Here is a 144,179-nt window from a genome sequence, read left to right as displayed (position 1 = left end):
TGAGAAGAGGGAGCAGAGTGTGAGGAAGGTAATAAGTAGATTGAGGAGAGGAGAGGGAGCAGACTGTGAGGAAGGTAAGGATTAGATGGAGGAGAGGAGAGGGAGCAGAGTGTGAGGAATGTAATGAAGAGATGGAGGAGGAGAGGGAGCAGAATGTGGGAAATGTAATGAGGAGATGAAGGAGAGGAGCAGAGTGTGAGAAAGGTAATGAGGAGATGGAGGAGAGGAGAGGGATCAGAGGGTGAGGAAGGTAATGAGGAGATGGAGGAGATGAGAGGGAGCAGAGAGTAAGGAAGGTAATGAGGAGAGGGAGGAGGAGAGGGAGCAGAGTGTGAGGAATGTAATGAGGAGATGGAGGAGGAGAGGGAGCAGTGTGTGAGGAATGTAACAAGGAGATTGAGGAGAAGAGACTGGGAGCAGACTGTGAGAAAGGTAATGAGGAGATGGAGGAGAGGAGAGGGAGCAGAGAGTAAGGAAGGTAATGAGGAGAGGGAGGAGGAGAGGGAGCAGAGTGTGAGGAAGGTAATAAGTAGATTGAGGAGAGGAGAGGGAGCAGACTGTGAGGAAGGTAAGGATTAGATTGAGGAGAGGAGAGGGAGCAGAGTGTGAGGAATGTAATGAAGAGATGGAGGAGGAGAGGGAGCAGAATGTGGGAAATGTAATGAGAAGATGAAGGAGAGGAGCAGAATGTGAGAAAGGTAATGAGGAGATGGAGGAGAGGAGAGGGAGCAGAGTGAGAGAAATGTAACGAGGAGATGGAGCAGAGTGTGAGGAATGTAATGAGGAGATGGAGGAGAGGAGAGGGAGAAGAGTGTGAGGAATGTAATGAGAAGATGGAGGAGAGGGAGAAAAGTGTGAGGAATGTAATGAGGAGATGGAGGAGAGGGAGCAGAGTGTGAGGAATGTAATGAGAAGATGGAGGAGAGGGAGCAGAGTGTGAGGAATGTAATGAGAAGATGGAGGAAGAGAGGGAGCAGACTGTGAGGAATGTAATGAGGAGATGGAGGAAGAGAGGGAGCAGAGTGTGAGGAATGTAATGAGGAGATGGAGGAAGAGAAGGAGCAGAGTATGAGAAAGGTAATGAGGAGATGGAGAAGAGGAGAGGGAGCAGAGTGTGAGGAAGGTAATGAGGAGATGGAGGAAAGGAGAGTGAGCAGAGTGTGAGGAAGCTAATGAGGAGATGGAGGAGGAGGGAGAGCAGAGTGTGAGGAAGGTAATGAGGAGATGGAGGAGAGGAGAGGGAGCAGAGTGCGAGGAAGGTAATGAGGAGATGGAGGAGAGGAGAGGGAGCAGAGTTTGAGGAATGTAACAAGGAGATGGAGGAGAGGAGAGGGAGCAGAGTGTGAGGAATGTAACGAGGAGATGGAGGAGGAGAGGGAGCAGAGTGTGAGGAAGGTAATGAGGAGAGGGAGCAGAGTGTGAGGAAGGTAATGAGGAGAGGGAGGAGGAGAAGAGGGAGCACAGTGTGAGGAAGGTAATGAGGAGATGGAGGAGGAGAGGGAGCAGAGAGTGTGGAATAATAAAGTAGAAAAAAAATGCCACAATAAGCCACGCTCCCCAAGTAACACCCCCTTTTTTTTTTAACTATGGCTGTTATTTTTTCGTGACAAAGATGGCAAACCTAATCACACAACTACACAACAGCACTGACTGAAAGGCCCAGGGCAGCTATATAGGGCGCTGATTAGAAAAGATGCATCAGCTGATCAGGAGGCCCAGAAGCAATTAACCCTAGGTGTGCTGATGCAGCTCTATGAAAGGAAAAGGAATCTGCTGCTCTGGTGAAAGGTAATGAGCAGACTGAGGAGGAGAGGGATAAGAGTGTGAGGAAGGTAATGAGGAGAAGAGAGGGAGCAGAGTGTGAGGAAGGTAATGAAGAGACGGAGGAGAGGAGATGGAGCAGAGTGTAAGGAAGGTAATGAGGAGAGGGAACAGAGTGTGAGGAAGATAATGAGGAGATGGAGGAAGAGAGGGAGCAGAGTGTGAGGAATGTAATGAGGAGATGGAGGAAGAGAGGGAGCAGAGTATGAGAAAGGTAATGAGGAGATGGAGAAGAGGAGAGGGAGCAGAGTGTGAGGAAGGTAATGAGGAGATGGAGGAAGAGAGGGAGCAGAGTGTGAGGAAGCTAATGAGGAGATGGAGGAAAGGAGAGTGAGCAGAGTGTGAGGAAGCTAATGAGGAGATGGAGGAGGAGGAGAGAGAGCAGAGTGTGAGGAAGGTAATGAGGAGATGGAGGAGAGGGAGCAGAGTGCGAGGAAGGTAATGAGGAGATGGAGGAGATGAGAGGGAGCAGAGTTTGAGGAATGTAACAAGGAGATGGAGGAGAGGAGAGGGAGCAGAGTGTGAGGAATGTAACGAGGAGATGGAGGAGGAGAGGGAGCAGAGTGTGAGGAAGGTAATGAGGAGAGGGAGCAGAGTGTGAGGAAGGTAATGAGGAGAGGGAGGAGAAGAAGAAGGAGCACAGTGTGAGGAAGGTAATGAGGAGATGGAGGAGGAGAGGGAGCAGAGAGTGTGGAATAATAAAGTAGAAAAAAAATGCCACAATAAGCCATGCTCCCCAAGTAACGCCCCCTTTTTTTTTAACTATGGCTGTTATTTTTTCGTGACAAAGATGGCAAACCTAATCACACAACTACACAACAGCACTGACTGAAAGGCCCAGGGCAGCTATATAGGGCGCTGATTACAAAAGATGTATCAGCTGAGCAGGAGGCCCAGAAGCAATTAACCCTAGGTGTGCTGGAAGAGAATAAATGAAAGTTCAATGAACAGGGAGAGCAGGACAACACCCATGCCTGCCAGACACATAAGCAGAGGGCTGTGTCTGACCAGTGCACCTAACAGATACGTTGATGCTACACTAACTACACGCTACACTGACTAATGACGGGATGGGTGGCTACAAAATGGGAATACAACAGGAACTTTTTTGTTTTTTTTGTATTTTTTTACACTGCCTGATACGCTGACGATACACTGACTAACTACATGCTACACTGACTACACGCTACACTGACTAATGACGGGATGGGTAACTACGAAATGGGGATACAACAGGAACTTTTTTTTTACACTGATGGATACGCTGACACTACACGCTACACCTACACTACACTACTGATCACACTACAGATCACAGCTACACTACATTTGTGATCACACAGTACACTTCTTATCACACACTACTGATCACAGATACACTACTGATCACACACTACACTACACTACAGAGCACACCACGCTACACTACACTACCGATCGCTGTATTTCATTTTACTTTTTTTCACACATTGGACTATAGGTGCTCTCTCTACAAGCACAAAGACACTGCGGTGCTTTCAGAGAAAGAGATCGCACTGTAAAGAGCGCGCACTCGGCTGCTGCGCTATGATTGGCCAGTGAGCCACTTACGCCCTGTGGCGGGAAGGGGATAAATACGTCTGTCCAATGTAATAGCATCCAAGCAAGAACGAATATTTGCTGATTCCAGGTGATCTCCATCATATTGAGACAGTTCAACTACAGAAGAATCCAGTAAAAGTATCTACGAAGAGGATAAGTAGATTCATCCAATACAATGCTTCTGCTCCTAAACATGCCTTCTGTTTTCTGGAGTATCTAATACACAACTTCAGCTTCTGCTAATAAATGTGCCTTCTGTTTTGTGACATGTAATTTAAAGCACTAGAAAAGAGAAATGTTATTTAATACTACATTTCTTTTTCTTTTATTAAAATTATTGACCCAGCACCAAGTTTCTGCTGTTCAGGTAAAAAAAAGCTCCACAAATCCTATTAGTCAGCTTAACAATTGTTAATGTGATGAGTAAATGTTTTCTTATTAAAGGAAAGCTCATCAGTTTGACGTTCACTTTTAACAACAAAATATTGCTGATGTAACTGTTGCCACCAGAAAAAGACAGACCGTTATCTTTTTCGTAATTTTCAACTTTAACGCTATGCGTCACTCAACCTTTTGGGACTTGACATCTACAGTAGGATACTTGCCCTATGACCTATATTAGTGTGGTTCTCTTTTTGCATAATGAGGTATCCTTATTTGTTTGGTTCCTTTTTTCATTATGGGCAGCATAGACCACAGGAACAGAAGCTCTAACCCAAACTAACTCTAGGTTATCCAGACATTTTTCCCTTACTGGAGGGTATTCCTTTCTGTTCGTTCCTCCCTTATCACAAGTCGGTAAGGGTTAGTTACGTGGTAGAACTACCCTCTCCCAGATTATTGTTCTTGGTTATGCACATTTCGATTCATGATTGTTGTGTTATGTCTGTTCGGTGCACTAAAGCGCTATGCCTGTATGGATAAGAGATTATGTCTTTTTAAAACCGCAAACACTCACTCGGCATCTGCACTAACAAATTGTACCTCTCCAGGCTGAGATGGAAGAACCCCTGTCCTTTACTAACCAGGGAAAGTGGGGCACCCCTGCCTAAAAGTGGGGTGTTCATTCCGATAAGGACCTGGCTAAAAGAGCCATCTGCAAATAAAACCATCCAATACTACGAAATATGAAAAAGACTGAGAATCAGGAACCCTAAACAAAATTTAGACCCTTAAAAGGCACTAAACCAATCCTGTCGACCCAGCTTATCTTGTCTGCAGCCGTCTAGTCAGTGGAAAAGCTATCCACCAAACCCACTGTTTTTCAAACTTGGCCATATTAGCCCATGTTTGTTAAACAGACCTTGATTTCAGTTATATTGATAGAAAAAAGTAGTCTAAGTTCTTACAAAGTAGATGTGACTGACTGTATCCAATGCATCGCTATACTCTTCTGGGCTTGATATAATATTTTAGAGATAGCCACAACTTCTGTACACTGATGCTAAGGTCTGTGTAGGTGTAAACATAAGTCATACATTTGCATTACATAGGGGAAAGCCACTGGAATGCCATCTTTCACCGTTGCGATTTGCTATTTGAGAAAAGAACAGCATTGTATGCGGACGATATACTATTGGGGATACTGAAAGGTCACTGGAGACAACTATCATTAACCCCTTCCTGCTATGGGCACACATTTACGTCCTGCAGAATCGGGGTATGTATGAACGGAGATGTATGAAGATTCAATTGGCTGTGCGGCTGATTGGAGCTCTTACCCCTTTTAAATGCTGCTGTCAGGGTGTGCCCTGTGTAGCGCCCGGTGCTAGTAGCAGTTCTGTGCTCCCGGGGGGGTCGCACTATGTCGGACACATGGAGCTCCATCCAGGCTCACAAGCAGCAGCTGGACTACCTGCAGAAGTGTCTGCAGCGGCTGAGGAAGGACATCAGCTCTCAGCTGGTGCTGGATCTCCAGAACCTGGAAGCCCCTTCCTTCCACAGTTAAAACTTTGGTCCCCTCAGGGGCCTCACAGCCGCCCAAAGGGGCCCCCCCTGAGGTGACGCTGGACCCTGAGCTGTAGAGGAAGCTGCTGCACTACCTGTCCGACCTGTTGCTGGTTCTTCGGAGGTCATCCAACTGGCCATTACCATGCCAGACTTCTCTGTTTTGAGGCAGGTTGTTGAAAGCCTTTTGCAGAAATTTGCTGCTTAAGAGCTGATTGAGGTGGAAGGCCTTTTTTTGAGACTTTTTCCTGATGGCTAGAATGGCAGACCCGATTCCTTGCGTGTGCATTAAGTCCCTACAGGAAATATTGGAGGGGATGAAACCCCCGATCAGAGCATGGTACCAGTACCTACAACTCTGCCACTATATAAGGTCCCTCGGTAGCATCCAACTTTCTGAGCATTCCATAACTTTCTTTGAGAAACTCTGTCTCTCGACCCTGGAGAAATTGCCTAAAATCTCAGCGTTATACCGGCTACTCATGGAAAGTGACACTGGGGGCAGGACCTCAGCGGCGAAATTTCTGAGGAGTCATGGAGGCAGGCTTATGCGTTGACCCACAAAATGAGTGTGTCCGGTAGGATGCAAGAGATTAATTATAAAATCCTGGCAAGATGGTATAAAACCCTGGTTGGGATAGCCAGAATTTGCCCCCAGTACCCGGATACATGTTGGAGACGCCTCCAGGAAAAAGGGACCTTTTTACACCTCTGGTGGTCCTGTCTATTAGTCCATCCCCTGTGGCCGTGGTGTGTAAAAATCCAATCTATATCACCCCTGAGATAGCACTGCTGTCAATGATCCCAGGCTCACTGGTGCGAACCAAGGGATCTCTGTTAAGATCTTTTTGGCCGTAAGGCAAATTATTCCAAGGAAATGGAGATCCACATTGAGACTAATGTGGCTGGAGTCCCTAGACTACTTAACATATATATGGCAGAACTTTGCGCGAAAGATGAGATACACAAAATTTTATGCAATCTGGGCCGTCTGGATACAGTGTCAGGCCTCTTGGGGATTAAATATGAGCTCGCTAACAGGGCCATCGCCCACTGATCATTACGTAGGGGTAAGATTTACCTACTGCATTGGATACCCATTATAATTAATCAAACTCCAGTGTAGACCAGATATTACATCCAGATAACCCGAGACCCCCATCACCCTCCTCAACACGTTTCCTTCTTTTTTCCTCTTCTTGATTTCTTTATTTCCTTATATCTATTCTTTTGTTTACTCTTAGTTTCCCCAGATTATTGTTTTATCATGTGTTATAGATAATGTTGAACGGCTGTGTATCTAAAGTATTTCAGACGATTACACGCTGAGGACAGATTGTGCTACAACTGCCTATTAGAATAGCCTTAAGTAATCCTATGAACGTATGAACACAATGTTTTGAAACTTCAGCTTGAATAAAATCCATTTAAACAATACAGCGGTTTTTAAGTCCTGTACGCCGCCCCCCCCCCCCCCTTCTCCCTGCGATGAGATTGCAGGAAACCTGGCAGCTGGGGGCCTTCTGAAAGGCTCCAGGGCTGTCATGGCAGAATGCCTATCAAGCCATGCCGGTAGGGTGGCTTGATAGAATGCCTGCCCGATCGCAGTATGATGTATTGATGTGGCATTACATAATACTGCAGGAGCGATCAAAACATTTCAAATTGTTGTCCTTTCTGTGGACTAAGAAAAAAAGGAAAAATAAGATCAATAAACTTTGACTAATTATTAAAAACAAAAGTAATAAAAGCTTAAAAAAGACCCTTTAGTCATATTTATAATAAAAGAATCTAAATAAAAAAACAAAAATACATATTTGGTATTGCTGTAGCCTTAAAAGTCAGATCTATCAAAGTAACGCGTTATTTAACCCGCAAGATGAACGTTGTCAGAAAAATTTTTTATAAAGAATGCCAAAAATGTGCTTTTTTTGGTCACTGTGTCTCCAAGAAAACATGCAATAAAAAGCTATCAAAACGTCATATGTATTCCAAAGTACAGGACGTTCAGCAAAAAATGAGCCCTTGCACAACTATGTTGATGAAAAAATAAAAAAGTTATTGCGCGTAGAAGATGGCAGAAAAACGAAAAAGGAAAAAAAGGCCTGCATCATTAAGGTTAAATACTGTAGTACCCAGTTTCCCTGAAAATAAGACAGCGTCTTATTTTTGCTCCAAAAGATTTAACTTTTTTACATGTATAGCTGTAACTACGGCTTAATTTTAGAGTAGGGCTTATAGTTCAAACATTCTTAAAAATCCAGAAAAATGCTAGTGCTTATTTTGGGCATAGAGCTTATTTTCAGGGAGCACAGGTTAGTTAATCCAGGCTTAGTATTAATTGGGATAAATCAGTAATATTGTCAGTAGATAAACCTGACCTAATGGTCTATATTGACCAAGCCCCACTAACATCTACAACAGTTTTTAAGTACTTGGGAACAAATATATTAAGAAATGTCACAGATTTTATTAAACTAAATTTAGACCCGCTGTTTAAATTTAAACAAAAGTTAAAGGGGTTGTCTTGCGAAAGCAAGTGGGGTTATACACTTCTGTATGGCCATATTAATGCACTTTGTAATATACATCGTGCATTAAATATGAGCCATACAGAAGTTATTCACTTACCTTCCCTGCGCTGGCGTCCCCGTCTCCATGGCTCCGTCTAACTTCAGCGTCTAATCGCCCGATTAGACGCGCTTGCGCAGAAGGGTCTTCTGCCTTCGGCTCGGCAGCAGCGGCGTTCTGGCTCCGCCCCTTCTATGCGTCACCGCGTAGCTCCGCCCCGTCACGTGTGCCGATTCCAGCCAATCAGGAGGCTGGAATCGGCACGCGTCATGGGGCGGAGCTACGCGATGATGCGTAGAAGGGGCGGAGCCAGAACGCCGCTGCTGCCGAGCCGAAGGCAGAAGACCCTTCTGCGCAAGCGCGTCTAATCGGGCGATTAGACACTGAAGTTAGACGGAGCCATGGAGACAGGGACGCCAGCGCAGGGAAGGTAAGTGAATAACTTCTGTATGGCTCATATTTAATGCACGATGTATATTACAAAGTGCATTAATATGGCCATACAGAAGTGCTGAACCCCACTTGCTTTCGCGAGACAACCCCTTTAAATGTATGGTGTAAACTGCCTCTATCAGTAATAGGGAGCATGAATTTAATTAAGATGATTTTGATGCCACAGCTGCTGTATTTGCTGCATAATTCCCCACAACGCACTGTCCAACTCTACTTCTATAAAGTGAATAGCCTATTTAGAGATCTTATATGGCGGAAAAAAGTGGGTGTATTAAATTAGAAGCACTCTGCAACATAATCATAAGGCATGTATCTGGCTGACGGTTTATAATCTTTGCTACTGTATTTCTACATTATATTGTGATATAAAATAGTTGTACATATATTGGGGGTAAGTAAAATGTGATACTCTCTGTCATACTTTCATTGAATTCAATCCAAGCTTCAAATTGTTCTTGAAGGGACAAAGTTAAAGACAAAAATAAAGACCAGGACTCAGTGGAGTAGCACAGTCAGGTGGCAAAAAATTATTTTGTCACCCCCGCCCCAAATTTTGAAATTATTGAAAGAGGGAAAGACAAGATACTTACAGTTGCAAGTGTAATTTTCTGCTTTATTTACTTAACATTGGGAGCATAAACACTTTAAACCTTTGTCTCCAAACTTTGTTCTCTGAAAAGTTTGAAATCGCATCATCAGAATCAATTCCTTTCGCTACTTTGTTTTTAATTGACAAGATGGTTAAGCCAGAGAACCGAGCCTGACTCATCGTGGACCTAAGAGCTCTTGATTAAATTTAGCTTTGAAAAACACCTCTCATATGATACTACTGAAACACATAACATTAACAAGAATCTTAAGGTTAAAGTGATAGTCACAGCTCACCCCCTCCCCCTTCCTGCACAGATCACAGTGCATGCTGGAATAGTCTCCCATAGAAATTAATAGGTCAGCTTCTGTCCACTGTGTGAAAGGCCTATGAGGTCTGCAGTAAAGCATCTCTCAAAATGCTGTGAACTGCAGTTAAGACAAGATGGCCACCCCTGGTCATGTACAAACAATAGAATAAAAAGAAAATCTATCATAAGAAAATAAAAATAGAAAAAAAAAGAGAAAAATAGAGTATGTTTCACTATCTGGTTTTCCTTAGTGAAAAGAATACAGATGATACATTCCCTTTAACCCCTTCAGTGGCACGCCGAGAAATTTTCCAAGACGAGCTCCACTGCCCATAGTAATATAGCCCGGAAGATTTCCGGCCTATGCTTCACTATGGGACCTGCATAAGCTGTGGCATTGTGCTCTGCCTGCACAGTCCCACAGAGAAAAGTGTGGGACTTTTAAAAAAGAAGTAGTAAGATTATACCGATCTGCCAGTAACTTCCTGCTTCTTTTTTAAACTCCTGCACTGCTTTGTTTACAGGTTGCCACGGAGACCATCGGCTTGTAAAGAGCTGTCACCATCGGACACCTGGAATGTGACCAGGGGGTCCTGATAGGTCTCTGTGGCACCCAGAGGCTTGAATATAGCCTCTGGGTCTGCCAGCTGGCTATGATGCTCAGTGTGTCATAGCCTGTCTAATACCCAGCTATGCCTCAACATAGCAGAGTATTAGAATAATAATTAAAAAATGTTTTTATGCAAGTCCCCTAAAGGGACAAAAATGTTAAAAGAGTAAAGAAAAAATAGTAAAAAAATAAAATTAAAAACGCAAAAAAACCACCTTTCTCCATTTACTTTGTAAAAAATAAAAAATTAAGAACAAAATTACATGTAGTATCACTGCATTCGTAATGACCCTGAGAAGGAAGTTAGATTATTTTTTACCCCCTTAATGACGCGGACCCCCTTTTTTTTTCTCCCTTCTCCCGTTTAAAAAATCATAACTCCTTTATTTGTCGATGTCGCTGCATGAGGGCTTGTTTTTTGCGGGATGAGTTGTATTCTTCAATGGTGCTAATTAAAGTACCATATAATGTACTGAAAAACTTTTCAAAAATTCTAAGTGGAGTAAATTGAAAAAAATTGACATTCCACCATTTTTCAGTGCGTTTTGTTTCTACGACGCACAAACTGCAAGAAAAATGACATGATAACTTTATTCTATGGTTCAGTACAATTACTACGATACCAAACTTGTATAGTTTTGTTTTTGCTGTAATACTTGTATTTTTTTCAAAGACATTTAATTTTTTAAAATTATTTTCTGCTGCATATTCTGCGTGCAATAACTTTTTTATTTTTCTGTCAATGTAATTGAGCAAGGGCTCATTTTTTGCGGGATGTCCTGTAGTTTACATTAGTACCAATTCGGAATACATACAACTTTTTGATCGCTTTTTATAACTTTTTTTTCTGGGAAACAAGGTGACTGAAAAAGTGCATTTTTGGCGTTATTTTTTTTTTTCGCATTACGTTCACCAAGTGGGATTAATAATGTGCTACTTTGATAGATCGGACTTTTACGGACACAGCGATACCAAATATGTATTTTTCTTTTATGATTTAGATTTAATTATAGATATGGCAAAACCAGGGTGATTTAAACGTTCATTCCTTTTTTTTTTTACAATTAATAAAACTTTATTTATTTATTTTTTTAAGCTTCCCCTGGGGAACCACAACTAGCGATGCTTTGATTGCTCCTGCAGTATGACGTAATGCTGTACGATTGCAGTTATTGCCCGCGGGTGTCAGCTGTAATACCGCGATCTCTCTTCATACATGCCCCAACGCTGCAGGACGTAAATGTACGTCCTGAAGCGGGAAGGGGTTAATCTGCAGGGTGCACAGCATGGGAAAAAAAATTTAAATGTGGCAAAAATAGCTAGTTTAGCCGAACTCACCATATAAAAAAATGGAATAGAAAGTGACCAAAATGATGCACAGATCAACAAATGGTACTAATAAAAAGTACACCTCATCCTGCAAAATAAAAACCCTTATGCAGCTATGTTGATTAAAAAATTTAAATGCTAGGGGTCTTTGAATGCAGCAATGAAAAAAAAAAAAATTATATATAATATATATATATATATATATATATATATATATATATATATATTTTATTTTACTTTTTTTTAGGCCTCAGTCATACGGGCGGATCGGCACCCGTACACCGGCGCTGATGCGTCTGTGTGACTGTAGGAAGGAGACGGACGTACCTGCAGACGGCCGTCTCTCTGCAGCGCCGGAGGAAAGAACACATGACCGGCAATGAAGCCGGTCACATGTTCTTTCCTCCAGCGCTGCAGAGAGACGGCCCTCTGCAGGTACGTCCGTCTGCTGGTGTCAGTCACACGGGCGCATCGGAACCGGTGTACGGGTGCCGATGCGCCCGTGTGACTGAGGGCTTAAACTGTGAAAAAGTAGTGAAAAAGTAAAAAAACTATTACAATTTGGTATTGGCATAATCGTACTGGTCTGTAGAATGACTGTAATATATTATTTATACTGCTCAGAGAATGCAGTGAAAGATAAAAATAAAAAAAACATGCCAGAATTACACATTTTGTTAATCTTGCCCCGAGAAAAAAAGGGATAAAAAGTGATCAAAATTTGACATGTTCCTGAAAATTAGGGCTTATTCAGATGACCGTATATCGGCCGGGTTTTCACGCCCGGGCGATATACGGTGTCCCTCTCTGCAGGGGGAGGAGGCTGGAAGAGGCGAGAGCAGTGCACTGAGCTCCCGCCCCTCGCCACTATTTGCAATGGGAGGGTCCCGTAACTTTGCTCTGCCCCATCAGGCCTTTCCCATTGCAAATAGTGGTGAGGGGCGGGAGCTCAGTGCATTGCTCCCAGCTCGTCCAGCCTCCTCCCACTGCAGAGAGGGACACAGTATATCCGTCGGGTGTGAAAACCCAGCTGATATACGGTCATCTGAAGCCGCCCTTAGATAAATGAAGACTAGCATTCATCCCGCAAAAAGCAAGGCTTTCTAGAGCTAGGCAATGGAAAAATAAAACTAATACGGCTCTTGGAATGTGGCGACACAAAAGCAAACCTTTAAGAAAAAAAATGTTTTAAATGTACAAAAATAGCAAAACATAAAAAAACAGTATTAACTTGGTATCGCCGGAATAGTGTTGAATAATGTTATCACATTATTTATTCTGCACGCTGAACACCATAAAAATGAAATCCAAAAGAGAAATGGCAGAATTTCCTTTTTTCCCCCAATCTCCCTACTAATTTTTTTTACAAGAGTTATGCAATACATTATATATACCCAAAAATGATGCCATCAAAAAATACAACTTGTCCCACAAAAAACAAGTCCTCATATGGCCGTGTCAAAGGAAAAATGAAAAAGTTATGGCTCTTGGAATGCGACTGGAAAATTCCTGGGCTTAAAGCCCCGCCGATAATAAAATTACGGTGGGGCTTTAAGCCTCCTTCCTCTGCAATCATTAAGAGTCAGGCCGGGTTATTAGCTGTTAGTGACAGCTGATAACCCGGAGGAGAAGGCAGGAGGGTTTTTTTTAACCCTTTCTGCCTTTTCCTTCTCTGAGTACACAGCGCTCAATGAGAATGGTGTATTCAAAAGTGAAAGTAAAAGTGTAACTTTCACTACAGGAGCCCGGGAGGGGGGGGGGGGGGGGGTCATGTCACCTCCGGGGGTTCCCTGCTACAGCAAAGCTGGAGGGTCATACTAGACCCTGGGCAGCTCTGCCAGTGACTAATGTCAACACAGAGGTTGTTTTCCCTTGTAACTGGGGCTCCTATCAGACCCCCAGAGGTCTTATATGACGTCATTGGTGGACAGATAGCAAAAAAACATAATTACATACATAGAGAAGAAAATAACCCAAGACCAACGCCAACCAAAAACGTCGGCGTATGCGCCCTGTAAACCAAAACCATACATGCCCATACATTATTTTAGCAAAAATCTTTTTTTTTTTTAGCATTTTACCCTCAATAAAACTAAAAAAACTGAAAGAAAAAGTCAGTGAAAAAAGAAATTTTTAAAAATCGCCCTATATGCCACGGAAAAAAAACACAGCAAAAATAATTTTGGTAGCTAAAGGAAACAAAATACGACAGTAAAACCGCCACATGGGTAAAATCCCTAAAAAGTGTCTGGTCCTTAAGGTGCAAAACAGCCTGGAGCTTAAGGGGTTAAAAAACCTGCCCTAGTAGATCTGACGGTAAGAAACCCGCCACTAGAGGGGTTAAGGCTTCCCTGAACCATCAATTTTTGGGCGATTTTTTTTTCTTTTTCTCCCCAAAAAATGGATTTTAAAAATGCCAACATTTTTTTAACCGACATAAGAATTTTTCACAGTTCTTTTTTTGGTGGTGATTATTTGTTTACTTGTGTTTAGCATGCATTTTTCTCTGTCATTATTCATGGAGAAGTCCAAGTTAAAATATCTTTAAAAAAGCCAAAAAATAGAAACTGACCCCAAAAAACGCAAGTGAAACATGCGCTATTTGTATTATGTTTACTGTTTCCCTGCTGACCTGCAGATAACTTCTTGATCCTCTGCCACGACTTTGACAGCCACAGTGGGGATTCCCTTCATCCCTGCAGTGATGCGAGGCAGTTTTCAAATGAAAATTCCTCGCATCCATGGGGCTTTCACATGGTAGGGAGCGCAATACCTGTCACTGATTCACAACCAGATATTGCGCTCGCCTGTGTGAAGGAGCCCTAACCTGGGTATCTGCTGTATATTATTATGTATGTACAACTGCTGTATATAGTGATATACAAGGTTATACCAGCATGCTCCATATCACTATATACAGGCGATGTCTAGCTTATACCAGCTGTACATATATAATTATATACAGGAGATCTCTAGCTTATCCCAGTAGTACATATATAAATATATACAGGAGATACCCAGGTTACCCCAGCATGCTCCATATCACTGTATACAGGAGATGTCTAGCTTATACCAATAGTACATACATAATTATGTACAGGGGATACCCAGATTATACCAGCATGCCCAATATCACAATATATAGCAGACATATACCCCCTGTATATAGTGATGCTAATATAACCCCTGGATATGTCCTGCACATAATTATATGTACATCTGCTATAATGTATACCACCTAAAGATAGAAGATTACATGCAGTACATGGTACATACTTAGTTGTACCGCATGTACTGCTCCCCGCTCTCCTCCTCAGTCACTGTCACTGCACGGCTGACCGAACATCTATCCTGATCCCCACAGACATCACATACACAGCTCTACAGTATTAGGCGGGGGGGGGGGGGGTTTCGTGGCGGTCGGGAGTTAAAGCGCTGCTGCTGCCGCTGACCGCACTACGGTGTTCTCGAAGCCCAGAGTGGCCGGTCTTCAGTTTACTCCGCTGCTGTTGTCCCATGCAGCGGGGAGTGGCGGCTGCGGCGGCGCTGGGGAGTTAACTGCGCTGTTGTGGAAAAGGGAGCGCTGAGCACAGCTGGCGGTCGGCACTTCAGTGCGACGTATGGCTGAGCGCTGCAGAGTGCCGGAGTGGCTCTGGCTAATTTCCCGGACAGTAATGGTGGTAGCTGCAGCCCCGGACTCTATGTGGAGAAGGCTTCAGCGCTGCACAGCGTCAGGTGGAGAACAGCGGCTTAGTGGATAGCAATGCCGGCATCAGCAGCGGGGGCAGGAGTATATGTGTAGCAGCCTTACAGGGTGCCCGTATAAATGAACCGACCACTTTGCTTGCTCCATAGACACACTGTGGGATACAGCCGTTCCTCCACGCCTGATGCCGGTGGCTACAGGACCTGTGAGGGGCAAGACGGGGAGACAGCCGAGCAGCCAATCAGGCACAGGGGGCGGCAACCCCCTGTCAAATACTCAGTGTATCTTGACGCCACCTGAAGTTGTGGTGGAGTCAAGATACTAATACCCAGCTCTACTACATCCAGCCTGACCCCCACAGATCATACACACAGCTCTGCTACATCCATCCTGATCCCTAGACATCATACACAACTCTACTCCGTACATCACACACACAGCTCTGCTACATCCATCTTGATCCCCAGAAATCGCACACAGTACTACTGCATCCATCCTGACCCCCACACATCACACACACACAGCTTTATTGCAGCCATCCTGATCCCCACACATTACATAAACACACAGCTCTACTCCATCCATCCTGACCCCCACACATCACCCACACAAGCTCTATTACATCTATCCTGACCCCCACAGATCACCCACACACAGCTCTATTACATCCATCTTGACCACCACACATCACACACAGCTCTACTACATTCATCCTGACCCCCACATATCACACACACACACAGCTCTACTCTATCCATCCTGACCCCCCACACATCACACAGCTTTATTACATCCATCCTGACCCCCCACACATACAGCACTACTACATCCATCCCCACATCACACACAGCTCTACTACATCCATCCTGATCCCCACACATCACACACAGCTCTACTACATCCATCCTGATCCCCACACATCACACACAGCTCTGCTACATCCATCCTGATCCCCACACATCACACACTCAGCTCTACTACGTCCATCCTGACCTGCACACATCACACACGGCTCTACTCCACACATCACACACACACAGCTCTACTATATCCATCCTGACCCAGAGACATCACACATACACAGCTCTACTACCTCCATCCTGACCCCCACGCATCACATAGTCACACATGGCCCCAGGTAGAGCCACACGGGGCGGCCCGCAGGTGCTGGTTCTCCTGCAGCTGCTCCATAGCATGCAGCTCCGGTAGTATCATCCCTACCTGCCGCTACTCCCTTCAGCGCTACGCTGCAAACTTGTTGGGTGCAAGGACCACAGCTGACTCGCTGAGCTGTCACCCCCTTTCACTGATAGCATCCTGGGTGGCCTGCATCTTCCGCACCCACCTTCCTACGCCACTGCCAGTACTACAGAGTTTATCTGTCAACTATAAAGTACACCTAACGGCTCACACCCACTGGCATTTTTATTTCTTGCGCTGCGAGAGCAATGGGGTCGGTGCTGCTGCCGACCCATTGAAAGCAGTGGTTTTGTGGCAACCCTCGCAGCATGATTTTCGGGGAAGGGCTTGAAATATAAGCCCTTCGCTAAAAATCATCCCTAGCTGGTTAAAAAAACAAACAAAAAAATCTTTACTCACCTCTCCGCCACTCAGACGCGTCCTCCGGCTGGCTCCCCTGCACTGCTGTCCAGCACTTTCAGGAGCAGGGATTTAAAAATCTACGCCTCCTGAAACGGCTGTACTGATTGGCTGAGCACTCAGCCAATTACAGGCAGTGCTTAGCTATTCATCGATGAATGAGTAGCAGAGAGGTGAGTAAAGATTTTTTTTTGTTGAGCACTGAGCGGCGAACCTATTTAAGTGGTAACCAGAGTCGGGAGACAGAGTGGAAGCAGTACGGGTGAACGGGTGAGCATTTCTGATGTGTTACTTTTCCTGCTGTTTACCCAGGATCCTGGACGATCTAAGCACTGGACACATGAGAGGGACTCAAGAGAGGGGGTTGGAACGTTTTTTATGTTTTAGTTATACAAAAAAAAGTGAATACAATCTGAGGCCTCGGTCAGACGGGCGTTTTTCCGCGCGATTTGCGCATGCGATCTTTTAGAACCATTGCTTTGCAATGGTATCGGACACATGGGCGCCTTTTATGCGCTTGTCCGATAAATTATAGGACACAAGAAATCGCAGATAGCGCCTATCTGCGATTCCTTGTGTTCTATTATATGCGCTCAATGGGGCCGGCGGCAGCAGCGCTGACCCCATTGAGAACATATACTACAGAAATCATTCTCCTCTGCCACAGCTGTAACAGCTGTGGCAGAGAAGAATGATGTTCGCCCATTGGATTCAATGGAGCCGGCAATACAGCCGGCTCCATTGAAAGCAATGGGCTGCGGGCGAGCGCGGGATGAATTTTCGGGAAGGGCTTAAAAATATAAGCCCTTCCCTGAAAAGCATCCAAAAATGTGTAAAAAAAAATATATATATACTCACCTTGTCCGTGCAGCCGGAGTTCAGCTGCGGCCGGCCGGCAGTTCTCCTGAACTGCTCTGGGTAGTATTCAGCAGCAGGGGATTTAAAATCCCCGCCTGCTGAATGGGCTGCCCCTGATTGGTCACAGCCCTCACCAATCAGAGGCAGCTCTCACTCACCCATTCATGAATTCATAAATGGGTGAGTGAGTGCTGCCTCTGATTGGCTCAGCGCAGGGACCAATCAGGGGCAGCTCTCAGCTGTCATTCAATTGTTGTTTGTTCTTTGTTTAGAACCTCTAGCACAGTGTTTCCCAAACTCTAGTCCTCATGGACCCCCACAGGTCATGCTTTCAGGATATTCTATAGAAAGAACCCCAGTGGCAATGTCTGAGTCACCGACAATAATTACATCACCTGGGTAATACTGAGAAAATCCAGAAAACATGACATGTGAGGGTCCATGAGGACTGGAGTTTGGGAAACACTGCTCTAGTAGCTGCCATCCGCTTTAATGCCAATATTGCCATTAACATTAGAGATTGTGAATTTAAGCTTTCTTTGTTCACTAATGATGTTCTACTTACATTAACACAACCCTTAGGGGCCAACTGGTCTGGATACTCTTCGGTTGAATTATAATATTGTTAGCAAGCTACCTCTGTTAAATACTTGGGTGTCCAGTTACCAGTTACATTGCTCCCGAAATTAATATATTTTTTAAAACATTGCCAGTTCCAGTTCCAGTTCCACTTGGTGAGCTGTGCACGGTTCAGGTTGCTTAGCTCTGATTTATTTGGGTACATAAACGACACAGAATAACTAAAAGTACCTTAGTCGATAGTGAGCGCAGAAGAGGTGCAGTGGCCTGAAAAAGGGCACTACATAGCGCTATTTAGCTGTGGGGACCGGTAATACATTAACTGGCCCTAGGGGTTTAATCTGAGTCATTTTACACAGGTGATGCAGGGAGAGTGAGCTTTCGCAGTGAGGAGAAGAGGAGATGCTGAGATGCAGAGGACAGGAGAGATGAAGAGAGGGAGATAAAGAGATGTAGATATGAAGAGGGATGGAGAAAAGAAATTCAGAGTAAACTCCCAGTATATAAACGTGTTATACACAAGTATCTTCATCGTTGCAAATTGTATATAATTCACTGGTAATTCGCTGGAAATATCATTTGTTACTCACTGTGTGTGTTGAAGAGAATTACCTCATCTCCCTGTCTGACCTAATAATATCACTGTGTTTACTACAAGTTACAGAATATCTGGCTCCGTGTGTTATTCAGCACCTCACAACTCACTACTACAAATCGTGCCCCAGGGGATCTGGCGTCTCGAGCAAAAAAAAATAAAAACAATCATAATTACCCACTAATAATCCCACTATAGCGCTTAGGGGCATCTCTGAACAGCATTAAATCCTCTGCGACCTTACAACTGCCATTGCAAGTAATTGTATAATTATTTACAACTGTCATTTCAAGTGATTGCATCGTCTAAATTACCTGCAACTGTCATTTCAAATTTAAACGTCAGACATTTTATGGGTAAAGCCTCTGCTTGAAGTTGATAAAAAAAAATGTCAGATTCAAGTAAAAATGAACAGCAAAGCAGCACAGGAGCAAAGATCCCCCATAATGCCATTTACCATGCCATATTACCTGGGAGCCCCTTGGCTGCCTAGATATAATGGAGCACAGTATTAACTCAAGCAGAAGATGAAAGCACTACACCGTCTGAACCCTCTCACTAATGAACAAAAGCTGGAGATGTTAGTGGGCCAACAAGAAGGTGCTGCAGCTAGAGAGGTCAAATCATGGCCTAGAGAACAAGGGAAGACGGTGGAACAGATTTTTGAGAGACTGCAGAACATCTTTAAGAACCAACAACGCATCCGAAGTAAAACAACATATCTTTAGCAGAAGACAGAAATCACATAAAACTCTCCAAGAATACACAAGAATACATGAAGGCCATGATCCACACAGATACAGCAGTAGCGATAGGAGGAGATCAGATGCAGAGTGAACAATTCGTGGAAGGAGCCACGGAAAAAGTCAAAAGACAGCTACCCATGCTATCCGTCCAGAACACGAGCCTCTGTTACCTAGACTTTAAGCAACTGGCCATACAGGTGCTAGGCAGAGAAGTCCAGACAGGGATTGACGCAACGTCAGAGGCCTCTTCCTATAAAAGGAAAGAACATTTATCTACAGAATCCCCGAAGAATGTTACAAGTGGGTCAGAGCCAGTCTGATGAGAAGGAGATCCTCAACATTGTACAGAAGGAGGTTGCAGCAGTAGCCCATAGTGTATCCTCCCTCTGCAAGAAAATGGAAGAACTGCAGGCGAGATTTGACAAGCAAGAGGACTCAATAGTCCTGCCACAGAAGAGTAATTTCGGTCCAGCTACCATGTCTACCAGAATACGACTGAGTAGACCAGGCCCAATTATCTGCAGGTATTGCCGGAAGAAAGGGCATATCAAAAAAGACTGTTTGCAGTTAAACGATTACCCCCTGTGGCCAAGGATCTTCCCTCAGGGAAACCAAGAGCAAGTCCTGAAGTCCACAGATGGTTCTTAATGTATGTGGGACTCTGGCTAGGGGTTATCATCCACCTCAATGGCATCCCTTTTCCAGCACTACTAGATACAGGATCTCAAGTGACCACCATATGCAGAGCCATATTCCAGAAGTATTGGTCCCTAGAAAAATTAGTACAACCTCCCAAACAGGTTATGTCGTCGCTACCAATGGACAAAATATTCCCTTAGTAGGCTACTGGGAAGCTACGGTGATGACTGGGAATGCTGAACTACCCCATCAAGGGATCTTAGTTATAGATGTAGCAGAGAGAAATGCTCTAGCTGTCATTTTGGGCATGAACATTCTTAGACATTGCTAAGGAGAAATGCTGGAAGCCTTACAAAACTCCATTCCTTCTGCTTCACAAGCCCAGCAACGAGCTTTACATCAGGTAATAAAAATCTTGTCCACCCACCAGAAGTTCACCAACGATAAAAGTCAAGTAGGACGTGCAATAAATAATAATAAAAGACGTGAAACTGATAACTTGAAAATCCGGGATTGTAACTATAATCTGGTGTCAAACTCGACCAGGTCTCTAAGGAAGGGATTATCAAGCCCTGGTAGAGTCGCTTCAATTGGAAGAACATCTAGGTATTATGGCAGCACGGAGTGTAGTGAACATCTTAAGAGTAAGAGGGCATGTCCGTCTACTTAGTATAGGAGTGTCTGCAGTACAGTTGAAGAACTATTACTCAGTGGCACAAATCTCACTATTACACAGTGGCACAAATATCACTATTACACGCGGTCGATATCCTCACCCTCTCTGGAGCAGAGGCTCAAAGGAATACAAAAAGTCTCGACCACAGATATAGCCAACCTAAGACCCCTTGGTGGGCTGAATTACAAATTGGAAATACTGACACCCCTGCTACCAAGAAAGAAGGAGCAGTCAGAGTGGCTCAGAAATTTTATCAAGCCTCAGTAAAAACCTGTTAGACTTTGGCTGAACTTAAGGTGTCTGTCACTATATCCCAACAGGATCCCATCCACACATTAGAGAAAGATACCAACCCATACCACCAGTCATGTAATAACCTGTAAAAAAAACTAATAAAAGAAATAAGAAACCAAGGTGATACAGGAGAGCCATAACCCGTGGACAGCCCCACTGGTACTGGTGAAGAAAAAAGATGGAGGTATTCGATTTTGTGTGGATTATAGAAAATTGAGCAATATCACACATAAAGGTGCCTATCCTTTGCCCCAAATCGAAGAATCCCTCACTGCTTTGGGGTCAGCAGCTTACTTCTCCACCCTAGGTTTGATTAGTGGATGGCTCAAATGGACAAAGAGAAAACAGCTTTTACTACACCAATGGGGGGCTATACGAATTAAATTCTATGCCCTTCGGCCTATGTAATGCTCCTGGCACTTTTCAAAGACTCATGGAAAGATGCTTTGCGCATAAGAATTTTGAAACAGTGCTGCTATATCTGGACGATATTATTTATTAGGATTTTAAGAAGGGAGATGGGTTGGTATGAATCCCTGAATCATTACATTTAAAAGGGGGGCGTGAGCCCACCAAGCAACTCCTAAGAGACAGAAAAAAAAGAACTCTGCGGAAAGGACAGAGCAAAGAAGAGAAAGAGAGGGAGGACCATTTCATTTGTTCCCAGATCACTATGACAGTCATAAGCCCGTATGAAGCTCAAGATCACGTTTTCTGTAGTTTGCTTAATGACTTAACGCAGGAAAAAGGCCCATTCAGCCATGGAGGATTCCTCCTCCTAAGGCCAAGAGACCCAAACAAGACTACAGTATATTGACTTGCAGGCTTAAATTTGTACTTTGAGTCGACCAGTCAAGAGTCAAGAAAGACTCAGGGCAATTATGAGACATGCATGAAACACTCTTGACCAAGTGAAACATACAGTAGAGCACACATACCTCCTTCCCCCCAAGGTGAATCCATCTTTCCTCCACATAGGAAAGTAGCAGTATCATTGATGGCAACAGGAAGCAGCAGTGTTCATTTCAGGAGCTATTGGTGCTGTATTAGAAGACCGGTGCAAGTCTCCCATGCCGGGGAAAGCAAGCGCTCGCTCGGCTGCCGGGTGACAACTGGGCACTTGCTCTGACATCGGGAACCAAAAAAACTTTTGGATCCCGGTGTTTAACTGTTTACACGCCGTGGCCAGTGCGCTCGTGGCATGTAAAAGGTGGACAGAGAATTTGTGATCGCGGGGTCCCAATGGGTTGCACTGGGACCCGGAGGCTAGGTTATAACCTCCGGGTCTGCCAGCTACGGTGACCTATGTAGCTCAGCCTCTGGCTGAACCTATAGACGTTGTAATGCACTGAATACTGAAGTGTATTAGAAGAGTGCTAAAATATTCTGATAATCAAGTACCCTAGTAGGACAAAAATAGTTAAAAAAGTATAAAAAAAATATTGGGAAAAAAAAGGTCAAAACCCTACCTTTTCCTCCTTTAGTGTATAAAAAAAATAAAAACAAACAAAAAAATCACATGTGGTATCACTGCGTTCATAATGACCCAGAGGAAAAAAAAGATAGTACAATATTTAACCCCTTAGTGACCACCCCATAGTGTTTTTACGTACTGCCTAAGTGGGCTTTAATCCCAGGACTGTAAAAACATGTAGCTCTGGGAATTAAAGCCACATGGGCTGTGGACATGACAGCTCTATGCTGTTGACAACCTGGAGCTGTCGTGGGAGGCCGCGGGAACGACCCCCGCTTATTGCGATCGCTTTACAAAAAAACTGAATAGAAAGTGATCAAAACGTTGCATGGAGTAAATGGTACTTAAAAAAGTACAACTAATTCCGAAAAAGAAAGGAAACTGACATAACACCATAGACAAAAAAACCCCATTAGGGGCCTTTGAATGCAACGATAAACAATACGATATATATATATATATATATTTTTTTTTTAAGTGTGAAAAATTGAAAAAAAAAACTATAGAAATTGGGAATTAGTGTAATTGTACCCACACATTAAAAATACAAATAAAATCATGCCAGAATTGCAGATTTTGTGAATTTTGCTTTTAGAAAAAAATGGAATAAAAAGCAATCAAAATGGATAAAACTGGATAAAAGAAGAATAGATTTCATCCAGCAAAAAACATACCCCCATAGAGCTCAGTCGATGGAAAAATAAAAATACTATGGTTCTTGGAATGCGGCGAAACAAAAGCAATTCTTTAAAAAAACAAATTTTTTTTGTGTACAAAAATAGCAAAACATAGCACTTTATAAACTTGGTGTTGCCAGAATCATGCTGACCCAGAGAATAAGGTTATCACATTATTTATTCTGCACACTGAATGCTGTAAAAATGAAATCCAATAAACAAATGACAGAATTTTCTTTCCCAACCCCCCTAAAAAAATATTAAAAGTTATACCATACATTATATGTACTCAAAAATTATGTCATTAGAAAATGCAACTTATCCCGCAACAAACAACCCTCATACGGCTGTCTCGACTGAAAAATGTAAAAAAATATGGCTCCCTGGAATGAACTGATGAAAAAAACTGAAAAATTGCCTAGTTATTAAAGCACAAACAGGCCTTGATTTACTGGAAAATAATTTTCAGCACTATACACCTCTAATCTTGTACAGCTGCAGAACTGTAGTGTTGTTGCGCCATCTAGTGGTCAATTGGATAAAAGCAGCTCGAGTTTTTTTTTTCTTTGCTTTAGCTGTTTGATCACTACTTACGTAGTTATGCATGAATGGTGGTGTCCTGCTGTCGCATTGAACCCAGATTCAGTGGTGGCATGTGATACACCAAAGAAATAAGCTTCTACCTGACAGACAAGCAATTATTTCCCATTTCCATGCAGCTAAACTAGACATGCCCAAGTACGGGAAACAACAAAAAGCTTCTCATCATATAACGCCTTGCGACAATTCCAGAAATATTTCCCTCCCAAGCATGGCGGACCAAGACCCGAATCACTCATCTCCACCCTCCGACAATGAGCGCACTCTATCAACCTTGATACTTGGCATCTCTACCACTTTGGCCCCTGATCTTAAGGAATTGTATGAGAACATCCAACAGCTCTTTTAAAGAGGAGCTCCATAATTATTGGAGTAATATATGCTGATAGATCCAACATTGTGAACAATCAAAATAAAATTGAGCAACTTGAATTGAAGCTCGAGGTCCTCAAAAACCTATGCATCTGTAGATTACCCAAACGTTTCACAGCACTCAAGGATGCTGTGCTAAATTATTACAACAAGCCGATGCTGAACTATTCAGAATGGATCATATCCACAGAGCCCTGACCAAACCACGTAATCCAAACCAAACAAGGGACATTATCCTAAAGCTGCATTATCCAGAGGTGCGAGATATGATTCTCTCTGTTCCCAGAGATTTATAACCTCTTCCTGGAACTGAGTAGGGAGTTCAACTTCTTGCTGATCCGACCCCTTCCACTTCAGTGCAGACGACAAGGATGCTCAATCACCATGGCCTTACAAAAGGTGCAGAAACGATACTGATGGGGGTTCCCATTTATGCTATTCTTCCAGATTGATAGTCAGAGAATCAGTGGAGCGATCACAGGGGATCCTAAGGGAGTATTAGCATAGTCACTGGATAGGATCCCTTTAAAACGTAACCTTTATTGATAATAATTAAAAAATGGCAATTAAGGAACAACGTAAGTGGGCAAACAAAACAAAAACAAGAAATGACTAAAAAGTCAAAGGGGAGTCAGGTTTGGAACCCCTAAAAGATGATATAGGACTTTCTGTCTGGAATGACCAGTTCCAGAGAGGGGGATACACACAAAAACCGCAGGCAAATGCTACGGAAAAATGGTCACTCTAAAAAATACCACTCTAAATATAACACTATAGTGGAATCAGGATTGACATTCACTGCATGTTTATTTCAAAGATACAATCAGATTCAGTAGTTCAGTTCTCATTTGTTTTCTGTTCAACGTGTTTCATCGCGGAGGGCGACTCATCAGGAACCATAAATACGTGTGTATACAGAACCGATGGACCTTATTGTGACGTTAAGGAGAATAAACGCCAGAATTATTTCTCTCTTTTTTTCCCTTCTTTTTTTCTAGAGTGGACCAAATGTGCTGTTTTATAAGTTGCAGCCATACACCTGTCGAGAAGCGTTTCTAAACTGATCTGTCCTATTCTGAATATCAGGACTGAGATAATACCTAGCTATGATTGCTAAGAAAATAAATGATGCATATAGCTCATGATAGTCTTGCTAAGCCCTAACCCCATAGAGAAAAAAACAAAACAAAATGAGTCTCCAGCCCGGATGGTAGTTATTTCTTGTTTTTTGTCTACTTACATTGGTCCTTAATTAGCATTTTTAATGATCAATAAAAGTTATGTTTTAAAGGGGTCCTATCCAGTGACTACAGATTGAGGGCTCAGTCAGACGGGCGTTTTTTCGCGCGATTTGCGCATGCGTCCGGCGATTTTATAAAACCATTGCTTTGCAATGGTATCGGACACATGAGCGCTTTTTATGCTCTCGTCCGATAAATTATAGAACAGAAATTGCAGATCGCACCTATCTGCGATTCCTGTTCTCTTCTCTATATGCGCTCAATGGGGCCGGCGGCAGCAGCGCTGACCCCATTGAGAACATATAGTAGACAAATCATTCTCCTCTGACATAGCTGTAACAGCTGTGGCAGAGAAGAATGATGTTTGCCCATTGAATTCAATGGAGCCGGCAATACAGCCGGCTCCATTGAAAGCAATGGGCTGCTGGCGATCGCATGATGAAATTTTGGGAAGGGCTTAAAAATATAAGGCCTTCCCGGAAATTCATCCAGAAATGTGTAAAAACAAAAAAATATATATATATACTCACCTGGTCCTGGCAGACGGAGTTCAGCGTGGCCGGCCGGCAGCTCTCCTGAACTGCTCTGTGTAGTATTCAGCAGCCGGGGATTTAAAATCCCTGCCTGCTGAATGGGCTGTCTCTGATTGGTCACAGCCCTACCAATCAGAGGCAGCTCTCACTCACACCCATTCATGAATTCATGAATGGGTGAGTGAGTGCTGCCTCTGATTGGCTCAGCGCAGGGACCAATCAGAGGCAGCACTCACCCACCCATTCATGAATGGGTGTGAGTGAGAGCTGCCTCTGATTGGTGAGGCTGTGACCAATCAGAGGCAGCTCATTCAGCAGGCGGGGATTTTAAATCCCCGGCTGCTGAATACTACTCAGAGCAGTTCAGGAGAACTGCCGGCCGGCCGCGCTGAACTCCGTCTGCCGGGACCAGGTGAGTATATATATTTTTTTTGTTTTTACACATTCCTGGATGAATTTCCGGGAAGGGCTTATATTTTTAAGCCCTTCCCGAAAATTCATTGTGAGATCACCCGCAGCCCATTGCTTTCAATGGAGCCGGCTGTATTGCCGACTCCATTGAATTCAATGCGCTGGACAGTTCCGGCCCGTTTCTATTGAAACGCGGCTAGGAGCAGTTTTTTCGGGCGATTTTTCGGCCCTGGTCACGCGATTTGCAGATGCGCATCCGTCATGCGATCCGCAAATCGCGGGAAAAAACGCCCATGTGACTAAGGCCTGATAGTCAAGAGCATATGTACACTGAGTGAAAGACAAGAGACGCTTCGCTCTGCCAACATCACTTTTGAGGTTCCACTCACTTCAGGGTCCCGCATCCCACTATCTCAATGTCAACTGAGGCTCTCTGAGTACAGAGAGTGCACCCCCACAACTTCTCAAAACACTAATTAGTGTTGGCCTAAGACGTCTCTGATTTTCATGGGAGCTTTAATGTGTAATAGAGTTTATATGATATTTTATATACACACCTAAGTTAAAATGTTTCTGTCTATAGGAGTGCATGCTGTAGCTATAGCTAAATTATCCTTCATGATCATGAGCTCACTACACCGCTCCATTTTCTCGAGGAGATGTAGAGGCCTGTTGTCCTTCAACTGAATGCTTCTCTATTTTAACATATATTTACATTATGATTGCCGCCATTGCGGATGTCATGCTGTCCTGCTGTTATATGTGAATCAGGTTATCCTGTTATATGGGCTACCTTCACATTTATTTTATTATTCTACTGTTTTATATTATTCCTTATTTCTTCAACTGTGTTTACTTGCCCAAGGTTGTTTATGAGATATTCGCATAGGTTTCGACTGCTAGACTCCCAAAGAAAAATAAGTCCCACTTTAAGGGTAAATGCAGACGGTCGGGTCGGATCCCGCTGCGAGAATTCTTGCAGCGGGATGCGACCCGTGCCCAGGCAGTGACCCGCGGCTCACCCCCTTCGGCGTTTTCTCTGTGCTCTGCCACGCATGTGCAGAGCAGAGCCGGCGCGTCAATGGTGACATTTCTTTGCAGGCCTCTGCGAGGCTCGCACAGAAGTAGGACACGCCACGATTTGTTTACCGCGTGAGTTTTCACGTGGTCAAATCGCAGCTGTCTGTGGAGGATTGCATAAACCAATGCAATCCTATGGCAGCATGCACGGGCAGAAATTCTGTGGGAAATCTCGATGCAGAACTTCCGCCAGTGTGCATTCACCCCAACTACAGGTCTGTGTCCCCTAACCATGATATTCCAACAACTTTTGACTAGCATAATTTCTTCTGTACAGTCATTTTGTGTAGAATCTGAAGTCACAATGTAAGGGGTCTTAATTCCCCCATTAAATGTAAGAAAGTAATGGACTATGAAAGACACAAACCTGATATCATTTGAATTCAGGACACCCACTTTACACCGACATCTTACCCTACATACTTTAACCCATGTGGCCATACAATTAAAGAGAAAAGGACAGAATTACATGTGGTACAGCATTTTTTCTAGTCACGGACACAACATAGAAAATATGAAAGTTACTATTCTAAAAAGGCAATTTCAAATCCCAACGTCACAGAAGAATTTGGGGGTACAAGTTTATAACCATCCTTGATACTCTCAAGACTGGAATGAAACTCGGAGGGGGCTTTTTGCATCAGTGGAAAATATGAGAAATCTGGAGCAGAGATAACACACTGGCCTGGTGATCCCCTAACACCAATTTGGAGACCATAAACCTTTCACATCACTTATCAGTGGATTAATTAAGTATTCACTCTGCTACTCGTCCTGTTATGGTGTTATTTTAAGTGCAAATTAATCACACCATGTCTGTGCCATATATATATATATACACACACACACAGACATATAAATATATATACACACACACAATCGCCTATTCGGATCTATACCATTTAAGTCTAAGGGAGAACCCTGAGTAGGTTTGAGAGCTCGCTATAACATCATGTATTTTTGTTAGCCATTTAAAGGTGTAAATTCTACAAGATCACTTGGTTTCTCTTGCTGGGAACAATCGCCTATACATAATAATCACATTTTGTTTATAGAGAAGACATTATGACAGATGTGCATTAGCAGTATTTTTTTTTATCATAGGGCATTTGGAGCACTGCATAAATGGGGAATGAAATTAACCATGTAATGCACTACAAACTTGCAGCTAAGTATGCAATTTAAATCATTTATTAAAAATGTATTTTACAATATAATAGTATTAAACATTGCTTAACAGCAAACATCACAGCAAAGCACCAACAGTTGCAAGAATAACAAATTATTCATCATAAAAACATAGTTTACTCTAGCAAATCATAAAAAATTGGTAAACTCAACTTTAGGCACATAAAAAAACTTCAGAATTTGAAAATTACATCCTAACACTTACCAGAAGCGCAAGTAAAATATTGTATTTATATTTATAAAAATTCACATTATAATATGCTTTTTTAACCTCCAAGTATGTTATTGCAGATAAAATTAAGATCTTAAGACCACTGTTCTCAAAGAGATTTTACAATCTTCTACTTCTGTTCAACTATTTTAACAGAAGTTTGTATATGTTTTTGGTTGTTTTCAAATTAATTCACATCCCTGATAGCAGCAGACAGCATTTAACAAAAGGTTATGCTCATCCATACATTCGAAAGTGTAAAAGCAGAAAAATAAGCCACTTATTACAAATTTATAAGCACATCTAGCTGGCTACAATTTCAAAAGAGTACCTAATTGGTCTTTGACCCGAACGTAAACCTACCAGTCGCAGTTCAGCATTTCTTTAAAGCCAACTAAATACTTTGATAAATTTCAGTCATTTATTTGAAGATCTCTTGCAGTAGAGATTTGGAATAGGGTTGACCTCATGAAATTCCCAAGAGTTTAGTTTTGTAAACAATTAACTGTTCTGAATATGCCTATCCTGCAAGACATCACAGGGTGGTCATAGATTATTCCCGATCAGCGTATCTCAGTGGCCAGCCTTTATTGTTGATCAAACCTGATCATGCATACACAAAAATTATCGCTTTTGTTAGTGATATTGTCAAATGTACTTATTCGACATTTACAATGCAAATGATACGTGTAACTGGGCCTTCACATCTAACTTTTACATCTCAGTTACTTAACTTTTGTTCCCTGCATTCATTAATTTGATTAGAATATGCAGGCCATGGCTATTGGCCACTTTTTTCTTTTGCCAAGGTAGGAAGAGTCAATAGTTACCGGACCCTTTACTGATACTGTATCTTGAGGATCATTGATAAAATCAATAAGCCAACTTGTTTTAGTAAAAATAACAATACTAGTAATAGGTTAATAGTGGTTTCTAAAGTTTTTAGCAAATAAAAATATTTACTACAGGTAAAAAAATTATAAGGTCTGGAAGACAGGTATTTTTTTACTTACAAACCAGGCCTCAACATCAGTTCAGGTTGTACAGACAGCTAATACATATATTAAGGGCTATTAGAAGCATTTACCAAACTACTAGTAGAATTTTTCCTGAACACATGGAGGCAGATTTTACAATGTGGTTTCTCCATACCGGTAGAATAAAGTAAAAAAAAAGTCAAGCAATTAGCATATAATAGATTAAATACATGTGAGCTATATAACCTATATCTAATGCCAATTCATCTCCCATTGTTTTAATTGTGATGTGAATGGAAAGAACTATACTATCAGAATGCAAAACTATAGCTAGGGGCGACCAATGCAAATAGACATAAAGGAGATGGATATGGTTGATGTCAAACATATTAGGCCAATATGGCCTATACTATACTAACATAATCTATTTGAAACTGGATGGCAATTCTATTTGGTGAGTTATATACAAACAAAAAAGTCTCAAAGTATTTGGCGCATTTGCTGAAATACCAAAAATGGGTAACATTTTACCACCTTGAACAAATCTAACTTGCATAACAATCACATTAAGTGATCCATATAACCACTGTAGGTCACCTAACATTTATGCAATTACTATTACATTCACCCTACCTTAGCACTACCCACAGCACAAATTAGTATGTATTTGCTGAATCTAGAAGAGTAACTGGTTTCCCTAAATTGTCAGTAATGGACTAATTTTCAGATAACACAAATGATTAATACATGAACACTTCAACCCAATACCTCGTTTACTTCTATATACAGGGCTTAGAGAAGCTGGATCTACGTCACTAAGTTTAACTCTTTACGTGCATTTACACACACAGATGATCTATCAAAATTCATTAGATGCGAAGTTTTGAGCGATCATTTTGCATTAGGTACTAATGAGTTAATCAGACCTTTAGTAGCTAACTAGATTCATTTACCTGTATTTAGAGAACAGCGGGTGGTTTGTTCTCTAAATACATCGCTATTGTTCTCCAGTGGGACAGCAGCTGTTAAAGAATGACATCAGCTCTGCCCTTCTTATCAGGGACGACTGATTTCATGCTGACCTGAAGTCAGTGATGGATGAAAAGTGCACGGTAAGTGCACAACGGGCACACATTTACAGACAACAATTATCGCTCAGAAGTTGGCTTTTGAGCAAATTTTGAGCGATAATCGTTGTGTGTAAAAGGGCCTTAAGTTTAAGATATGCTTTTATGCATGGGCTCTATTTTCTATGAAACGTATAATAATGAGGAGTGACAATATGTGATAGCGAGACATGCATTTATCCTGTATGTACATGTTCACTGATAAATGTACAATTTCACTTTTTTTCTTAATTGTGGCTGTAGCACCCAGAGAGTTAATTTTTTTTTCTACCCACACAGTAGCCTTTGGGGGAGGGTAGACCCACCCAGGCTAGATTCTAAATTCAAAATCAACAATAGCATTTAGGGTATTTCCATTGTAAATTGTCATTTATACAGGGATTGTGAGTTTATTACACTTAGAAATTGTTAGTATAGCTGTTCATTATCTTAAAGGGAATGTATCACCTAAATTATTGCTTATAGAGACTCTGTCAATACTTTTAGCCCTTCAAGCTAAGATTATGGGCTGAAAATAGGTGACAAGCTGATTCTGGGGATATAAATTTTATAATTACGTTCCTTGCAGTTTCCTTGGTGTCAGCGCTGGCAGCTGCCGCTGAATGCATTGAGCGGTGCTGCTAAAGTAGTCCGCCCATTCTAAACATAGAGTGGGAGGACTACTTAGTTCAGAGTGCAATGCTTCGAGCAGTGGTAACACCAGGGGAATGAAGGGGAAGGGAAGTGTAAAACACATCCTTGGACTCAGTAGGTCACCTACTTTAAGCCTATAAGCTTAGCATATAGGGCTAGAAGTAGGTGACAGATTCCCTTTAAAACCGGATAGTGACGCATGTTCTATTTTTGTAATATGTTTTTATTTTCTGATTGTATTTTTTTTTTAAACAATTGTCTGTACATGACTATTGTGGCTGCTATATTGTCTTTGGTGCAAAGATGTTTTACAACAGCTTTTAGGGATATTCTTTAGGCTGGGTTCTCACAGGGCGGATTCTCGGCGAGATTTCCGCCGGGAGAACTGCCGCTGCAAGACACACGGCGGCTTTGAAGCGGCCCGGCCGCTCGCTCTTCCACTGCGGCCGGTGCTTCCATAGAGGAGAGCGCGGCTGCAGCGGAAACAAAAATGAACATGCTGCGGCCGGCAAATCCGCGCCGCAGCAGCGGCTTCTGCCGGCTTAGCCGCAGTGGATCTGCCGTCCCATATGGATGAGATTTCTGAGAAATCTCGTCCACATGGCTGGCTAATCCCGGGATTAGTGGTCGCATGCGGATTTGCAGCGACAAAATTTTGCACGGAATTTCCGCGGCAAATCCGCCCCGTGTGAACCCAGTCTTACAGTAAATATATGTGAACCATTCGCACAGTGGAAAAAGGGGACCCACTAACTTCTGTGGGGGACTGTTTTAGGCATGCTCTGTAAGCTGTGCAGAGGTCACTGTACAGGGAGGATAGGAGGTAAGCTGTAATCATCACCTATTCCGAATAGTAAATCCTGTGTTATCTATATACAGTTGTTATATTTTTTTTATTGTAATCCTGCCCATAATAAGAATACCATGATTGCTGAAAAATATTCTCTACAGAACAGTGTCAACCTTGAGAGAGAGAGAGAGAGAGAGATCGATCATGACATTAAAAATAAAAAATTATCAAAAATTATTTACAACTATGTTTAACATAAAAACTTTAAGAGATTTCGTCCCCATGAGATAAAGAGGAAACTGAAATTGAAGAAATTTACAGGCTAGATAGTATACAATACAATAGAATGAACATACTTCCTACCACAGTTGGCACATAAATAGGATTTATCAATAGTGAGCAGAGACCAAACTGTAGTTTATACATCATAGTTGTTAACGGGAGATATTGTTAGGATGCTGGAACACAAGTGCTAGTGGCAGCAGTAATCTAACTCAAATGAAAAGTAGTGCAGACAAGCAGTAGTGCAGTTGTCATGTTTAGGTCCCAAATTCTGAGCAAATTCATTTCCTAATATATCTTTACAGCACTCAGAACTCTGTTTTCCTAATAGAAAGCAACAAATCATAGGGTTCAGTGATAAAATTCTGAAATTCAGTTCAGTATATAAAAATTGTATGCAGTTATCTCATATACTTATGATTATAGATACCTACAGGCAGCCAGAATTTACAATTTAACTTTATATCTATGTAAGTGATCTTGAGCTCTGTATCAAAAGGAACGAGTCTTCGAAAAGTCTCTAAGAAATGAATCATCACTGGATTTTGTACTTATTTAGATTTTAAAAATTGGTTTCAAGGGTAGTCAATTACCTAAACGGGATTCTGTTCGCTGGAACTTGCTGTCCACACTGCAGGCAATAGAGCTATAGAGCTGGAGCAGCTGAGCAGGCTGATATATAGTTTTATAGGGAAAGATTCGGTATAACTTGTATTTTAGTCATTTAAACCGTTGCTCATTCTGGGACACAGGTATCTGTGAATGACTGTATATACAGGGGTAGCTGTCAATCACTGATGGGACCACCCATTGGACTGTTCAGCTCAGAATAAGTAAAGGTTTACATGAATATAATATAGCTATACTAAATCTTTCCCCATTAAACTATAAAGCCATCTCCTCAGCTGCTCCTACTCTATTACAAGCCACCTGCAGTTTGGACAGCATGTTCCAGCCGACAGATTCCCTTTAAACATTTTGCATGTGAAGAGAAGAAAAAAGATTTTTCCCCATATGGAAAATAATTATATTGAATGTTAAAGGAACACAATAATGTATGACACTAAGTAGCACTGTTGCCTCTCTCTGTCAGGTACAGTTCAGCATAACATTAGGGGGAGCTGTTCATGGCTAAGTCGTTCGTATATTTTCTATTCTTATGCCCCCCCCCCCCAGAGTATAGTAATAAATGACACCCTAAAGACAATGTGCATATGGTAGATAATACAATCAATCTTATATAGTGCCAGCACTATTGTTCTTCTATTTCTGAGCTGAATTATAAAAAATAGGCATCTTAAAATTGTGACCTTGTCAAAACGCAAGTGGCATTTCATTTACCCTCCACCAAAAAAGAAATGAAAAAGGGGATTTGCATTCATGTAGGTCTTGTTTAATATACATTTTCTTCTGTTTGGGGAAATAATGGCTTCGATATAATCATGGATATAAAGTGTGATTTTTAGAAGCTGGTGTTTTTAAAGGTAATAAGTTACATTTTATAAAATCACATTTGTGACTTATTTTTCAAAGAACTTTCCCTTTTTAAAATTTTTTTTTGGCATAATCTGTAGAGATGAGCGAGCGTACTCGGAAAAGCACTACTCGCTCGAGTAATTTGCTTTATCCGAGTATCGCTGTGCTCGTCCCTGAAGATTCGGGTACCGGCACGGAGCGGGGAGCTGCAGGGGAGAGCGGGGAGGAATGGAGGGAAGATCTTTCTCTCCCTCTCTCCCGCCCGCTCTCCCCTGCTCCCCGCTTTGACTCACCTGTCAGCCGCAGCGGCACCCGAATCTTCAGGGACGAGCACAGCGATACTCGGATAAAGCAAATTACTCGAGCGAGCAGTGCTTTTCCGAGTACGCTCGCTCATCTCTAATAATCTGTATTCTTCATAATTCTTTATTTTTCACACTGACCACTGAGCCTAATAGGCAGACATTTCCCGTTCTGTAGAGAAAGATTTGTAGCAGTCATCTCACTAAAGGTGTTTTTATACAGGATGATAATTTTGCTTAAAAAATAAAAAAAGTGGCTATATTGTTTGAATTTGAACAATAATTGTTTAGTATAAAACACAGCCAACAATTGAACGATAATTCTTTCGCTTATCATTCATTTCATGTAAGAATGACAATCATCATTGGCTCGTTTGCTAATCATTAAGTCGTTTTCATTCATTGGTACAGGGAACTGAACGACTGAACAATCCTGTAAAAACAAATAAATAATTTATCTTTGTATTGAAAGTGACCACCCAAGTGAACGAGCAAACTGTGACATCAATTGCTTAGGTGATCGATTGTCACTATGTAGAGATGAGCGAACGTGCTCGTTTAGGACAATTACTCAATCGAACAGCACTTTTTTCGAGTAAATGCCTAAGATTCGGGGGCGGCGGGGGGTAGCAGGGAGGAGCTTTCCCCCCCCCCCCCACTCCCCACCGCAACCTCCCGCTCACCCCCGGCACCCCCCGAATCTTTTCGCCCAATTAGGCAGTTACTCGAAAAAAGCGATGCTCGATCGAGTAATTGTCTTAAACGAGCACGTTCGCTCATCTGTATCACTATGTAAAAGTACTCTAAGATCATAGGCAGGGTTTAGACTGACAGGTAAACACCTATATATAAATAACACAGGATCCACCATTCACAACAGGTATTAGCTGTGACTATCTACTTCCCCTCCCTGCAAAATTACCTCTGTACAGGTCAAACACAGCATGTCTAGAACAGTTTCCCATACAAGTCAGTGTGGCCCCTACTGTCCGTTGTGTGAGTGGCCCATGAAGCTGCAGTAAAGCGTATCTCTAAATTGTCTTAATGCTGTTAAAGGTAACTCAGGGAAGGTGGTGACCCCCATAGTCATGTATAGGCAACAGGATAAAATATTCTACAATCAGAAAGTTAAAACATTAGAAAAATTTAAAATGTTTCACTATATAGTTTTAATTCATAAAAATGTTTTTGGTGATATAATTCCTATTAAGAAAAATTTGCACTTCTGTGTTTTGGGAAAAATACAGCAGTTTGGGCAACAATGTGATCACAATTTTTTGGTCTTATACTTTAAACATTCAATTAAAAAATAAATTAAGGAAAAGCAAAACAAAAATCCGACAAGACGTTTTAAGCATTAAAGGGGTTGTTTAGGGTTGGATAAACATGCCTGCATTCTTCCAAATGAGTGGTGCCATTTATTGAAGAAGGAGCCATATTTTTCTAACACCTCACAATGCCTATAAAACCAACAGTTATACATCCGTAAGTATTTGTGAACTGGAACACGACATGAAATATGATGCAGTGTTCAGCTCCCCCAATGTCCGGAAGTCCTGTTATCGTATCCTCACAATACTGGCTGACTGGTACAGAGGACCTCTTACATAAAATAATCCTTCTTATTATTATAGTATTATACAACAATCATGACAGTAAGTCCTACGTGTCATAGTTCTCCATATCTGTCAACTGGAAAACAATACAAAAGACTTTGTCACACTTAAAAATATCACAGACTATCTAAATAGAGATCTACTAAGCAGAGCAGCATGTTCCCTAGAAGTAGAAACAAACAAAAAGCACTATTTATATGGTATCCATGTATGATGTAATGTTGTTATGTGGTAACTAGTGGCGTAATTTGAAGCTCCTTGGATCTCAATACAATGATCTGTAACTTAGCCCATGTCCCATTTACAATACTGGTGTCTTCTTACAAGGGTGAGCGACCTCTGGACAGTCTCACCTAAGCATGGGTACCACTGCTACATCTGCACTTATGATGCTTACATACTATATGCAGGTGGCATTCCTGATGTGTCTTCACTGAGTGGACAATTTTGTATGTTTAGTTATGAGACACAGAACAGCATATGATAAAACATATGTACTTACTGTAATTGCTTAGATAATGGCAGAAAATTAATAGTAAATATGTTCAAAGTGGCAAGTGCACCGTAATCAATAGGCACTTAGTCCATCTGCAGCTGATAAAGTTTAGGGTCACTTTATATTAGCATAATAATTTCTGAATTTTATGCAAGAAGTGTGTCAATTAAATGCCCATTAATATGGACCCAAATGATCCATGTAATGGTAGAAAAGGTGCACAGCACACAATAGCATTTCACAAAGTACAAACTTCCATACAGGATCAGTACTAATCTTCTTCCTATAGTATCTCCATATATTAGAAAAAAACTTGCAAGGTCTGCACAGTTTAAAAAGCTAAAAGCAAAACTAGACATGATGGAATACAGTGTATGAAGAGGCATGAGAAAGAGTACCAAGACTTTAAAGTGTTGTAGTACGAACAGTTACTGTAGAGGCTATCCACACTGGTTTCTGAAAGGTATTTTTAAGACTATAATACTGATGACCTATACTCAGGACAGGTCATCAATATGAGATCTGTGGGTGTCCACTGCCCAGCACGGCACAGATCTACGGTTTGCAGGAGCTGCTGTGTGCTAGAACCAGCACAGCTCTGTACAAGCTCTGCGCAATTCATCCACATAATACAATTTAAAGCAATATTATAAAAGTCTAAAATACCACTCCGATCTAATCCATACCTACAGGGTTACAAGAAGCAGAGATCTACAATGCTTCCTGTCAGCTTCAGACTGAAAACTTCTGTTGCTGTCCCTGTGTATATAAAACGGATATTGTTTTTAATTTCTATATCTAAGAATAAGTGTGACAAGACCTCAATTATAACTCTACTCAACACAGTTCACACAAAAGGAAACTGCTCTGAGTAAAAGCATTCAGAGCAACTTCCATTTTGGGAATACACTCTGTAAAGGATCAGGGTGTTTGGTCCTAAAAGACCAAACACTTTTTAGCCATTTTACGTATGTGATGGTTATATGGCTCTATTGTTTTTAATTGGGCTGCAAAATTATCTTTGCAGCATTTTTTTTCGGTGACATACAGGGCTATATTTTAATACTACTCCGCTTCCAGCAAGAGATTACTGTGATTGGTTCAGGAACGCCTCCTTAGCCAATCGATGAACCAATCAGCCATTCAATGATGTCATTCATTGAATGGCTGTGATTGTTTCATAGAGTGCCGTCTTGTTGCGCTCCAGAACCAATCACAGCGATCTTTTGCTGTAGGCGGGGTATTCAAGCCTCATTACTAGGAAGAGAATGCTCTCTTAGCGCTGAGGACTACACAAAAGACTGCCGGAGCGCCGCAGCCCAGCGAGAGGGATGCGAACGGTGCCTGCTAGGTGAGTATTGTTTTTTTTATGTGGTGTAGCTAGGGCTTCTTTTTGGGGGAGGGCTTATATGTCAAGCCCGCCACCCCACCCCAAAAAACAGGTAGGGCTTATTATCAGTGTAGGTCTTATTTTCAGGGAAACACTGTAGTGATCAAAAGAGAAGGCAGAAGCCTTAAAAGCCCTTGGGTCAACATCCGACCTGCCCCTACTAGATTGCAGATCCTAACATTGGATTAAAGCCCATGACCAAGCCCTGTATATTTACAGAGCTCGGCCCACATCAGGTTAAACCAGGGTTATTTGGATCCTCTGAAGGAAATTACTTTTAATGTCTAAGCTCCAGCTATACATGAATCCTCTGGTCTTTTGGCTGGTCAGTCCAATCCAATCCTGCTCCTGTAAAAAAGAACTCACTACAGTGGTTAAGGATTTCCCCCCAGCTGTAAAAAAAATCAAAAATCAACATTACTGACATAAATTAAAGTTACAGAATTCATGTTCTACTGTACTTTTAAGGTCATATGGAATCAGATCTCATAATTTCAGTCTTTATGAATTTTTACACACATCAGTTAAAGTGGTTGTCCTGTCAACGAGTTTAAGAAAAATAAAAACAAAACAAACAACTAGTTAAGTTTGTTAAATCTCTGACGGCTCCAGTGGTTTCTATTGGTCTCTACTTGTTATCCTGCAGCTGAGATGTACCACTGCAGCAAACCACTAGTCTCAGCGATGTTTCCAGCATTAATAGTGTGAGACTGCTGCAGAGGTCATGTGGATGTACAACAAGATTGTAGAGGACAACTAGAGCACCGCCATAGGAGCAGGTGAGTCATTTTTTAAAAACATTTTTCTCCCAGATGTTTCCTTTAATGCTATAATCTGAAATCATCAGTCTCATATTAGTAAAAATCCAGTGCCCAAAAAAGCACGGGAATAAACAGCATAATAGAGAGTTCTATGTGTGCGCTATATTCAGACACTGATTTGCTGGGTAGTTGTATGCATCCAGTACAATGCCAGACCTCAATTTGCTTGATCAATTGATAAACAACAATTCCAGCACTAATATCCCTGTACTATAAGCAATGGTAGAAATGAATATAGGATGGTAGTGAACGGCACTTAGTGATGTGACAGCTCAGCATCACTTGGATGATTGGGCAGTGTAGGGAAGTAAGGATCTAGAGAAAGTTAAATAATAACCATGATTGACTACGTTGTTTTTTAGGGGAGGTATAAGGGAGTGCCAAGGGGGATGATTTTTGAATGGTAATCAAGTTTGAAAGTGAAGGTTTTACCAATCACTTGAATGAAATGCCACATTAACATTTGGAATTCAAAGGAAAGAAAAAACGAATTGTGATGGTTATGTCAATTCTCACCTAAATGTACAAAAATTTGTTTCAGGGTCACGTAAAAAATGCAGCATTTTTTTTTGTTTTTAAGCAACCCAATAGGATTCTATGTCAGCAGATTATTACAAATATTAAAAAGCACCTGTTGCTAAAAAAACCCAATAAACTATAGCTCTAGGAAATATCTATGTAAATGGCTTCCAAGTAGTGCTCCTAAATGATCGGTATAAATGAGTACAAGAAAAGTGAAGATGACATCAAGCACATACGTTTAACATAATGCACTAGAAATAGCAAAATCAATGGATTATTTGACCCAGGGGAAACAAAAGTCTTGTGAGTATATTTAAACAAAATATTTCATTTTAATATTTGATTTGTAAAAAAGTCATCAATGCAAATAAGAAAAAAATTAAATAATATTACAAATCTGATCTACACTGTCTGGTAGTTCAATGCTATAAGCGTTTAAACATGTTTTTCTCGAGTGAAATACTAAACATACAGCACTTAATCTGAGCTGTAGAAAAAGTACAAAATTGCTAAAAAATACCTTACAAAAATAAACTGCGTCCTTGAATGTGGTGAAGCATCTTACAAATAAAAGTTCAGATTGTTCTCTTAACTGCTCCTAAAAGGTGACTGGCTTATGGTACATGTCTTTGATAGCAGCATTGTTTCCTATCCTTTCTAGTTTCCAGGATATAGCAGAAAATGCAATGGATAAAAATGAGTTCTCATAGAAATATCTACATTGAGTGTTCCTGTATTGAGGCACCTGTAAGAGCCATCATAAAAGACTTACCTACACATCACAAGTAGCATAAACATATCAAAACAGCCCCACATGACATTTCGATTTACTTGTCAACCATGAAAGTAACTCCCCTGTAACCTCCAACACATCTCTGCTGCTACTGCTATGTTACAAATAGGCTCTTGTCCCATTGTCTTGCCTTGCTTATTGGAAATTTGCTATTCTAGTAAATCAATTCTTCATAAATCTACATTTATTTACAAAGTTCATATGTGTTCAGATGCAAGAAATCATTCATCTAATCCATTTTAAAATATGGTAAAATAGGCAAAATAAAAGTTGCAACATAAAAAGTCAAGATCAGAAATGTAAATGTGACAATCATGTAGCTGAACGCAAATAAGTCCTCTTGCAGCAGTCTCTACACATACCACTCCCTCCTAGATATGACAGAACCATCCACATGGGAAACCAAGTCATCTTCGTTGTCAAAGTTCTGATTGTACCGTGAAACTACCGGCATGTTTTTGTCACTATAATTGTTGACTGGTTTATCAAAGTGCTCTTGATATCTGTTATAATTAACAATATGATTCCAATCTGAATTGTCATCATCATGGAGATATTCATTACAAATATGATCATTACTTTTAATGTCAACCTCTTTTTTCAGGTTGTCAGGAAACGGATCAAGATCTTCAGGCTGCAGAACATCAATTTGGGACTCTTTCTGCATATCCGAAGGAGGAATATAGCTCTTGGTAAAATAATCACCACGGAACGTCTGTTTTCTTCTGTGGTATATAACACCAATGAGCACAATTAAAAGAATCAAAAAAAGACAACCTCCGACTACGCTGCCAATTATGGTGCCAAAATTTCCGTCTTGTAATGTTGCCATAGTTGAAGCTGGAATATGAAATTTTCTGGAGGATGTTGTTAAGTCTGCATCAAAGCTTGAATATGTCTGTGGAACTGTAGGAGGTGCAGTGGTAACAGGAGGATCTAATGGAAGTAGACATGGACAAAGGGAAAAACAATGTCAATATCTGCTAAAAACTAAGGTCGATAATGACAATGAACATGGCTTTTGCAGTGAAATAAGTATTCAGCCACAAATATAGGTAGTCATATAGACTACTGTTGTCTATAGCAACTTATCAGATTTCATTTGGTATGCAACTGATTGGACACAATAGACAACAACAAAATTTATATTGTGCAGTACCTTGCAAATACAAAACCTTCAAATGTGTTTTAAGCACAGATAACCTATAGACATTTACACAGTAATCTCACTAAGCTAATTCTCACTAAGCTAATTAAGCAGTGCAGGGTGGAATCTGTGTGAATAAGGAACATGGAGGGGAAAAAAGAGAGCTGTGCTTTTCTGACACTTTGTGCCAGGAAGTTCGTTGATAAAAAAGCTAAGGTTTAGGGCATATTCACGTGTATTATAGACACATTTATGTGCCTGTGACACGTACAAGTCTTCTTGGTTGACCAACAGTCTAATAACCAGAACTCAAAGCGAGTTCATGTCATTAGACCCAGGGTCCGGCCGAGACAATCATCAATAATGCAAGTAAATAAATGCACCCGTAATGTGAGACTCGCCTAAACTGCATGAAAATCTGGATAGAATCACAGGATTACTGCAACCTCTTTTTATCTTGTGGAAAACAAGGTTGAGTGCAACCTTCTGACCGATGCAGATGATTCAACATGTTTTTACTTTTTTCTATGGTCATAAGGCTGTCCATAACCTTGTTTCACATAGGAAAGCATTGCGTGAGCAGTAATCTTACAGCGTTATGACACACAGCAGTAGATCTTCTTTCTCCAATTGTTGTTCCTGATTTAATGAGATTTAAATCACCCTTTCAAGACAAACACCTTCCAATGCCTGAACATTCACGGGAAAAACTCACAGTTTTCGGAATGCCATACTCTAATGGTGGGATTTTATAATATTTGGACAAATATTTTTTCTTCATTTTTGGGGCACAGATGGGGCTTTAATGTGGTACCAAGACAAAAGCAGTATTTCTTAAGGTTTATGTAGAAGAAAAAGGGAGAAATAGGAAAAAAAGAAAATACTATTTCTTTTTATTGATTTTGTAATTGAACATAATAACTAGTTTAACCAGGCAAAGTTACATCACAAAAAGATCTTAGCACACTCCCACATATAAACATGCTAAATATGTGTACTGTGTCCTTCATAAATCAGAACAAATGTCTTAATATTTTTATAGCACTCCTACTGACTTTAGGCGGTAACTGGGACCTGTAAATGGGCACAAAGCATAGAACATAGGAATTGGGCTAAGGAGACAAGTACTATTTACAGGTAAATAATTCATGTGGATCTGATATAACAGAGTCTTCAGTAATGACACATTGTTTGTCCATGGTTTCCATGTAAAACACATGCATGTGACAGAAAATAGTCCCTAACCCTTGGGTGCTTTTTAATTGTTTATTAATTTTGTATTTCTATTCTACTTTTACAATTTTATTGTAATTTTTTCTATTTCTGGAGATAGCTTGCATAACATGATTTTTGTCATCCCAGCAAGCCTCTGTATGCACATAACAATCTGCTGAGCATTAGATCACAACTAGAAATTATTTGCATGTTTAAAATGACAGCATGATCCTCTTCCCCATCAAAAACTGGGTTGAAAGCCTGTCACGGGTTTCCGTGGTAACATCAACATTTATCTGTTTATTTTTCTGTTGACATAGCCATACAAAGGCTAGCTTGCTGCTTCTGGGGCACATAATCCATTGTTTACTTTTTATTCATTTTGTTTTGGGATGGTGAAAACGTCTGCCACTGTTTTCTAAAACATCGTTCAACTAGCAGTACTGATTGATGAGCATTCACTTTTGCTCGTTTGGACGATTTTTTGAACAATAATTGTTCAGTCTAAAAGCACCTAAACCAGTGAAATTCCTGCACATGTTAGAATGCAAGAACAAACAATTGGTTTCTAAGGGCAATGAATGATAAGACTTTGCTGTGTACATACTGAAGTATTTGCCTATGTACACAAGTACAGAGAGAGCAATATCACAGCACTAGAAACCCCAGAATATCTTGAATTCTTCTTTTTCATCTTGCTTCTCTGCAGGTGCTGAACTGAAATATGTTGTACCTCTCTAGAGCCTGCAGATCATTTTCAGAATTTATTTCTAAAAGGAAACTTAATTCAATAATGAGAGGAGAGGAATGGTGTGAATCATACCAATCAAATTGTGTCTCTTCCTATGTGAAATAAAATAATCGTCTTATCTGAATAGATGCACATTTCAGAGTTGTCTCGTAACAGTTTTCATGCTATATTGGAAACAGCTGAGTGAAGTGCTATCTGTTTCTGGAAGCCCCATGGACAAAGAATAGAACCCCAGGGCACTGCCGTTTAGAAACAACAAGTGGGGTAGGATCTTAGGATTCCATTCTAGTGATTGGTGTGGGTCCCAGTGATGAGTTCAGCCCAGTGATCAGACATTTATTTGTTCTCCTGTGGATATAGTCGATTAATGTCTAATTGTCGGACTACGCTTTAAGAGTCCCCACTAGTTACCACAAACCCAACTTTCCCCTCTATTACAAAAATTTGATTTCTATGTCTAAGGATGGCTTCACACAGGAGACCGGATTCCGTATGTGGCTGGTGTTGACTACGGACACTTGTCATTGGTCATGCGCAGTACAGATTTAAAAAAAAAATAATTGTATTTCCCGCGCCTATATATACCTTTAATGTATGTGATTTCCTGGGGATCCTCCGTGCGGATGCCAAATGTAGATTCCGCAAAAGAAATCTGTGTGTGAAGCCGCCCTAATAAATACGGGAATGAAAGAAAAAAATCCTCCACTTTTGCTTCCTTCTAAACAAATTTTTATGAAAATGAGGAAAGATAATATATTTTAAAATGTGTTCGTGGGTATTTATCACTTGCATCTCTCTGCCCTGTAAAACACTCAATGTAAATTTACCTAATACACCTTTCTAACAGTGCTATTGACTGGTTCTGTGCATTAAAACCATTTAGAAAGTAGCTTTTGCGAAACATTTTGTATCCATCATCATTATCAAACATAAAAGTCAGGAGCAAATTAGTATAGTTAAAACAATTATGATGGGGGAGATTTGCTAAGTTAAAAAGCAGAATTCCAGCTCAATTTGTGCTAAAAACTGGCATACGTGTAGTGTACCATGTTTATTATGTGTTTTAGGCACTTTTTGTGCCTCATTTGACAAGTAGGCATGACTTAGCAAAAAAAAGGTGAGACTAAAAGTGTGACAACACATACCACAATTGTGCTGCAAAATATTGCCATGAAGAATCAATAGGTGAAGTAAAGTTTGACAGAATTAGTTAAAGATGGCACATATTCAATATGCAGCTCAATTCACTGTAATAAACTTGGTACATTTTCAGACTGCCAAGTCTCTGTTTACACTGTTTAAATATATTAGTATTATATTAGTAAATCTGCCCCATTGTATAAAAGATTATGAAAAGCAAGTAACATTAGTAACAGATGTGACTGTTGACCCAATTCATTAAAATGAGCAAACTGATTAAATTTTTTAATTTTTATTTTCACAGTATAAGAGCAGCAAGACTCAGAGCTATGGTCAATTAAATAAGACCTGTCATGTCCTCATGTCAGCGGGGCCGCTGCAGCTGTAGTCCCACTGATTGTAATATCATCTTTCTTTTGTTTATTTTCAGTCCCATTTTCCATCATCAGCTCTTCTTAGATTAGGCTCTTGGCCCTGTGAATCTGTCAAGTGGGTGGCCTGCATCACTCAATGGGTGATGTCAGACTTCATTGACAGTGAGCTGCCAATGAGGACTGCACACTTTACACACTTGATTCACAGTGCTGGGAGATGAATCTAAGAAGAGCCATATGAGAGAAGAGACAAAAGACAGACATTACTGGGTTCAACAGGGCCCTGCTACAAAGCTATACAGCCTGCCCCAGTGGCACGAGAGGTCCTTTTTCAAGTCACTTTTGTACTTTACATCATTGCCCTGGAGTCCTGGTTACCATGGAAGGAACAATATAAGAAAGCAACATAAAGCAATTATACGATAGCTATTCACATAAGGTACACTTGAATTATTTGCTTTTCTCTTTCACTGAACTGTTTTACACATACTTTCCAACCTTTAAAAAAATGGAAAGAGTGACATACACAACAAAGTCATTTTTCTGTAAAGCCGTGATTTTGGGAAAACTACAAACCCAGCATACCCCAAAGATTTGCATAATGTGCGAGGAGAAATTTTGGACCATTGCTTCCTGCAAACCTCTTGCAGTATATCAATATTTCTGATGTCTACAGGTCATGGTTAAGGTGAGCACTCCGATTCAGCAACTACAAAACACCAAGCTTCTTTAATAACCATTCTTTAGCTGATTTACTTAAAGGGGTTGTCTTGAGGAAGCAGTGAATTTTTTTTTTTGCCCAGTCCCCCTAATTAAGCATACATTACTAAGCCCCCCTGTAAATGACTTTTCTAGCTGGTTTGTACTTACAGTTCCAGCGTTTCAGCAACTTATAAAAATTTTCCCAAGATGGCCGCCGGCTCTTTTCCCATCGCTTGCTGTAGCCCGACGTGCGCGCTCCCGAGACGCTACCAGCTGTGTCTCCCTGACAACCAGACGCCCCGCAGCCGCCGACCGGACCCCTGGATTGAACACGGCCGACCAGTCACCCACCGCCAGGCAGCAGGTAACCGGCGCAGCCCCCCCCCCCGGCACAGCGGCAGCCCCCCCATCACAGCGGCAGCCCCCCCCGGCACAGCGACAGCCCCCCCATCACAGCGACAGTCCCCCCATCGCAGCGACAGCCCCCCCGGCACAGCGACAGCCCCCCCATCGCAGCGACAGCCCCCCCATCACAGCGGCAGCCTCCCCCCGGCCCAGCGGCAGCCCCCCCCCGGCACAGCGGCAGCCCCCCCATCACAGCGACAGTCCCCCCATCGCAGCGACAGCCCCCCCGGCGCAGCGACAGTCCCCCCATCGCAGTGGCAGCCCCCCCCAGCACAGCGACAACCCCCCCATCGCAGCGACAGCCCCCCCATCACAGCGGCAGCCCCCCCGGCACAGCGACAGCCCCATCGCAGCGACAGTCCCCCCATCGCAGCGACAGCCCCCCCCCCGCACAGCGACAGCCCCCCCATCGCAGCGGCAGCCCCCCCATCACAGCGGCAGCCCCCCCCCGGAGCAGCAGCAGCCCCCCCGGCCCATCACTTACCAGGACGGCAGGACGGCGGGACAGCTGGGCGGCTTCTTGGGACAGCTCGGCGGCTCTGCACCTTCCTCTAACAGAGGATGGTACAGAATGGCCGCTCCAGCGCGCTCCCGAGCAGTGACAGCTCGTCTGCGCATGCGCAGAAGAGCTGTAGTGGGGAGCACACTGAAGCGGCTCGTGCTGAAAGGAGAAGAACGGACTGGGCAAGCGCGTCTAAAAAAGCAAGCTGCCAGCGAATTTAGACGGAACCATGGAGACGAGGACGCTAGCAACGGAGCAGGTAAGTGAATAACTTCTGTATGGCTCATATTTAATGCACGATGTATATTACAAAGTGCATTAATATGGCCATACAGAAGTGTATAACCCCACTTGGTTTCGCGAGACAACCCCTTTAAGCACTTTTCTGTTATTGCCTTGTTGACTGCTGCCCTTACATGTTTTGATACACCTTAAAATTCATTGTTCTTTCAATGATTGCAAGGTGTTCAAGCCCTGAGACAGCAAAGCAGCTCAAAGCATGTTGGCTCCCTCCACCATGGGTCCCAGTTGAGATGAGGTTTTGGTATGCAATGCTCTTTTTTCACTTCAAAGAGCATTATGTATTTGTGCTATAATGTTTCATCTTTTTCTCATCCATCCATAGAACGTTTCCCAGAAGCACTGTGGAACATCCAGGTGGTCTTCGGCAAACATAAGATGAGTCACAATGGATTTTTTGGACATCATTGACTCCCTTTGTGCTATCCTTTATGAATGCTGTTGTTTTTCAGTGCAGACTGCCTTATTTGTTCTATTAAAAAGCAGAAAGCTAACAAAATGTAAGCAAACTGAAAGCTTTCCATATTTTTAAAAACCCATTAAAACCAATGGGCAACAAAAGGAAATGCTTATTTCCATTTCTTTTCTCCAAAAATGGAACAGAGAGATTACAGCCCTAACAGAAGTGTGAATGCAGCCTAAATGAATCATTGGAGTGCAGTATGGATTTTTTAAAATTTCTTTATGTACCATGTGGGAATATATGTAATGGTGCAGGGTACTGACTGCATGGCAAACGTAGACACTGAATGGTGGTATCAAAATTTGAGCACTGTATGACTATTTTCAATAATCTAAACTTGTCCCTTTCCTTTGACATCACATGGACTGAGAAAAAAGCTGGTATAGCGTAATACATGTAATGTACACATTTCTACTAATGATAACCTTTGCTCCATATTATTTGCCAAGAGATTTAAAACAGTAAGGCCGCCTGCAGACGGGCGGAAATTCCGCCCGTGGAAGCTACCATAGGATTGCGTTAACAAACGCAATCCTAGGCAGACGGCTGCGATTCGGCTGCGCGAAATCTCGCGCGTCAAACAAATCGCGGCATGCTCTATTTCTGTGCGGAGCTTGCAGAGCCCCGCACAGAAATCTCACTCCCCGGCTCCGGTCTGCGCATGCGTCGGCTGCCCGGCAGCCGGCACATCAAAGAGCCGGAGCTGTGGAAGAAGGTGAGTGCCATGCTGCTCTCTGCAGACACTCGGGTCTGCAGGCGGCCTTATACAAGTACAATAAGATTCTAAAATATCTATTTAGTTATTTTCGAATGCAAAACCAAATCTGAAACCTCAAGACATAAATTATGATTAAGGGTGTGTTCACACTGCGGATTTTGGTGCACATTCCATGGAAAACTCCATGCCCTAATATTTGAATAAGAATCCAGATTTTTTTCCCCCCTTCGGATTTGCAACCTGCATTGTGAAAAAAAGACATATCACTTCTTAATGCAGATCTGCAAACAGATTTTGCCCATTCATAAAGGCTAAATCCGTTGTAAAACATGGCTTATCCACAAATTTCTGTGACCTTTCACACAGGCTGGAATATGCTTTCCGGTGGAACATTCAGCCCTCAAATCCATACTACTAATGTGTGGATTTTAGTATGGAATTGAAAATAGCAGAATCCTGCCAGCAATTCCACTTCAAAATCTAGTTAGCAGGGCGAATTTTGGTGCAGAATATTCATCACATGTGATGAAGGTCTCTCAGGGACCATTCACACAGGAAGGAATAGGCCACACAACGCACTGCAGGCCGCATTAAATTGCGCACAAAAATCTGCAGGCTACCTGCAGATTTTTTGGTGCAATTAAAAATGGTTTAAAACCTACCTGAAATTCCACATCAAAATTCACAATCAGACCTGTGGATTTTGGTGTGGAATTCCGCATCTGTGGATTTGGCTGCAACCTACAGCACTATTCTGTCTAATTTGAATGGTATTTTAGAGGGGACAAACGCTTCGGATCGTGGCTTATGAACGTACCCTTAGACCTCACCTTTCATTAATAGAATGAAAAAGGCATAACAATTCACCTTAGTCTGAATATACTAAACTTATTAATCCACTAAGGTGCAAAAGTGAACTGATAGATGAAGGCTGAATGCAGACGGCTGGGTCAGATTCCGACTAAGAGATTCTCGCAGCAGGATGCCACCCTGTGCCCTGCGGAGATCTCCGGCTTACCTGTCCGACGTCTTCACTCTGGGCTGTGGATGTGCCGGCTGGCGCACAGCCGCACATACGCAGTGTTGAGTTGGCACGTTAGCGATGACGAGACCGTGTGAGCCTCTGCAAGGTTCGCACTGAAATAGGACATGCCGCGATTTCCAACCCGCAAGCCGAATATTGCAATTGAATTCCACTTGTGGGCATGGAATTGCATTTTTCAATGCATGTCCTATGGGGCTGTATTTGCTATGGGATCTGGAGTGTGCATTCTCTTAAGGCCCAAGTGTGCATTCGGCCTTAAGTGAATTTTAATTTTCACAAACATCCATCTAATGCCCCTGAATTTTGAACATGTTCATATTTACTAAACAATCATTGCATTTGAAAATAAAAGGCCAGTCTCACATCTGCATCAGGCAGCTAGGCGGGAAGTGGGGGGGACCATATTATAGTCAATTGGGTCCATCTGGCACTATTCTTTGGATGGAACCGTTTGGCCATGGAGATTTTCCATACCTGCCCCCTGAACAGAGCAGAAAAGCGGAATCCCCAACGCAGATGAGAAACCACCCTAAGGCCTCATGTCCACGGGCAAGAGAAGAATTAAAATCCTGCCCGCTGATCCGCATCCCATAGGGATGCATTGACCACCCGCGGGTAGATAAATACCCGCGGATGGTCAATAAAAGTGATTTTTAAAAAAATGGAGCATGAAAAAATCTGGACCATGCTCCATTTTCGTGCGGGTCTTTGGGAGACCAAAATCGGAATTTACTCACCTGCTCCGGATCTTCCCTTCGCCGCGGCTTCATCTTCTCTCCGTCGCGGCCGGATCTTTTTTCTTCAGGCCGGCGCATGCGCGGGGCACGTAACCGACGTGCCCTGCGCATCCGCCGAGCCGAAGAAAGAAGATCCGGCCGCGACGGAGAGAAGATGAAGCCGCGGCGAGGGGAAGATCCGGAGCGGGCGAGAGGTAAGTTTATTCTTATTTTTAGGCCTCATGTCCACTGGCAAAAGAAGGATTAAAATCCGCAGTGGATTTTAACTCTTCACCCGCACGCGGATCCGCACCCCATAGGAATGCATTGACCACCCGCGGGTAGATAAATACCCGCGGATGGTCAATAAAAGTGAATTAAAAAAATCATGGAGCATGAAAAAAAATGGACATGCTCCATTTAAGTGCGGGTCTCCCGCGGGGACGGCTCCCGCAGGCTTCTATTGAAGCCCATGGAAGCCGTCCGGGTCCGCGGGAGACCCGTGCCTGAATTACACTCACCTGCTCCAGGCGATGCAGATTTTCCTTTCTTCGCGGCCTGATCTTCCTTCTTCGCGGCCGGATCTTCTTTCTTCGGCCAGGCGGATGTGCGCGGCACGCAGCCAGCGTGCCGAGCACATCTGCTGGGCCAAAGAAAGAAGATCTGGCCGCAACGGACAGAAGATCAAGCCGCGAAGAAGGGAAGATCCGGAGCGTGCGGAGAAGGTGAGTAATTGTTATTTTAATGCCTCATGTCCGCAGGGCAGGAGGGACCCGCTACGGATTCTCCATGAAGAATTCGTAGCGGGCCTGATTTTCCCTGTGGACATGAGGCCTAAGAGTCTGAAAATCAATAGGTAAAATCATGTGCTGTATTTTATAGCATCAAGTGCAAATGGGAGATGCAACAAAGCCTCTACACCTATTAGAAGGCAACATTCCTACAAGTCTCGTAACAATGACTGGGAATATAAACCAAAGCCAGAGTCTTCTCCAGAAGGAAAAGGCAACCATCGACAGACAGCTGTTTTAGGGTTTTTGCTCCTCATTACTGTACAGTAGGTTGCTGGCTGGCTCGGTGAAAGGCCTATGACTGTAATATTCATATTACAGTATTCCATAGTTAATGCTATTAGACTGCACAGTAATTTAAGAACATGAGGGATTGCCTTACAAGACTATCATGAATAATATAGACGGTTAGGAGACAGTGGCATATTCACTAATATCCATGTGTCAGTGTGCAGCTAATTTAATCTAAAAATGAAGCACTCAACTAGATCTAACAAAGTATGAAAATATATTAAGTTATTTCCATCTAGGACCATTTCCTATTAGGAACATTCCAAATACCTCTGCTGCATTTCTTTTACAGCCATTACTGGAGATGATTGTTTCCACACACAGATATCAGTGCTGGTGTTAGATGTATGCACTGTAACAGCAGGTGTAATCTGTCCACTCCTCATACTTAAACAGGGCAAATTCCATGTCAGAATGCCACTGGTTTTGACAAGGTTTTTTGAGGGGGAAAATTCTGTGGTGAATTCCACCTTGTGAACATACCCTTAGGCCTCATTTCCACTTACAAATTGTAAGTTAAAATCCGCGTTTTTTCTGCATGCGGATCCGCGCCCCATAGGGATGCATTAGACACCCGCAGGTAGTTAAATACCTGCGGATGTCATTTTTCCCTGCAGACGTGGATCCGCGTGCAGGAAAAATCCGGACCATGCTCCATTTGGTGCGGCGCTCCCGCAGGTTTCTATTGACCTAAAATCAGAATATACTCACCTGCTGCGGGCCGTGCGTGTCATCCCTTCTTCCCGGCCGGATCTTCTTGCTTCGGCCCGGCGGATGTGCCCGGCTCATCCGCCGGGCTGAAGAAAAAAGATCCGGCCGGGAAGAAGGGAAGACACGCACGGCCCGCAGCAGGTGAGTATATTCTATTTTCAGCCCTCATGTCCGCGGGGCAGGAGGGACCTGATGCGGATTCTCCATTGTAATTTAAAATCTGCAGCGTTTTTCCCGCACGCAGATCTGCGCCCCATAGGGATGCATTAGACACCCGCAGGTAGTTAAATACCTGCGGATGTCATTTTTCCCTGCAGACGCGGATCCGCATGCAGGAAAAAATACAGACCATGCTTCATTTGGTGCGGGTCTCCCGCGCGAACGGCTCCCGCAGGCTTCTGTTGAAGCCTATGGAAGCCGTCCGGATCCGCGGGAGACCTAAAATCAGAATATACTCACCTGCTGCGGGCCGTGCGTGTCTTCCCTTCTTCCCGGCCGGATCTTCCTGCTTCGGCCTGGCGGATGTGCCTGGCGCATGTGCGCGGCACGTAGCTGGCGTGCCGAGCACATCCACCGGGCCGAAGAAAGAAGATCCGGCCGGGAAGAAGGGAAGACACGCACGGCCCGCAGCAGGTGAGTATATTCTATTTTCAGCCCTCATGTCCGCGGGGCGGGAGGGACCCGCTGCGGATTCTCCATGGAGAATCCGTAGCGGGCCTGATTTTCCCCGTGGACATGAGGCCTTAGACAGCTTTTATAAATCTGCAGCCATGTGTTGTGGGAGTTCACTGTCAGATATCCACTCAATATCCAGGTCAAGTATAAAGTTTAAAGCTTTTCCGATTTTTGACACGGTTTATAGATCACAGATTTCTTTCTCACCAATTCCCAATCATGCGATTTTTTTCATTCATTATGTAGCTATTCCCCTGTGAGCTAGTATTACCTAGGTTAGTTATTCCTTTCAATCTGAATCTCCTAGGCTATTTATCCTCAGATGGTCATATGATCTCAGTTCTGACCAGCTCAGATTTTCTTAAGTTTTTATGCTCCGTTTATAGTGGATTTCTCAGTCTGTGTGATGCTGTTATGTGGACCCTACCACAGGAACAGCCTATAGGAAGACACAGACACTTCTATTACAGTTACTGATGATCACACAGCTCATCCTCCTGACTTTACTTATGGTCTGTAGCTTATAATACGGTCTATAGAAGTACAGGTTTTTACGGCATCCACTACGAGGCCTTAAGTTAGGCTGATGCGTTTTTATGGCAGTCTATTCTAAGGTCGGCACAGGAATTTCGTGCAGGAAAAATCTGGGTCCTGGAAAATTAAAAAGGTTATGGATCTTGGAATACCGCAATTCAAATACAACTATTCTTTAAAGTGTTTTTAATGATGTTTCGCGCTTGACATGCCAACATCCATTCATATGATGAAGCAGAAAACATGACTCATTGGAGAAGGCAACCTTTTGCCAATCAGAAGTGGTCCAATGCGGTTACTGCTGTGAAAATTCAAGCCTTTTCTTCCGATGCATCTTTGTTTGCATCAATACAGTGACAATCCGTCTCCTTTGGAGTCCCATATGCAGTAGAGTTTGTTGAACTGCTGATTTAGACTCACGTCTGGTAGCGCACTCGTTCATTTTCATGGCGAGTTGCTTTACTGTAGTGTATCAGTCTGCCTTTGCACACCTTCATAGCCGATGTTCAGCTCTCACATCAGTGGCACGTAGTTCTCAGCAGTCTCCATATCGGTTATTCCCACTTGTGCCATTTATTCACTCACTATACACTTTCATCACAGCAGCATGCAAAGAGTTCACAAACTGCGCTGTTTGAGAAATACTGCCTGCCCTTGGTCAGAAAGCCAGTAATCATCCCTTTTTGCAACTCTGATCAATCACCCCTTTTACCCATGACAACAAAGTGATATGTGAACAGACAGCCTATTGTACACGTTATATACCCAACAAGCCCACAACTAGTCACTTCTTTCACAGGCTATGTGCTTCCAATGTCAAAAGTAGGAGGTGGTCATATTAATGCGTAGATCCAGGCAACAAGGATAGTCCTGATTTCCAATGATCAGTAGTTGCTAAGCTTTTAATTGAGTACACTAAGTGCTTTCTAAAGTGGAATTTTTTCAGTAATTATTTTGACACAGTACCTGAGCAGTCAGCTAAGCAAATACTATGTAAGTTTCCTTACACTCCTCTTCTTTTCTGTTTGAATAACCTAGCACTAATAACTTCATCTCTACATATCTACATCCCATTTTGGGACCGCAATAAATAGTTGCAGCCTGCATCAAACTAACCAACAACAGCCAGTGCAGTCATCTTCAGACTGCACTAACCGTTACAGACAGCTGCTGTGCTTCTTCATGAACTACAGCACTAGAAAAAAGTTACAAGACAATTGTTGTCCTATGCAAGAACCCAATATGTACCAAATGGAAGAGCTTGCACAGTCTTCAAATAGGTAATTCATTATATAACGGAGCTACAACACAACAGATCTTCTACCATATAATCTGACCTAAAATGCTCCTTTACAGTAATCACTTATTAAAAGTAAATTCACCACTTGACATTTAAAGTTCTGTTGTTAACAAAGTGACAGCAGTCTGTTGTTATGAAGCAAATTTCAGGAAAAGAAAAGTTTTCCTTTAATGCAACCAAATGAAAAATCAAGGGGGGAATTTATTGTTACTCTAAGGCCAAAGGCACAGAAGCGTATGGAAACTTGAGAGCGTTGCATCAGCAAAAACAAACGTTTTCTCAAATGTGTGCAGTTCCTTATGCTATATGTATACGGTTCTGCAGTGGTGTGTCCATTTTTTTTTTTCTCCAGTATTTCAATTATTTTTCGGGTCTGCAAAAAAAATGAAACAGCCCCAGTTCTTTTTTTCTGCATTTCCTATGAATGGGCTAGTGAAATAGACAGTACACAGACTACACACAAGGTGGCATTTAAGTACTGTGAACTTTTATTTGCATCTCCATTGACTTGAATAGGTGACTCTAGTCCACAAAACAGATCAGAGTAGTACATGCCACTTTTTTCATGCAATCTGTGTGGCTGTGTGAAAAGCTGATGTGTATTTTTGTATACTGACTACTATGAGTCAGTGTGCTGTCCAACTCTTTAGTGATAGACTCAGACAGCACAAGGACTGAAAATACACTTGTGTGCCTTTGGCCTGACAATAAAAATATCAAGCACTGAAGGGATCCTAAAATGTAAAAAGAAAAACTTGTAGTTGCCAGATTTAGCCCAAACATAACACTCATTGCACCTTCTTGTTTATACATTGCAGACTTGGAAAGGACGACTAGGGATTTGAATAACTGCTCAAAGAAGCATTTATCTTGGTTTGGCCGAATAAGGGTCTTAAAAATGGATGTGGTACCGCACTTTCTCTACCTTTTCCAAACGCTTTGAATAACAATTCCATCCCAATTCTCTAAGCTGCTTCAGGGGGGTTTTGTAGGTTTGTGTGGGGAGGATTAAACAGACAAATTAATTTTCGGACCTTGATGTGCCATAAGTCCTGCGGAGGGGTGGGTATGCCCGACCTTAAGTTGTACTATACAGCTGCGATTCTGACCAGACTACTTGACTGGCAGTTCTCCTGCCAATCTAAGCAGTGGGTTGACCTGGAGGCAGCCCTGATTTGGCCTCATATCCATACCCTGCTGTGGATATTCCCCCAAAACAGACATTGTTATGTTCATCATATGAATCTCACCTCCACATGCATAGACATGTGGGACAAGCTGACCTTCCTATCTGAGTAGGTGCACTGGCTCCCCTCTTTCACAATCCAGCATTCCCCTTTCCCGGGCTGCATATAAATACATTATTGTGCTGGCAGCAGCCAGAGGATACTCAGCTGCCAGTGCTTCTGCACCCTCATTCCATACCCTTCAAGCTATCTGCCACAGCCGTAAAATATCCTGGTTGTAATACCTCCAACTGTCCTCCTTTTTAAAGGCCAACTGTGGGACCGACCAGCTACAACCCCCCCACCCCCGATAGAAGACCTAATCCTATGGGAGGAACCTCCCACCTGGATCCTATCAAAAATTGATAACATTTTCCTGACACAAATTATACCAGGCTATCCTTCTTTCACCATTATTATATATCTTTTTTCCCCCTTAAGCCCCCCCCCCACACTTTTTCTTTCCCCTTTGTTGCTTCCTTTTGTTACTTTCCTCTTACCTATATTATTTTTATTTCACTCTGTTGTTGTTATGATATTGGGTTTTATCAGTTGTAAAGCACAATTCACTTCGTGAATATACATTTTGGCAAGTGAGTTCCAGTATAAGAGGTAATTCTATATCTCCTTACCAAAGGATATGTTTGGGAATTCAAATTCAACAGTTCTTCAGTTGTTGTTTACATGCTGTTATTGTTCCAGAAGGATCTTAGGGGGACACTGAAAAAAGCACTACGTACGGACCGTAAAAGCTACTTGGTACACTCCTTGACGTGAAATTCATGGTCTTGCCTTAATAATATACAATTATAATTTTGTTTTTCTATTGTACGTTACACTTATAATCTAATAAACAGATGAAACATACATTGGGGGCTTGAACACTGTTAGGGTGTGTTCACAGCATGCTTGGTCACTGAAAACAGCATCCAGATGAATCCTTGGATGGAACCATAGGGTTTCTGTTTGAGGTATCCCTTTCTTTTCGGCATTTGTGTTGGCCAGAATAGCGTGATCAACTACGCTATTCTAACTAGCACAAATAATAGACAGGAAGGTTAGCCTTATTGGTTTCAATTTGAACAATGGCAGCCTATGGGCTAAAGTCCAAGGTTCTGTTTACTATTTTCAGCAATTCAGACATAAGCCGCAAGGCAATATGAAGCGTGATGTGAAAATACGGTTATTCATAGCTAAGGTGAGCTGGCTACTACTATTATGCACGCCATGTTGATTAATCTGTCATAGAGGGAAAACAATGCAACGTTCTACCCAACAGTATCCAATAGTCTTTGTGGTCTGGTTGGTCTATGAAGGTAGTCCTGTTGGATGACAGTGATATAAGTTAAAATGACAATTTAGAAAATATAACGGATTGATCTATCCTATGATGTGTAGTCTAGTCTGGGCTTCCATTGATGTTGCTTAGCATGAGTGAGTTTTCAATGACAGCATCCAACGACAAGTAAAAATAGCCAACACGGCAGATAGGTGTTGCAAGACTGGTTAGTACGTCACGGTTGTTCTTACCAAGGAAAGATGCTGATGGTTGGCAGAAAATCACCTAAATTGACCTTTTCAGCCAGTCGGGATGCTCTCATGCGCACTAAAGTGCCAGCCAATTCTGAGTGTTTCTGTTTAATATGCATGCCCAACCTTGGCTGTTAGGTCACCTGCCTGGATGTAAACCACACAGTTTCCAGTGGTAACCAGCAAAATTTTAAAAGTAGCTGCATATAAAAAAAATGAAAAAAAAAAACTCTTCAACTTTTAAAACTAACTTAAATTGTAAAATGCTTCTACAAGATTATGGTTATTATTATTATGCATAAATTTACCTACAACCATTTACACAATGAAGACTGCAATGTGGACTGCCTTGTGCAGAAATTTTTTTTCTAAAACTAATTTTACTAAAGAAAATTATAGGGTGGTTATATATGGCAAACTGAAATTGGGTTAATAGAGTGTATTCAATATTTTGGTGCCCCTCCAAATACTGTGCATCAAAACCAAGGAATAAGAAGAGGAACAGTAGACCACATACATTAACAATCCCAAAGAACTCACCTAAAATAGTGATGATCTTTTGGTCACTTTTGTAACCAAGAGCATTGGCCACTCTGCACATATATATCCCAGAAACATTGTGCGTTAGAGGGTACTTGAAAAGTAGTGTATTATTGACAGATAATAACCCGTCAGGCCACAATCCATCTAACCTGTATTAATAGAAATTACAAACAAGTTGAATTAGGGTACTGTATGAAAAAGCCCACATTTAGTATATGTTAAAAAGGTTATTATTTTCTTCATGGTTTAGAATATTGTAATTCCTGTAAATGCATGAACTATAATTGTTTATGTGGCAGTCATTGTAAACTAAAAAAAAGGAATAAGTCTGCATTAGCATTCATTTTTAAATACAGGTTCCCAGAAGTTAGTAGCAGACAACCAGAAAGATTATAAAATGGACCTTATTATTTTACAAGCAAGATGGAGTAAAGCTAAAGATAAACATGAGATAACTACCATATGGAAGCTGCTTCAGTGGAAGGGCATGACCCCCATCCCTTTGAATGTGACCATCCGAATGTGATTCCTATATAGGGAGAATTACTGTCAGACAACTCTGGTACCACTCATCTTAGGCTGCCTGTCCACTGGCGTTCCGATAACCTCCGGTGGATCTCTGCCGCCGGGAGCAGAAGCCAGCTGATGGATCTCCGCGGTGAGCCTATCTGACAGATAGGCTCACCGCGAAGAATCATGGCAATTCGCAGCATGCTACGGTTTGCCGCCCACGAGCAGAGAATCGCTATGATTCTCCGCTTGTGGACAGAGGGGGCTGAGCTTTCCATAGCAACGCAATACAAAGACGCCCGTGGACAGGCAGCCTAGGTGAAACAAGATTGCTGCTGTGGATGTCTGATGGGTTCTGGCAGTCCTTCATAGGTCTCACAGTGAAATCATATTTATGTAGGTGGCTTATAAAATAGCATAATTGGTTAGAATTATGAGTATTTTAGCAATTGCCATATTACGGTGGTTTCACAAAGAGTTTTTATGAAAAAGGCCATCATTTTTAGTGCCGCTTTTGGCTGCATTTTACAGATGTTAACTGTGAGTCAATAGGGAAATATTAGGCATGCAGGTTTTTGGCGTCTTTGTTTTGTTGTATATGCTTCTATACATGGCATATAAAACACCTGAACAAAAAAAACAAACTAAAAAATACCTCCCAAATACTAATTGTTAAAAACACATATTCCGCCTTGTTTTTTTTTTTTTTACCTGCATTTTTTTGTAACACATAGGTAAAAAAAAGCCACAGGAATGTCTTGAAGGGGTTTTCCCAGAAGGAATATTTATCCCCTTCTCCACATAATAGGGAATAAGTATCTGATCGGAAGAATTCCCACTTCTGAGAGTCCCAACAATTGCTAAAATGGTGGTCCAGTATCCCCCCATTAAAATAGTGCAGCAAGTATGCATGACTGCTACCCTTTCATTCTGTTTTATAGGACTCCTGGAGATAGCAGTGCACAGCACTGGGCTATCTCAGGCATTCCCATAGAGTTGAATGGAGTGGTCAAGTGTAACAGCCATTCCATTGAGATGGTGGGACAAAGGACTCCTGTTCTTGTGATTGGTAGGGGTCCCAGTAGTCAGACTGCCATCAATGGTTATTGTAGCTTCTCTTTTAAGATTGAGAATTCCCAAGAGCAACAGCCACCACTACTACAGTAGTCCATCTATATAGCAATTGGTGGCATATTCCATAATATGATGGAGCTACGTTTTTAAAACACTACACTTTGAGAAACTACATTACCTAAATATTAAAAAAAACACTGAACATCAAAAAAGTGACATAGCAGGACTTCACAGACGCCTGGAGATTCAGTGTGCTGTTGCTTCCCGACTACTGTATAGTTATTCCGTGCTTTGTATACAGCACAGATGAGGACATTATTCATAACACTGTGTGATGCGCTCCCTAATGAATTACTACAATAAGAAACATTGAATATGCACATTTGCCTCTGTTGGCTGCAGGGCATATTTTATTGCGGTTTATTAGCACAGGCTAGAGAGAGCAAATTGGTGATACATTTGGGACACAAATTGTATTGCTTTTACGGGATTCATCATTTTAAAGATAAAGACACTATTTAACCACTTCAGGACAGCCCACAAAACAATTAAAGTCCAGGCAGATCTTCTCTATCTCTGCAGAGGCTTCTTAAAATGTCCCTGCAAAGAATCCCCCAAACCCTTTCCACCTCCCTCCCCCTGTGCAGGAGTTCCATGATCTGACAGTCTAATGACAGCTCAGATCACAGAGCTTTCTCTGGAGAACAATCAGCATGGTCTCCAGGCATGTGATGGCTGTGACAGCTAGTCATAGAGATCACAGTAAGAAGGCACTGCTCTGCCCTCCCCCTGCACCTCAAGCTCATGCAGTGCTCCCCTGCATATAGATCTGTGATCCGGCTACTCCAAGAGAGCTCAGATCACACAGCTTGCCCAGAGACCCACAAGGACTTATCAGTGAGCATTAGTGATTGCAGTGACAAGTCACAGTAAAGTTTAATCGTAAATATAAAAAAAACTTTTATGAAAGTTTACACTATCTCCCCCTCTTCACAGCCTGTCAGGGAGGAAGATGTGTATGTACAATCATTACACACACAGTAAAGGGTATGTTCACAGGGCAGAATCCAAGGCGGATTTGACCACATGGATTCCACATTTAAAACCTGCGGCTAACCTGCATATTTCATCTGCATATTTTGCCATGAATTTGCAGGAGGATTTAATACTGTCAAAGGGTAAAATCAGTGTGCGGAATTGCCATTGCGATTCTGCGCAGATCAAGAATTACGTAGAAAATTCTGCACTCAGATTTAGCCCATTCACAGAGCTAAGTGTGTGCGAATCCATGGCAGAGATTTGCGCCCTTAGACTATAATTGTTGTGGTTTTAGAGGTGGAATCCATGCAAAAAACACTTTGTGTCAAATTTCGCCATGTGAACATACTTGACATAGTGCTTGGAAAATGTAAATAGGAGACTGAAATCCACAAGATGCTCCTTTATCTCTAAGGCTAGTGTTTGAGTCAGGCTGCACACTAGGGCCACATGTGGGATATTTCTAAAAATTGCAGATTCATTATAATAAATATAGCAATTTGTTTCTCTGATAACTCCAGCTGTGATACAGAAAAAACTAATTTAAAATTGAAAATCTGCAAAAAAAATTTGAAATGTTTAAATTTCACCTCTAGTTTGCTTTAATTCCTGTGAATCATGGTGACTTTCTTAGCCGCTTTCACACTGGCAATTGCTATTTCCCAACGAGAAAATTGCGGAAATATTGTAATTTTGTTCATGATATGTCTGAGCGCCAGTGATGCTTTCAATCAAAGATAGAACACGCACCAATTAAAGATAGGACAGGCGTGGCTACAATGCCCGCATCTAAGTTTTGTGTTGTGAGAAAAGATAGGACCTGACCTATCTTTGGTGTGAGCTGCACAGGAAGTTTCCATTGACTCCTACGGGAGCAGGAGTCTATGGAAACTCCTGTGCGGGAAAGAAGATTTCTGCTGACCGAAGGAATACCCCAGAAGCAAATTTTAAATGTCCCACTGTAAACTCCAGTTAGTCCCTGCGGGGATGAGGGGAGTCCCCGAGGGTTCCCATAATCCCCACAGGGACTTTCAGGAATTTACAATGCAACATTTAAAATGTGCTTCTGCGTAGCACGTTTTAAATGTCCTGCTCTAAGCAGCAGGGTATTCCTCCAGCCCCGCTGCTGGGCAAAATTTCCCAGCAACAGGGGGCAGTAGGGGACTCCCTACACCTCTCTCCCCAAGGGATTTCCCTATAACAGGGAGAGAGAGGGTGGGGGGCGGCAGGGTTACAGGGCTTCCCCGAGAGTGTGGGAAGAGGGGGCAGAGCTAGAGGGATCCACCTTCTAGCCTCACCCCTCTAGCACCTCCCCCTTTATTTTTGCTATGGGGAATCCCTATAGCCTGTCCCCTGTCTAGCCCTGCCCACTCCCTGTGCACCATAAGGATGTCCTTCGGGGATCCCCAGAGCAGGGAGAGAGAGAGAGCGGGGCTATGAGTTAATCCCCCATAGCTCTCTCTCTTCCTGCTATGGGGAAATCCTGAAGCCTGGTGGCCTTCTTCCCTCTTTCCTCCTGGAGCAGCTGCCCATTAACACAATTTTTTGCGCATCTATACTGCGCTAAAACAGCGCACGTGTGAACAAGGCCTAATAGAGATTTTCTAATAGAAAGGGCCCTCAAATGCACTTCAAAACTCAACTGGTCCCTGATAAAACTGAGTTTAGGAATGTTGTCCCAAATTTGAAAAATTACTGCTATAATTATAAACCTTGTAACATCTGGGAAAAATGAAAGTGAAAGTAAAAAATTATGCTGACATAATGTGGATATGTGGTAAATGTTATAGTCATACTATGAAAAATAGTTAAATATGTATTGCAAGCAGAAAATGTCAAATTTTGAAAGATTCATGAAAAACCATAACAGAATAACTTGAATAAGTAATAGAATTCCAAAGGTATTACCACATAAAGTGAAACATGTCAGATTTGAAAGATTGGGCTTTGTTACATTGGCCAAAACTGGCTTGGGTGGCAAGTGGCTAAACTTTGTCTACAGGTCTTTTTATTCTTAAATTGCGCTGTATATAATGTTCTGCACTCCCTTTAGTCTTAGGGGAATGGCTCTGCCTGTGTTGTTTCATTGGTTTTTTTTTTGCCTTCCTCTGGATCAACATTAATAGGCTGAACTGGATGGACATATGTCTTTTTGTGGCCTTACATACTGGGTTACTATATTATTATGTTTTTGCCTGCAAGTAGCAATGTATCATGGCACAGTTAGCTAGTATACCTTCTGCCAAGCACATAATGTACCAAACAAAGCATTACAACTGAATGGAAATGAGTTTACCTTGTCCATTTTATCTCGGTGGGAGGTGGATTAGCATCAGCATTACACTTTAGTTGGACATTTTTTCTGCCAACAAACCAATTGCCATCATAACCAGTGACTGAAACTTCAGGAGCATCTACAATAGAGAAAGAAAATCTTTACTTTTTTAGGTCCTTACTCAGAACTCTCTATGTTTTTGAGTAGAGGCAAAAAACGCAGCTGCTAGATCCCCCTGGCAGTGAATTTAATTTGCCAGATCCCTCTTTTCCTCACTATTAACTGCAAGGGGGCAGTAAGCAGGACTCTATACACGTGAGATCATTGGCTGAGCTCATTGATATTGGCATGTTTGGCTGATAGTTTTTGCATGTAAAAACCGTACAATGTGTTCAGAGTGTAATAATGGACAATCTGCACCAGAATCACTTTTGTAACAGATTAGGTGTCTGGAGAATTTCTAAACCTAACCAATAAATCATCCTCACTTCATGGAGGGTATAAAAGTACAAAACACAGGAGTATATTTACAACTGCAGGCTGGTTCCAACATCTGCTGCTGTAAGAGCATAGCTAGAATTAGGGCAATACACATGGAAAGATGAGCAGTGCAGCAACACACTCAGGAATGTATAAATATAGCATCTGTGTACAAGCTTTTTCCATTTATACATTTTGTCTGACTCCAGAAAAGCCTGAAGGAATGCTCACTTCTTTAATCTCCTTTAGTGTTTATCCTAGTAAGGAAGTCGTGGTACCAGCTTTCTTACATAGGTAGTCATTTGTTCAACAACACCTGATTACAGAGTGCACGGCAAATGTTCACCTTTCACTGTCCGAATATTTCACTATCTCAGCCTCAATCTGCCATACATCTTAAGATAAAAGGAAACAGTGATGTTAGGCAATTGCCTTTACATTGCTTCCTCTATGTTTCAGCAGCTTAACAAAAACTACCAGCAACAGCAGGAATTGCTCCTGCATCTATGAAACAACATGCGAGTTGAGGGGTTCTCATTTATGTAGTCCCTTACAGCAGATCCTCAGGACTGTTGCTATATGTATGAAACTAAAGTACTTACATTACTCTAGTAAAGTGTCCATGAATATTTGTAAAAAAAAATTGTAACTGACCGTTGCAATATCAGGTTTTCACATTTCATTAGGTGGCTAAACAAATGCATAAAAGAGAAGTCGTGTTTTACCAACAGAAAGCTGATGATTGAACTCACATTGTATATCCAATGTAAATGGATACCTAATATCACTTTCCAAAGCAGGGTGCTTCACAATGCATGTTATGTTTCGCCTCCTTGCAAATCTGGTTGGGATGAGCTTGTATTGGCTTATGACGGTCACCGTTTTATTTGCAAATGTTGCGAAGGTAGCCTCTGCTCTCCCAAGGGACTCTTCCCAATATATATCGGCAGCAGGTTTTCCTGTAGCAGCTGTGCAGGTGGCTGCTATAGTTTCATTTGCACCATCCATTAATGGGCGGGGTCCTTTTGTTATACTCACAATAGGTTCGACTAAAAAAAACAAATTAATATAACTCAGTTATAAAAATACAAAACGGAATAATAGCAGCTGATAGGAAAATAGAAATACCTTTGATTTCAGAAGTCAAACAGTTCTGTGTTCTCTTAACCAAGTGTTGGTAGCGTTGGATATTCCGCACAAATTACACTAGTAGGCCTCATGTCCACTTGCAAATTCTAATTTAAAATCCGCAGCGTTTTTCCTGCACGCGGATCCGTGCCCCATAGGGATGCATTAGACACCCGCAGGTAGTTAAATACCTACGGATGTCATTTTTCCCTGCAGACGCGGATCCGCGTGCAGGAAAAAATCCGGACCATGCTCTATTTGGTGCGGGGCTCCTGCAGGCTTCTATTGAAGCCTATGGAAGCCGTCTGGATCCGCGGGAGACCTAAAATCACAATATACTCACCTGCTGCGGGCCATGCGTGTCTTCCCTTCTTCCCAGCCGGATCCTCTTGCTTCGGCCAGGCGGATGTGCCCGGCGCATGCGCGTGGCACGCAGCCGGCGTGCCGAGCACATCCGCCGGGCCGAAGAAAGAAGATCCAGCCGCGAAGAAGGGAAGACACGCACGGCCCGCAGCTGGTGAGTTTATTCTATTTTCAGCCCTCATGTCCGCGGGGCAGGAGGGCCCCGCTGCGGATTCTCCATGGAGACACTGCTGAGGGAGGAGAGTTGACCACTTTTGGCAGAAATCAGCTCTGTCCAGTGGTGCACCAGCCTGATGCAGTGGACTCCCGCTGACCCACTATTCGTCCTGAGGATAGATCATCAATAGTTTACAGCTGAACAACCTCTAACTTACAACTCTTTCTTGGGGAATGAAAAAAAAACCATACAGCCATTGTCTTTACAGCCATAACCGTGTGATATAAACATATCAGCTATATTCTTTGTCATGCTTTGATTATGGTACGACCAAATTTATAGTTTTATGTTCTACGGCACAATAAAAAAGGAAGCTATTTTTTCATTATATATCTGTACACACACATTTTTTTGTATTGTTTCTGTACTACCATTTACATCTTCTTTTGACAGAGCCTATTAGAACTTTTTCATGGTGAAACAAACTGTAATTTTTACCATTTTGGAAGTCCATATGGCTTTTGGATTACTTTGTAGTTGATCATTTTTTTACACTGCTCACTGTATGGAATAAATAATGTATTTGTTTCATAGTATGGATCATTGTGGATATAGGGGTACAAAAATATGTAGTTTTTCCAGTAAGGCCTCCTGCACACAACAGGGCCAGATCCGGCAGCCCTGGCCGGTGACCCTGCTTACCTGTCCAGATTCTTCTATCTGTACTGTGGAAGTGTCGGCTGTCGCGCATGCGCAGTACAGATAATGCCACGCCGTCGCTAGGCAATGGCAAGGATCCAGCGGCCTTTCCACAATGAGGATTGCGGAAGGGCCGTGGGATGGACGTCTTCATTTAACTTCATGGGAAGCCATCCAGGCGGAAACAACATAGAAATGGAGCATACTGCAATTTTCCTGACGCGAGCGGAAATCGCAGCTGATTTCCGCTCATGTGCAGGAAGCTGCGGTTCTCCATAGGAGGCTATGGGCAGTATTTGCACCGGAATCTGGAGGCAGCCGCCGACCCAGGATCCCGCAAATCTCAAATCCGCCTGTGTGCAGGAACCCTTATAAGGATCTTTTTTTTTTGGACATATGGTTCTTTGATCACTTACATAATATACTGCACTACTTTTGTAGTGTGGTGTATTATACCTGCCTGTTGGCAGTCTATTGACAGGCAGCCTAATTAGGCCCACATGCACGGCATACAGTACTCCAGGGGCCTTTGTTAGGCTCCTTGCTGCCATGGCATCCCAGTGCACCAAGGGAACTAAGCGAGAGAGCACCCTTGCAATTTTAAACTCCAATAGGAACCTTTCACACAGAATGGATTATTCTGAAACTGAATTTTGGACCAAAATCTGCACTGCTAACTGCTGATTTTGATGCAGAATTCTTGGCAGGATTCTGCCATTTTCAATTCTGCACAAAAATCTGCACATTAGCAGTGCTGCTTCTGGTGCTGAATATTCAGCAGGAGGTCATATTCATCAACACTGTTGCAGAATATTCAGTTTGTGTGAAAGGCCCCTTAGATGCTACAATTGCTCTTCAATGTGGCACCGAAGAGGTTAAATGGCTAGGTTGAAAGCTAGTTGCAGCTGTTGCAGCAGAAGCCTGGTTGCAGATGGCATTCTGAGAAGTTACTGTGCTGTAAATACACACCGCAGAGTGGGACTGAGTTAACGAACAAAGCAAAAAGACTTCTTGTGATCTACTGTAACATAAAAAAAAAAATACTAGACTCGCATTATGTAGATTAAATGTGTTTGAAGAAAAGGAAACTGTCGGCTGTATGTGTGTTCAAATGCTTCTGGCCCAGTCAGTTTTGGCAGTGATTTTTTTTTATTGGATCATTGCAAGAATTAAGTAACCTAATTTTGTATGAAAATTGTAAAAAAAATTGGTTATAAGTAAAACTTGTAGACCAGAAGGGCCTGCCACAAGCTGCCTGGCGAATCAATAGCATTGGTTACTTGCAGAATTGAATTTGGTTAAAAATAAAATTGGTTGAAAACACAACAGCTGAATAGGATAAACTAAATAATTTAATAGAATTCGTGTATTTACCTTGGTATAAAAGCGTAATCCTCAGTTATACTTTGGTTTAAGTGACAATTCTTTCTCGATTTACGGACAAGCGCACCTGAACAATGTCTAGATTTGCACTAAGAGAGAGTGGCACTGACAGAGCGAGACATGGAGATTCCAAGTCTTGTCATCACCTGAAAATATCAATTTTTTTTTAAACTTTATTTATTTGTGGCCTGGATTTTTTGCTGGCCCCAAGGCACGTGCCTTATTTGCCTAATAGTTAATCCGGCACTCAGCCTATGCCGGGCACTGGCCTAGTTTAAGGACAGCAAATCAAATTATAGTCCTGTAAATGAATACAAACCAATAGACCTTGCCTGTCAAGTAAAGAAAGGTATTGAAACCAAAGACCTTACATTTCAATCTGTGTACCTGGATATAGAGGAGACCTGTTGGTTCCCAAGGTCTTCTCTCTGGAGTAAGTAATTCAATCTATTTTGGATATTTGTTTTACAAGCACTTGAAGTAGTTATCTATTTATTTTATCCTGTTTCATTTTACTATTTATCTGACTTCCAGAGCCATATGGCTAGTTAAAAAGGGCAAGGCCACGTGTAGTGGTCTCTTCGCAATAAAAATAGCTTATTTCAGATTTTCTGCCCTGTATTAGATTCGTTTTGAGGGGACCATAATATGTAGCTACTGTAAATCTATAGGGCTAATCATATGGCTGTGTTTTTCACGGCCGTTTTTCAATAACAAAGCAAGATCTATTTTTTGCGTACTTTCCTTTTTATTCTTCTCTTTTGGGCTAATAGAGATCAGTATTGCCTAATTGAAAAAAGTAAAACTATGGAGGCAAATATGGATGCAAAAACTGATGACATACGGATGTAATGTGTTTTGAAACACATACGTAATATGGATTCATATACTCATTTGAAACCAGCCTTAGGGCTCTTTTACCCGAGCGTACATCGGCCGATATACGCTACGATCTGAAGCATAAAAACACGTGAACGGGTGCACAAATCTAACGTTTGTGCGCCCATTCAGACGGCATGGGCCCTGGCGTATATACACCGAGGCTGCCATGTCATTGCCCCTTCCCTCCCCTGCTCACCTTCTCTCTCCTCCTCTCCAGCTGTTTGTAATGGGAGGAGGCAGGGGTGGAGCTAAGCCCCCCTACCCTCCCCAGCAATGGGAGGGGGAGGGGCGGGCAGTGCTTTGCTTCGCCCCCATCCCGCCCTATCTCATTGCAAGCAGCCGGAGGGGAGGAGAGAAGGAGTAATGGAATTTAGCGGTTCTCCAACCACTTTCATTGGCTCCCATAGGAGTCAATGCAGCAGCCGATGTATTTCGTCTGGGAAGATAGTTCCAGGACTATCTTTTCGGCCCGACATAAAAGCGCCCGACGCTATATTGGCCGGCCAGGGGTCTTTATGCCGCGGGAATATGGCCATGTGATCTGCCACTCATTGGCTACCATATGCAGCTTCACTGATCATGCATATTAGCACTTTTAAGACTACTTTAGTCCTGCATACAGTTGTTTCTTTGTTTCATAGTTTTAGTGCATGTAGATTTGTTTTCTATCAGACATTGATGTTAGCAGTCTTTTCCGCAGATTTTGTTTTTTGATTTACACACTTTTATTGTATTTTCAAAATCAATAACATACAGGAGAAGAATATGACATAAGTGTTACAATTAACATCTTATAGTATCACAAGTAATCCTGTACATACTTACCAAGTACTGTCACAGTAGTTGATGACTGCACATTTCCAAGTGGAAATGTAACTGCTTTGCATATGTATTCCCCAGCATCAGGAAAGTCTACATTATTTATAACAATTGTTGCATCATGGAGTGATGTATTTTTGAAAGATGTTCTATTCTGATATAATTCTTGAAAAGATGTTCCATAGATCGGATGCTGAACAGCTATGGTCTGAGCACTTTTGCCTGTGACTTTCTCCCATGAGATTTGGGTTATTGTTTCGTTGACCCCAATTAAACACTTCAAAGTAATGTTCTTCCCCCATACTGCGGTTACATGTGAATCCACATGCACTGGACCGGCAAATGAACCTATAAAAAGAACAGAGAGCATGCAGTTAGGATTTTTTTTAATATGCGCCGTGAAGTTACCCACTGTCTTACTTTTGATTACAGTAAGTATGCAGAACAGACTTTTATGGGCTTAAGATCAGTGGTGTAAAATCTATACTATTAAAGCTTTTCATTTAGAGCCGTTTTCCTCACTAAAATTAATTGAGAAACGCGGTCACACACTGGCTTCCAGGTTTCTTCCTTTTTTTTTTTTTTTAAAACTTTCCTTTAATTGTCTCTAAGCAGCCTTGCGTAAAAACGTGGCACATGCACAACATATAGTGCATGGACAGCATTGCATACACTACCCATAGAAAAATATAGGGCTATTCCTGTGTGATACACAGTGTAATAGAGCATGTTGCGATCTTTTTCACACAGTGTTTACACGCTAATGTGAACGGACTAATGAAAATCCATGTACTTTTATTGACTCCATTCACTGCATATTCCTCCGCCGTACATGACATGTGTAATTAGGGTTGCCACCTTTGTCATGAAAAAATACCAGCCATGGTAAGAAAAAGGGGCGTATCTTGGGGCGCGACTTATCGCAGCATTTTTTTTCTCCTTTATCAGTTGGATCCCGTCCAGCGGCTGTGCGCATGCGCGCTATCCAGGCCAGCATGTTCTCGCAAGTAGATGACATTTAGTGTGACAACCCACAGAGCGGTCTCAGCGTTAATAATGACACCCCCACAGCAGCTCCTGTAGTAATGGTGACATTCCACAGTGGCCTCCTGTAGTTATAGTGACATCCCACAGCAGCCCGAGTATTAATTGTGACATCCCAAAGCAGCCCACTGTGGTAATGGTGACATCCCACAGCGGCCTCCTGGAGTAATGGTGACCTCCCACTGTAGTAATGATGTCCCCCGCGGGAATGAAGAACAAATCTGCCACATGCGGCAGATGTCTTCTTCATCCCTGCAGGGAATAAAGAATTCCCTACCGCAGCTGCCAATCAGAAGCAGCTCTTTCAGCAGGTGGCAATTTTAATTCCCCGGCTGTTAAAAGAACTTCAGTGCAGAGGACAGCCCCGGCAGCTGAAGAAAGGTGAATATGATTTTTTTTATTTTTTACACCAGTTTGGGTTGTTTTTCAGGGAAGGGCTTATATTTAAATCCCTTCCCTGGAAAACAATTAAGGGGTGCCGGCAGCTGGATCCTCTACCACAGATGTCATCTGTAACAGCTGCAGTAGGAAATTCTTTATTCCCCGTGGGGATGAAGAAAACATCTGCTGCATGTGGCAGATGTGTTCTTAATTCCCGCGGAGGACACGGCAGTCTGACCAAAATATTGGCCTGTAATAGGGCCGGTAAAAAAAAATACCGGCACCAACCTGGCGGGAAAAATACCGGCCAGGTCGGTGAATTACCGGCCGAGTGGCAACCCTATGCATAATACGCAGTGAAATCGCAGTTATGTGAATGAACCCTAAGGCCACTCTTACACAGGCAATAGTGTAAATGCAGCGTTTACCTCAAGCAGGTGACGTCACTACTTTCCCTTTACCTCCCGGTGGCGTAGAACGCATCAATGGGCAGCGCATCGCATTTAAAAACCACTTATTAAACACCTGAAAATAGAACGGACAGCACTCGAAAAACCTGGCGTTAGAAACAACGCATTCCAACATTAGTCTGAGAAGCCTCATTTAAGTTAATGGAGGCGTTTTGTGCAGCGTTTAAAATGCGCTACACACTGTAAAAAGCAGGCTGTGTGATAGCAGCTTTAGTCTGACTTCTGTGTTTGGCATACAACGCCCAGAAATACTCCCCGTGTATACATCAAACATGGAATCTATTCACCCAATAGAAGCCAAAAGACATTCATTGGATCAGTACACCTTTTCTATTGTATGGGAAAGTGCAGCACATTGCGCTTTATAGTACAATAGGCCATCGCAAAAAATGTATATCGCATGGCTTTGTTTTATCGTATGCAGCTTATGGCCCAAATTTGCCACTGTATGCCTATACTGGGAGATGACTGCTCCAGTGAGAAGGGGACGGGGAGTGCAGGGCAGGTTAGACAGGTCCTAGTGGTGGGGGATTCAATTATAAGGGGGACAGATAGGGCATTCTGCCATAAAGACCGGGATCGTCGAACGGTGTGTTTTCTTCCTGCCGCTCATGTTCGATACATCGCGGATCAGATTGACATATTATGGGGAGGGGCTGGTGAGCATCCAGCGGTCATGGTGCACATCGGCACCAATGAACAAATTAGAGGTCAATGGAGGGCCCACAAAAACGATTTCAGGGACTTAGGGGCCAAACTTAGGGTGAGGACCTCGAAGGTAGATTGCTCGGAAATACTACCTGCACCACAAGCCACATTAGAAAGGCAGCGGGATCTTGGGGAGGTAAACAAGTGGCTCCGGAGTTAGCGTAAGAAGGAGGGGTTTGGGTTCCTGGAGAACTGGGCTGACTTTGCTGTTGGCTACAGGCTCTACCGTAGGGACGGGTTGCATCTCAATGGGGAGGGTGCAGCTGTGTTGGGGAAGAAGATGGCTAGAAGGTTAGGGGAGTGTTTAAACTAGGGACAGGGGGGAGGGCAAAAAGAGAAACAGGGGGCTAGACAGTGTAGATAGCGACCTGGGATCAAGAAATGGAAATGGGGGTCGAGAAGGGGATAGGGTTAGTACAGCTAGAACTGACAGAACAACCTGGCAGCCTAACATACTATGTTACTATACTGGGGAAAGCATTAGAGCTGTTGGACATGTATCTAGTTGGCAAATCTATCTGAGGTATACAGCAAATACAGTGTACACAGAGCCCAATAGATCTGAGCATAGTGATTCCAAATACAACCAGAACGTACGGATTAAAGGGAATATGTCAGTTCCTAGGAGGCCCATATACTATATTCATGGGCTCATAAAAGCTGAATGGCCGAATCCAGGAATGTGACTATTATACTTACTTTCTGCCGCCACGGCATTCACCCATTGGACTAGTGCAATAATAGTGTGAAAAGTCTAATCCTCTCATATACGGCAGCTTTGATAGCCAGGGGAATTTTGAGGAGGGCAAGTATAAAAGTCACATCCACGGATTCAGCCTTTCAGCTCCTATGAGCCGTAAGTTTAGTTTACTGGGCTCAAATAAACTGAATCCCTTTTATGTTTTAAACTTGTCTTCTCCCTTGACATGTATGTGACATCTGAATGCTGTTTGCAAGGCAGTGCAAACATTTTTGTTTATGTGTAAAAGCAAATGAGGACAGGACAGCAACTACAAAAAAATGGAGGACAAGGATTATTTATGATGGATTTTGGAAGCTATCATTTGGCACGATGTGAGGATGATATCATACTGGGTAATGGCCTTATAGATATGACATCTAATTTATCAATCGTGGATGATAAACCATGCCTGGACTGAAAATGTGTAGTTTTGATATTTAATTGTGATTATTTATTACATTTGCTTTGCACAGAAGAAGCATTTTTTCTAAACTTGTGAACATAACTCTGACATTCAGCTCCATTTTTATCATTTTAGGCACAGTAATTTCAGTTCTTTGTCACATTTGTAGAAGCAGGTTGTCACGTGACAGACTGGTCCAGGTAATCAGGGTGTTAAAAGCAATCTGCTATGAATCTGACAACTCATATTTCAGATTGTAGACTAAAAAGAGTTCCAAGCTTCAATAGTACACTGGGACTGTTATCCAAGTGTTCCCATCAGGAATTTTCACCACATCTGTGATTTCATGGCTGCACCAAAACAACTAAATAATAATAAAAAAAAAAATTAATTATATATATATATATATATATATATATATATATATATATATATATATATATATATATATATATATATATATATATACAGTAGAACCTCAACTAATGTTATTAATCCATCCGGAAGCAATGGACTTTAGTAGAAATCAATGTTAGTTGAGGACATTATTTCTATGGGAATTAATGTAAATCCAATTAATTGGTTCTAGACATTCCAAAAAACACACCAAACCCCATTTAATAGAGAATAACTCTGGTCTTTAATACCAAAAACAATAACAATACTGAATGAATATAAAACACAACAGTAACGAATAAATTAACATTTAACAGGGTTTTGGACATTTAGCATACAGTGCTTTGACATGGGACTGCAGGGACATCATTATAGCAGTACCTATAACTGTGTTGTCTGTGCTTTGACATAGGACTGCAATATTTATTTGCAAACGTTTCTTTGCTGTACTGTACTCATCTGTACAGTGGGGATTCAGGAGGCAGGCAGCGTTCAGCCGGCACTTTGGGGATTCAGCTGCTGTACTGTGTCAGGAGGCAGGCAGACACAGCAACGTTCAGCCGTCACTGTGCACTGTGGAGAGGGAAGGGGGAGGAGTAGGCGCACGCTGATGCAGGAGAAGCAGGAAGTGACCGGCATTAGCTACGCGCCGGCTCACTGAGCGGCGCCCGGGGTCATGGAGCGGTTAGCGTCCTTATCTGTGGAATGCAACTTTATTTGAGGGACCGCTGCTGCCCTGACACATCGACTTAAGTTGAAAACACTGTTCCTTAAGAGCAATGCTACTCAAGGGTTTTCCCACAACTAAACATTAGTTCACAAAAACTCTGGCCTACCTGGTTGCTGCTGACCAGGACCTGTGACTGCTGCAGCCAAATACTCGCCACAGTAGTGACCTCCTATAGCCTCTGGTAGTCTGCAGCAGTCCCAGGTCCTGGTCAGCAGCAACTAGGAAAAACAGAGTAGCTATGAAGCAATATTAGATAATGGGAAAACTCTTTTGACCACTTAAGGACCGCTTACTATAAATATATAACGGGTGGTCATGGGTGTTATATGCAGTGGGCTCCGGAGGCATGCCTGCTCCATACCCAGTGGGTGCCCGCTGTTTCTGAAAGTGAGCTAGCGTCAATCACTGCAGTTAATGGTTTAGATTACTTTGTCAGGGGGCCCACTCCAATGCGCCACTGGCCACCTCTATAACACAAATGCAGGGTGCTGATGGATTCACATGGCAGCTGAGAGCCTAGTGAAGGCTCCCTGGTTTGCCAGATATTAAAGTCTATTAACCCTTTCCAATCCAATTTGTAGTCTGGTTTTCCTAGGGGGCTTACTCTTTTTCTGAGGTTATACAACGGCGCTATATGCTGCCTAAAACCAGTACTGCATGAGGTGACACGTTGGATAGGCTCCGACAGCAGAGAGGCTGGCAATATACAGTAAGAGAACCCTGACGGACGTCTTCCAACATCGGAGCTGTACAGCCTTAAATCATAATGTCTTAAGACGTCAGACAGTGGATTGAAAAGGGTTAATCTCTGCCTGTGACAGGGATTAATAGCCTAACGAAGTGAGCGAGATATCCCCGAAAGCTTGCTTGCTGTAACATCATGCATTTTTGTTAGCTATTAAAAGGTATCATATCTACAAGATTACTTGGTTTCTCCACTGGGAACAATCACACAATGCTCTACTGGCTAACACGGTACCAAACCTTTTTCAGGGGTTACAAGACTAATCTATATATATAAAATTGAATGTATGTGTGTGTGTGTGTGTCTCTGTCTGTCTGTCCTTTATGCGCTACTACACCATTCATCCGATCGCAAGAAACTTTGGGAAGTTGTACTCTGAGTACACTCAGATTACTGGCATAGTACATCTATCCTATGATAAATGGCGTGCGTGCGAGCGTCGTCGACAGTTACGCCCCCCCCCCCCCAAGTAGATCGTTCGATTTCCATCATTGCCACTAATTCTCTTACTTCCCGATATCGTAGAAACATGAAATTTGGCACGAGCATTGATTATGTCATAAATAGGAAAAGCTAATGGGTCCCAACTCGATTATTCAATTCTAAGCACAAAAGAATTAGCGTCCAAATTTTACGTATGGAATCTTATTCTCTCACTTCTCGATGTAATTTGGCACGAGCATTGATTATGTCATAAATAGGAAAAGTTAATGGGTACCAACTCGATTATTCAATTCTAAGTGCAAAAGAATTAGCGTCCAAATTTTACGTACGGAATCTAATTCTCTCACTTCCTGATGTCATCTATATATATAAAAATGAATGTCTGTCTCTCTGTCCTTTATGCATTACTACACCATTCATCCAATCTCCGTGAAACTTTGGGAAGTAGTTGGGTACACTCCTGGGAAGATTACTGGCATAGTACATCTATCCTACGATAGGTGGCGCGTGTGCGAGCATTGTCGACAGTTATGCCCCCCCAGACAAAGATCGTTTGATTTCCATCTCAAGCACGAAAGCAAAAGGCATTACGGGCAACGGGATGCGTGTTCAACTACAAAATGATGCATCCGCCGAATGTTTCGCAAGACAATTGCTGGATATTGAGAATGCTGAGGTAAAATGAAAGCTGTGCTGTGATTGGTTGCTATTTCTTATACTGCTGAGGTAAAATGAAAGCTGTGCTGTGATTGGTTGCTACTTCTTATACTACTGAGGTTACATGCAAGCTGTGCTGTGATTGGTTGCTATATATTCTACCGCTGAGGTAAAATGAATGCTGCGCTGTGATTGGTTGCTATTTTTTATATTGCTGAGGCAGAATAAAAGTTGCGCTGTGATTGGTTGTTATTTCTCTTACTGCTGAGGTAACGTGAAAGCTGTGCTGTGATTGGGTGTTATATATTATAAAGCTGAGGTAACATGTAAGCTGCGCTGCGATTGGTTGTTATATATTATACCACTGAGGTAACATGAAAGCTGCGCTGTGATTGGTTGTTATCTATATATATAAAAACGAATGTATGTATGTCTGTCTGTCTTCGCAGCAACGCGCGATGGGTAAGCTAGTACTAAGAATAAAATATACTGCAACATTGAAGTATTGTAAGTATACTGAATTTAAAACAAAACCTAAAAACAACGGCACAATAGTTTGTTTTTTTCTACGTCATCCCACTTAAAAATGTTTAAAAGCTTTTAATGCATTACATAGTACAATAAGAAAGCTTATAAAAAATACAGCTTGTCCTGCAAACAATAAGTTCTCATACTGCCATGTTAAAATCTCCTCAAAAGCGTGAAGAAACGAAAATTAAATCTTGAGAAATTTCTCGTCTTTAACAGGTTAAGAATCAGTTTTAGAAAATGTTCCAGGAACTGCTTCTATGGAAACCAGTCAATGGAGCAAAAAAAAAAAAGAAGCACAACACATATAATGTAATGTGTTTAACCCGTTGTGACTTGTGCGCGAATGCTACGTAGTTAGCGCAAAGAGCACTAAATGACCAGCTGGGGATGGTGCATAAAACTGCGGCTACTAAGAACTTTTTACACTGGGATAGTTGACATCTTCCATTCCTTAAAAGAGGAATCCCAATAGGCCCATACCATAAGGCCAGAAAAAATTGTTCCGATACTTTTCAGAGAGAATATGACCTTTACTAAAATTCCAAGCCCAGGATTACCCTAAGAAGGCTCTTCATATTGCTCATTCCAGGGCGAGTGTGACAGATAGAACAAGAATATATATTAAGAAGCAATTTGCCCTCCCCAAGGTCATCCAGATACATTGCTACGTTGCCACCCAACCCATAAACCGCTGGCCCAGCTGGTAATTATGTCAAAAGGCCAATGCCAGTAATTAGTTTTCTTCTCACCTGTTAAGGTGATTTCACATCTGTGTTAGAAGCTCCAGGTAGAGATTCTGTCACACAAAAAGCGGAAAATACCAGAAGTAAATGTGCTGCATGCAGCGCCTATTTTTCTGTCCAAAAGCCAGCCAGCTAGACGGACCCCATTATAGTCAATGGGGCTTGCCCGGCGCTGTTCAGTTTCATCCAGATATGCAATTATTTTCTGTAGGGATTCCCTGGAGCAGGCAAGCAGAATCCTCAGCACATACACAAAAGCACCCTTAGTGTGTCATTGGCTGACCGCCTTCTTTTCACTGTTAGGAACCAATGATTAGCTGCTGAGCACATAGAAAAACATGCAGGATTTTCCAACAAAGGGTCCAGGCATATCTACCACTATGAATCAATGCTCCATGATAATAGTAATCAATATAAGGCCAACCATTTATGTATGTGTTTAGTAAACTAATGATGTATCACAGACAACACAAGGAGACCAAGATAACACCAAGGATCCATTGGATAGGGGTTTAAAATGCCTGACAAATGTCAGTATAAAAGAGGAATATATAAGTTCTAAGGGCTAAGAGTAATTGTACACATACATATGATGAAAGTAATAGTACACATCCATAGCAACAAAATGTACAGAGTACAAACAGAGTCACATACTGAAAAGGTACCCACTAATGGAGCCAGAAGGCACCCTGATGCGTATGTTGAGAAGGGCACGTTGGTAGCCCTGATAGAACCGGAGCTACAGCCGTTTAAAGTAGAACAAGTTCTGTTCGTCCAAAAATGCAATGTCCTTTTCCTACAGAACGAACAGAGCTCGGCCAAAATTGCTGGGGGGTAAATAAATTGTCTGATGAGTACATCTTTCCATTTAGTCCATATCTCCAGGCTGCAATTTTGGGCATGCAGGTGAAGCTCTAAGTGTTTAGAGGGGAGCTGCAGACACTCGTCTGGCACTCACTCACGGACATTCGTACACTGCTGTCTCGTCCGGCGAAAAGATTATGAATATAACAGGAACTGCTGGAGAATGCAACCAATCATAGCCCACAACTAGCCCAGTAACGGAATCCTTGGCCAATAGGAAGCTAACAGAGGCAGAGCATTAGGAAAGAAATCTTGAAAAGCATAGCACAAACTTCTGTGGACTTTTGTGGTAGCTGAATGAAATTCTAAATGGTGTTGCAATTTTTGATGCAACTGTGCATGTAAAAATGAAAGGGTATTCCCACCTGAGATTTCATGGCATATCCACAGGATATGCCCTGAAAGTCAGATAGATGTGGGTCCCACCTCTGGGACAGTCATTACTCGTAGCCTGGCTGAATACAGTAGTCGAGAAAAGCCAGGACTAATGGAAACAGCCGACTGGACTTTGCTACAACCTAACTGTATAAGCACAGAAGTCAATGCATATCCTGTGGATATGCCATGAAAGTCTCAAACGGGAATACCTCTTTAATATAAAATGGAAAATATACCCAAATTCTTTATATGTGTAGCTACCTCATAGTCTTCTAGCGTTCAGGTTTGGCGCATATAGTCATGCAGCATAGTAACATGTGCCAACGGTACAATTACACTTGCTTTACCTGTGTGGCCAAGAAGGGTACCAAGATGGCAAGCCAATAAATATAAAGTTTACTCAATGAGATGTGAGACATGAAGAGGATGAATTGTCTATTAGTGACCTATAGTGACCTTTCACACAGGCAGAATTATTCTGGCACGACGCACCACAAGACACAGAACTGTAGAATTATGTACCAACATCCACAGAGCTAACTGTTAAATTTTGATGCAGAATTTGAGGCAGATTTAAGCCATTTGCCATCAAAATCCACAGGTAGTCTGTAGATTTTAGTGCAGAATTTATAGCACCTTGTTGGTGCATCCTGCAGGCTAAATCTTCCAATGTGAAAGATCCCATAGGAGACACCTGCAACAACACGCAAATCATACCATTTAGATATATGACATGTACAATGCCTTTCAACAAGTGAAAATAAAAGAACCCCCCAAACATCTCCAGTGTGCTGGACATATGTACTTTTATTGCGCTAATTTTATACTTTACATTTCCTTCCTTTTATTTCGTAAATGTACGTTTTGTACCATTATCAAGGTCCCTGGCTAGCCAGGGGATTACTAACATTTTTTTGTTTCATTTTTGTTGCAAAAAGTAAAGACATGGCAGATTACAATTTATATAATTAAAGTGTCTGAAAGAAATGGCAAAAAGCCTTGGCATTTCATACTGTGACAGACCAATTTAAGTAAATTGAAGTACCTCAATTTTGAGGCAATAATAGGAGAGAAATCTGCCAAGGAACAACTTGCAAAAATGTTCCACAGCTATTAACAGGCTTTGTCAGGACACCCAACAGGGGAGTAGCTATAAGTCTGATTCCATCAACGTGCCAAAAACCTCCTGGCATCCTTGAATGCACTGTGCAACAACTTAGGTACAAGAGCTTTTCAAGTAAAAGCAAAGATAGATAAAAATGTACCGCAAAACTTGCTGGAAGGATCCAAATCTACTGTAATTTTCCTCAAAATTCATGCAGAAAACACATGAAAGAGTATGAGGCTTTTGCTGGAATCATGGTGTTATGGAAGAAAATGTTCCAGGAAAACATTCCTAGAAGTAACATATATAGTAACAGCATGTTAGGCTGAAGGGAGACAACGTGCATCTAGCTCAGCCTGGGTCACCCCCCCCCCCTTCCTTGTTGATCCAGAGGAAGGCACAAAAAAAACAATGTGGGCAGAAGCCAATTAGCCCTTTTGGGGTTTCTATAAAAAACAGAGTTACACTACAACTTTTTACAACGTGGAAAGGGACTGGTGTCACAACAGCCCAAACCATGTGATCACGCTTTTGCCACATGCATCCTTTCACTGCCATAGTACCTGTGAGCTGCATTCCCACGAACGTATATTGGCTCGGTTTTCACGCCGAGCCGATATACGTCGTGCTCATGTGCAGGGGGGGGGGGGGGGGAGGGGGATGGAAGAGCTAGGAGCAGGAACTGAGCTCCCGCCCTCTCTCTGCCTCCTCTCCACCCCTCTGCACTATTTGCAATGGAAGGAGGTGGGACGGGGGTGGCGCTAATTCTCGGAACTTAGCCCCACCCCATCCCGCCTCCTTTCATTGCAAATAGTGCAGAGGGGCGGAGAGGAGGCAGAGAGGGGGCGGGAGCTCAGTTCCTGCTCCTGACTCCTCCATCCTCCGCCCCCTGCACATGAGGAAGACGTATATCGGCTCGGCGTGAAAACCGAGCCGATATACGTTCATGTGAATGCACCCTTAGTGTAGCTTGTCGGAAATATCACAGGGCTCAGAGATTTCTTACTGTAATCATGGATCCTCTAGAGTTGTTGGCTAATCAGCCTCAGGCTCTTTTCCTTGAAGTTGCTGTCAGTCCCTATTAGCTCCTTAGTGACCAAGCCTGTTTGCGCCTTAATGACCAAGCCAAATTTTGGAAATCTGTCATTTTAACATAGAATAACTCCATTACAGGTTTGCATATCTAAGTGATTCTGACATTGTTTTTTCACCACATATTGTACTTCATTTAGATGGAAAAAATAGACCGATAGAATTTGTGAATATTTATTAAGAGCAACAAAATTGGGAAAATTTTGAAAAAAATTGAAATTTTATCACATTTTCAATATCTCAAATATGTGCAAACAATGTATAATTTTGGACAAGATATATATTTCCATTTGTTTATTTTATTTAGGAAGCACATTTGAAAAATGTTCATTTTTGCTAACCATTAAGGAGACGTACAAATTTAACATTGATTAGAATCAATATTTTGAGGAACACTTTGTTTTCCTGCACCAAACCACGATTGCAAAGGCGTATAGGTGTCAGAATTATAGATACTCCCACAAACGGCACCACTTAATGTATTCTTTTTTACAGGAGCTAATGCAATTTAGAGGAGAAAAAAATAAAATTTCATATTTTTGCAAATGCATCATTTTAAAGGCATCAAATGGGTGTATATATATATATATATATATATATATATATATATATATATACACATATACACACACACACACACACACACACACACACATATATTAAATCCTCTGCATTTTAGTTCTTCAATCAAGCCCCCTAGAGCCCCAGAGGGATTGCTGACTCCTGGACACTTTTGGATGGGGATGACTACTATTACTATAAGCCAACGTGGACATTAGGTGCAGGGATTCTCCACGAAGCACCTGGTGAGTGTCTACAATTTTTGTTACATTACTCCCTAATTTAGAGTCTATATATGGGGAATTGAGGCACTGTTCCAAGATATTATTACTTTTTTTCTTTTTTAAGGCAGGTTTTTTCTATATTGCACTTCATTTAAGTGGTAAAAATAGACCGATAGAAATTGTGTATATTTATTAAAAGTGCAAAAATTGGGAAAGTTTTGAAAAAAATAGTAATTTTTTACATTTTCAACTACACCCCTTAATGTATTTACTGAGGGGTGTCATGAGTATTTTGACCCCCCCCCCCTCCGGTCTTTTTTTCAGGGGTTAATGCAATTTAGAGAAAAAAAAATGTCATATTTTTGCAAATATGTCATTTTATAGATATTTTTTTTCCTATAGTGCACATGATAAAGAGGATTTACACACCAAAATGGATACTTCTGTTTGTCCTGTGTTCAGAAACATACCCATTGTGGCCCTAATATTATGTCTGTGTGTGCAATAGGGCCCAAAACAAAAGGAACAGCTGGTAGCTTTCAGATCAGAAAATTTGCTTGGAGGTATTTTAGGCCCCATTGCCCACTTGTAGAGCCATTGAGTGGCCAAAACGATGGGGAACCCCCACAAATGACCCCATTTTGAAAACTAGACCCAATAACGGATTCATCTAGGGGTGTACTGTATATTTTGACCCCACAGTTTTTGAAAGAATCTAAGCAAAGCAGAAGAAAAAAAATTATTATTTTTATTTTATTGGCAATTGTGTCATTTTAAAAACTGTTTTTTTTGTTTTTTTTTTGTACAGCACACATAGGAATCAGGACTTTTACCCAAAAAAGACCCCGCTGTTTGTCCTGTGTTCAGAAACACATCCACTGTGGTCCCAATCTGCTTACAAGATACTTAGCTCCGCCCCTTCCAATTGCAAAGAACGAGCAGGGAGGAGAGCAGAGGTGAGCCTGCGATGGGGAGGGAGGGGAAAGGGGCGACGGCATGGTGACCTCCGCGCATATGCGCCGGGGCCCATGCCGTGTAAACGGGTGCACAAACGGTAGATTTGCGCGCCCATTCAGAGAGCTTCTACACCCCATGTCGGCCGTCCGTGAAAATGCCGGCTGATATATGCTCGTGGGAATAAAGCCGCAGACTGTAAAAAGAGCAGAAAGCAGTCAATTTTAATCAGTTTTTTTTCTTTCCGTTTTTGTATCAGGTTTCATTTCTAAACAGCACAAAGACCAGAAAAAATGCGAGGGAGGGAAAGAAACAAGCAGTACAAAAAGATGGATTCATCTAAAATGCTGCAAAATGGGAGTGAAATGAACGGAAAGCATACTTTCCATTTTTTTAAGGATCTGTTTGAAGAATCAACCAAAAAAAGGGAAACCATGCTTTCTGTTCATTGCTGCTGGGTCCACATGGGGGTCATTTCCAGAGGAATGTGTGCAGTGGACATTCCGCTGCAGATAAGCTGCAGCAAGCCTGCCTTCAACCGGCACCATTTAGTGTGGGTTTTGAACAGGGTTTCATTGCGAATTCCTATTGGAATTCACCCCTCACTGAGAGGGGGTGAATTCTGCAGCGGATACAGTAATAAAGCCGACATGTCACAGATTTAAATTCCACGCCACAAGTCAATTTCCCCACAGGTTTTGTGTGGGTTATTTTTGCATCTTGTAAACGAGATTTTCAAAATCCACTTTGCTGCTACTGTAAATGAAGCGGAATTTCCGTGTGGAGGGTCTGCACAGAAAATCAGATGTAATTCCGCTCTGTGTGAACCCCACCTTACACTTCCCAATCAACAAAAAAATACAATATGGAGATAAAAACTTAAAATTAAAGTTATAAAAGCTGCAAAACATATAAAAATGTTATGAACTTGGTGTGATTTTATACCTACTGAATGAAGTGAGTCATTTTTACCGCATTGTGCTTGCTCTAAACACAAAAGCCAAAGAACAATCACAGAAATGTCATCTTTTTTATTTCACCCCACTTAAAAATTTTAAAACGTTTTTTAATACATTGTATGGTACATTAAATTGTTCCAGAAAATATTCTACTAGTTAACTGGCCAAATAGCTAATGTATATGACCAACTTAAGAACACAAAAGAAAGGCCCTCTAAGGCCTCATGTCAACTAGCTAAATGGAATTGCCGATTCTGCGTGTATTTTTCTAGTGGACATGAGGCCTAAGGCCTTCTGCACACGGGCGTATTTGCATTGTGGAGTCCGTGGCGGGTGTCTGTATCAGCAAATACAGCCCATAGTATTCAATGTCAAAACGCCCTTTCATCTCCACGAGTGGAAATCGATTGCGATCCACTCGTGGAGAAGTCATCCACCCTGTGGCACTTCTGCAGCGCTCACAGAAGACGCCAGACAGGTATGCAGGGGTCACCGGCCGGGCACAGAGTTGAACTCCACTGCAGGAACTCCGCATGCAAGGTCCGACCCGCCCGTGTGCAGGAGGGCTTAGGCTATGGATACACACAGCAGAATTTCCTTGGCAGAAACCACAGCAAGCCCATATAAAAAAACAGGTGTTACATATTCATTTATTGAGGAATTTTTGATTAGATCTGGCATAAAATTCACCCCGCTTGTTGAAATGTCTGTTTTTTATGGAGATTTGCATAAAACAATTGACATGCTGCAAATTTTTAAAAAGTTTGAAACGCCCACTTAAAACACTGCATTCAGCCTCAATTAATTTCACTGGGGCCTCTCTGACGAGCGTATGTTCTATTTCAGGGCTTATTTAGACGACCGTATATCGGCTTGGTTTTCACGCCGAGCCGATATACGATGTCCTTGTCTGCAGGGGGGGGGGGGCGAGGATGGAAGAGCCAGGAGCAGGAACTGAGCTCCCACCCCTTCCCCGCCCCTCGCCACCATTTGCAATGGAAGGGGCGGGGCGAGGGTGGAGCTAAGTGCTGGGGCTTAGCTCCGCCCCATCACACGCCCCTCCTATTGCAAATAGTGGCAAGGACGGAGAGGGGGCGGGAGCTCAGTTCCTGCTCCTGGCTCTTCCATCCTCGCCCCCCCCCCCCCTGCAGACAAGGACACCGTATATCAGCTCGGCGTGAAAACCGAGCCGATGTACGGTCGTCTAAATAAGCCCTCAGTCTGTTTTAGCAATCCCTAGCGCCCCACATCACCCATTGCACTGCTGTTTTACTAACACCTGTGTGAAAGCAGCCTAAGGCCTCCCTCACACAGGGCGTCCCTCACCCTGTGCTAAACGCTGTACAAGGCTCCCATGCATTTCAATGGGGTTGCTCACACAGGGCTGAAAACGCCGCTTTGAAAAATGCTGCGTTTTAAAAAGCGCTGCATGTTCTATCTTTGGGCGTTTTCAGCTGAGTCTCCCATTAAAATAAATGGGCAGCGTTTTCAGTTGTGCTGAAAACACAGCGCTTTGCAAAACCCTGTGTGAGGGAGGCCTTAAGGTATGTTCAAGCAGTGCAATCTACCGCAGCATTTTCTGAATGAATTTCACCTCTAAAACTGCAGCAAAGTCTGCGAGTGGATTTAGCCCTGTGAGTGCATAAAATCCGTTTGGGGAATTCTGCTAAATCACGGTTCTGCTTCAAGAAGTAACGTCACTTCTTTATGTGGAAACATGATTTTCCACATCAGAATTCTGCATGTGAATTTTGCCTATTGATAGGGCTAAATCCGCCTGTGGATCAGCGTCAAGTACTGCAGAAATCATGGATTTTCACAAGGTTTTTAGAGGCAGTTCTGTGGTGATTTCCGCTATCTAAACTTGCCCGAAGGATTGTAAATTTATTTTGTTTAAATGAAACATAAAATCAGAAAACATCTATGAAATATGACAAGAAATATGCACATCTCTCCAGGAAACTCTAGCTGGAATGATGCTAAAACTGAATAGTCCAGTCCCTGCAGCTGCGCAATCAACAACAAAGGAACACAGCAAACCGCTATTTGGTGCTTCTCCATTATTTTAACCCCTTAAGTAACATGGAGGTCCAGGATTTGTACGGAGGGGAATCAATTAAACTCCATACAATGCGGGTGCTGGCTGTTTCTTACAGCCAACACCCAAGAGCGACTGCTCCAATCAGCACTGCCACTAATCACAGCTGTTAACCCTTTAAATGTTGCTGTCAATTCTGACAGTGGCATTTAAAGGCTCCAATTAATTTTTGGGGCCCCTGAAATTACACTAACCCCTCCCTCCCTGCAAGATCGCAGGGAGCCGCTCAGTTGCCATGTCAGGCAGGAGCCTTCTCTAAGCCCCCAAGGCTGCCATACCAGATTGCCTATCAAGCCATGCCTGTATTGTATATTGCTAGTCAGATCGTGGTATAATGTAATTACATCATACTGCAGAAGCAATCAAACCATTGCAAGTTCTTGTTCCCTGTGGGGCCCAAAAAAAAGAAATTTTAAATTGCATTCTTAAAAAAAAAAAGGTAATACAAGTTAGGGGAAAAAAAAACTTTTGCCATATTTCTAATAAAATAATCTAAATGTTAAAAAGCAAAACAAACATATTTGGTATCGCTGCGTCCATAAAAGTCTGATCTATCAAAGTAGCGCATTATTTACCCCGCCGGGGAATGTCGTCAGAAAAAGAAAACATCAGAATTGCCCTTTGTAGTCACCCTCATCTACCAGAAAAAAATTTTATAAAAAGAAATAAAAATGTATACGTACTCTAAACTTGTACCAATGGAAACTACTGGACGTCCTCCAAAAATGAGCCCTCGCACAACTATGTTGACAGAAAAATAAAAAAAGTTATGGCTGTCAGAAAATGTCAGTAGAAATTTTTAGTTTTTTCCAAAGATAATTTATATTTTAATGGGTGCATTCAGACGACCGTATATCGGCCGGGTATTGACGCCGGCCGATATACGGTGTCTCTCTCTGCAGGGGGAGGAGGCTGGAAGAGTCGGGAGCAGTGCTCTCAGCTCCTGCCCCCTCTCCATTCCTCTGCACTACTTGCAATGAAAGGAGGCGGGATGGGGGTGGGGCTAAGTTCCGTGAATCAGCTCCGCCCTGCCCCATCTCTCCTTATTGAAAATAGTGCAGGGGGGTGGAGAGGAGGCAAAGAGGGGGCGGGAGCTCAGAGCACTGCTCCCGACTCTTCCAGCCTCCTCCCCCTGTAGAGAGAGACTCCGTATATCGGCCGGCTTGAATACCCGGCCGATATACGGTCGTCTGAATGCACCCAAAAGGAGTACAGCAAGAAAAAAAATAATATATAAATTTGGTATTGTAGTAATCGTACTGACCTATAGAATAAAGTTATGTCATTTTTGCTGCAGTGTGTATGCTGTATAAACAAAACCCTCCCAAAGGATGATGGAATTTTTAATTTTTTTCTATCTCACTCCTGCAATTTTTTAAAAAGTTTTTCAGAAGGTGTGTTAAAAAAGTAGAATCATAGTAGCTAACCATAATTTTTTTGTGCGTAAACAAATGAAGCTAGGGAGGCGTGGTTTAGTGCACATATTTAGGTGACCCTATTGCGCATGCTTGGATATTTTTCCTGTCTGCAGAAGCTGTCAGTTGCCGGCAGACAGCTGATGAGTGAGAAAGTGTAAGTGAGCGCTGTCTGATTTTCATTTTTGACAGAATGACAGAAAAACTTGAACAGCACTACTGTATTAAATTCAAAAGCCCTTCGGGGATAAGGTAATGGGCACCACACAGACAAAGGAGTGGTACAACCGCTTCAAAGATGGACGCACATCATTGGAGAGTGAAGCACGTTCAGGTAGGACCTCAGAATGCAGAAATAAGATCGTCATTGACCAAGTGAGGACACTTGTGATGCAGGATCGACGAATCACGGTCAGAGAGCTTGCAGACGAGGCAAGCATCAGTATTGGATCTTTTTATTTATTTTTTTGACTGAGGATTTGGGCTTCAGGAGAATCTCAGTGAAGTTTGTGCCAAAGCTGCTAACGATCCAGCAGAAATGACTCCGTTTGGAGATCGCACAGAACATGCTGCAGACTGTGAACAGTGTTTCCAAGTTCCTCAACACAGTGATCACTGATGATGAGCCCTGGGTTTATGGGCTTCTTCCCACGGACGGATTTCCGCCGCGTAGTACGCGGCGGAAATCCGCTGCGTTGCCCGCAGATATTAGGTTCTATTGAGCCTATTAGCACAATGCTTACAGTGCGGAATTCCGCACCGTAAAATCACCCATCCTCACCCTATTTTCCATTGCAGTCAATGGAAGCCGTCCGTCACAGCGGAAGATAGCGTGAAACCGCTTCCCCGCTTACTGCCAGCCGCGTCATGACGCGGCCGGCGTGTCATGTGATGCTGTGGGCGTGTCATATGACGCGGATGGCACGTCACGCACGCTATTGCGCATGCCCGCCGAAGCGTCATGCGGGACGTAGGACGCCGGATCCGGAGGTAAGTATTGGAGTCTCTGGGGGGGGGGGCGCCGTGACGGGCTCCGTCATAGAATTCCGCGGCGGAGCCCGTCACGGCCGTGTGAATCCGGCCTATGGCTACGACCCAGAAACCAAGTTGCAGTCATCACACTGGAAGCATCCAACATCTTCAAGGCCAAAAAAAGCAAGGCAGGTTCGCAGCAATGCCGACGTCATGCTGACCGTCTTCTTTGACTCCAGTGGCGTGGTTCATCACAGGTACACAACACACGGCACAACCATCACCAAGCAGTACTACCATGAGATTCTGCGTTGCCTTTGTAATGCTGTGAGATACAAGCGGCCGAACGTTTGGCCAGCTGGGAATTGGTAGCTCCATCACGATAATGCACCTGCCGATTCTTCACATTTGATACAGAGTTTCCTGGTTAAACACAACACACCTGTGCTTCGTCAGGCTCCCTACTCTCCCGACATGCTTCCATGTGACTTCTGGCTTTTCTCCAAGCTAAAAATGCCCCTAAAAGGAACCAGATTTCAGCCCAGAGAAGAAATCATGCAGAATGCTATGAGTCGTTTCAAAAGAGGCATTTCAGCACTGCTTCCGACAGTGGCAGAAGCGTTGGGAGAAGTGTGGCTGCGCAAGGGGGCTACTTTGAAGGAGATTAGTGTAAGATTGTTACATCTGAATACAAGTATTTTTTATGAATTAAGGTTGGATACTTTTTGAACACACCTCGTATAGAATGCTATTGAAAAATAAAAGTTGTCCCACAAAAAACAAGCCCTGAGACAGCTATGTGATGGATAAAGAAAAAAAGAGTTATGATTTTTTTTAAGTGAGGAGGCAAAACTGAAAATGAAAAAAAAAGGGCCACCCTTTAGTAGTTAAAGGGTGTCCAACAATGGCAAACATAAAAATTAATAAAACAGCTGTCATTTGTGTAAAAAGAAAATGAGAATCCAGTTGTTCCCTGGTTGCTCCAGCCCTGGAGGCTCCCTGTCAGCCTCTCTTTACATGAGGGCAACAGGTACATTTTGTACTGCAGCCAGTACTCCTGCTATCAAGGATTCTATTACCAAGGATGGATGATAATAGTTCAGCATATGATTGCTGTGGGCATTTAACTGGTTGCTGCCCACTTGGAAACAGGGAAGAGCGAGCACAAGATCCCCAGAGGACATGTTAGGGGAGTATTTCTCTTTTGGTTTTATACAAATTTGTTTGCAAAGTCGGCTATCCTCTTGATATGAAAGCTAAACAGATAAACTATGCATACTGTCCACAAGATGGCAACATTCCTGTTTCTTAGTATATTTGTTTCTTCCTGAAACGTAGGTTACCTTCTCTGAGCACAGCAGTAAGCAAATACATAATAGACATGCAGCGTGTAATGTGCACATAAATAGAAGGAAACGTGGTGACATTTTACTGCGTGAATATAGGAGAAACAGCCAGGCAAATAGAGCTTAACCTTCCCTATTCTTTAAATAATGAAGCTACAAGAGCCAGGTAACCTAGGAGAACAATGCAGATTGCTAGCCCATAAACTGAACTTAATTCAGACAATTGATCTATATTTAGAGGGAACCTGTCACCGGCTATGAGCAGGTTCCCAGGAGCCTGGGAAGGTATACTTACCTGCCTTCCAATGCCCGTACTGTCAGCCCTGTAAGTCAGCGCATGCACCATGTCATTGGACTAAAGCTGTAGGCTGTGCACACACTTCCATAGAAATCAACTGCCCTTAATTTCTACTTGTCCTCAGAGAAATATCCTCTGTGCGAAAATCAGATGAAGGGACTGTCCGGGAATTCACAGACGATTGGCCATACTGGTGCAGCAGCCTGTACTTTTCTTGTGTTAAAAATGTCCAAAAGCTTGTGCAGAAACTGTAAATGCCGTTGGGAACTTAGGGGCAGCAGGAGGATGCCCTCCAGCTTTACTTCTAGAGCTATCACTGAACTAATATGCTCACTTAGTCCATCGCGGTCACAATTCGCATGAACGAGAGGCAACCGCGACCAAGTTGTGGCTGCATGTCCCGTTTTCTCGCCCATTCAGATGGCCGGGAGCTTGGCAGAGTTTGTCGTGCTAAACTCCCTCCCCCTCCTTCTCCCTCTGCCTGCCGGCAGCTCCCATTGGCTAATTGCGGCCAAAAGATAGGACGAGTCCTATCTTTTTTGGCCGCGTGCAAAATGCTCGTGTGAATAAGGCCTTACACTGTAAATCCCATACGATCCTGCCCTTTTTTTGAAGGATAATAGTTCAGTATAAAAGCACTTTCAATCAGCAGCATTCAGCCATTCCCCGGCCGTGTATTAGCACCATTAGGAAGCTACAATAATAGCTTTACCTAGTTCTGTAAGCATTATTTCATAAAGGCTCTATTAAGACAGACTACTGAAAGATTAATGACAGCTATGGTAGCCGCTGCATCAGATGCCAGCTGATGAGCTGCAGGTATATACTATACTTACACTGAGCCAGAAAGCCCTGGTAACACAGAAAACACCTCCTAAAGTGGGTGGGTTGCTAGGAGATGTGGGTGACCGTGAACTGGCACTTTTTAGTAAGAAATGAACTGTACACTCTTTTCATAAAAGCCACCACTATTCCTTTCTAAACCAAGGTCAAATAAATCACTGCAAACATGCTGATAAACCTGGAGGCATTGTTTCCTTTATTACAAAGTCCTTTCAAAGCTCCCATTTAAAGTGCTATCTGAATGGCAAGTAAAGTCACTGTGCAAAATCTAAGCAAATAGAACTGCTGCCCTTGGATTGTGGCAACAAAAAACACATTGCAGCATCTGAAGAGTCTAAGAAGAAGTAAGGGGGAGCAGCCACTAAAGTCTGTCCGGCTGAACTGAACGCAGAGTCCTCATGTTTGATAAGTCACAATACCTGTTATTGGAGCTGACTGGGAGGAATTGTCAGGCATAAGCATCTGAGACAGCAAGCCTGAGATGAAGATACCACTGCAGTCTTTACTGCTGAGACAGCTGCTTACACATGACCTTCATTCTTCCACGGATACAGGTATCCCCCCCTAATGACGCCAGGATTTATCATATACCGAAGCGATGCAATGCTCATTATGTTACATTGTCATATTTTACTATGTAGCAACTTATACTGGGAATGTACATTTCTGAATTACACAAAAAGCCTAAAGAAATTATTGATAATGGAAGTACAAATAAAGCGTTCTCTCCGCCGCCACGCATAATGTCTAAGTAGCATCCTGCCATGTATCACAAACTCTGAAGGTGCCACATATTAGCAAATTTGATATTTCAGCATAAAACATTGCATCCGGGAACATATTTGTGGAGCTGGCCTGACAATATTTACTACCTACTATATACGTAATATAGCCATCTTTAAATGCACATTGTACTATTTACAACTTTAGGCTACATACATCTCAAGCACATATACAAAATTAAAATGCATGGCCGGGCTCACACAAACAGGTCGGATTCCACATGTGAATTTCTGCAGTGGAAGATCTGTGATACATCGTAGAAAGTAATTGCGAATTGGTCACTGAAGATTGCGGATACAATCGTTTTTCTGCGTGGATGTATGCACAACATATCGTCCAGACAAAAGAAAGAAAGATCTCTCTCCCCCCTCCAGCCAGTATTCCAGCTTTTCTATCCACGTTTCTTTGAAGTTGCGAGCGTTTACGCCGTTCATACACAATGTTACCATTGTTAACAGTCACTCTCACATCCCTTGACTTTTCTCATGCGCACTTCCTACCTGCACAACTGCGCAAAGCTGCAAAGTTCATGCCTTTCAATAGAAACATAGGATGTTAGGCTGAATGAAGATAATGTCCATCTAGTTCAGCCTGTTTCAATCCCCCTTGTTGGTCCAGAGGAAGGTAAAAAAAAAACACGAGCTAATTTGGTGGAAAAAAATTCCTTCCCGACTCCATAATGGCAGCCAGAGTAATCCCTGGATCAACATTTGAGATCATTAACCCCGCCAGTCACCTAATGTCTATATCCTGTAATATCATGGCGATCTAAAAAGACATCTAGTCCCCTCTTAAACTTCTCTATCGATTTTTCCATTACCACGTCCTCAGGCAGAGAGTTCCACAGTCTCACTGCTCTTACAGTAAAGAACCCCTTCTATGTTGATGATGAAACCTGCTTTCCTCTAGATGTAGCGGATGCCCTCCTGGTACCGTCGCAGTCCTGGGTATAAACAGATCATGGGAGAGATCCTTGTATTGTCCCCTCATGTATTTATACATAGTTATTTGATCACCCCATAGCCATCTTTTTTCCAGGATGAATAATCCCAATTTGGATAGTCTCTCTGGGTATTCCTGTCCTCTCATTCCATTGATTAATTTAGTTGCCCTTCTTTGAATCTCCTCAAGCACTGCAACATCTTTCCTGAGCACCGGTGTGTAGAACTGTACATAATATTCCATGTGAGGCCTGACAGGTCCCTTGTATAGTGGAAGAATAATATTCTCGTCCCTTGCCCTCTTTTAACCCCAAGACTTTATTTGCTTTTACAGCAGCTGACAGGCATTGATTGCTCCAGTTAAATCAATACGCAAATCAAATCCGCCTGTGTGAACCCAGCCTAAAGCCTCCCTCACACAGGCGTTTTTGTACAGCGTTTAGCGCTGAGTTTTCAGCGCTGTGCTAAACGCTGTACAAGGCTCCCATTCATTTCAATGGGGCTGCTCACACAAGGCTGAATACGCTGTGTTTTGAAAGCGTTGCATGTTCTATTCTTGGGCGTTTTCAGCTGTGTGTCTCCCATTGAAATGAATAGGCAGTGTTTTCAGCTGGGCTGAAAACGCTGTAAACGCAGCGTTTTTGCAAACGCCCTGTGTGAGAGAGGCCTAAGGCTGGTTCCACACGGGGGCTAATTTGCAGCGGAACGTTCGCAGGTGGCATTCCACTGCAGATCAGCTGAATTCTCACTGATTCAACCCCTTATGGCGAAGAGGTAAATTCACAGTGGTAACAGCGATAAAATTGACACGCTGAGGAATTGAATTTACCCCCTGCAATTTTGCAAAGTTTTGTGTAGATTATTTCTGCAGCTTGTGGATGAGATTTTCAAAATCCCATCCACTTTGCCGTTACCGTAACTGCCGCAGAATTTCCATGTGGAAAGTCCACACAGAACTTCAGTGACAAATCTGCCCAGTTTGAACCCCGCCAAGAAATGGAAACCTGGTGTGCTTCACCATTCAGTGTCTGTGTGATATATTGTATCTATCTGCGTGTATGACTCAGACCCGCTCTATGACACAGCAAACGATGACAGACATAACACAGTTAACCAGTATGTGTTTTTACTCACTATATAGCAATAAAGCTACCGTGTTTCCCCGAAAATAAGACAGAGTCTAATATTAATTTTTGTTCAAAAAGGTTTAACTTTTTTACATGTATAGCTGCCTGGACACTATTTAAATTGACTTTTTAAATTAACTGTTAGCAGGGCTTAATTTTGGAGTAGGGCTTATATTTCAAGCATCCTCAAAAAGCCTGAAAAATCATTTTGCATCCTCAAAAATTCTGGAAAATCATACTATGTCTTATTTTCAGGGTATATCTTATTTTCAGGGAAACAGGGTAGTAGTTACAGTCTCTGAATGAAGGCAACAGCAAGAAGGGCTCATTCACACAAGTGTATGCAAGTTTCAGTCTATGAAAATGCAGCAATTTTGTGAGGCTCAGTCCCACAGTTGTTCTCAGGATGGCAAACTGGCTGGTAAGCACATGTATGATCAGATCATACTCTCTTGTAGACCACCCAAGAATTCTATTGGCAGTGGTCTGCAACCACCTGCAGGACCCCTTCCGGGCTTCGTTCAACTGCTCTCTCTTTTCCCAGGACTTGGCCTCTCAGCAATTGCAGTTTCCAGGACACACCAATTTCTTATCCACAAGGTATCACTTGGGGACGATGCAATGCCAGCTGTACATCAGAGGCCCTCTAATTAAATTACGGTAATGATTTGCTGCGTGCATCAAAATGTCACCGTGAGAGCAATGCACCAACTGATACAGACATCTAAAGCTGTGTGCTTAACCTTGAAAGCTGGTGCCAATCTGCAAACAAATCCTCTGCAAGCTACTATGATTTATACAGTTTTCACAGATTTCTAAGAACTACTAAAGACTATCATTTAAATGACATGGGTTCTTTAATTAGCTATGCTGAAAATGAACAAACAATCTAGATACAAGATGTTAACTGATAGACTGGTAACCCTTTACCACTTTGCTTTACTCTCATGCCACAATCGTTCAAGCTATAAAAGAGCTATGAAGCTATTGAATCCTTCAGCTTCCCATCAGCGTATGAGGACATAAATGATGTACGAGTCTTCAGAAGGCACTCAATTTTCAGTTCTAGGAAGCTGCATTTATTCCTAACATACTAGAACTCTAAATGATCTTTTCCATAATTGGGTGAATTAAATCTTCATTTAGTACATCATTAGTGCTTCGAACTTCTGCTGTAGTTACACAAGAAAAGAGGTCTTCATTTTTGCACTAACTAGGAAACCGTCTCTTTAATTAAGAGTACAAACGTCTTGGCTAAAATTCTAGCATCTAAACTTTAGTCCATTATTCCAGAATTAGTTCATGCTGATCAAGCAGCATTCATTAAAAGGAGTTCACATAACACTTTCAAATTCTGCAAAGTAATGCACGGCTCTAAAAATATTTCAACCCCAAACTTATGAATAGCTCTTGAAGCAGGAAGAGAGGTCGTTGGGGGAAATAAACATTTTATTTTTAATCCGGGTGTGTCACATTTATGAAAAAAAGGTCTAGATAAAATCACTCTGTGTCAGATTAGAGGACGGACTATTAGAAAAATTAAGGAAGGAGAAGCAATTATGTCATTTATACACAATAACAATATTGTGAGCAATATATACACCTACCATTCTTGTTAATGGTCTCGATTCAGTTCAACTGCCGGGGGTCCCTCAACTAAATGTACTCTTACAAAAACGGGGCTTATAAAGCAGTCAGAGACAGTGAGAGGGGAGCATAAAAGGGGTTGCTCAGCGGTGGGAGATTTTTTAAAAATTGCTGCTAATATGTTAAAACAATAAAAGCAGCGGTGCTTACCTGTTTGTTCCCACAGTGGTCCAGCGCTGCAGCTCCTGCGATCCTACCGCTCTTTGTTTACAAATGGCCACCACCTGATCGCTGCAGCCACTCTGAGGTTCGCAGCAGTCATATGCTGTCCTCCTGGCATCACGGCTCTCAGCACCTTAACCAGGAGATTGGCATGTGACCACTACTATCTTTGATTGGTCAGATGATGCCAGTCTTAAACAAAGACTTGGACAACGGTGCGATCTGTAGGGCTGTATCACTAGTGAGCGCTGCTGCTTTTATTTGTTTTTACATATTTGCAATAATTAAAAATAAAAAACATCCGCACCCAGATAACCCCTTTAAATTCTACCAATATTTCTGAGCTGAAGATTTACGATATCAAAAACACACTAGTTGCAAAGGACTTACAAGAATTAACCCATTCCTGACACCAGCCATCTATGTACAGCAGAAGTTGCAAAGGAGGGAATGGAATGAACTCAGAAGCTGAAACTGCTCCATATATAGCAAGCTGTGTTATACAGCCAACACCCGCCTGCAATCCTGGCAATATCACCCCTTAAAAGCCACTGCCATTAACGATTGTGGCATCTAAACTGTTAAAAAGAAGGAGGGTCCTTCATCTGTCACCCCTGTTGTCATGGCAGTCCTAACAAAGACCTATGGGCCTTCCATGTACTTAAAGGGGTTGTCCCGAGGCAGCAAGTGGGTCTATACACTTCTGTATGGCCATATTAATGCACTTTGTAATGTACATTGTGCATTAATTATGAGCCATACAGAAGTTATAAAAAGTTTTATACTTACCTGCTCCGTTGCTGGCGTCCTCGTCTCCATGGTGCCGACTAATTTTCGCCCTCTGATGGCCAAATTAGCCGCGCTTGCGCAGTCCGGGTCTTCTCCTCTTCTCTATGGGGCTCCGTGTAGCTCCGTGTAGGTCCGCCCCGTCACGTGCCGATTCCAGCCAATCAGGAGGCTGGAATCGGCAATGGACCGCACAGAAGCCCTGCGGTCCATGAAGACAGAGGATCCCGGCGGCCATCTTCAGCAGGTGAGTATGAAGACGCCGGACCGCCGGGATTCAGGTAAGCGCTGTGCGGGTGGTTTTTTTAACCCCTGCATCGGGGTTGTCTCGCGCCGAATGGGGGGGGGGTTTAAAAAAAAAAAAAAACAGTTTCGGCGCGGGACATCTCCTTTAAGACTATTAGGCTCTGCCAGAGGAAGGGTTAGTTACGTAATAGGCCAATATTAAGAGGCATAATACAGAAGCATTGCAATGTATTATATAAGCAGTTTATTATTTTCTCGCCTGTGTGAAGACGGCCAAAGAGTGAAGAAGGTTAAATTATGGAATACAATTTTTTAAAGGATCCAAGATATATAGAACAGGTCAGTTTTGCAATGGTTCATAATGGATTTCACTGATTTATGGGTCTGTCAGAACAGTGCAGCAGATTATGTTACCCTGGCCATTAAATACAACAGAAGCAAATGCCAGCGAGAACATTGTCTAACAAAGATACATGAGAGCCATTGTTCCAAACTAAGTTGGAAAACAGGAATATTATAATGTACAAATAAATAAGCAGTTTGTATAAAGTTTTGAAACACAAACTAGTCATTACGAGAACTGTACAATAGATTAACATTCCCCCTTTACATGAGCTGTACTTTCCCCATCTTCTGCTGCCACAATCCAGCGCTGTAGTCCTGCCATCCTCCTGGTGTTTGCTGTTGAAGATGATGTCACTAAATATCAAGAGGCCACTGAGTCACAGTTCTGAACTCCTGGCATCATGGCACCAGGATATGAGTGCTGATGCCAGAAGAACCGATGGTGGCGCTGTAGCCTCTAACAACAAACACTGGGAGGACAGCAAGGCTACAGCACTGGACTGTGGAGACAGAGGACGGGTTAAGTACAACTCCTTTTGTTATTTTAGCACAGTTGGTGTTACAGGGGTAATGTTGATCAGTAACCGGACAACCCCTTTAACCCTTGTGTGGTACTATGGAGTATATTTGACCCCAGCTTCGTCCACTGCAATCCTGCACTTTAAAACTCGTACTACACAAGGGTTGATTGTATGCAGAACAGGGATTTCCATCACAAACATTAAGAAGGGTATCTTTACAGTAAAAGTGGTTAAACTGTGGAGTGCCCTTCTGCAAGAGACAATAATTGCAAAATCAGTAACAAGACTGAAAAAAAGGAGTAGTCATTTATCTTATGCCTATTGGTACGGGAAATTATAATTATGAAGCAGGAAGTATGCCCTCGTTGGGCAAGGAAGGAATTTTCCTACCATTCAGACCAGTCTAATTGAAGTGTCATATATTCACTTGAAACATGGTTCTAACAAACATTAATACGTGAAAGGAAGAAAACAAAGCCTACTTCAATTTCGGTTTTCTTAGGGCTGGCTCACACAAGCGTATGCGCATAACGAAGCATTTTATGACTGTGAGAGCCGGCGGTGAGCAGGCCATCGTTGTATAAAGCAGCGATTTTGTGCGCTACAGCGTATCACACGCACGCTGTCATGGGCAATGTGACTTGGTTTTTTTTAACATTTTCTGCTCTGTTGCTTAGCAGTGTTATGTATAAACGCCACAACATTTATTATGCACCCATAGAGAACAATAGGGCTCTATCACATGAAATGCGCTGTGAAATAGAACATGCTGTATTATTGTTAGACAGGTATTATGTGCAATAAAAAAAAGGCTAGTGTGAATGGGTCAATGAAAATCAATATACTTTCATTGACTCCATTCATCGTGTAATACGCGGTGAAATTACGCTCATGTGAGCTTGCCCATAGTCAAAGATATTTAAAATGACGTTGCATATACAATATACATTTACAAATGCTGAAAGCTTTACAGAGCCGACATGGGACACTGCTGCTACACTTAGGGACCTTTCACATGGGACGGAATATTCTGCAACAATTCCAGATGCTGGATGCAACCATCATTACTTACAGAGTAGAAATGTTGTGTAGTAACAGCCTAAGGGCTCATTTACACGAGCGCTGTGGGCGCGCAGTATAGCAGCGTGCAAAGATCACGGCTATATTACAGTAAAGATCGCGAGAATGAGTTTATTCCAGCTACTTGAATTAGCCCATTCTCACGATGCGAGGTGCGTGCTTTCCAACTCCCATAGCAGTCTATGAGAAGCACGCACCAAAGATAGGTCAGGTCCTACCTTTGTGTGCACCACGGAGCTTCGATGCGATCTTGCAGTCACATGTCTTATCTTTGTTGTGCAAATTTAGCGCGTCTAACATTCTTTCATGTGAAAGCTTCCATAGGAAATCATTAGTTCCTATAGAAGCGCTTTCTGTGCATGCCTATACTGCAGGCCCACAGTGCTTGTGTAAACGAGCCCTTAGGCTGGATTCACACGGACGCATTTGTGCATGCAATTTACAGAAAATAGAATTCATTGATTTCAATGGGTTGCTGTTGCGGAAAAAAAAAAATAGACTGCATGCTATTTTTCGTACATATTTGCGCAGGAAAAGAACACATTGAACTCATTAAACTAATTGTCCGCTTCAATGGCTGAGAGCATCAGTGGGTGTTTTTTTTGCATGCACAACTGCATATGACCAGCACATTTAAAAAGTATGATGCATGCATGGAAATAAACAATGCCCGCAGCACAAATGTGCGAACTATTATGCATACGCTCGTGTGAATCCAGCTGTAGTCAGTTTTTGGTATAATTTATACCAGTCTAGAATATTAGAATAGTTCCATGTACAGTTTCTATTGAACAACCTTTCTGTGTCCGGTCTGGGGAATGTTCCAGGGTGGTCACACTCTCAGACTTGCTTCTATACAGCGGAGCAGAGAAAGAAGCAAGATTGTGCAGGTGGACTAACATGTCCAAACATGCAATTCGTCGTTCATTAGTAGAGATGAACGAGCATGCTCGGTAAGGGCAGTTACTCGAGCGAGCCTCGCTCATCTCGAGTAACTGCATTGTCCTCCGAGCGTGCTCAGGGGGCGGGGCGGCGGGGAGGGGAGAGTGAGAGAGATCTCTCTCCCCCCGAGCACGCTCAGAGGAGAACGCAGTTACTCGAGATGAGCGAGGCTCGCTCGAATAACTGCCCTTACCAAGAGTGCTCGCTCATCTCTATTCCTTAGCATGGATGGTTTATGACAAAGGACAACCAGTTTGAGTGCCATTGCTGTCTTAAGAGATACAGACAAGAATCCAGTGGGTAAAAAAGTGCAAAAATTGGATAATTGGATCACTGAGCAGTTGAAAATCATTGTCTGGTTACATGAATCCAGATTTCTGTTGGAGCATGATGATGGAAGAGTCAGAATTCGGCGCAAGCATCATGAATTAACAAACCCTTTCTGTCAGCTGCTTAGACCATATCAGTACCTCCATCTAATTTGTAGCAAATGCAAGAAGCTTCCTATCTGCATCGGCCAATATTCCTGCAAAACAACTTCAGCACCCAATAGAATTTATGCTGTGAAGAATTGCTGCCATTCTAAAGACCAGAGGAAGTCTAATGTGCTGCTAGATGGGTGTATCTTATAAAGTGGCTATACATTTCGTATTCAACAAGAAATAAAATTCCATTTTTAAAATGGGTGCTTTGGCAAAGAAGTAAATGCAGTGAGAAATAGAATTCATTTTACAGAAAACATTTGAAGTATATAATTTATAAATAACAACCTGTATTGTTACAGGCAGTCCAAGTACTTGTTAGTACAGATGGAGGTGCAAGCTGCTGTACCATAAGTAATATTTGTTCTTGCTGTATCATGAGAAAAACAATGACATCATGAAAATAGAAACTGAACACAGCAACAAAAAAACAATGCATTAATGCTGTGTCCCACACTAACCTTCTACTCTTCTGAAAACACTTAGACCATTTTTAAACCCTTGACCACATGCACAATCCACATAGGAAGCATATCCTGTGTTTGCTAACCACAACAGTAGCACAAATGTCTCTCCTGTCTTGATAATTTGCTACAAAGTAATATACGGGGTTATTTGAAAAGAACGAGCAGATTAAATCCCCAAATTACAAACTACAAAAGACAGGTATACAATCCACACATCACTGGAAAGAAGAAGGTTCAAAAGGTTTTTTATGACATATCAGTTAATACCATATTCTGTCACATCACGGTGCTGGGTGTCTCATTTACATTTTTATGGTCCCTCAGGTGCTACGCATTCAACATGGACCCCATGTGTTGCATGACAAGCATCAAACAGGTAGTTTATTTCTTGCTATGCACAAATCACTTGGCCCCTAGTTACTGAACTCACAGCTTCAACAACTCGCAGTCTGAGATCTAGAAGAATAGGCATAAGTGGGACAAAAACTCTATCCTTTATGTACCTTCACAGATAGAAAAAGAGAAAAAAAACCTCACATGGTGCGAGGTCGGGTGACCTGGTGGACCACTGAACACATTCATCTTCTGTGTTTCTCTTGTGTTCAACCACTATACAAGGCTTTTCAGTCTCCGAAATGCTAACATTGTAGTGATTTACCTTAGCAGAGAGATGAGACGTTGATTCATCTAATAAAATTAGTTGTGCCGGAAAATAGTCCTCTTCCATATCCTGCACAGTTTGGGCAGAAAATTCTAAACTTTTCCTATGGTCATCTGGATGCAATGCCTGTAGTGACTGCAACTTATACGGCTTCACGATAGACTCTCTGTCAAAACACACCACACCGTTCGTTGATTGAGGAATTCCAAGTTCAAGGCTTGCTCTGATTGAAAGAACAAATTTTCTGAGCCACTAGTAAGTTTGCTTGTGACAAAGTAGTCATTTTTGGAATTGTTGCTGGAAATCACACTTAGCAAACTTAAGCCAAAAAACGATTTCTCCTGTGGTGTCACCATTTTCCTATAAACTGTAAACAAGAAACAGCGATGCGGTGCGGCAGAAAATGGAACTTACTGTTATGTTAGAAAAAAGTTTTGAACCTTCCTTTTTTCAGTAAAGCCGGTGTCACACAGACGGGTTAGATTGCACATGCCGGAGCCCGTAGTGTAATCCGGCCCTGTCCCTGGTGAGTGTCTGCGCGTACCTGTATTAATCTGTATTGCAGATGGATCCGGTGGCAGATTTTTTGTTCAAATCTTTTTTTTCCTGCGCCACCACTAGGCGATGACGGAGGAGTCGCGACCTATTCGCAATGTCAATTGCGGATGGGCCGCGGATCAGACAACTTCCATTGACTTCAATGGAAGCACTCCGTGCGGAATCCACATAGAAATGGAGCATGCTGCGATTTGTTTTCTGGACCAAAAGGTCTGCAAATCAAATTTGCATGTTTTAATCCATTTGCGGATGGTCATGCATCTCTGTGGATGGCTTGATTTGCGGATTCCGCAAATCAAATTTGCCCGTGGACATTGGGCCTGCATTTTCTCGCGGCGATACCGCGATTTTGTAGCACTCTTGCCGGGATTTTCGGAGGGGGCTTAGGCCTCTTTCACCACAGGCGACAGCAATATCGCAGCTGCGTTCTGTGTGATATTGCTGCGTTTTCTCGCGGCAATATTGTGACTTTGTAGTACTCTTTTGCCGAGATTTTTTTGGGGTTTGAAATATAAGCCCTACCCTAAAAATAAGCCCTGGAGATATAAAAAAACCAAAAACAATACATTATCTAACAGGCACCATCTGCTCCGCCGCACTTCTCCTCCGCAGCCTTTTTGGACAAGGGTTTCAAAATTCCCACCTCCAGAAAGCGCTGTCTCTGACTGGTTCTCGAGGGTCCCGGCTCAGCCAATCAGAGACAGCGCTTCCTGGAGGCAGGATTTTTGAACCCCCTCTTCAGAGCTGGCTGAAGACTACAGACAAGTGCCACAATGTGGACAGCGACTGTTGGATAATGTATAGATTTTTTAAATGTAGCCAGGGCTTATTTTTAGGGTAGGGCTTATATTTTAAGCCCCCTAAAAATCTCGGCAAAAGAGTGCTAAAAAGTAATGATATTGCCACGAGAAAACGCAACGATATCACACAGAACACAGCTGCGATATCACTGCGATACTGCTGTCGCCTGTGGTGAAAGAGGCCTAAAAGCTGAGGACCCGACATGCTCCTGATAGACTACAGGTGCTTTAATTCTACACTGCATTTTTACAATCGGCTGGGATTAAGGCCGCCTACACAAGGGCGGATTTGCATTGCGGAACCCACAGCGGGCACCTGCCTCCAGATTCCGCAGCAAATACTGTCCATAACATGCTATGGAAAGTGATTCTTCCTGCACATGAGTGAAAACCAACTGTGGTTTCCGCTTGCGGAGGAAAAAAATCGCAGCATGCTCCATTTTTGCACGGATTACGCACAGATGGCTTCCATTGAAGTCAATGAAAGCCGTCCAATCCACGACCCTTCCACAATTGACGTTGCAGAAAGGATGTGAATTCTGCGTCATCGCTAGGCTGGAAAAAAACTGTTTTTTTGTTTGTTTTTTTTAAATCTGTACTGCATATGTCTAATGGCGAGCTGAGCGGACCATCTACAGTACAGGTGAAGAGAAAGAAAAGCAGGTATGCACGGACGCTGCTGCTGCCAGGGATGGATTCCGCATGCAGAATACGACCTGCTCGTGTGTAGGCAACCGTAAGCCGGGGACCAAGTGCTGTAAATTTACTGTGCCGTTAAGGGGTTAAAGGTATGTGCCGATTCATCTAGTTCATGAATATCTTCAAAGAAGGCATGAATCCTGTAACATTTCATTGATATATTCGTGCTCAATGAATGTTTTACATTTAACCTTTTTATGGCCACCTGTTGAAATTTTAGAACTATTAGAAAATGTGCCGCCACGCGTTGGGTCATGACTTTTAGTAAAATGATTACACACCAGACAGAGTGCCATTACTGTGCAAGCTGACAGTCAGCATCCACCAGCAACTGTTTCAACAAAGAGCAAAAGCTACAATCTCAACAAAAAAAAACTAGAACAGGTGTATTGGTGCTCGCTTCTAAATTCAGACAGCATCTGTGTGCCGTTAGGAGAAGGATAGTCCATTCTACACAGCTAGTACATCTTTCCTCTCTGCTATATCTAATACAGTTATCTGCATTTTTTTCTATTCTGAAACAGGCTAACATTGACACCTCACTTTCAAGCTACTTTCACAAATATATAGATAGGTTAAACATTAAAACACACAAATGTAGTTACACCTACACAAATCTTAACAGCAGACCACTGAGATGCCAGTGTGTGTCAACAAGAAATAATGCCCTCGCCAAGTTCTGAGACTTAGCCCTACCCAGTCCCACCCTCTGCTCTTGCAAATAGTGCCATGGGGCGGAAAGGGGGCAAGAGCTCAGTGCACTGCTCTGGCTCTTCCAGCCTCCTCCCCCTGCAGAGAGGGACACCGTATATCGGCTGGGCGTAAAAACCCGGCCGATATACGGTCGTCTGAGTAAGCCCTAAAGTAAATGTACCTGGTGAATATAGTACATTTACTTCTCTTGATAGAACCTCTAACATTAAACCACTTATACCAACTGTTTTATAATTACAGGCTTGAATGGTACAGGATGCTGCGAGTAGTAGTATCACAGCCACTGTAAAGCTACAAGGTCTTTGTCAATAGGTTACGTATTTCAACTGTCCCACTCCAATTGTTTGCCTATGACTCAAGAATAATATGCTGCTTCACTCGCTCATTTTTGATCCTATGTGAAGAGAACAGTCTTTTAAATTACTACCACAATATGTCATTTTAAGTGCTAAATCTTAAGATTTCTGCTAAAATTCTGTACTGTTATATATACATTAAGGTGTACTTGAGTTTACAACACATTTTCTAAACTACACCAGGTTCTCCTTACCTTCTCATTTGCTGCTGATTGTACCCAGTTTCATATCTACAAGTTCTGATTTTCAGCTGGACCTCCCCATTTTTCGGCAGCTCTATTGTTTGTAATACAGTTTCAGGCAAGGGGCATGTAGCAAGTCTACCATACTGCCAGTAGTTCACTGTCATGCACTTCCTTCCCTTTACTTTCTAGGCTGCATTGCTCTGCCTCTAGTTCAATCAGCAGGAAAGCAGTATCTGAATATCCACCCCTGTACTGTCCCAGAACAATTCAGGCATTCAGAGACATTCTGGCAAATTGAAACAGGCATTCAGAGACACTCTGATCAAATGGTTAGTAAACCCAGAGTAATGTGCACACACATACTCTAATAGCAGGATAGGCAGAAATTGTGGACTTTACAGACACTGTGTCTGTAGGTCTATCACCCTGTGAGTGCTGGGGGCGGCCTGTTAAGATAGCCCCTCCTCCAGGTCTAAGCATCACAGTAACTACAGAATCACAGTACTTAGCAACAGGCAGTGGATTGCAGAGGGTATGGAAGGGAAAGCCCTATTGGCAGCTACTTCAAACTTGACTTTGGTGAAGCAGCAAAACTTTCAAACGCAAGTGTATTACACAGACACACAAACTTTAGATGAGCAGACGTTGTTTGAAATGTTAGTGCCCCTTTAAGTTTGGTTCATCTGCACATAGTATGGATAGCCAACTTCGAGCTTCTCTACATGCAGAACATACATCTACTGTATTAGTTCTTGTAGTGTACCTCTAGAAAACCAGAGTGTAATATTGCCTAAAACCAGCCATTACAGTTTTATGTAAGAGGAATATGTATCCAGCAGCACATTATCAATAACAAATGTAAAGACGTTATTTAATAATAAGCAGTATATAGAAGCCAAAACCATGACTATTACATTGCCCGTTGATTGTAGTTTACTAGTCAACTGATACTATAAAGAGAAACTTACATCATCGCATTACTCAGTAACGCTCCAGCCAGGAATGAATAGTCATCAGCACATTTTTACTGGACTGCCTATCACAAACTTGTTGTAGCCTCCGGGCATAAGGCTGTATCTACACGGACAACTTTATTGCGCGATTTTGTCGCTATGCGACAGTGCTACAAATCACATGTATTTAGAGCCCATGCTTACTACACGAGCGATCTTTTGTAGCCTGCGACATTGCAAGACTACAAAATCACGGCATGCTCTATACAGCTGTGATTTGTAATTTTTTGTAGTCCATGTTTCCCTATGGAGCCTTCCTTTCTGTTACATCGCACGAAACGCGGTTTTCGTGTGGTGCGATGAAACTTTTACAGTAGGAAATACTACTGTAAAAGCCCTAAAAAGAAAAACCCTAGCTGCACTAAAAAAATAAACAAACAAAAAAATACATCAGCTAAGAGGCGCTGTCTTCTCTAGCAAGTCTTCTGCCCTGAAGCTCCCCGGCACTTGTCTTCAGTCTTCTGCCAGCCTTTCCTGGATTGGAGGATCAAAATCCCCACCTCCAGGAAGGGCTGGCTGTGATTGGTTCATCAAGCGCCAGCTCTGATTGGTTCACAAACACTGTGGCTCAACCAATCACAGCCAGTAGGGAGGCGGCGATTTTGATCCTCCAATCTAGGAAGGGCTGGCAGAAGACTGAAGACAAGTGTTGGGGAGCTTCAAGAGAAAAGACGCACTGAAAATGACAGTGCCTCTTAGGTGATGCTTTTTTTTTTACTGCAGTTAAGGCTTATTTTCGGGGTAGAGCTTATATTTCAAGCCCTATCCTGAAAATCCTTCCACATGGTGCTACTTTATAGCGTCACAAAATTTATCACCGCGAGAAAACGCAGCAATATCGCGTTGCCCGTGTGGATGTGGCGAAAGGTTTCTTTCACACGGGTTACAAAAATCGCTTGATTTTGTAGTGATGCAACATTGCGATTGTCAATGGGACTTTCTAATGTTAACCCTTTCCAGTCCAATGTCGGGCCTGCCCCGACATCATCATTTTCCTCCACAGCTCCGATGTCGGGGGAGGCCCGACACTGCAGTGCAGTAGTGGATCTGCACCCGATCGTCAGGCACATCGGGTGCAGATGCACTCCTTTACTGGTCGTCATCGAGGACCCCCGAGGAGAAGGCAGAAAGGGTTTTTAACCCTTTCTGCCCACTGCTTTACACATTACATAGCGCTCAATTAGCGCTATGCAATGCATAGATTCCGGCCGGCGATTATGTGACCGCCGGTGTTACCTGACCCCCGGCGGTCACATGAACGCCGAGCTGGGAGCCTGCACCGTGCAAGGACCTGCTTACCTGACCGGCGTCTTGTGCATTCTCCTTCTGTCTCCCGACCCGGCGATCATGTGACCGCCAGGTGTCACCTGACCCCAGCGGTCACATGATCGCCGAGCCGGGAGGCAGAAGGAGAATGCACAAGACGCCGGTCAGGTAAGCAGGTCCCTCCCTGCACCCTCCTGAACTCTGTCAGATCAGGAGGGTGCAGGGAAAATGTATTTTTTCTCACCCATTCTCCCAGCTCCAATTTATTTGGAGCTGGGGAGAATGGGTGAGAAAAAATAAATGGATTGGAAAGGGTTAAAAATGCATCGCACAAGAATTGCAAAGCACAAACTTGAGATGCGTTTTTAACATTAGAAAGTCCTATTGACAATCGCGTGAAAAAAATGCGCAAGAAAAGTGTGCAGGAGCCCTAATATGAACCCCATTCTTGCCCTCGGAACGCCTCATCCATCGTTTGCGATGGGGGCAGAAAACAGATTGCATGGCATGTGAAGTGCATGCAAGTGTGATGGAAGGTTTAGGCGATCCTCGCAATCGATTTCCACTCGTGGAGATGAAATTGCAATTTGCCACAGGATGCTATGGGCTGTATTTGGTGTGGAATCCGGAGGCAGGCACCCGCTCCGGATTCTCCAATGCAAATATGCTTGTGTGCAGGCGGCGGTAAACAGAATGATTATCGTTCACTTTCGTTTGTTTTAACTATTCTGTGAATAATAATCATTCCGTCTAAACGCACCATAACTCACAAAGCAAGAATTCAGAAAATAAAGTGACCTGACCTTGATTGCATTAACACTGAGAGTTGTGCAAATCCGGCTCTCCATATACCAACTGAATGTGCTGCAGCCAAACAGATTTCCTAGGGTAGTTAATCAGAGTTCATTTATGATTAACCAAGACTGCAACGTGTGACTGCTGAACATGCAAACAAGCCCACATAAACAGAGCTGAAAGCTGACTGCTTCAATAGCTGCATGAAAAGTGAACCATCTAAATGACCTGGATTTCTGTACAAAATGAGGTCTGATTTGTTATCCAAGTCACAATTATTGATGAACACAGTTAGGGCTCATTCACATCAGGCATTCCATCATTACTTCATCAAAAAGTTCTGGATAGCGCTTAGTGCTGCAGTGGACAGCTGACTGAAAACCAAAAGGACCCCATTATAGTGAGTGGGGCGTTCGGGTTCTGTCACAAGGCAGATCTGTTTGGCTGGGGCTGCCGAATGCAGAAGGAATAATAATCATCTTTATTTGTATAGCATCAACTTATTCTGCAGCACAAACAATACAATAGTTACATATAGTGTTCAAATTAGTGGGTAACAAGTAGGGGTAGGGTGCATGCACTAATAGGCTTAGACATAGTAAGGAGGGTGTGGTACAGGGGCAAGAGGTGTACACGGTAGGTAGAGTAGGGAATGTGGGGTGCCACAAGTAGACAATGGTCCAGGCGTGCAGTGAGAGGGGCAGGGGGACTTCTTGTGGGGGATGAGTGGGGTTAGTTTAGGAGATTTAGTACGCTTCTTTGAAAAGGTGCGTTTTTAAGGCACATCTGAAGTTCCATGCGTCGGGGATTGTCCGGATGTTTTGGGGTAGAGCGTTCCAGAGGATCGATGCTGCTCTGGAGGGTTCCTGGAGGCGAGAATGTGAGGTTCGTATTGGAGGGGCGTTAAGTCTGAATGGGAGAGATGTACTGTGGCACGGTGCCATGGAGAGCTTTGTGGGTGAGGGTGAAGGGTTTGAAAGGAGTTCTGTAATGGATGGACAGCCAGTGCAGCGACTGGCATAGTGCAGTGACATCTGAGAAGCAGCTCGATAGGAAGAGGAGTCTAGCTGCCACATTTGATATGGATTGAGGATGGGAGATTCTGGTGTGGGGAAGGCTGATTAGCAGACAGTTGCAGTAATCGGCTTCTATTGACTTCAATGGAAGCTGTACCTGTGGGATCTGCGGCAAAATGGAGCATGCTGCGATTTGTTTCCGGACCAGAAGGTCTGCAAAACAAATCTGCATGCTTTAATTAAACTGCAAACGCCCATGATTTTCTATGAGGGACTTGAACTCCGGATCATCTGCACGGGTGCCCTACGCGGATCCCAGAATTGAAACCTGTTCATAGACATGAGCCCTAAGTCTAAGAAAAAGGGAGGACATGATATTTGAGACAGCAAACAGGCAGTCTGTGATATTTTGGAGCAATGGTGCTGAGATGTCACCGGAAGAGGTGTGTAGCTGGGGGTCATCAGTGTAGAGGAGGCTGAGGACCGTGCCCTGGGACCCCAACAGCAAGGGGAAGCGGAAAGGAGGTAGAAACAGCAAAGAAGACGCTGAAAGAGTGGTCAGAGAGGTAAGAAGAGAACCAGGAAAGAACAGTGCCCTTTTGGGCTCATGCACAGACGGACAGGATACGCATGCGGTTTTACGCTGAGGGAATCCAGCGGTGATAAACAAAAAAGTCCCCACTGCGATCGCGGAAAACCGTACTTTTTACCACATTTTTCCACGGTTTTCATTATTATATTAGTGGAGACTTCCCATTGCGGAAAATAGAAAATGCCGCAATTTTTTCCCTACGTCGTAAATCCGCGGCAGAATCCCACATGTGAGGACTGAGCTATCAGTTTTAATAGAACCTAAAAGCTACGTTATTCTGATGCGAATTTACGCCACAGGGAAAACGGCATAAATCCATCCGTGGACATTAGCCTTTAGGCCGCTGGAGCGAAGGATAGCAAGGAGGATGTCATAGTCAACTGTGTCAAATACAGCCGAGATGTCAAGTTGGATTAGTAGGGAGTAATCACCCCTTGATTTGACCATTGAGAGATCATTTGATACTTCTGTGAGGGCAGTTTTGATCAAGCATAGGGGGGCGAAAGTCGGCCTGTAGGGGGTCGAGAAGAGAGTTTTTAGAGAGAAAGTGTGTAAGGCAGGAATAGACCAGGCATTTTAAAAGTTTGGAGATAAAGGGGAAATTTGAGATGGGTCAGTAGTTGGCAGCGTCATTTTTGTCAAGGGTCGGCCTCTTTAGCAGAGGGGATATGATGGAGTGTTTGAATGAGGAGGGGAAGATGCCTGAGCTTAGGGAGATGGTGGTGAGTTGGCTAATGACAGCCGGGGAAAGTGACCAGAGGATATGTGAGGAGAGGAGATCGCTGGCGCAGGTGGTGGGGCAAGCAGAGGAAAGCAGCCTGGAGACATCTTCCTTTTTTCCTCCGTCATTGGTTCAGATAGTGACTGAGTGATAGATACAGTGCCAAAGAGATCAGATAGTTTTGATTTTTTCTTTGAAATGGGCGGCTAGCTCTCTGGCACTGAGATCCGTCACGGGGCCCTGTTCTTTGTGGTTGAGGAGGGAGTGGATGGTGTCGAACAGTTGTTTAGGGTTGTGGGATAATGAGGAGACGGAGGTGAAATAAACTTGTTTAGCATGGTGGAGGAGCAAAGTTATAGGTTTTGAGTATAAATTTGAAGTGGAAGAAGTCTGCGGGCTGTTTTGACTTTCTCCACAGCTGTTCAGCACACATAGAGCATCACCGAATGATGCGCATTTGGGACATGAGCTAGGGTTGCCGCGGTCTACAGAAGGAAAACTGAAACTTCTAGCACTCGTGTAAACTAGTCCAGACACAGCTAGCACGGATGTAAAAAAATATATATATAAATTCAACCTCTATAAAGCAGGAGCCATTTCTCTTCAGCGTAAAGGTAGGTGAAGGGGCCAAAAATAAAATCAACTCAGGCAAATGCCGTATATCAATCTTACACCCCCTCCTAATTACAAGCCCAACTTGAATCCAGAATTATGAAATCATAGGGCGTGAGAGCCACAAATGGGATAAGGTGCCTGGAGCCAAATGACATCTTCAGCAGTCAATGGAGGAAGAGAATTTTGCTCTTTTAAGGGAGACTGAAGTCTTATACCATCTTGTCAGCGTTTTATTAGAATTTTCCTGTATTCTGAGGCCACTCTCACACATACCGCCCGGCGTCCCAATTGCCGCGCTAATTGCAGTACAATGGGGCCTCACAAATATGCACTTTAATGTGGCGTATTTAACGCTGTGATTGTTGAGCGCCGTCTGTTCTATTTTTCAGTGTTTTCTAAAGCCCCTCATTACCCGTCACAATGATGGGATGCGTTAAAAAGTGCTGTCAAACGCTGTACCATGCGTTCAAAAACACTGCTTGAAATCGTGGTAAAAATGCTGCGATTTTGAGAAACATTTTCTGAACACGTGTAAGAATGACCTGATACAACTAGAGAAACCATGAGAGTGGTTAAGTATACATTTTTTTCATCTCTTGTGAACTTCAAATTCAATTCTGACTCTCAGGCCCTAATGTAGTTTGGGGTAAGAGGTGAGGAAGAGTCTAATAGAAGCCTATGGATTCTAGAAATTAATTTGGATCAGTGCGTCATAATGGGGAAGAAATGACCTTGTAACATGGATGCTAACAGCTGCCAAACATTTAAAGGAGATGTCCCGCGCCGAAACGGGTTTTTTTTTTTTTTAAACCCCCCCCCCGTTCGGCGCGAGACAACCCCGATGCAGGGGTTAAAAAAACCACCCGCACAGCGCTTACCTGAATCCCGGCGGTCCGGCGTCTTCATACTCACCTGCTGAAGATGGCCGCCGGGATCCTCTGTCTTCATGGACCGCAGGGCTTCTGTGCGGTCCATTGCCGATTCCAGCCTCCTGATTGGCTGGAATCGGCACGTGACGGGGCGGAGCTACACGGAGCCCCATAGAGAAGAGGAGAAGACCCGGACTGCGCAAGCGCGGCTAATTTGGCCATCGGAGGGCGAAAATTAGTCGGCACCATGGAGACGAGGACGCCAGCAACGGAGCAGGTAAGTATAAAACTTTTTATAACTTCTGTATGGCTCATAATTAATGCACAATGTACATTACAAAGTGCATTATTATGGCCATGCAGAAGTGTATAGACCCACTTGCTGCCTCGGGACAACCCCTTTAATTCCAAAACATTGGCGCTCTCAACTGTGGTTTGAAAAAATTGAACATACTAGGAGCTAATTTGATAAAGTCTGGAATAGATGGGTTGCACATAATATGACACTTCAATTATCCCCTCTAGGGCTCTCTTTTGTTATCAGGACGTTCGTATGTTCTAGTACATGTTTCACTCTACTCTGGTATTTTGATTGACTAAAACATGATGCTATTATTTGATGGTACAAGCTATCACTCATTGTATTCTATGTTTATTGATATACAAACTGCTACTTGTAATGTTCAAAAAAGGTGTACAGATACAGAATGTACTGATATATCTTCAATGTAAAGATGTTCTGAGGTTACTTCAGAACACATTTTGATTGCGGTCTCTTGCTCAGATACACCACTTTGAGTGCTTTCTAACTGCTTTAATTTGAAAGTTTTCAATGTAAAAAAAATTGGGGAAAAAAAAAACTATAGCAGGAGCCAAAATAAAAAGTATTTAAACACATACAAAAAGGAAAGAAAAACAAAAAGCCTACTTCTCACACCTCTCCCTCTCTGTTGTTTAATCAAACAGATGCTTTTCTTTTAAATCTACCCCTCTTTCCTAGGATACAACCTCTCTTATCTTTGCGACAAAATCTGCTACTGCTGGGGTGATGACTGCATCCGATAGGCAGTAATCAGCTTCCAAGCCCGATGTAATGCTCTCTAAATTCCACATATTTTGGGATTAAGATCAACATCGACAAGACATATTTTTAAATTATCTGTAGAACTCCACTCCAAAAATTCATGCGATTTTATACAATCCCAGACCATATGCATTAAATCTACGCTATCCATATAACATTTTGGACAGTCTAAGTTAAATCTAATACCCATGTTAAACAACTTTAATGAGTAAGATAAACTCTATACACTAAGTACAATTGCGATACGCATTGACTTTCAGACAGAGATAACACTGGACTCATACCTACACTATAGCCCATTTATCTTTGCTAACATGGCCAAAATCTTTTTCCCATTTTTCTTTTACCTTTATTGGGAATTGCTGTAAAAAGTAAGAAAGCATCTATTTATATAAATAAGACATTACACCCTTCGTAACTCCAGAACACCCAAAATAATTCACCAAAGAGTGTTGAACTATAAGCACAGATACTGACCGGGCCTGAGCAGCAAATGCATGTCGTAACTGGAAAAAATAACTATAAGGGACATCATAAAGCTCTCTTAAAGGGGTTGTCTCGCGAAAGCAAGTGGGTCTATACACTTCTGTATGGCCATATTAATGCACTTTGTAATATATATCGTGCATTAAATATGAGCCATACAGAAGTTATTCACTTACCTGCTCCGTTGCTAGCGACCCCGTTGCCATGGTTCCGTCTAACTTCGGTGTCTTCTTGCTTTTTTAGACGCGCTTGCGCAGATGGATCTTCTCCCTTCGGCTGGTCTTGGAAGCATCGGCGTTTTGGCTCCGCCCCCTTGTACGCGTCATCGTGTAGCTCCTCCCCCGTCATGTGCCGATTCCAGCCAATCAGGAGGCTGGAACCGCCACACATCATGGGGGCGGAGCTACGCGATGACACGTACAAGGGGGCGGAGCCAAAACGCCGATGCTTCCAAGACCAGCCGAAGGGAGAAGATCCATCTGCGCAAGCGCGTCTAAAAAAGCAAGAAGACACCGAAGTTAGACGGAACCATGGCAACGGGGACGCTAGCAACGGAGCAGGTAAGTGAATAACTTCTGTATGGCTCATATTTAATGCACGATATATATTACAAAGTGCATTAATATGGCCATACAGAAGTGTATAGACCCACTTGCTTTCGCGAGACAACCCCTTTAATTGCTCAAAACTATGAAAAAGACCCCTAGAATGTACTTGTTCCAAAAGATTATCCCTCTCGTCTCCCATAAAGAGAAAATCCCTCTAATTAAAAAAAAAAAAATCTCTGACAATTTAGGGTTCCTCCAGAGGTGCACATACAGTACATCCATCTAGTTGCAAAATCTGCTTACATTTATTACACAATTTAATGATTGAAATAATTGTCGGATATAGTCCCTCTTTTCCTCCTTTCATCCCTCTCTCACACACCATTATAGGGGTGGCTATAACCTGTCATTTTAAAAATTAATCTACCATTCAACCCCATCCCATTTCTATCAAAACATTAGGAATTGCCAATCCTCCAGATTGTTTATCCCTTTGAAGGCTCTCCAAGTTTATTCTAGCAGATTTCTTCTTCCATAATAAACTCCTAGTTATCGTATGGAGTCTAAATACAAATATTGTGATAGAATCCAAAATGGAGCGCTTTGAAATATATTTAGGAGTTGTGGCATCAGAACCATTTTAAAAAGATTTCCCCTGTCAATTATCAACAATGGGGGAGGATTCTAGACCTTGACCTTATCTTTAACACTTTCCAATCCACTGTCTGACATCTGAAGACATTTTGATTGAAGGCTGTACAGCTCCGATGTCGGAAGATGTCCAGCAGGGTATTCTTACAGTATATTACTTGCTGCTCTGTGGTTGGGGGCCTCTCCAGCATGTTCCATACCACAGTACAGGCTCTAGCCAGCAGATGGCGCCATCGTATAATGGCAGAAAGAGAAAGCCCCCTAGGAAACCCTGAATCAAAAATGGGATTGAAAAGGGTTAAACCTTCATTCCAATGGAAGCAGATTGACAGACATATAGTCGTGAGGCATAGAAGATAGCACAACTCCCAAATATTTGAATTCCTTCACTATTTGAAATCGTGATATTCCAATAAATACTCCACCAGCAAAGGATCTAAAGGAAGAAGTACATAATTCTCCAATTAATAGTAGGCCTGATATCTTACCAAATATAGAAACAATTGGCATAATAGGACTCACGTTCAACAGCAGACCATCTGCATATAATGAGATGCGACTGCCTTAACAAACCAGCCAGGGCCCTGATTGCCAAGCAAAGAAGTGGGGACAGAACACCCCTGCCATGTTCCCCTCCTCAATATCATCCATCCCGAAATATGAGCATCTAGCCTCGCTGTTGCCCTTGGCATTGAATAGAGTGCAAATTTCTCATTTTCCGTTTAGGAATTAAGACAATAATAGCATTTCTCATTGATGGTGAACGTATGCCTTCATGCAATGATTCATTAGCCACCATCAATAAGTGCGGCAGAGGGAACGTGGGAACGCTTAAAAATTCATTTGGAAGACCATCCAACCCTTCCCTTAACACATTCCGTGTCAAAGGAGAATCTAGCCTCACTCACTGATCATCCAACAAAGAGCAGGCTCACACATGGGTATGAGTAAAACGCTGCCTGTATAACTGCTGTGAGCGCTGGCGTTTCACTGCATATGGCAGTGATTTTGGACTGCCCATGACAATGTACCTCACGCATGCAGTCCCATTTTTTTGTTTAACTTCCCACTCCCGCTTAGCAACGCTGCGTATAAATGGCGCACCTACGCAATGTAATTGCATATGTAAAGTGTTTACTATGCACCCATAGAGAACAATAGGGCTTAATTGTGTGTAATATGCTGTAAAATAGAACATGCTGCATTCTTTTTTCCACACATATCATATACAATGTATATACGTGAATGGATCAATGAAAATCAATGTACTTTCATTGGATCCATGTGAGCACATCACACGCAAAAGGCCAAATGCACACGCACGGAAATTCCGCAACGGGACTTCTCACAAAATTTCCGCCCGTAACCGCTGCCATAGGATTGCATTAGATAATGCAATCCTATGCAGACAGACGCAATTTGAACCTGTGAAAACTCACGCGGTAAACAAATCGCGGCATGTCCTATTTCTGTGCAAGCCTCTGAGAGCTTGCACAGAAATATCACTTGTGACACGCCGGCTCTGGTCTGAGCGGCTGTGCGACAGCCAGCGCAAAGCAGCGAGAGACGCCGGTAGGAGGTGAGCCGCGGGGGCCACTGTAGGGGCAGGGCTCGCATCCCGCTGCAAGAATTCTTGCAGCGGAATCCGACCCAGCCGTTTGCATAAGTGATTAAATTACGCTCGTGTGAGCCAGTCCAAAATTGGCTATTGCACCCGAGCCAAATATTCCTAAAGATCTTTACAATCCACACTTAATTTAGAAGCATACAGCTTTTTTTTAAAGATAGAGCAAAAAAGTCTCCAAAATTCCATCCTCCTTTATAACCGATGAATTATTAGTCCATCTTAATGCTGCAACATAAGATAAGGATTCCTGTGCCCTAATACAAGCCAAAAACCTACCCCCCGCTTTCCCTTCCTCAAAGATATTTCACTTCGTAAAATGATGCTTATTTTTTGCAACACTTCTCAGATGATCTGCTAGTTGAGACTGTGCCTCTTCTGCGTGATTAAGGGGAGAATATCTATATGCTTGCTCTGCATCTAACACTTGTCGCTGAAGGGCCCTTATGATATCCCGAGATTTAGACTTATGTAGGCTAATTTTCAGCATCTAATGACCACGTATAAATGCCTTCATAGCATCCCACATCGCAGACACTGAGCAAGAACCAATATTAATCTGAAAAAATTCCAATAGAGCATCCTCCATTCTGGCATTACCATCAAGCAGATTCAACCAAAAAGAATTTAACCTCCAAACTCTATCCAAACCAAATACCCCCAAGACTCATATAAGCATACACAGTTAGTGGTAGATATTCCACTCTATGAATTTAGGGACATATTGATGGGAGCGTCTAATCGGGAGATTTATTATAAAAAAAAGTTCACATTGTGAACTGGAATAACAAGGGTATTGTCAAACTTACAGATTTCTCAACCTCCGTAGATCATATAAACCTAATTACATTAATAAGCGTGCGAAAGTTGTTAGGGAAGAAGAAGCCACTACAGGGCCTTTATTAAATCTTTTCAAACAGGGATCCAGATTATTATAAAAATCTCCCACAATTTATGTAGAAACATATAGGGAATATAGCCCCAAATTTCATCACCTTCTTAATACATTCGCTAGAAATATGGAGAGGGGATATATTGCCATCAAACAACATTTCTTCTGCGCAATAACATATTTAAGACAAACAAATCTCCTTATAAAATTGGTAAAAGATGACTCACACTAAAGGCCCATTTACACCAGCCAATGATCGCTTAAAAAAAAAATTCGCTAATAGGCGCATCTAAATCTGCACCCATAGTGTGCTTTTCGGGCAATGCTAGCTGATCCTTAAATTCAGTCAAACCTAAAAATCATCAGTTAGCCTTATCAGCAGTTCTCCACGGGGAGTGCTGATAGCATTGTTTCCACCTGGAGAACAAAGGATCTGAGTGCAGATAATAGCCCTTGGGCTATTAACTGCATTCAGCTAAGGCTTCATTTACACTCCTGTCCACGGGCGTTGCGAAATCCTGAGGCAAATCTCTGCCTCGGGAGCCGCCGCCCGGGAGCAGGAGCTAGCAGGCGGATCTCTGCGGTCAGCCTATCTGACAGATAGGCTGACCGCGGAGAATCGCGGCAATTCGCAGCATGCTGCGAATTGCCAGCAGCGAGTGGAGAATCGCTATGATTCTCCGCTCGTGGACAGGGGGGAAGCACTTAGCATAGTAACGCGTTCCCAGCGGCCGGATTATCGCAATTCAAAAACGCCCATGGACAGGCAGACTTAAATGCTACTAAGTAGCTGAGTAGCTACTTAATAGTTTATGCTGAATGATCGCTCAAAGCTGTCACTCAAACTGTCGTTTTAGCGATCTTTAAGAGATCATCTGCTGATGTAAATGGGCCTTTAGAGATATTTTAAAGGATCAGTACACTTAGTCTATGTGAATAACTCAAGTACACAGAATGAAAAGAATGTGCCTATACAGAATGGTGAAGCAAGTGTACAGTATTTCCTGCTAAGTGCTTCTATAGGCAAACAATAGCTGGTTGAAATTATAATATCCTATTGAACCATGGTAAATAATATTCATTATGTATTTTTACACAGAATTTAAGACACTGGATGAATTGCATGGTAGAGGAGAAAGAGAGAGAAGTGGAGAAAAAAAAAACACCCTGCCACACCCATCCCCATACACACCATACCTAGGGTTCCTGGGCCTAGTCAAATGATAATGATAATGGTAAAAGAAAAATCCTACTATTACAGTAAGGTCACTAATACTAACGAGCAGTAACCAGTAATCTCCAAGCTATCTAACATAGAATCTCATTGCAAGCAGTCAAATACTGTACCAATAATCCACTAATAAATAGGCTACGTAGTACTGCTATATCAATGTTGTTCATGATTATCAATCCAGTAGAGGCAGCTTCCCTAGAATTCGGAAAGAAAAAAGTTTCCCCTTGCATCAGAACCATCAACCATGCCGGATACAAAATAGCATAAGGGCACCTGTCCACGGCCGGGATGGAATATCGCTAGCGATATTCTGCTGCGGGGGAGGAGGAATACAAGGTCTCCACAGTAAGCCTATAATAAATGATAGGCTTATCGCGGCATGCCACGATTTTAATCACGCAAGCGGAAAATCGCTATGATTCTTCGCTCGTGAGCAGTAGGCTGTGCTTTCCATAGTTCTTCTATGGAAAGTGTGTCATGTAAGCTCCACGTGCGATTTATCACCGAGGATCCCACAATGACACCTCGCCCGTGGACAGCCAGCCTAAGACAGCTAAAAAAAATGGATGCAGTTTCAAGAGGTTATGTCCACTGAATATTCTGGAAAAATAGCTGTACGATGACAATCCATAGTTAACTCTTTCTCTTGCTTTCTTTAAAATAATGTCCCGATCTCTAGAATGCAGGAGTTTTATCAAATCAATTCTTGGCGTGGCAAAAGATGGAGGTGGTTTAGTAGGAACACTACGACCCCTTTTCACAGCAAACAAAGTTGACGAAATATCTTCCCCAATAGTTGATTTCAGCCATCTCTCAAAAAAAGTCCTTCCACCTTTTCTGGAACCCCCACGAGTCACCAATTATTTCTTCTTAGTCCACTTTCCAGATCATCTGCTTTATATTGCAAAGTAAGGATATTTACTAATTGTATTCTGCATAGGAATGATTTTTTCTTCCATCTAATTAATACATATGACTGCTTTAGACAATCTTTCAGTAACTTTCTGCTAATCGCTTCAATATCCTCTTTCAGTTTACCAGAGAAGGGAGCCAAAACAGTATTGCTTTTACTCACAGCTAGAAAAGCATCACGTTGAGTAGGTTCATTTTGTGTATCAGTTTGCATATCCGCACCACTAGCTTGTTCTGAAATGGCCTGCATAATAGTATTCTCAGAGGCAGATAAGGCAGGTGAAGCATATAAAACAGGGCCATGGTTACCCTTCTCAACAGAGTGAGATAACATTAAAAGTCCCATCAGAAGGGTTAATGCAACAATCACCCCGCTCAATATTTGATATTACCTCTAATGTTGCACAGGCAGTCTTACGGTGCACAGTATTCGCAGAAGCATTTGTAGATATCTGCACCTGAGCGCCATAATGCAGCGCACAGTGCACCGCCAGTTTCTTTCCTCCTCATCATCACAACTCAGTTAAAGAATCGATCAGCCTGTGGGTTAACAGGAACCAAGGTGCAGCACAACCAAAGGCCCAGGGATCACCAAGACCAGGATCTGTGGTTATAAAATGTCACTGTTATGCCCAGTGATTGGCTGCATCAGTCACAGATGCTGGTCAGCAGCAACCAGGAAGGATAGAGTGTTTGTGAAGAAATTTTAAGTTGCTTCACAACCACTTTAACCCTTTCCACACCAATGCCTGGCCTGTGCCGACATCATGAGCTTCTTCTATAGCTTCGATGTCAGAACAGGCCCGCCACTGCAGTGCAGGAGTGAATCTGCACCACTCAATAAGCGCTATGTAATGCAGAAATCATGTGACCACCGGGAACCTCTTGACCTCAGCTGTCACTCACAGCCGAAATCAGGCCTTGCCGCATCAGAAGGATGAACATACCCCTCCAGGTATTAACAGAGGCTGATCAGCCGATGGCGTCCAGTGACGCCGGTAATAAACAGAGGTGCATCAAGACGAAGAAGAGAGAATGCGGAAGTGTTACTTCCGCAATCCACCCGGCGATCATGTAACCGCTAGCACCCTCCTGATCTCAGAAGGGTGAAGGGAGAATGCCATTCTGCCCAGCTGCAAAGAAATTGGAGCTGCAGAGAATGGCCCCCTTCACACGGGTGGAAATTCTGCGGGGGGATTTCCCACAGAATTTCCGCCTGTGGACACTGCCATAGGATTGCATTAGAAATGCAATCCTAGACAGACAGCCGCGATTTGTCCGCGTGAAATCACACACGAAAAACAAGTCGCGGCATGCTCTATTTCTGTGCGGGTCTCGCAGAGACACACAGAGAAATGTCACTCCCGGGCCCCCCTGCTCCGCTCTGCGCATGTGCTGACTGGACGTCAGCCAGCACATCAGAGAGCTGCAGCCGCGGGAGCAGGTGAGAGCCACACTGGTCCCTGCAGGGGCGCGGGTCGGGTCCCGCTGCGAGAATTCTCGCAGCAGAATCGGACCCGGCCGTCTGCAGGCAACCAATGGAAGGGGGAAAAATGGATTAGTAAGGGTTAAGATCAGCTGGACCCCTTTAGGCCGCCTGCACACGGGCGGAAATCCTGCGGCGGGATTTCCGCCACTGAAAGCCTGCATAGGAGTGCATTACAATACGCACTCCTATGCAAACAAACCGCAGCATGTCCTATTTTTGTGCGGGGCTCGCAGAGCCTCGCACAGAAACGTCACTCACCCGACCGCCGGGCGCGGGTGAGTACGCGCTCGTCTCTGCAGGCGCTCGTGTCGGGTCCCGCGGCGAGAATTCTCGCCGCCGGATCCGACCCGCTCGTCTGCAGGCGGCCTTAAGATCAGGACTCTGACTTGGTCATTCTAAAACACAAATCTCCTATTTTAACCAAACTTTAGTTGATTAACTTTTTTTCACTGTTTTAGTGCATCGCCCAACATCTGCATCACCCAACGTCTCTTCAGCTTGTGGTCATTGACTGCTCCCCTTACATTTCCCTGTAAAATGTTTTGAAACACCTTAAAATTCATTATTCGCTCAATGATCATAACATGTCCAGGCAGAGACAGCAAAGAAGCTCCAGAAAATGATGCTCCGTCCTACCATGCTTCACAGCTGGGATGATGTGTTAGTGTTGGTGTGCACTTTCCTCCATACGTAGCATGTAGCTTTTGTGCTATAAAGTTCCACTGACACCTCATCTCTCCATAGAACATTTTCCCAGAAGTATTGTGGAACATCCAGCTGGTCTTGGACAGACCTGGATGGACTGATGTACGCTCAGGTCTTTAGCAAAGTTTTTATAGCCTTTTCCAGTTTTGTGTGTTCTGAGATTACACTAATTAATTTTGGTGGAAAAACAGATTTGGCAGCAACAAACATTGTTAGCCTTTATTTAAGGGGCAAAGCAACTGTCTGGCTGGGTTCACACATGCGGAAACCCCACGGAAATCTCGCGGAATGACCGCAGCAGGACCACACCGAAATACCGTGAGATTTCCGTGGCAGAAATGCAGATTTGCTACCAGCATTCCGCTGCAGCCATCTCTTCCCATAGAGAGGAGGGATGGCCGCAGCAGAGACGATGATAGAATTGACATGCCATTGCTTTGAATTCCACGCGGCATGCCAGTTTCATTGCAACAGCTTCTCTGCAGCGTGTGGACAAGATTTTTGCAAATCTCGTCCACTTTGCTGCTTTATCCTGGCATAAAAACTGCCGTCGGAATTTCCATGCAGAAATTCCATGGCAATTCCGCCGCATGTGAACCCAGCCTAAGGGCTCTTTACCACGAGCGTAGACATTTTTATATGCACCCGCCAGCACCGTAAAAACACACAAATCTAACGTTCGTGCACCCATTTAAACGACATGGGCCTGGGGCGTTTATGCCAAGGCTGCAATGCCGTTGCCTCCCCTTCCCTCCCCCTCGCCGTCCCATGTCCTCTCTCCTTCCCTCCGGCTATTTGCAATGGGAATGGGGGTGGATCTAAGCATCAGCCCCCTCCCCTTGTCCGCAGCCATATATAGGAGGGGGCGGAGCGTCCCACCCCCTCCCAATGCAAACAGCCAGAGGGGAGGAGAAGGGATGAGAGAAGGGGGCGGGAGTTTAGCAGTCATGCTGCTAAACTCCCTCCCACCTCCCTTCTCCGGCCACTGTGATTGGCTCCCAAAGATGCCTATGCAGTGTCCGACATATTCCGGACACAAAGATAGTTTCAGGACTATCTTTGCTGCTCGGCGCTATATTTGATGGCGCTTTTACGCCGTGGGAATACGCCTGTGTGATCTTATGAATTGGAATCCAATGCATCAAATGGTAGCATATTTCGGTCAGCCGTGAAAACGGCGGCCGATATACGCCCGTGTGAATAAGCCCTTAAGCTCACACTTCCATACTCATCTCCCTAATTGATATCCCTTTGCCACTTAGCTCTTGGAGATGTCATTAACATAAAGGTTCACTTACTTTTTCTCCCTGCGCAATGGATGTTTATGTGTTATTAGTTTAGTTAGGCTGCATTCCCACGAACGTATATCGGCTCGGTTTTCACGCCGGGCCGATATACGTCGTCCTCATCTGCAGGGGGGGGGAGGGGAATGGAAGGGCCAGGAGCAGGAACTGAGCCCCTGCCCCCTCTCCGCCCCTCTGCAATGAAAGGAGGCGGGATGGGGCGGGGCTGAGTTGCGAGAATTAGCCCGGCCCCCGTTCCGCCTCTCCCCATTGCAAATAGTGCAGAGGGGCGGAGAGGAGGCAGAGAGGGGGCGGGAGCTCAGTTCCTGCGTGAAAACCGAGCCGATATACGTTCGTGGGAATGCACCCTTAGATTGTGTTTACCTATACAATTGTGATTTGGACAAGGACTCATTCACACAAGCGTATTTGAATTGTGTACTATGCGCGGGATGTGCATGCGTATAATATGCAATACATCATGGTAATTCAAATACTTTGATTTTCACAATGTCCCACTCATACCAGTTTTTTTTCATTGCTTTTAATCTGCGTGTAAAAAAGAACGCAGCATGTTCTATTTTACTGCGTATTACGCTCGATAGAGCCCATTGTTCTCTTTAAGCATATAATAAATGCCACACATACCCAATTACATTGCGTATGTGCGGGTGTTAAATATGCAATGCCACGAAGGCCTCGTTCAGATGTACGCCGTTTTCACGCACGATAGCCACGCAAAAAGATTGTGGCTATACTGCTCTAAAGATTGGGTGAACTGGTTAATTCCTGCTACTTGAAGTAGTCTGTTTAGACGATCCGAGGTGCGTGCTTTCCAGCTCCCATGTCTATGGAAAGCACACAGCGAAGATAGGACAGATCCCATCTATGCCCGCACCACGGAGCTAGAGGCGGGCATAACACTTCCATGTCCTACCTTCGGCAGGTGTAAGCGTTTTGTGTGTCTAAAATTCATTCATCTGAACGATTCTATAGGAAACCATTGATTCTATTTAGACGTGGTCTTTTTGTGCGCCTAATAGCGCTCGTCTGAACGAGGCCTAAGAGACAGAGGGGGGAAGATAAAAGGAAACTAGTCACACTGCGCATTACAGCGTGCGTGACATAGGCTGTCATGCTCAGTGCACAATTGCTGCCATACACAGCGATTGCCGGCTCACACAGTGGTAAAACGCTACATAATACACGCAGCATTTTACACATACGGAAGTAACATTTAGACGACATTTAATTAATAATCAATGTGGAATTCAGGTAATTCCAAAGGGTTCACTTACTTTTACATTTGCAAGAATAAGTAAAATCATGAAATGCTCAGATTTTAGAGAATAAAGTATAAAGAAACCCATTCCATACTGAGGTATAGTGGTGGAGCCATAGTCACAGTTGCGGCTGGGCCCTATAAGCCCCCTAAACACACAGTAACTATCCCGTTAATGGTCAGGCAGAGCGTAGCTGAATCATCCTGCCCAATCAAAGAGAGAATTAGGAACCATACAGTAGCCGCAGCGATGTCCTCTCTACCTCCTCGCATTTATTTCTATGGTCAGTGCAGGGATAAAACAGAAGGCTGAATGCAGTCTGGAGAGGTGAGTAACCACTGGACCCAGGTATGCAGCATTAACTCCTTCACTGCCCTAAACCAGCAGAAATTCTTACATTAACCTCTTCACTTCTAAGACCATTAGGAATCCTGACAATCCTGGCAGTTGCATAGATTCCTATGGGAGCCTATGCTAGCTGCCGGAGAAGGGAGGTGGGAGGGAGTTTAGCACCGTGATTGCTAAACTTCCTCCCCCTTCTCTTCTCCTCTCCACCCTTTGCCGCTTTTTTGCTGGCTGCGGACAAGGGACGGGAGCTTAGCTCTGTCCCCTCCCATTGCAAACGGCTGAAGGGGAGGAGAGAGGAAGTGAGCTGGTGAGGGGCAGGGAAGGCGGAATGTCTCTCCAGGCCCAACGGCATTGTGGCCTTAGCGCATATGCACCGGGCCCTTTGCTGCTCAGGCGTTTTTATGGCACTGGCGAGCGCGCATAAAACGCCTATGGCCATGTAAATTTGCCCTTAGTTTGGTCTCACAGCAGTGTAATCGCATTATGCGTGCATTTGCTCTGCTTATTTGTGCAATGGGCATTGCATATTTGCACGCGCATCTGCGTTTGGAAAAGTACTTTTCACACGCACAAATTGTGTGCATTTGCACGCACATTAAACATGTTCCCATGAAGTGGGCAATTAAGTTAATAAGTTCACTGTGTATTACTTTTCGGTTCAAATGCGCAGAAAAATAGAGCGAAAGGTGCGTGCAGAATATGCTTATGTGAACGAACCTAATGAAATTAAAGGGGTTGTCCCGAGGCAGCAAGTGGGGTTAAGCACTTCTGTATGGCCATAATAATGCACTTTGTAATATACATTGTGCATTAATTATGAGCCATACAGAAGTTATAAAAAGTTTTATACTTACCTGCTCCGTTGCTAGCGTCCTCGTCTCCATGGTGCCGACTAATTTTCGGCCTCCGATGGCCAAATTAGCCGCGCTTGCGCAGTCCGGGTCTTCTGTAGTCTTCTATGGAGCCGCTCGTGCCAGAGAGCGGCTCCGTGTAGCTCCGCCCCGTCACGTGCCGATTCCAGCCAATCAGGAGGCTGGAATCGGCAGTGGACCGCACAGAAGAGCTGCGGTCCACGAAGACAGAGGATCCCGGCGGCCATCTTCAGCGGTAAGTATTGAAGTCACCGGAGCGCGGGGATTAAGGTAAGCGCTCCGGTAAGCTTCCTTTACTTCCCTGCATCGGGGTTGTCTCGCGCCGAACGGGGGGGGGGGGGTTGAAAAAAAAAAAAACCCGTTTCGGCGCGGGACATCTCCTTTAATGGGTTCTATTCACTGTGTAGTGACCGCACTAATATTCTACATGCCAAACGCTGTGTAAATACGTTCATGTGACACAGGCGGATTGTCGCTGGTATAGCTGTCGGGCACTTATGCCATGACAGCTTATGCACCCACTAGTCGTACTTTGTAAAAAAGGTACATATAGGGCTTATTCACACAATACACAGTGAATAGTGTCCACTGATTTCAATGGGTTTGTTGGCATGAGCAGATTTTGCACCCGAATTTTAAAAAAAATGTGCATGTTCTATTTTCACGTGTATCGCATAGCACATATTACACTAATTTTACTTAATTTCTCAATAAAATCAATGGGAGCATGCTTGCGTGTTTTTTTGTGAGTGCAGAAACGCACCCAAGGAATACAGTAAAGCACACACAGGTACTCTCAAAAATGCAACGCCAATTGCAAAAATACTCAGCACAAATGTGCACGTAAATGCGCTTACGCCCGTGTGAAACTGGCCTTACGAAGGTTCCATAAACAAAAGTGTAACCAATGCGATTCTAGGGTGTTGTGGCCATCATGTGTTTCTTCAGGATCGTGATGTAATAGATACGGTAACTGCAGCCATCAAAAGAACATTTTATTATGCGCATTATTAATAGAAAATGTGAAAATTCCCGTGAAGGGGGATGTTCGACGGCACTAAATTGTGCCTGTTTTTCACAGACTTGGGAGGCAGTCAACTCAGCGCGTGTGCAGGTGCTGCTTCTAGATCATGCGTTATGTCTGACAGTACAAGAATAGCTGGAAGTCGGACAGCTTCACCAAAGTCAGGAAAAGAAGGCAGGCAGAATTTACCTGGCTCCATTTTAAAATGTGGTAGGCACGGTATGGGGGGTTTAAATGTCAACAGGCTGGAGGCGTTTTTGGGTGAACATCTTTTTAGAGTTGAAGTGAAGTAAGAAGAGGACCCCTGAAACCACCCAAAGACCAGGTGAATATGCAAACTCCACGCAGCTGGCCCTCAAGTTGTTGCTAAACTCCAGGTCCCATCATGCCCAGCCAGCTGGCAGAGTACAAGGGGGGTCGTGGTTCTTCAGCAGTTGTTTAACCACAAGAACAGGCCAAGCAGCCACTTCATGCTGCAGTCTAGTCCTGCTACTAATCCCCAATAGTTAATAAAGAAAAAAAAAATCATGTAAAACTATATTATGCTATGGCTGCCTGCAGACGGTCGGGTCGGATCCCACTGCGAGAATTCTCGCAGTGGGACCCGAACCGAGCCCCTGCAGGGACCAGAGCCATCGGCCCGGGAGTGACATTTCTGTGCGGGGCTCTGCGAGACCCGCACAGAAATAGAGCATTCTGCGATTTGTTTGCAGCGTGTGATTTCACGTGGACAAATCGCGGCCGTCTGCCTAGGATTGCTTTTTCTAACACAATCCTATGGCAGCTTCCACGGGCGGAAATTCTGTGGGAAATCCCGCTGCGGAATTTACGCCCGTGTGCAGGGGGGATTTGTTCGGGAAAAAATTAAGCACCTGGAAGAAGTTATCGTTTTGCTGCAAAACTCGGCATGCAGTTACATCTCAGGCAGATATACCAATGCTTAGAGTTGTGGCATGATTAGATGAATGGTCTTGCCACCAGATGCCCTGAAAGCGGTTCCACCCTTGACCTATGGAAAGTCTCTCAGAGGCTACTTGTGTGTCGTGAGCTCTTTTCCTGCTTGTGTAGAGCTTGTTGACCATTAGATGCCTTAACAAAGCAATCAAAGATATTTCACCCAGTTACCTGAGTTTGAGAGGAGCATATTATTGAAATGTAAGAAGCTGGATGGTCATCTCAATCAATTGCCCGCAACCTGGGCCATTCTGACCAGACTGTTAGGAGGCGTTGGACCAGTGGATGCGTGAGGGCACACACACAAGGCGACCGGGCCCGGGACACCCTCGAAAGACCAGAAGTAGAGAGAATCATCTGATTCTCCAACAAGCACAAGCAGCTCCAACTATTTTGTTGTCCGCCATCCAGAGATAGGTGACACCATAATTATAGGCTTTGCTATGGAGTGGCGCACTGCCCCCACTGCTGGTGTGATGTTCTGGGGGGCCATCACATATGACAGTCTGTCACCCCTAGTAGTAGGGGTACGAGGGATAATGACAGCTCAGCTATAGCCTCATGTGTTCCTCTCATGGCAGGGCTTCCAAGAGGCATTTCCCAGCAGGATAATGCCCGGCCACAAACAACAAGGGTATCACAGGAATACCTCTGCCACATTGCTAAACTTCTGTGGTCTGCCCAGTCATCAGATTTATTGCAAATAAAACATGTATAGGACCATCTGGGATGCCAACTTTGACAGCCTATGAGTTTGCACGATCTAGAGGTTCAGTTACAGCAAATGTGGACTGATATGCCGCAAGATACAATAAGGAATCTGTATGCCTCCATGCCCGCCCGTAAAACATCTTGTATCCAAGCTAGAGAAGGTACAACAGGGTACTGGAGCCTCCATGCCCGCTTGTATCACATCTTGTATCCCAGCTAGTCGGTACAACAGGGTACTAAAGCCTCCATACCCACCTGTATCACATCTTGTATCCAAGCTAGAGGCGGTACAACAGGGTACTAGAGCCTCCATGCCTTCCCATATCACACCTTGTATCCAGGCTAGAGGCGGTACAACAGGGTACTAGAGCCTCCATGCCTGCCCATATCACACCTTGTATCCAGGCTAGAGGCGGTACAACAGGGTACTAGAGCCTCCCTACAAGGGGTCTGTTTTCCACAATACATTCTCCTTTTGCTCTGACATTGTAATAATTAGTATAAATGTTCCAATGACATATAAAGTTTCCTTCTATCCTCCCAGGTGTCTTTCTTCTGCCTCACACATGATATGTAACTACATCACACAGGAGACTCCTCAAGCAATCTGGGCTGTTCTGCCAACAGTGAGAAGCTGGCAGGGCTGACTGCAAGCATCACGTCCGTCTATGAGGGTCTCTGGTGCTGCTCACACTGATGCCAGGCTAACCCTCCCCACGGGGACCAGGATGGCACACAAGCCTTGACAATGCGCGCACAGGTGGTAACCAACGCGAAGGTTAATCCCTATTGTCACACAACATGACAAGCCACAAGTTCAGCCGCCTCCTCCCCGGTGACATCAGCAGCAGCCCCGCTCTCCCAGGTCACAGTGAGATGGGCAGCCCCGGCACAGAGCAGCAGCCCCCCTAAGAACCAGGCCCGTCTCGCACCCATTGTGAGGGGAGGCAGACATCGGGGGAGGGGAGGCAAGAACCTCTCCAAAGTTTAAAGGCAGAAAGGGACGAGCGGAGGACGGGGCGGGCAGAGATGCTGCTCGGAAGGGACCGTCCTCGCACTTTGTGAAGGAATGCAGGGCTCTGGTTAGGGACTTCCTGCCCGCACACGGCGGCACACAAGTGGCAGTGAGTGACAATAGCTTCGGGGCACAACTAGTCATCCCAAGTCCGAGCGAGCCCGGTCAGCTGTGCGCACATGACGGGGCAGGAAAAGTTGTGGGAGAGCAGTGCCATGCGCCGGGCACCATGCTCCAGATGCCCGCAACTACTCACCGTCCACCCTGCAGAGGAGCAGCCAGGCGAGGGCACAGGCGGCGCGCAGGAGCCCGGCACTAGAGCCTCTTCTCCACGCCATGACTGTGCGCGGAATGCCGCCTGCCCACCGCTCCCCGAATCGCAGCTGCTGTAACACAACGCGGCTCCCAGCCCCTGCCTCACAATGCTTGGAGCATGGAGGGGGTGGTGGCTGGGATGCGTCGCAGAACCCGAGCCGACTGGGAGGGGCCAGGCCAGACAGATCTCAGAGGTCACCCGAGAGCTACCGGGGACCCCTGGAGTGGCATGAGAGCCGGGGACATCCTCCCTGCATGTGGGCTCGGCTCTTCCGCCCATCGGTGCGAGTGCACAGTGTGCTGCCCGCTAAGGGGCCGCGATCTCCGTTATAAGGGGGGCCGGGAGGAGACTGCTCGCCCATCGGTAGGCTGCACGGCCACTTCCAACGACAGGCTAGTTAGTGTTTATGGCTCCCTTTATATAATACATCCCGAATTCTAGAATGGATCTGGCTGATGGGCGAGGTGCCTATGGAGGCACAGCGCACCGCCTATTCCAGGCATCACTTATCATTTCATGGAATCTAGTGCACAAATGACCTTTCTTGCCACTAACTTCCCGCCCCTTTGTAGATCCTTATGCCACAATCTTGTTCTGGTTGCCACAAACGGTTGCTGAATATGTTGGGCATAGAGGTAGGTTAGGTTGGCACAGTGTACATGACAAAAGTACCAGCTGCAACACATGTGATTCCCTATCAGGAACAAAGTTAGGCTTTAACATTTCCCGGTAACAAGCTTCCAGCATTGTCACCGAGCTGCACCCCTCCAGCAGCAGATCCGGCTACTTGCCATGAATAGTTTCCTGATATCCATCTGCATTTATAGTTGCCGAGCAAAGATTGAAGTCCATTCCATTCATCCTCTGAACTCCTTGGACGTGCTCAGGTGACGCTGTTGGGCATGCACTTTGTCATTTACTTGCGAACTGTCACTTAAAGGGAACCTGTTACCAGTTATGAGGACCATCATCTAAGTGATGGTGCTCATAGGGTAGGAGCCCAGGGAGGTATTTTTCATACCCACTTCCTAATGCCCGCGCTGTCAGCCTCAAACGTTGGTACATGGACCATGCAGTAGAGTCAAAGCTGCAGGTTGTGTGTGAACACTTCCATAGAGATTAATAGGAGTGCACAGCGTGGAGTGTAAGTCCAAATCACGGTCCAGGCGCTGAACGCATGGTCTGCCAGCTGGCTTTCGGGGCTGCAGTGTGGGCACTGGGAGGCAGATCAGTATAAAAAATACCTCCCTAGGTTCCTGCCCTATGAGCACCATAACTTATTATATGGTGCTCATAGCCAGTGACAGGTTCCCTTTAACTCAGCCGTCCCTAAACGCATGAATTGCTGCAGTTGCTCACTCACAAAAATACCTGATTGAACCTGTTCTTAGCATTGTTGCCCCTGTGAGAATTGAGTAAGGCCACTCTCACACATGTGCTTGTAAAAACGCTGCGTTTACTGCATTTTCAGCTGCGTTGACATGCGTTTTTGACCGAGTTTTCAGCACAGTTATAAATGCAGCCAAGCAAGCTGATAATGTCAGAACTGTAAAAACGCAGTAACCTCACTCTACCGTATTCAGCAAGTGCTTAAAATGCACCCCATTAATTTCAATGGGCGGAGCATCACGTTTTAAACGCAGAAACGCATGAAAATAGAACATACAGTGATTGAAAAACAGCATTAAAATGCTGCATTTAGCGCTTATCTGAGAAGCCCAATTGAAATCAATGGTAGTGATTGACAGCGTTCAGTGCTGCGCTGCAAACGCTGTGTTAAACCCTGGAAGAAACACCTGTGTGAGAATGGCCTAAGGCTGCAAGGCAGCTTAGCACCCATCTGTTACAGCTCTTGGTCCTTAATAGGTTAAAAGGAATCTGTTGTGTACTTTATGCCATGCTCACTGAGGGCTGCATAAGGTAGACAGATATGCTCATTTCAGTGATGTGTCATTTATATAAGAATGTGCAGGGAGTTTGGACAACTTGCAGCTTCTTCCTGTATGTTTCTGCAGCTCCTAAAAGGAGAGGAGTCCAGCATATTCATGAGGATGTAGCAGCCCCGCCCATCTGGCCTGATTGGCAGTTTTCTCAATATGCAGTGTTATAGCTTGAAGTCAGGTTGGATAAGCAGGACTAGCAGGGGCTCATAAACTGGAATCCTCTCTTGCTGGGATCTGCAGAAATGTTTAGAAACAAGCAGTAAATTCCTAAACACCACTGCATATTACCCTATAAGTAACATACTGCTGGAATCAGCATGTCTGTCACTACTTTATGCTGCCCTAAATCAGCACAGCATAAAGTACATGGCAGATTTCCTTTAACTTAGGCCGCCTGCAGACGAGCGGATCGGATCCGGCGGCGAGAATTCTCGCCGCGGGACCCGACCCGAGTGCCTGCAGTGACAAGCGCGTACTCACCCGCGCCCGGCGGCCCCGGCTCTTTCATGTGCCGGCTGCCGGGCAGCCGGCACATGCGCAGACCGGAGCTGGCAGCCGGGTGAGTGACGTTTCTGTGCGAGGCTCTGCGAGCCCCGCACAGAAATAGGACATGCCGCGGTTTATTTGCCGCGCGACATTTCGCGCGGCCATCTGCATAGGAGTGCGTATTGTAATGCACTCCTATGCAGGCTTTCAGTGGCGGAAATCCCGCAGGAAATACTGCCGCGGGATTTCCGCCCGTGTGCTGGCGGCCTAAAGATAATTATCTTACCTAACTTATACAGGACCCAGCTAGAGGGACGTCCATTTTTGACTTAATATTAACTAACAAACCTAACAGAATAATATGTGTACAAGTTGAGGGGCACCTGGGAAACAGTGACCATAATATAATTTCTACTTGTCTTTCAAAGCGGAGTTTTATAGGAGAACTATGAAAATACTAAACTTTAGGAAGGCAAAGTTCGATCACCTTAGAGATGCCCTTAACCTTATTAACGTGGACAATGTCCTCAAAAATAAGAGTGCAAACAACAAATGGGGAACATTTTAAAACATCCTAAATACTTTGCTGGAGGTTCATACCTTACAGGAATAAAAGGGTTTGGAGTAGGAGAAAACCAATATGGCTCAATAAAGATGTAAAGAGGGTAATAAATAATAAAAAAAGTTTACTACTAGAACAAGAAAGCAGTGAAGAAGCGCAAAAACCCTCTAAGGAAAAAAAAAATTATGTAAAAAGCAGCAACGATGGAGACAAAGAGACTTATTGCCAAAGACAGTAAAACTATTCCTTTAACTGTTCTTCAATAGTAAAAAGATTAATACTGAAAGTGTTGGCCCTTTAAAAATAATGCAAGAAAAATTGTAGAGGTTGATGAAGAGAAAGCAGATCTATTAAATAGTTTTTTCTCAGTGTATTCACAGAAGACAGTGAAATGTCAGATGAAATGCAGAGTAATGAAGTAAACTCTCCCCCAAATGTCACCAATTTAACCCAAGAAAAAGTGCAGACCCACTTTAAAAAGATTAAAATAGACGAATCGCCAGGTCGCGATAGTTTACACCCCTGGGTTCTGAGGGAATTAAAGGGGTTGTCTCGCGAAAGCAAGTGGGGTTATACACTTCTGTATGGCCATATTAATGCACTTTGTAATATACATCGTGCTTTAAATATGAGCCATACAGAAGTTATTCACTTACCCACTCCGTTGCTGGCGTCCCCGTCTCCATGGCTCCGTCTAATTTCAGCGTCTAATCGCCCGATTAGACACGCTTGCGCAGAAGGGTCTTCTCCCTTCTGGTCGGTCCGGGCACGAGCAGCGTTCTGGCTCCGCCCCCTTCTACGCATCATCGCGTAGCTCCACCCCATCACGTGTGCCGATTCCAGCCAATCAGGAGGCTGGAATCGGCAATGGAACGCAAGACATCCACGGTGCACCATGGGAGAAGACCCGCGGTGCACCATGGGAGAAAACCGCGGTGCATCCCTGGGAAAGGACTGGCGGCCAACTTTGGAAGAAGTTTTATAAGTTGCTGAAACGCTAGAACGGTGAGTAGAAACCATCGTTAAAAGCCATTTACACTTGTGCATAGTAATGTTTGCTTTAGAAGGGGGACTGGGCAAAAAAAAAAAAATTCACTTTTGCCTCGAGACAACCCCTTTAAGTAATGTGATAGACCATTTTTCTTATATTTAGGGACTCCATAGTGATGGGGTCTGTTCCACTGAACTGGCACATCATTAATGTGGTGTCAATATTCAAAAAGGGGTTTAAAAAGTGAACCCGGAGACTACAGGCCCGTAAGTCTTACTTCTAATGGGAGTAAAATCTTTGAAGGGTTTTAAGAGATGCAATTCTGGAGTACCTGAAGGAAAATAACTGTATAACCCAGTATCAGTATGGGTTTATAAGGGGTTGCTCCCGTCAAACAAATCTGATCCGCATCTGAGGGTGGACATCACTTGCTTTTTTCTTGCTCGTTTTTTTTTTCACGCGATATCGCTGCGTTTTTTTAACACAATTGTCAATGAGACTTTCTAATGTTAAAAACTCATCACACAAAAATCGCAAAGCACAAACTTGCAATGCATTATTAAAATTATAAAGTCCCATTGACAATCGCGTTAAAAAAACGCAGCAATATCGCGTGAAAAAAAGCGCACATGGAAAACGCAAGTGGGTGTCCACCCTAAGAAAAGGGAAGTTCTAGACTGGATTGCGGAGAGTCATTGAATCTTGTATATCTAGACTTTTCCAAAGTGTTAGATACTGTGCCGCATAAAAGGTTGTTATATAACAAGGGCAAATACTTGGTCTAGACGAGAATGTGGGTAAGTAACTGATTCCATGATATACCCCTCTTTGCATCCAAGCTAGAGGCGACACCTCCCTAGAGGTTCCCTTCAAGTGTTCAGTTTTCCACAATAAATTATTCTTTTGCTCTGATATTGTAATCACTGACTTATATCAATGTTATAATAAGACATATAAAGCTTCATTTGAATTTGACAACTCCTAGGTGCTTGATTTTTTTTCTTACAACTAGTGTATAAGAGAACATTTATAACGCAACGGCTTAGATACAGTAGCCCAACTCTAGTAACCTCTATATAATGCAGTCATCATAGCCACCATATAAGGGCGCCTACCCACTTGCGTTTGCGATTTTCGTGCGTGAAAAACGCAGCGTTTTTGGCGCGTTTTTCGCGCCTTTTCCGTTAATTTCCATTGACATTCATGGGTGCATTAAGAGAAAAATAAGGACACATATGCAACTGACAGTTCCTATGTGAAAAATTGCAACGGACCGAAAAAAAAAACGCAAATGGACAAGAACACATTCTATACTAATTGCTCTTCAGAAAAAACGCAAAACGCAAAGGAAAAAAAATCGCAAGTGGGTAGGCGCCCTTAGGGTGCCTTTCCACTGCGTTTTTTTTAATGTTGCGTTTTTTTAACGCAAATGTAAATAGGCATTTCTAAAAGCGCATCGCACAAAAATCGCAAAGCACAAACTTGCGAGTATTGTGCAATGCGTTTTTAACATTAGAAAGCCCTATTGACAGTCGCATTAAAAAATGCAAGTGGAAAGACACCCTTATAGTCAGATACTACCCTGTTTCCCTGAAAATAAAACATCCCCTGAAAATAAGACACAGCATGATTTTCCAGAATTTTTGAGGATGCAAAATGATTTTTCAGGCTTTTTGAGGATGCTGGAAATAGAAGCCCTACTCCAAAATTAAGCCCTGCTTACAGTTAATTTAAAAAGTCAATTTAAATAGTGTCCAGGCAGCTATACATGTAAAAAAGTTAAACCTTTTTGAACAAAAATTAATATAAGACACTGTCTTATTTTCGGAGAAACATGGTAGTTCTACACAGTGATAGTGATTACAGTGCAGTTACCTCCAGTAATTACAAGCAACATCTTCTCTGATTGGTATTGTATGCTTTTTATTTTCTTCTTGTTTTGTAGCAGCTTCTATGGCGAGAATAAATGGGTTCACATACATACAGACCAAATATTAATCAAGTTTACTTGAAGTGATAAAAATAGACATACATGCAAGATATAAAATAAACTCATTTTCCCCATATGAGACATGTAATATCAAAGTGTGAAAATCGTGTATCAGCAAAATAAGGAAAAGCAAAACAATATTATAGTTAGCATCCATGGTATGTGGCAAATCAGTCTGGGGCAGTGAAGTCTATGCTCATCAGCCTCAGAGATTGAGAGTAAACTTCACCAATACCTTTCCATGGTGGACTTCCCCCTGTCTTTGTCTGCAGTGAACTTATAAACCATGGATGATTCTACATGATGTTTCTATGAAGATATCCAATAAGATGTTTTACGCTTATTCTATCAAGTGTTGCAAGGCAAAGTTTTTCCTCTTATCTATTAAGGCCCATTTAGACAGGACGAGCACCAGGCAATCTATGCCCTACACTCATCCCCGCACATACTAGCATCGCTGGTTCACAGTGGGGAGGCTGGAGGAGATTTTCTGCTATTTACACTGAGCTATCAGTGATCTGCTCATCGTCCATCGTTTATGCAGCATAAACAATGGACGATGAGCTGATCGCTCAGTGTAAATAGCAGCTGTTCAGTACCGAAAGGCCAATAGGATATGTTAATGGAGAGGGGCGGGGGAGCATGAGGAGAGAAATCTCCTGCAGCTTTCCCACCCCCCTGCTGGCCGCTTCTAGCTCCTGTGCAATGGCACAGGAGCAAGGACACACAGGGATGAGTGTCAGGCATCATTTGCCCAACATTAGCTCAGTGTAAATGGGCCTTTAGAAACACTGAACAGGTCAGAATATTTTGCATTCCTTAAAGGAAACCTGTCACATTCCCAAAGCACCATAAACTTAAGTTATGATACTGTAAGTGGACGTGACAGGGAGCCGGGTAATTTTATACTCACCAGCTCTCATTATTTAGCACTGTCACTTGGGGAAGATGGCATAGCACTGGAAAATTTGACTCTTTTCAGAGTCCCATATGCACAGTTTCCCATCGACTGGATTTTCCTGCACCACACCATCTTTACCAGGTGACAGTGTTGGATTGCGTGCATAGGCGAGTATAAAAAAATATACATCAATGCGTCAACCTGCTCCCTGACTTGGTTTATGGTGCTGTAGGGACATGACAGATTCCCTTCAATCTCTTAGGGATGAAGCCTGTTTGCGCCTTAGTGACGGAGCCAGATTTTGGAAATCTGACATGTGTCACTTTAACATAGAATAGCTCAGTAACAGTTTTGCATATCAAAGTGACATCATTTAGTTGGTAAAAATTGACCGATAGAATTTGCAAATATTTATTAAAAGTGCCAAAATTGGGAAAATGTTAAAAAAAGGTTTATTTTTTCACATTTTCAACTGTAATATATCAAATATTTGCAAACACACTGTACAAATTTTTGCTAAGATATATATTTCCACCTGTTTACTTTATTCTGGACACACATTTGAAAAACTTTGTTGTTTTTTTTATCCACTTAGGAGACGTACAAATTTAACATTACATATCAACATTTTGAGGAACACTGTTTTTCTACACCAAGCCAAGTTTGCAAAGGCTCATAGGTGTCAGAACTATGGATACCCCCACAAATAACCCCATTTTAAAAACTACACCCCTTAATATATTTACTAATGGGTGTCATGAGTATTTTGACCCCACAGTTTTTTTTCAGGAATTAATGCAATTTAGAGGAGAAAAAATAAAATTTCATATTTTTGCAAATATGTCATTTTAAAGACTTTTTTTTTTGGTGCAAATGAAAATGAGGATTTACACCCCAAAAATGATAACCCCTGTGTTCAGAGACATGCCCATTGTGGCCCTAAGCTTATGTCCGTATGCACAACGGGGCCCAAACCGAGAGGAGCAACCGGTGGCTTTCTGAACAGACATTTTGCTTGAAGGTGAATTAGGCCCCATTGCCCACTTGTAGAACCCTTGAGTTGCGAAAACAACAAAGAACCCCATCAAATTACACCATTTTGAAAAATAGACCCCTTAATGAATTCATTTAGGGGTGTACTGCATATTTTGACCCCACAGTTTTTGAATGAATGTAATCAAAACAGAAGGAAAAAATTATGATTTTCATTTTTTTGTCAATCGTGTAATTTTAAAAGCTTTTTTTCCTACAATACATATATGAATGAAGACTTTCACCCCAAAATGGATACTCCCTTTTGGCCTGTGTTCAGACACATACCTATTGTAGCCCTAATCTTATATCTGTATGTGCAATGGGGCTCAAACAGACATTTTGCTTGAAGGTGTTTTAGGCCCCATTGCACTCATGTAGAGCCCTTGAGCCGCCAAAGCGATAGAGATGACCCCATTTTAAAAACTAGACTCCTTAACAAATTCATCTAGGGGTGTGCTGCATATTTTGACCCCACAGTTTTTGAAGTAATCTAAGCAAAGCAGAAGGGAAAAATTATGATTTTTTAAAAATTTTTTGGCAATTGTCATTTTAAAAACAGGTTTTTTTGTACAGCACATATATGAATGAAGACTTGCACCCCAAAATGGATCCCCCTGTTTGTCCTGTGATCAGAAACAACCCCATTGTGGCCCTAATCTAATGTCTGGCTGCACAACGGAGTCCAAACCGAAAAGAGCATTGCATGTGCCGAAGTTGGGGAAAGGTCAGCAGACAAAGTAATTTCAGAAAAGCTGTAAAGCTACCTAAACTTACACAGCAGGTGTGCTGCTTGTTTTGAAGGCAATGTCCTATACTTTTTGATAGGACAAATTCTACCAGTGAGCACAACACTGAAGCATGGACCTCCTACTCCTACTTGTCAAAGGAAAAACAGTAGAACTACAAAAAATTATGCTAAGGGTAGCAGCAAGTGTGGTTGTTTTAAAAGCAATGTCAGAAATTTGACAAAAGACAAATTCTACCAGATGAACAGAACAGCCAAACATGGGCCTTCTCCGAGGAAAAACTGTAGACCTACAGCTGTTTCTTGTGTTTTAGAAATTGTTTGCTTTGGTAGAATGAGGAGGAGCTTTTGCAATGCCAGGGACATGTTATCACTTACATGTTGGTGCAAGCAGCAGAAATATACCCTCTGCTAATATATATATATATATGTATGTGTGTGTGTGTGTGTGTGTGTGTGTGTGTATACACACACACACACACACATATATATACATTGTAGTGGAAACCAAATATATCTATATTTTGGATTGTGGACCTTTGTAGTAGACAGTGAACCTGTTTTTATATGTTTAGCATTCTGTATAATAAATGACAGTACTTTTCCATTGCCGGCTGTTCTGATACAAATATAGATATATATTCTTTCATGTATCCAATGTATCTACTTCCTTTAATGAAACTTCTATTCTCTAAACTCTGCTGTCAAGATAATATTTAACATAAACACGCTATATTTTCTCTATCTGTTTTGTAACTTTAGAAGAAGTAAAATCAGACATAAATAACCGCAGTCTGAAGCAGCTACCGCAATAATAACTCAAGCAGTTTTGCTGGAAACGTATGCAAATAACAGGGGAAATTTATGCAATTAATAGTTCAAGATGTAATCTCCAATCATATTGGAGGAACCACACGTTGTATCTATGTAATCTTTGACCTGCCCAGATGGGCAGATACGTTAAACTCTTTAAAAGAGGCTGCGCGCCCTACAATAAAGCAAAATTGAGGAAGCTTATACATGCTGAACCTGTGTCAGTGTGAAATCTTCTTATGCGCATAATCAATTCATAATTAATCTGGAAGGGTGTAAACATTCCTAATTGAGTAAGTCGTTGGACGCAAAAGGAAATCCACGACAACATAATCTGCACCAAAATCGGGTCATGCACCTGATTCAATTTAGTGAAGATCTGGTCAATTTTATTGCCCGGCTGATTGAGATGGGCCACACTACTTGTCAGTTCTTTGGGGTCTATTGGACAGATGCAGTCTGCACTTAAAACAAATATGTGAAAAGTTCACAATGTTCCGGCAATATAATGCAGTTTAGAAGTAATCTAAAATAGCTCTGTCCATAATATTTGTAATCCAGAACACAGTCCACCTGAATGATGAATATCTCAGTTGACGACAGTGTAAAATAATGCTGATCATAGTAGTATGCCATGTACTCTTCACCACCCCTTCATCAATTAAGTAAAACAAAGTCACATTTTTCGCACAATTTGTTCAGTTCAAGTGAGAAGTAAACAAAAGCAAATGACTTTGTCCAGAATGACCTGTGATTGTGAGTTTTCCATTACAAAGAAGTGTCAACCTGTAGTCAGTGTAAGATGGTGGCTTTCCAAGCTGCAAATATATGTTGAATACCTCTAAATATCTGTTATGAATTTAAAAGCATGGTGCAGTCAAAAACGTCTTACATACACTTCTCCATCTGGCCATAAAGATTTCCTAAGGGCTCATACCCACTAGCGGTATGTTTTCTGGCAATGCGAGAGTGAGTGAAAACGCATTATTATGAAACCAATTAAATGATTTCACACTCATTTGTGATTTTTCGCTCAAGCCTCCCAGGGCTAAGAAAAATCTGCGATATTGCTCATTGTTTCCCATGGGGCCGGCGGCAGCAGCGCCAGCCCCAGCGAACACATAGCGACGGAGACAGGGACAAATTCTGGCTTTTCTTCATACCATGAGTGCTTGGCTTGACGGTATCTCGGCTGCTATGGTGGCATGGCAGCCCTCTACCAGTGCGGCTGCTGTAGCGGTTCCATTTGCGGGCACCGCTTCTGGTCTTGGACCACGGTTGATGGCTCTGCCTTGCTATGAGGGAGACCCTAGACTCTGCGGAGGTTTTGTGAACCAGTGCACTTTACATTTTTAGTTCCTGCAACACCTGTTCATGGCTGATCATGCCAAAATCACCTTCATTATGTCACATCTTTCAGATCAGGCACTAGCATGGATCAACCCCCTTTGGGAGCGGAACGACCCATTAGTTGACAATCTTGGTCTGTTCATTGAGACATATCGCCAAGTCTTTGATGAGCCAGGTCGTTTAGCCTCGACCCTATCTGCGCTACTACGACGCCGTCAAAACGATCTTATGGTGGGTGAGTACGCTATCCATTTTGCACTCTGGTCTCAGAGTTAGGGTGGAATAATGAAGCCCTAGTGGCTGCTCTCTAGGAGGGGCTTATAGGACATATAAAGAATGAGTTGGCAGGGCGTGAGGTCAGGCTTCATTGGATGTCCTGATCACACTAGCTGCTAGGATAGACTTGGATATAACCAGGGAGGTTATACAGGAGAGAAGGATCTTTGGAGCTCAGAGACCACTATCCTCCCCACAGAATGGGAAACTTTGCCAACTAGGACCTGTAAGAGGCAGCCCCGAGTGAGGATGTCTTCTCTCCCTGGTTGAATCTGCCAGTAGTCCTGATTCTGTCGGGTGTCCCAGTTTCTGTGGTGGCCTTCCTTGATTCCGTTGCTGCCGGGAACTTTCTGCAACAAATCTTTGTTGACCGATATCAGATTCCCATTCGGCATCTTAAAAGACCTCTGGTGGTCACTATGCTTGATGGTAGTTCTCTGTCCGAGGCTATCCAGTGGACCACAGAGCCCTTAAAACTAAGAGTTGGCGCTTTTCATTCCGAAATGATTTCTTTCTTGGTACTTCCTGGGGCTACTAGTCTGCTTCTTCTGGGTTTACCCTGGCTCTGGTATCATAATCCTTCTCTGAATTGGAAAATGGGTGAGGCGCTCGAGTGGGGAGGGACCTGTCATACTAGGTGCCTGTGTCCTGTTCATCCGGTGCACACTGCTCACCTATGTCAGGACAGTGTCTGGGATATGGGGGTCCCTGAGAAATCCCGCAACCCCTGTCCCTGCCTACTTGCCCCCCTGGGCTAACTCCCAGGGCGACAACTGGGCGGCGGTCCCTACCCTCACTAGGGAGCGGGACACGGGAAGACAAACAGACACTGAAGACAAACAAACGGTAGAATGGTCAGACAATCCGGGTCGGCAACAGGAGGGTAAGCAGTACAGAGGGGAAGGCAAAACGTAGTCAAAGTCCAAAAGCAGAAGTCAGAAAAGCCGGGGTAACAAGAGCAGTCAAAATAAACGTGGGTGCAGCGGGAGAACCAAACTAACACTGGCAAGGGCTGGAAGGAAAACACACACTTTTAAATGCTGTCAGAGCTCCCGCCCCAGCAGCTGATGGGGCGGGGAGCCTGACAGCAGCAGGGCAATCGAGGAGGTGCTGGGGAAACGCCCCCAGCCTTGCAGAACAGTCTGTTACCAGGGAAGCCAGCTAGGTACTCAAGTAACTAGAGAAGCACCTGCTGCCTCCCTAGCAACCCGGCGGTGACCAGTTTTACAGCGGCTAGGGGAGATTACTAGAACCGGGGCTCCCCTACGCCGCACTCCTGTAACGCGGGTGGCATGACCGGTGGTGCAGGCACGGTGGCCGTGAGAATTGCTGGTTCTGACAGTACCCCCCCTTCTACATGGGGACACCGGACCCCCATGGCCAGGAGCGGGCTTGAGCGGGAAAGCCCTGTGGAATGATCGGACTAGGCGTGGTGCATGAACATCCCTGGCAGGGACCCACGTTCTATCCTCAGGGCCAAATCCTCTCCAGTAGACCAGGTACTGCAGCACACCTCTAACCTGTCGGGCGTCAACAAGCCTTTCTATTTCATACTCCAGTTCCCCCTGTACCAAAGAAGGAGGGGGCGGGTTCTGGGTGGGTAGAACTGGAGTCACGTACTTTTTAAGCAAGCTTTTATGAAAAACCTTGTGGACCTTCCAGGAGTCCGGAAGTGACAACTTATACGACACCGGGTTGATAACCTGCGACACAGTAAATGGGCCAATGAACCGAGGAGCAAGTTTCAGGGAGGGAACCTTAAGTCTCAGATTCTTGGATGACAATAAAACTTGCTCCTCGACCACAAAAGGTGCCGAGATAGTACATCTTTTCTTGGAGTATTTACGTAGTTTCTCTTGGGAATCCTGAAGGTTCTTACGAACCTGGGCCCAAACTGTGCACAGTTCCTCAGAGGATATGTCAGCGGCCGGATTGTTTGAGACAAAAGGAGTAGAAAGCGAGAACCGGGGGTGGAACCCATAGTTACAAAAAAGTGACAATTGGGACGACGAGTTCACATGGTTGTTAATAGCAAATTCAGCGAGAGGTAGGTAGTTGGACCACTGAAACTGGTTATCAGAGACAAAAAGTCGCATGTACTGGATAAGTTCTTGATTCATCCGTTCCGTTTGTCCGTTACTCTCGGGATGGAAGGCGGAGGAAAAAGACATTAACATTTAGATTTTTACAAAAGGCTCGCCAGAAGCGAGCGATGAACTGTACCCCTCTATCAGACACAATATCCTCGGGGATCCCATGTAGCCGAACAATCTCCTTGATGAACATTTCAGACAGAAGTTTGGCGTTAGGCAACTTGCAAAGCGGAACGAAATGTGACATTTTAGAGAAACGGTCAACTATGACCCAAATGACCGTATTCCCCAGCGAGGATGGCAGATCAGTAATAAAATCCATTGACAAATGGGACCATGGCCTAGACGGAATGGGCAAGGGAAGAAGAGGACCCTCAGGACGTCTCCTGAGATTCTTCCCCCTTGCGCAAACCGGGCACGCGGACACAAATAACCGTACATCCCTGGCCATATGCAGCCACCAATAGAGTCTGGATACTAACTCTAGAGTACCCCTTATACCGGGGTGTCCAGCTAGGACTGAAGCATGTGTCTCCTCTAACACTTTCAATCTCAGTAACAACGGAACAAAAAATTTGCCTTCCGGAAGGGCTTCAGGGGCGGATTGTTGAGCGGCGTGTATGAGAGGTGAAAGGTCGGAGGAGACAGCAGCGAGGACCACTCTGTGAGGGTATATATATATATTGCCATATGTGTTTTTTATGCTTTTATACCTATATGCAAGTTTTATTCAATTCCAAATGAGAAAAAAACTTAAATGTCGCCTTAAATCAGATATGCCAAGGTTTTGCAAGAAGATGTTCTAGAAGTTCAGAGAAGATACCGAACCAGACGCAAGGACGCATGTACTTGGCCGATTTCCCAGAAGCGCTGGAACAAGATATCAAGATGTTCAAATGTACATGACTGTTATATGATTTTCACTGTCTCAGTCCGCAAATCCGGACTGCCCATATATGGTTATGAGCCCATCACCCCCTAGTGGTGAGAGGGCAGAGGGTATAAGATCTCATGTAATCTGTAATAAAGGGCGCAGTTTTTTCTCCCGTGTGAGGAGCTAGACCAGACTCCTGTGTGTGGTGTCTCTTCTTACGGCCGGCAACGGGGAAAGTGGGGTGGGCCCGATTGGTGTTGCACTTAGAATTTTAACCCTCATAAATGGCGCAACCAACTGGGGCGGTAAAATCGGAGCTTACAGCGCAATTCACCCGGATCCACGCCACTGAGAAAGCATCCTGCTGCAAACCGAGCCTGATCAACTCACAAGAACTCCAGGTAAGACAAACATATATTTATGTTGTGTTTTACGCTGAGAGTCTTGCAGCAGGACTGACTATCTGTGGTTTGTGACCGGACGGGTTGGGTTAAGAGTTCTACACGGTAACTCGTGTGGGCTCCGGGTTTGCCGTCATGGACCACTGACCGTGATATGCGCACCAATGGCTCACCCAGAAACTAGTCTGTAGTTTATTTGTACTTTGAAGTCCGTAGTGTTTTAGCGATAGTGGAGATTGTTTGTTGTATCTGCAGAATTTTTTTCTCTTACTTTTCATTTGATCTCACAAGAGAAGGGACCCTCAGGTTAGTTTAGTTAGTTGTTAATGGTTTAGCAGAGAGGGATGCATTTTGTGAGATGTCTCATAGAAAGAAGGGACTCTCGGTCGCATTTAATACAGCATATAATAGCTTCGTAGATAAGAAATATAGAATATTACAGTCACTCAGCAAAACTTTTTTCACATAATTTGTCAAAGATAGCGCTCATTCACAATCTCATCTCAATAGAATTATGTACTTTATAAAATTAAAAGCACTCACCTCAATGTTTTTCAACTGATGTATGTATGTTTGCCAAACTTTTTTTGTCCGTGCATCTGTATGGACTGGTACACCTTTAAAGGGGGGTGACGGAGCAGACTTGAGAGAATGAATGGATGAGAGTTAGTGACCCGTGTTCAAGCTGTGGTGGAATGTGTGATGTGGAAATTGACTGGGGGTAAAAGTCCTACCCCATGCATGGGACTTTGCTTGGTTAAGATGTGGATGCTTGGACTGTTACGCTGAAATGGTTCTGAGAAGACGGACGCACGGAGCCAATATCGAAGGGGTGGAGCTAGATGATGTAATAGTACGTAGTAATGTTTCATCCTTCTTGTCCAAGGGAGGGGTGAGAATTTTGAGCAGCTAGTTTTTTGTTTTGTTTTTTTTCTCCTGTCTCAGATTTGATAAGAAATTGCAGGCAGGAACAGACTAATAATGAATTCACTTAAAGGGATATCACATTTCCAATATTAGTAGATGTTTTGTAGATTATTCTTCCCCGGTGTAACTCATGTTTCTGTTATACGTGCTAACATTTTACAGGCCTTATCTGCATCCATCAAATCTTTTTACAATGTTATAATAACTTAAACCCGGCTACTATTGTTCCAATTGCGTACCCTGGTTTAAAGGGGGGGAGGAGAAGGCATAGGTGATCTAGGTATTGCAAATCAGCCATTTTAGGTATTGCAAATCAGCCATTTTTAAATTTTTTGCAAGCCATTTTTAAATTTTTAAAAAAAATTTTTGCAACAAGATTCTGATCTATTTGAAATAGAATACCAGCCTGATTGTCTAGCAGTGATGCAACAAGAAAATTTAAGTTTAAAAAGTTACTGAAGCCCTTGTTAATAATGCATATTTTGAGTTGTTTTTTATAGATGGTACCCAGGGTGATTGACGACTCCACACTGGATATGCAGTCGTAACACAACATGACACGGTAAAAAGCAGAATGTCTCTGCATGTCGCAGTACAAGAAGCGGAACTAAAAGCACTCACGGAGGCGTGTAGAGTGGAGGAAGGTAAGACGGCAAACATTTACACTGACTCCCGGTATGCATTTGGCATAGCTCATGATTACGGCCGAACATGGAAGGCCAGACAGTTTTTTACCTCAGCAGGACAGCCAATTAAGAATGATGCAATGGTGCAGAGTCTCATGGAGGCCCTATTTCTACCTGACAAAGGTGGAAAGCTCACACCAATTCCTACACCAGAGAAGCAAGAGGCAATGCCATCACAGGCCACACAGCAAAAGCAGCGGCCCTCAAGCCGTGGAAGAAAGAAGAAAAGAAGAATTTGATAAAAAATCTTGGACTTTGATAACAACTTGGACTTTGATAAAAATCTTGGACTTTGATTATAGCTTTGAACTTTGACTAAAACTACAAATGGACTAAAAAGGGACGGCGTATGGTGAACAGTCAACAGCACTTGCCCACCATAGTCCCTGTGCCCAATGATGGCCCAGCTGACGCACGAAAAGACGCACCTCTCAAAGCAGTAATGATGTCGATGCTTGAACGAGGACGGGTGGCTCCTTGGTTTTCTGTAGCTGCTGCATCATTTGTCCAATTTTGCATGATCTTTGCCGTAAGCAACAGGGCAGAAGTAAATTTGCCACATCACACTTGCCTAGACCACTCTACCCATTTCAGGGATTGCAAATTGGCTACACTCAGCTCCCACTTGTTGGGAAGCATGAAAATGTGCTTGTTGTTGATTTCTTTTCAGGTTGGAGACCTACTCTGTTACCAAAGTAAATAAGCAGGTAACCGCACAGAAGCTCATGAATGAGGTAATCCGCAGATATGGGGTACCGGAAGTGATTGAGTCAAACAAAGGTACAAATGTCACAGGTGAAATAATGCAATACATCATGTCTGCTTTGGGTATATTCCAGGCTTTTCACACACCCTACCATCCGCGGAGTAGGGGGAAAGTAGATACAAAAGACAATGGAGGAAAATGGTAAAATTTTGAATTGAGTGTTTTCCATTAGTTTCTTTTTTCCAGGAGGATACATGCCACAGTAGTTGAGTTTGGGGAATGATTTTCTTGTTAATTTTGTCATAGGCCTCTCCAAGGAATTGTTAGTAATGTATTCTGTAGTCTCTGCTTTTCTCTCAGGTCCGACAGATGAGTGTCACAATCTAAAACCAGGTGACAGGGTCTATGTGAAAAAGTTTGAGCGAGAAACCCTGTTTGAATGTCCTTACCAGATGTTGTTCACCACCCCAACTGCAGTCAAGCTCGAAGGAAAGCCCACTTGGATCCACACTTCGCACTGAAAAAACTAATGATCCTGTATATCCTTTACATGCTATAATTTGGTACAATTCCTCTAACACACACCTTTGACTACTGTACACTAGCCCCCTGTTTCAGAACAAATTAATATAATGAAATGTGCAATAAGCCTACACTGAGGGTGAGAATCCAACA

General features: G+C 43.1%; 1 protein-coding gene across 1 annotated transcript; it reads right to left on the bottom strand.

Moving 5' to 3' along the window:
• Window positions 1–39,482: 39,482 nt before the first annotated feature.
• Window positions 39,483–126,819, bottom strand: NECTIN3 (nectin cell adhesion molecule 3). Its single transcript, XM_066572388.1, has 6 exons — window positions 126,666–126,819; window positions 67,809–68,150; window positions 63,124–63,420; window positions 61,913–62,030; window positions 56,992–57,143; window positions 39,483–40,851 (listed from the first exon to the last, which is right to left on the bottom strand). The coding sequence occupies exons 1-6, from the start codon at window positions 126,745–126,747 to the stop codon at window positions 40,268–40,270; spliced, it is 1,575 nt and encodes a 524-aa protein (XP_066428485.1). The 5' UTR covers window positions 126,748–126,819; the 3' UTR covers window positions 39,483–40,267.
• Between the last annotated feature and the right edge of the window lie 17,360 nt (window positions 126,820–144,179).

This window comes from Eleutherodactylus coqui, chromosome 1, assembly GCF_035609145.1.
Source record: "Eleutherodactylus coqui strain aEleCoq1 chromosome 1, aEleCoq1.hap1, whole genome shotgun sequence".
Classification (NCBI taxonomy): Eukaryota; Metazoa; Chordata; class Amphibia; order Anura; family Eleutherodactylidae; genus Eleutherodactylus; species Eleutherodactylus coqui.
The sequence above is the reverse complement of the archived record's forward strand: the minus strand, read 5'-3'. Positions and strand labels throughout refer to the sequence as shown.

What these genes read in the sequence shown, in the direction of transcription:
- NECTIN3 (XM_066572388.1), bottom strand. Translation starts at nt 126,747, where the DNA reads ATGGCGTGGAGAAGAGGCTCTAGTGCCGGGCTCCTGCGCGCCGCCTGT. An exon ending in GCTCCTCTGCAGGGTGGACG is followed by an intron (nt 68,151 to 126,665) that starts GTGAGTAGTTGC and finishes TTCTTTTTATAG; the next exon opens with GTTCATTTGCCGGTCCAGTG. An exon ending in AAAGATCATCACTATTTTAG is followed by an intron (nt 40,852 to 56,991) that starts GTGAGTTCTTTG and finishes TACTTCCATTAG; the next exon opens with ATCCTCCTGTTACCACTGCA.